General features: G+C 44.3%; 3 protein-coding genes across 3 annotated transcripts; 2 read left to right on the top strand and 1 right to left on the bottom strand.

The window, feature by feature from the left end:
* Nucleotides 1-24728: 24728 nt before the first annotated feature.
* SLC5A1 (solute carrier family 5 member 1) lies at nt 24729-56000 on the top strand. Its single transcript, XM_056859194.1, has 15 exons — nt 24729-24851; nt 30193-30264; nt 36882-36986; nt 37301-37360; nt 40184-40288; nt 42658-42763; nt 43060-43140; nt 46261-46481; nt 48678-48813; nt 49027-49134; nt 51098-51248; nt 51750-51918; nt 53357-53572; nt 54456-54561; nt 55786-56000. The coding sequence occupies exons 2-15, from the start codon at nt 30196-30198 to the stop codon at nt 55998-56000; spliced, it is 1848 nt and encodes a 615-aa protein (XP_056715172.1). The 5' UTR covers nt 24729-24851; nt 30193-30195.
* An 8109-nt stretch (nt 56001-64109) lies between these two features.
* RSPH14 (radial spoke head 14 homolog) lies at nt 64110-135418 on the bottom strand. The gene is made up of 6 exons (XM_056859148.1): nt 135171-135418; nt 134027-134129; nt 132892-133010; nt 67190-67415; nt 66356-66492; nt 64110-64348 (listed from the first exon to the last, which is right to left on the bottom strand). The coding sequence occupies exons 1-6, from the start codon at nt 135367-135369 to the stop codon at nt 64110-64112; spliced, it is 1023 nt and encodes a 340-aa protein (XP_056715126.1). The 5' UTR covers nt 135370-135418.
* GNAZ (G protein subunit alpha z) lies at nt 77563-121508 on the top strand. The gene is made up of 3 exons (XM_056859147.1): nt 77563-77619; nt 95809-97110; nt 121119-121508. The coding sequence occupies exons 2-3, from the start codon at nt 96388-96390 to the stop codon at nt 121461-121463; spliced, it is 1068 nt and encodes a 355-aa protein (XP_056715125.1). The 5' UTR covers nt 77563-77619; nt 95809-96387; the 3' UTR covers nt 121464-121508.
* Nucleotides 135419-135669: the final 251 nt, after the last annotated feature.

The following is a 135669-nucleotide window of genomic DNA, read 5'->3' as shown; positions in this document are numbered from 1 at the left end:
GAAAATGTTAAAGGAAAGGAGAGTGAATTGCAAAAAATGTCCGATAGCTTTGGAATTTAGCTGCTCTGACAGCACAATCCTAACTAGAGTTAAGCCCTTCTAAGGGTGTAGTTCTGCTTAGAATTGCACTATTGCTTTGATGTTGGAATTTACCTGCTCTCATTTGGCGTGATTGTTTCTGGGAATTGTAATGTTCATTCTGGCACAACAGCTCAGAAACAAGACAGTTCCTGTCTATGATTTAGATCAAAGGCTTCATTAAGCCTGATAATGACCTATTTAACATCTAGGTTTCTTCCCTGTGTGTTCCCAGAACAAGCTTCCTTGGCCTTCAACAGGTGCACAGTTAATTAGGTTAATTAGCTTGTTCATGTCTTAATGATAAATTGACACTTCCATGCTTCATATCAAACACAATCTTTCCATTGCTTGACAACTATCTTGGTTTCCTTCTGATAGCACTAAACATTTCCAAGTGTGTGAGTATGTCTTTGCCCTTGAGTCACATAATGGACATCCACTCCCATGGTAAGACCAGTGTTCCAACAACCTCACAACAGGTACAAACCATTTTGGATAGGCAGAGATTACGGTTGGCCAGTCTTCCCACACAGCTAGCTTTTAGGGGTTACTATATGGCTCCAGTCTTGTTTTCCCCACCAACTGAATGACAGGTTTGAAAAGGACCTGTGCACACGAGTACAGTCATTTGCTTTCAAATACACCTTCCTATCCATATACTAAATGATGCCAAGCACTTCAGTGGCAACTGCACTACAATTAGTACAATCTGGTGCACTGTGATATTTTAAATTCTGTTAAACATTTTATATACCTTGCCCTGGATAACTCTGGGCTAGCCTGATCTTGTTGCATCTCAGAAGCTAAGCAGGGTCAGCCCTGATCGGTATTTGGATGGGCGACCTCCAAGGAATACCAGGGTCATGAAGCAGAGGCAGGCAATGGCAAACCACCTCTGAATGTCTCTTGCCTTGAAAAACCCACCAGGGGTCGCAATAGGTTAGAAGTAGGGTTGCCAGGTCCCTCTTCGCCACCAGCAGGAGATTTTTGGGGCGGTGCCTAAGGAGGGTGGGGTTTGGGGAGGGGAGGGGCTTCAATGCCATAGAGTTCAATTGCCAAAGCGGCCATTTTTCTCCAGGTGATCTGATCTCTATCAGCTGGAGATCAGTTGTATTAGCAGGAGATCTCCTGCTACTACCTGGCAGTTGTACAAAGAGGCAGCACGTGGCTCAAAATAATAAACATCAATATCAAAAAACAACAATTGTGTTTGTCTTACTGTCAAATGTATTGAAAATAGACCACCAAAATAAATGAAAAGTGTGTCAAAAAACACACACAATAGCCTCGCAGGGCTAGCCTCACAGCGCTTAAGGCAGTGCCAATAGGCTGAAAATATAGGAAAGCCGAAGAGCTAAACAAAAATAAAGCCTCCCGGGCTGAATATAAACCAAAAAAGATATGGTTATAAGCAATACACAACAATAGTGGTGGTTGTAAGCAATACACAACAATGGTGGTATTACAATCACAATAGTAACAAAACAAAACAACAATGTGGTCCAAGGTGGGTCCGTCGCAAAGACGCGTTTTGAATCTTCTTCAGTTTGCCGACCCAACCACTTTTAGAGAAGGAATTAGTAGAATAGTTCATCACATGTATAACCCCATCTGATACTACAAGATGTTAAGGTTTTTTCATGAAAATTTTCAATCCGGCCTCGGCCTTTGCATAGGTTCCTTCTTTCTCCAGACTACCTGGCAGTTGGCAACCCTAGTCAGAAGTGACTTGACAGCACAAAAGAAGAGGAAGAAGAACTTGATTAAGGCTGGTTTTTCAGACGTCAGGGAAGGATAAGTCCCCACACTGTAAACGAACAGCAGGTGGACAAGAGTCTTCAGTAAACCATAATGATACTAGCCCTGTCCATATGTTACAGGTAATGCACATGCATCCTGCATATACATGCATATACCTGTTTGTAAGAAAGAGCCAACGTGCATTCACTTCACAAATGAAACCGAGGGCAATTACCTAGATAAATGGGTTTAAATCACACATTCAGCTGCACCATTGCCAAAGTGGCCATTTTGGATGGGAGACCTCCAAGGAATGCCAGGGTCTGGCATTCTCCAAGGAATGCCAGGGTCTGGCATTCTCCAAGGAATGCCAGGGTCTGGCATTCAGGGTCACAACTATCAATGAAATAGCAGCCCAATTCAGGAGCGGTGAAATTCGAAGTTATAAATTACATTGTATATTTGAAGGCTGAAGAAGCCATTTTCGTGGCGAAAGAGCTGTTATATATCCGGAAAGGCGTTTCCTCCGATTTGCCTGACTGCGCAAGTGCCCAGCAACAAGCCAAGCTGACTTTATTGGATATTGTTCCTTCGTTGTAAACTTTACAAACATATCATGACTATTTGCTGTTGCGTTCGCTTGCTTGCACTATTTTCACTTGTTCTGTGAATTCTGTTGCTTGTTTTTGATGTGATTTTCCCATTTGTGTACACAATTGCCATTGTCCCTATCCCTCCCTCCTTTCTTGATCCAAGACTGCGGTCATAGACCTAATAAAAGAATTCAAATATTGCCATTGTTATTTATTGTATCACCTTTCACATTGTTCTTGTCATATTGTCATTTTGACCTTTTGGTGTTTTATTACTCTTCTATTATTGCTTGTGGAGCCGACTACTGTTTGTTATTACAGCAATACTGTACAGTTTTAAGTGAGTCCTTTGTATCACCACCTGGAGGCTGGCAACCCTAGTTGTTCTTCATATTTCCCCCCCCCCACACACACACACACACACGCCTACCTGCAACTTGTATCTTTAAAGCAGTGGTTGACTCCTGGTGCCACCAAGTTCAGTGATCTGCTGTAGCTGTTAGCTGCCGGTCTCCTCACATTCCTGCATTTTTCTTCGTTCTCATCTAGCCTTTAAATAGCTTCTCCCCACCTGCCGCCCGTCCCTTTCCCACCACTGCTTTCCTTTCAGATAAAATCAGACAAGTAGCTTGCCAAGGCAACAGAGTTTGCAGGGGAAGAAGATACGAAACAATCTTAAACAGAGTCATAGGCTTCTAAGTCCATCGAAGTCAACAGAGCGTAACTCTATTTAGGATTGTACTGGCCGCCTCAACTACTGGGAGCTAAATCACAAAGAGAGCTGAGGATCAAAGAGAAAAAGAAAAAACATCCTGGAACATCAAGTAAGGAGGATGTAGCAAGATCTTTTGCAGTGATAGGGATCAGCTTGGTAGAATTTCCTGGAGCTTCAAGCCATCTAACTGAAATAAACTCCCCCCCCCCTTCGGCAGTATTTTAGAACTGCCATAGTCTTTTTTTTCATGGCTGAGTTGTAACGCTCTTTGACATCCTGAATTTAGCTCTAAAACTGAGATTTGTGTGAATATTTACCAGCCAAAACCTCTTGGTTCATCTCTGAGCTACTGATGACCAGCCTTGAGACCCAGCCTGGCCATTTGGTCTCAGAGGATCCTCACAGCAATTGGATCAGTTCACATCATAGGAAGATGCATGGCTGCTGTTGATCTGTCTCTCCTTGATCATGCGTATTTGAAAAAATGCTTTATGCAGCATTATCGTGTTGCCATTTCCTTGCTCCGCTGCTGCTGCTCCTTGAAATGAAATCGGGCACAGAAATGATAGTACAGTCATGTTGCTTTGTGCTTTCCTTCCCCAATAAAGTTACCAGAGACATGGGGGGAGATCTGGGGCAGAAGCACTTGGGTACCTCCCCATAACATACTGTTTGAACTTTGATGGCTGCCAGATGGGTGAAACATGCTGTGCTTTGAGGTGACCTAAAGAGAAATAGAAGTGTAGTCTTTGGTGGTGTAGCTATGATGGACAATTTTCACATGGAAAGCATCAAGGGGTGAACATGCATATGTGAACCAGCTGTTAGAAGCCATGCATGCTAAGAATAGCATTTGAACCTGTCTGTGATATAACTGGATCCAGTGCACTTCAAAGATGCTACTGAAGGGGAATAACTGTATGTTTTGCCGTCAAGTCAAAACTGACTTATGGCAATCCTATAGGGTTATCAAGACAAGAGACTTTCAGAGGTGGTTTGCCATTGCCTGCCTCCACGTCAGGACCCTGGCATTCCTTGGAGGTCTCCTATCCAAATAGTTGCCAGGGTCAAGGCTGAGATTGTGTGACAGGCCCAAGGTTACCCAGCAGAGTAGGGGATTTAAACCTGGGTTTCCCAGATCGTAGTCTGACACTACACCAAGCTGGCATCCAGGGAAACAATTACCCCCTGTTAAGTTGGGGTGGGAGGGTGCAAGGTGGATTTCCCACATCAGGCATCAAGATATCCTGAGCTGGGTCTGTTAGCAATTAAATATGACTCATTGCATGTGATAGTATGTTAGATTAGAAGATGACCACCTTATTTGAGCTACTCATTAACACTAGTCTGAGCTGGGAGTTTTCTCATTGTTTAAGATCTGGACCGGTGCTTTTGTTGGTGTGGTATGGAGGTTAGAGTCCACCACTGAGCTATCTAGCCTAGTAATTTTCTGCTCTTTTGAGAGGCTGGTCATTCTAAGAACATGATACAACTGCGTGAACATGATACAATTCCTTCACCTCTGAACCCATTCTGGATTCTTTTATCCTGAGTGCCATTGCTGATTTTCCCATATTTTTTCAAAACCAATTTCACACCACCTGTGCTTTATTTTTTGCAGCATCTTACCCTTCTTGCACACAGGTATCCTGCTCATGGATAATTCACTGCGCAAAAGAAGGAAGGGCATCACATTAGCACATCTGGGTCATGTGATATCTGTTGAGGAATGGGTCCTGGTCTACAGCTCCTCCACCCTTGGGACTGACTTCAAAACAGCACAGACCCATGGGAAATTTAATGTGCATCTAGTATTATGTAGTGCCCACTCTGAAAGCATCTGGAAATCTATAGCTGGATATTAAGAATTTAAAGGGGCTTGAGAGAGGTTTAACTTCCTGTGGTGTGTGTGTGTCCATGTGACCATGTGGTATACACATGTGTATGCACACATTTATTTATTTTTATTTTTTTGCTGCTGGCTCAGGTCACTCAAGTTTTGCAAGTTTTTGAAATGCTGCAAAAACCTACAGAACCTGAGGGACTTGGAAATGTTTACTCTGGAAAAGAGGAGGTTAAGGGGGGACATGATTGCTCTCTTTAAGTATTTGAAAGGCTGTCGCTTAGAGGAGGGCTGGGAGCTGTTCCTGTTGGCAACAGAGGATAGGACTCGCAATAAGGGGTATAAATTATGGGTGGAAAGGCACCAGCTGGACATTAGGAATTTTTTTTTTTTACAGTGAGAGTAATTCAGGAGTGGAATCGGCTTCCTAGGGAGGTGGTGAGCTCCCCCTCTCTGGCAGTCTTCAAGCAGCAGCTGGACGAACACTTGTCAGGGATGCTCTAGGCTGATCCTGCATTGAGCAGGGGGTTGGACTAGATTGCCCATATGGCCCCTTCCAGCTCTATGATTCTAAGTGGAAGTGGAATGAGTGTTCATACCATGATCTGAGGATTCCTCTTTTGAACTATTTTCAACTCTCTGGGGACAAAATGTTATTATCTGTTCCTAGCATATGTAGGTGTGGTAGAAAGCCAATTGCTAGCATATTTATATTAATTATTATTTGTTAATTAGTATTATGTACTAATTTATGATATAGTGGTCCCTGAAGAAGGCATTAATCGCTGAAACAGAAAGATCACCGGGCTTCTGTTGAGAACAACTGCACTACTGAATTGCTACTCTCAAGAAGCATATCTGTGGAAGAAAGGGAGGTTGGCACCCCCTTTCATGGACTTACCTATAATACTGTTAGTTGTTTGTAACAAGGCATAGTCCTCTCTTTGGTGTTACTTTTAAGGCAATAATTAACAACACATGTTTTTGCCTATATACTATCAGTGGTGGATATGTTATTAAATACCACTACTTTATAATCATTATGTCTAGCTTGTGAAGTGCTGTTTCTAGTTTGCTGACCACCTGGAGGTTGGCAACCCTATTAGGAAGTGCTTCTGCATTCCCCCAGCCATTTTCTGCACTGAAACAGTACTGGGGGGTATTTCATGGAGGAGCAAGAACTGGGAAATCACTCCCATCAGCACTGTTTCAGAGCCCTTCTCCCCCGCAGCAGCTTTCGAAGCCCAAATGAGCTCTGTTTTATTTTTAAATAGCCATTCGTCACAGCTGCTGTGTGGCTGCAGGAAACCCAAGTTGGGTCCAGGAACTCCAGACCCAACTCTTAAACAAAGCAAACATAACAACATAAGAAAAGTCATGCTGGATCAGACCAAGGCCCATGGACTCTATGGCATTGAAGTCCCTCCCCTCCCCAAACCCTGCCTTCCTGTGGCTCCGCCCCAAAAACCTCCCGCTGGTAGCGAAGAGGAACCTGGCAACCCTAAGTTTGGCTCTCGGGCACCACAATGTTTGAGTTTGGCTCTACTGTAGCGTTTCTCTCTGCTGCCTTTTCTCCATTTTTCTTGGTCCGAAAAAGTAATGTGCACATCCAGGTCAGTTTTTGGTTTCTGTTTTGCTGTGTCTGCGGTAGTGACTTTTGTTAGTTAGTTTGTTTTCATTACTCCTTGAGCAATTGTGCAAATTTGTGCCAACCAGGAATTATTTCTTCCGCTTCTGCTTCAGCACAAGCAAGGGAAGCTTTGGTGACGACAAAGGTGCAAGACGTGGACTCGAGGAAATGATGCTGAGGGTGTTACACGGTCCAGGAATTTTGCCAGATGGAGCGTTGGGCCTGGTTCCTTTCAGGCACCGTGCATCAAGCCCTTATTAAGCCAGGAAATAGCTGCGTTGCCAAGGAAACACATGAGCCATTAAGCTCCAGGAGCAAGAAATATTCATACGGTTTTGTAAGCACCTTTTCCCCCCAAGCGCTAACAGAGAACGAAGGACAGTCTAGAGAGGGAGGGAAATGGGGAATGAAGCCTCATTCGCTATAAAATGACAACATCCTCTTTTTATTACATCAAAGAGGCAGCAGTTTCTTCCAGAAAAATCATGTGACTCCTCCTTTTAAGGACTCTGTGTATTCAGTGCACCACAAAACAAACAGAACACTAGACAGGCACACAAAGTATAGAAAAGCACAACCAAAATGATCGTGGGGTTAGAGGTTTTTTCCTTAGGAGGCATGGCTTACTCATTTGTAGGGTGGCCAGGTCCTTCTTCGCCACTGGTGGGAGGTTTTTGGGGCGAAGCCTGGGGAAGGCGGGGTTTGGGGAAGGGAGGGACTTCAATGCCATAGAGTCCAATTGCCAAAGCGGCGATTTTCTCCAGGCAAACTGATCTCTATCGGCTGGAGATCAATTGTAACAGCAGGAGATCTCCAGCTAGTACCTGGAGATTGGCATCCCTACTCATTTGGGGCTTTTTTTTTCCGTTAGGGGAAAGGTGATTGAGAGATGACAAGACAGGGTTTTTTTGTGGTGGTACTCACCAGTACTGAGTACCAGTGACTTTTTTGGAGAGAGGCTCTCCTAAGTCCTGTGGGGGGAAATGGGTAGAAATCAGTGCAATAACTATATATGAGTACTAGCACTTTAAAACAAACAAACAAACAAACACTACAGAGGTCTACAAAAATATCATTGCAAGTAGAAGGGGAGTGGGACAAGCACACTGGTCCTGCCCCTCTACATGTGATCACGAACTCTTGCACAAAGAGTAGGGTTGCCAACCTCCAGGTAATAGCTGGAGATTTCCTGCTATTGCTACTGATCTCCAGCCGGTAGAGATCAGTTCACCTGGAGAAAATGGCCGCTTTGGCCATTGGGCTCTATGGCATTGATGTCCCCTCCCCCTCCCCAAACCCCGGCGTCCTCAGGCTCCGCCTCAAAAACCTCCCACTGGTGGCAAAGAGGGACCTGGCAACCCTAACAAAGGGTCTACCCATGTAGAGAGTGTACACGGGTGTAAGCTCTCTGTGATCAGGAACACTGCTTTTTCAAACATTCCTGATCACAGTGCAGGATGCACTCTGTGGATGCACTTTGTCCTATGCATGTAGACCCTGCACTTAGGAGCTGGTGATGATATGTAGGTAGGGAGGAGGTGGAGCCACTACGGGTCAGGCCTGTTCCCTTTCATGCACTGATTTCAACATACATAGCATCATCTGCAGAAGGCTCACGATGATTGCTGTCGAGGGATCAGATCCATATAGAATCTCACATATAGAAATCTTTAGAATAGATGCTCCCAGTTTCTCAGGGAGCTCACTTGCAAGCTTTCCCTGCCTCTTTGTACAAACACTATGTATGCTGTGAACACTGATTCCCAATGGTATGAAATAGTTCCCAAAAGGCTATTGCAACACCTTTTTGTGACAATAAGGATGGCCTAGGGTTGCCAACATCCAGGTGGGTATAAATAACAAATACCTGCGCTGAAATAGTATAGACTTAAATAACCCAAAGTGTGATTGGCTCACTTAATATCAAAATAAAAGAGAAAAATAACTGTTATATTTCATTTATCATATATTTTCTTAGACTTGCATTGAGTCTCAAACAAAAATGAATTTCAATCTTTTTCCTTCTTAAGAATTAATATCCCAAGAAAAACAGAAAATAGTTGATAAGATCTCAACATATAAATACAAAGGATTGTTCCAAGTACAAAAACGTAATTACAAGCAAGAGCAACCGGAAGGTACGAGTGTTACAAGCCCGGGGAATGAACGTAGTGAAGGCAAACGCCTGTATATCAAACTCCCCCGGGCTGGAGATGGCAAGAACGTGTCATCGATTTAGTCCACGTTTCAAATTTAAACTTTCATCAGCTTGCCCATAATATTTAGTCTTCCATAGAAGTTAGTTGCAGCATATAGTTGCACAAAGCTGCATTGCGAGCCGCTCCTTCTCAGTCTTGTTAATGTTGTAAGTACAATGCATTTGTGAACTGAAAAAACATTTGCGGCATTTGCTTAGAACAATGTTACAACATAAAGAATGTTACAAAAATACAAATTGTACATAGTATCAGATAACTTACCGAGCTGCACCTTGTTAATCTTACAACCAGGATGCTTATAGGAGCTCCTTGAGCCCATACTTGAAGCACTAGAGGAAGCTTGAGCAGGGGAGGTGTTAGGTGATCGGCAGCCCTTGCAAAGTTCCTCTGCGGTTTACGAGTGCCTTTGCCTAACCAATAGTAAACCCTGTTTTGTGCGTAGTCCTCCTGGTCTCTGTTGAATTTCCTATTTTTATATGATTCAATATTAGCAGTATATTTTTGAAGTTCCAAATTAGTTATTTGTGTTGCAAATGTGTCCTCTGTCAGGGATTCCTTAAATTCCTCCCTAAATTTATTAGCTTCCTCATTAATAGATTCTGGGGATTTTCTGGAATTACAGCCCATCTCCAGACTACAGAGATCAGTTCCCCTGGAGAAAATGGATGCATTGGAGGGTAGAGTCTGTGTGGCACTATACCCTGCTGAAATCCCTATCCTCCCCAAGCTCCACCCCCAAATCTCCAGGGATTTCCCACCCTGGAGCTGGCAACCCTACCTGAGTGGCCAAGGGGCACCTGGCAACCCAACAGCTCTGTTTAGGGTTGCCAACCTCCAGGTGGGGGGCTGGAGAGCTCCTTGAATTACAACTGATCTCCAGACTACATATATCACTTATTGTTACTAATTTATTTAAAACATTTATTTAACTTCTTCTGGAGAAAATGGCTGCTTTGGAAGGTGGGCTGCATGGCATTAACCCTACTGAGGTCCCTCCCCTTCCTAAACCCCACTCTCCCAGGCTCTACCCTCAAATCTCCAGGTATTTCTGAACCTGGAGTTAGCAACCCTAGTTCTGTTCCATATACTCATGTCAGACATCTGCATTGCAGGTTCCAATAGTTTCAATGAGAGATGTTCAGTTGGAATTTTACTAATCAAAATCTGAACCTTCCCCATACTAATTTGAAAACATAGTCAGTGCCCCATAGTCAGTGCCCCACCCATCCTCAGTAGTAGGCAGTGTGCCTTCCCTGAAAATTTGTGGGCTGGGGAGGATTGGTGCAGAAGCTAAAGCCTTCCCCCACTCATGATAGTGAAAAGCAAACACATGAACAATTAGAAGACTGTGTAATGATGATGGAAGATCAGATTTTTCTCTTATGCAAGTTCTGATTCAGACTGGATCAGAAATCATGTAGTAGATTGTATTTTTTTTAAATGTGGTATGGGACTATGGTATGCATTCACCTGTAAGGCATTTTATTTTTAAAGAAAACCAGAGTGCATGGATGAGAGGAGTTAAATCTGCCTGCCTGCTGCTATTTAAAGCATATTTTCTACCACCCAGGCTTTAATACTGGAAGTCAGCCATTCTGGGAGAAAAATGATAACACCAACCAAGTTCTTTGAGGTAAAGTAATGCGGGGGTGCGGGGGGCGGGGATAATCCCTTTCAGGGTTTAGTTCACTTTTTCTTCTCCCACACGTTCCATTTTTGTAAATCAACAGATATGCTTCAGGATCTTAGGGCAGGAGGGAAAGGTTCGCACACCAGCTAGTTCATGGCGGTGTCTGCTTTTCAAGAGAGAATTTTAATTCCCTGTGGGAAAGGGATACTTTCTCCTTTAGATACCAAAGGAAGGATCCCTTTTGTAAAGGTTATAAATCCCTGTGAATTTCAACACAATTGGGTGTGCGTGTGCGGGGGAAGTCATGCCTGGAAATGTGTTTCTCGTTGAAAACAATACAAACAGATATGTGAACTTCTTAATACAGCTAAAGAATAAGGAGGTGGAGCACACAGCCTTACCATCCACTTGCTAGTGATTAGGGAAGTGAGACTGGGTGATGAAATGCCACCCCAGGGCACTGCTGTCAGAAGACAGGGAAGCATCCCCATATTAACTGCATTTTATTATTTTGTGTAAGTTGCCTTGGACATCATTCTGGATCAGATGCCAGTGTACAAACAAACAAAAAAGTCAATGAGTTTTTTTTTTAAAAAGTGAATTAAAACTAACACGTTTTTTTTTAAAAATAAACACCAGCCTCGGACTATAGGGCACACCCATAGTTTCGATAGCCTGCCCATTGTAGTCACAACAGCACCATTATGATGTTGGTAACTTGGGAGGATCACACTGGAACAGCTGGAAAAATGTGTTTTAATTTATGATGGCAACGTCAGCATCTGAGTCTACTTCCACGTTGCAATTGTGGCTGTTGATTACTGCCACTGCCATTCTCTTGATTGTCAATAGCATGGATATTTCTAACAAAATACAATTTTTGTACCTCGCCCTCGGAGTAAGCCTGTAATTTTTGAGTGGTTTGGGAATAAGGAAATTTTCACAGTATCGTGACTTAGCAGAGCCAGACTTCTAGTGGCAGACTCTGTGGTCCTTTTCAGCATCCTAAACTTATACCCACTTCTTTTATCTTGTTCACCACAACTTGAGCATATTTACATGGTTTATATGAATCTGATGGGAATTATTTATTTAAAACTTTTTAATGCTGCCTTTCCATCTGATCCAGACCCCAAGGCAGAGCACATTTAAAAATACATTAAAACAACAATTTAAATTATAAAATAAGTAAATAAAAACACATAACAAACAATACCAGAGGAGGGCCAATAACCATTACTGGAGGTCTGCCAAACATAACAAAAAAGTCTTCATCTGCTAGCGGAAGAAACCACTAGAGAGAGACACGCAAATCCCCCTGGGGAGTACATTCTAAACTTTTGGTGACATGATGGAGAAAGCACTTTTTCAGGTCCACCTGTCTATCCTCAGGTGGTACTGGCAGCCAAAGCTGGGCACCTGAAGATGTCCAAAGTGAGCAGGAAGGTTCATATGGGAGAAGGTGGTCTTTATGATGAAAATGCAGTCTGCCTGATTTGTGGGTGCTGATTTAATCCTTGATAATTTGGGGATGTGTGGATATTAACAGAATGCTCATGATGAATTTCTCTCATGTTCTGAGATTCTGTCTCAGCTGTGTGTGTGTTAAGTGCCGTCAAGTCGCTTCCGACTCATGGCGACCCTATGAATGAAAGTCCTCCAAAATGTCCTATCTTTGACAGCCTTGCTCAGATCTTGCAAATTGAAGGCTGTGGCTTCCTTTATTGAGTCAATCCATCTCTTGTTGGGTCTTCCTCTTTTCCTGCTGCCCTCAACTTTTCCTATCATTACGGTCTTTTCCTGTGACTCTTGTCGTCTCATGACGTGACCAAAATACGACAGCCTCAGTTTAGTCATTTTAGCTTCTAGGGTCAGTTCAGGTCTGATTTGATCTAGAACCCACTGATTTGTTTTTTGGCAGTCCACGGAATCCGCAACACTCTCCTCCAACACCACATTTCAAAGGAATCTATTTTCTTCCTATCAGCTTTCTTCATTGTCCAGCTTTCACACCCATACATAGTAATAGGGAATATAATGGCATGAATTAATCTAGTCTTGGTGGCCAGAATCACATCCTTACACTTCAAAATCTTTTCTCAGCTACCAAGTCCTTTTCTTGAGTGAGGCTGTAACTTAGAACATCTGCTTTGTATGCAGAAGGTGCATGCAGAAAGTACCAGGTTCAATTCCTGGCACCTCCTGTTAGAAGGTTCTCAGGTAACAAGGGATATGAAAGACCTCTATGAGACCTTGGAGAGCCGCTGCCAGTCAGAGGTTGAGCGACTAATGGTCTGACTCAGCGTAAGGCAGCGTCGTGTGTTCCTGTGCAGTCGGTTTTGGCTCACAGGAGAGGTGAGATAGCACTGAGTTTTTTAAAATCCCCAACTCCACTGATTATATGATTAACAAAGCAGGTGGACCAGCAGGTCACCAAATTCACAAAAGTCAGCAAGGTGACAGAGCTCAGCCACATCGTCTGCAAAGCCTTCCTTCACTTCTTGATCTCACTTTTAAAAAAATGAAAGGTGAGTTTGAGTTAAAAAGGTGCCTTCAGTCACTAGAAAAGTTACTGTAGTGTTGGCTGAGTGTACTCATGTTTCCGTGTATTTATCAGGAGACCCTGAGTAGCAGTATTCTATACCAGCTGTAGTTTCCAAGTCATCAGCAACTATGGCCCCACATACAACACATTGCAGTAGTCAATCCTGGAGGTTACAAAAGCCTGAATCTGCATGGAGAAGGGAGGGTTATCAAGAAGGTCCCACAAATGCAGCCGATTAAAAGGTACAGCTGGTCACCTCAGCCACTTGCTTCTTCAGGAGCACCCCTTTGCTCCTAATTTATCTGGACTGTGAATATTACCTTCTCATTTAGCATCGATATACCAAAGTTTGGGATTTTCATGGCATCATTGCCTGAATTCACCAACATCCACTTATCTACAGCCTCCAGACACCAATTTAGGGCAAAAAATGGCAGCTCCTGGATGCTTCATGAAAGAAATGCAAATTTCAGCATCCTTGAGCAATACGGGGCATTTTAGAAGCTTATAAAAAGTCTAGACAGAACCTGGGGAAAGTTAGTTTCTACCATAATGGCCACTTGAAAGGGAAACTCTCTACAGCTTTCTCCAGCTGGCTCAGAGGTAGGAACTGAGAAGGGGCAAAGCATCCAAACTACCCCTCATACCTTATGCAACTTAAAAATTGTATTTCCTAGTAATAACCTTTTGCCCTCCTGTCCTTAAGATTATCCTGCTTATCTTAATGGTGAGGAAGCAAAGGAGCATTAATTACACCAGGGTGCACAAAGTACACTGTGCACAGCACTTACACCAAACGCATGCTTATCAATATTGTGAACAGTCAGCTCATACATAAACACGCCTCACGTTTGCTGAAAGACTCATGCCTCGCTCGTCGTGTCCACGACTTATATATCTATCTCCCTTCTTAAGGAGCACATTGGGCACGTGGCTGATTCAAATTTGCTTAAGAAACTAAAGTGACTAGAGGGAGCGGCAGGAAGGCAGGAACCCAGGATGCTTGTGATCAGGCTGGTCAGGAAAGGACTAAAAGACCATCTCCTAGGATTAAGGTTTCATTTGGCCACCTCAGAGATCTCTTACAAGCTGCTTGATGGAGAGTCCATGTCAACACCAGATCTGGAGAGGGCTTTGGATCTTCAACATTATAGGCCTATAGGGTTGCCAACCTCCAGGTAATTAATCAAAAGTATTCAGTCACTATGGCTCAAGAATTTTTAAAGAAATACTAACCAATAACACAAAAACACAAGGAAGTATATAGCTGTTATATATTAGTCATTTGTTACTTCACAAAGACTATGCAATTTGTAAAAGTTGCAAGAATAGGCACAGCTGTTAATTTTCTTATAGACATATATAATAACAGTTATGGCAAAGCACAATAAATGATAAGAACACAACAAGATAAGAACACAAGAAGACAGGATTCCGGTATGTGTCCTGTTTCAAAGTAAATTTCTTCAGTTGGTAAGTATAATAGTCTCGTTAATTATAATTAATTTTCTTTTGAAGACTGCGTATTTTTAGCATTGCATCTTGCTGTAGCCGTTTGAAGATTTTCAAAGCTTTTGAAGTTTCTTTAAGTAGTGTATTCCAACAGTGTTTCTATTATAATTATTAAAGACAGTATTCTACAAAAAGGTGTCATTGGTTTACTAAGCATATGTATGCACCGACCCTCCATATTTTTAACATCAAAAGTAAAAGAACTCACCGACAACTTTTCACGTCTTACATATTCATCACAGCAGATGCTTTGTAATCAATGTTTCAGTAACATCATGTTGGATATGTTTCAGTGAAATCATACAAAATTTAAGGGAAATGAAAACCTGGAGAAAATGGCCACTTTGGCAATTTATGGCATTGAAGTCCCTTCCCTCCCCAAACCCCACCCTCCTCAGGCTCCGCTCCCAAAACCTCCCCCCCCCCCCGTGGCGAAAAGGGACCTGGCAACCCTATAGGCCTAAGAGAGCTCCTAACACAACCCGTTTTCTTAATCAGCCCTGGTTCTTGCTCAACTGCAATTAGGAAGCAACAAGGCATAAATATTGTGCTTTTACAAGTTCAGCCTTCTGTGTTCTGCATAACAGCGGGTAATCAAGTGTCAACCTTAACTGCCACTCAGATAGAAGCCTAAATAGAGACTCTAGAGCAGGGGTGGGGAACCTCAGGCCCGGGGGCCGTATGCGGCCCCCGAGGACATTTTTTGTGGCCCTCGGGAGCTCCGGGAACCCTGCCGCGGAGGCGGGGCGCAGGGCGGCCCTCCCCGAAGGTGTTCCTGTGGCCATGGCTTACAGCGCCTTTGTAGCGCCCTTTGGACCTCCTCTCACCGACTGTCGGTTGTTGGTCGGCAAGAGGGGAGGGGGAGGGACACTTCCCCCAAGGTTGCCCCCTACAGCTGCGGCGTGCAGGAATGCTACAGCACATTGTAAGCCCCTCTCGCTGCCTGTTGACTGTTGAGCAGCTGGGGGGGGGGAAGAGGCCGGCGGCAGAGCATGCATGCGGGAGCCAATTGGGCTTGGTTGTTTTTTTTTATGGACTCTGGGGGGGAGGGCATGGAGACTGGGGCTCCGTGCGCCACCGGGTGTGTGTGTGTGGGCGGGGGAGGTGGGGAGGCTGGAGCCCGGTCGCACAGGCCGGCATGCGCGCGTGTGTGTGTGTGGGGAGGAGGCTTTTCTCTCTTTTCTTCCTCTTTTTCTGTCTCTTTCTTTGTCTCCCTCCATCCTTTTTTTTCCCTCCGTCCTTTTCTTTCGTTCTCCCCCTCTCTCCATTTCTTTCTCCCTTTCTCTCTCTTTCTCCCTCCCTTTTCCTTTTTCTCTGTTTTCCTTCCTCCCTTCCTCCCTTGCCAATCGACTGTGGGCTGCGCCCCCCTGGTGCCTCGTTTTCTGAGGCTCACCACTGGCTGCCCTCCCACCTGGGAGGGAGAGCAGAGGCGCCCTGCAGGCCTTCTCTGTGTGGCCTCTCCTGGGGTTGCCAACCTCCAGGTGGTGGCTGGAGACCTGGCAACCCTAGCCTCTCCCCCCCACCAGGAGATCTACACCTGGTATGGCCCCCGAAAGATGTTATAAATGTGCGAATGGCCCTTGGCAGGAAAAAGGTTCCCCATCCCTGCTCTAGAGAGTGGTTTTCATATTCCACAACAGCAGTCTAACTGGCCCTTTGGAGACTATGAGTTGGGCAATAGAGGCTGAACTTCAGCATTAAGTCCTGCGGGCTGGAGCTGGCTGTCCCTAGGAATGCCGCATCCACGTGACCGTGTTATACAGCAGCAATCAAGGGCACATGTAAGCAATTAACACAACAGCAGCTGATCAGTACAGAAAGGAATCTGGTGGTGAAAGTGTCACGGCATTGGGAATAATCCGAATCAAAGGGAACTTTCAGTTGTCCACTGAGCGATTAAAAGCCTCCGATATGGATTAGCAGCCAGCTGTTGCGTGGCTCTGTAGTCACAAGCACGAGTTGCTGGTGGAATTTCTCTTGGGGATGGGGCAGAATCAAGTCAGTCCTTGGCTGGACCTCACCAAGAACTCTGTTATTCAGAGTACCTGCCCCCCTTTCTTATTTCTGGCTGCAGCAACAGTAGAAGGAAAGTCACCTGTTGAATGTGCAGTGTTAAAGACCTCGGACTCTTACCGTAGCCCTGGCAAAGAGGCACACAACATGCACTTACTGTTGAGGAGACACAATAAGCGCACCTATTGGTTGGCTCAGATTTGCAGTGGCACCTTGGTCATGCTGAATGCAGAGATCAGGTGAGAAGAGCTGTGCAAATGTTGCTGCCCCTCCCGCCTGCTTTCTGCGCATGGATCAGTTGGGCCTCCTCATTACTCATGAGTTATACTCACTAAGGTAGCCTACTGCCGAGGTTATGCTTACTAACGTCATCAACCACAGGTGAAGAAGAAATAAAAAACAAGCAAACAGCGCAGAAAAACAAGTCAGTCCAAAATCTTCGTTGACACACCAGCCAGCCCATACTACTGGCTTTAGTCTGTTTGCTTGTATAATACTGCTAATGCTGAGACCCCAGGTAGGAATTCAGAATGTTGTTTGTGCATGGGGTTGTTTGTGCCTGGGGTTCAAGGCCCAGTCTCTCCAGTTAAACAGGCTCTCATGTTAGGGTTGCCAACCTCCAGGTACTAGTACAAGATCTCCTGCTATTACAACTGATCTCCAGCCGATAGAGATCAGTTCACCTGGAGAAAATGGCTGCTTTAGCAATTGGACTCTATGGCATTGAAGTCCCTCCCCTCCCCAAACCCTGCCCTCCTCAGGCTCCACCCCACCAATGGCGAAGAGGGACTTGGCAACCCTATCTCAGATAGCCGAGCTGGGAACCAGCCCTCTGCGAGAGACCATGGAAAGCTGCTGCTGCTCTGTGTTTCTAGCTTGAACAGTTCCATGGTTGCCTGTGGCTGTCAACTCTAGGTCAACCAGACAAGGCCAAAGTTTAAGGTTGGGGTTCTGAGCATCAAGGTGTTAGATGCTCCAGGGCTCAAACCAGACACCTTGTGAGTCAGGCAGCAGTTCTGAATTCCCACACCACCATTTGGAGGTAACAACTGCTCACAGATAGCCAGGATCCTTCTGGTCCAGGGAATCAGGTGGTCCCTGACAACCAGTCTCATCTGCTCCAGTCTTTTGCAAAGTTCAAAGGGGTGCTGTAGTTCCACTGGCCAGCCTGCTTGCCTGCCAAGCAGTGGGAACGGTTCTTGGCTAGGGTTGCAAAATTCCTGGAGATTTGGGGATGGAGACTGGGGTGGGTGGAATTTGGGGAGGGGAGGATCTTATGCCATAGTCCTCCTTCTGAAGCTGGCATTTCCTTCAGGGGAACTGACCTTGTAGGCTGGTAATTCTGGAAGAACTCCAGGCCCCATTTGGGTTGTTTATGCATGGGAGTTTTACCTGGGGTTTGATGCTCACTTGACCCACACTTTTCTGTTGCAAATCCAAAAATGGCTATGCACCAGCAAAGTCACCAAGCTCAAATCTGGAAGCATCTGAGTCCCCGCCCCTTGAAATTGCTGCTTTGTAATTGGCTGTAGTGCTTACTGTGAGAAAAACGTCACCCCTCTCCCCCAGCTCCCCTGTCTCGTGCTCTGCCTTATTCATGGAGATGAGGATGTTTTCACCCAGGCTGATCTCAGGGGAGATAAAAGAATCAGTTTTTAACAGGAACGGGAAGACCTGGAATTTGCAAGGGCTGGGCGTGAGGTCATCTCTAATGGTTGGAAAACTTATGCATAACTCCAAGGAACAACCGAGTCAGTCCAGGGACAAACTTGAGTGAAAGTAAAGGTAAGGTAAAGGTCCCCTGTGCAAGCACCGGGTCATTCCTGTCCCATGGGGCGACGTCACATCCCGACGTTTTCTAGGCAGACTTGAGTGAAAGTACCCATGCATAAAGGACCACTGAGTTTAGCAGCCCTAGGCTTGGCCTAGGCTCCTGACCTGATAAGATTTGCAGAAGTCCACCCTAAATTACTAGGATAGACCCAGAGTTAATAACTGTGCAGTGCACAGCCTTGTAACATAGCAGCAGGACTAGCTTAGTTAAACTTCTCTATGGCAAAGAGAGGAGCAATTTGGTTGCCCACTAGGAACTTTGGGGAAAAGGCTGGCCGGCACTGCATTTCCCACAGAATTAATTGTGATGCTCGTAACAGCTACATTGTTATGACACCCAATTTGAATAGAAAGTCACCAAAGTGATGTCACTCAGCAATGCTCCAGAGCATGCAGAGAAATTTGCACACAAAGATACCATTGATTTGGCCTTTTGGAATGTACTGCAGTGGGAAGACACCTTGCTGGAAATAACTTAGCAAGGTCATTCTGTGTTTGTGACTTATCAGATGACTCAGAAAGACATAGGAAAGACGCTCTTTATTGACATGCAAATGTGGGTGTGTTAAGTGCCATCAAAGTGTCCTATCCTTAACAGCCTTGCTCGGGTCATGCAAACTGATGGCCCATAATGTAACCAATGTACAAAAGCCTCCGTTTAGTCATTTTAGCTCCTAGGGTCAGTTCAGGCTTGATTTGATCTAGAACCCGACTTATTTGGGTTGTTGTTGTTTTTTGAATGTAGCAAAACCAAAATAGAAAGGGGGAAGAAACACGTCAACCCAGAAATACCAGGTAACCAAGAAGGTTGACAAAAAGCCTAATAACAGAATGAATGCTAAAGGGTTACATGTGATAAATTAACAAAACTTTAATACATTACAAATAGTAAAAAAATCAATTAAAACCAAATATGTTTCGGCCAATAGGCCTTCCTCCATGGTACTAATTGTTAAAATATATCATAAAGTACAATTATTTAAAATACCAGGCTTTTTTATCAACCTTCTTGGTTACCATGGAAATAGAATGCGACATAATTAGTGTTAGGTATTCCAGAGTGTTTCCACTTTCTTGGAGTATCAGGGCCAGGCTATTCAAACGAGGCTGGAGTTGGTTCCCAGTTGGTTCCCATTTCGTTCCCAGTTCCTTATTCACGTTTCCTAGTTCCTGAATGATATTGAGGACAATCTAAAAGCTCTGCACCCCAAAAGAAAGTCTGGACCACCATATATCATACACCTCCCCATTCAGGGTACTGTACCCCCCGAGAGCGCATGCTGGTTCCTGGTCCAAAGTCCAGTTCTTGTGCCAGCGGCTCCCAAGTGGGGCACAGTCTCCTGAATGTGGGGATGTATGGTATGTGGTGGTCCAAACTTTCTTTTGGGGTGCAGAGCTTTTAAATTGTCCTCAATATCATTCAGGAACTAGGAAAGAACTGGGAACCAACTTCAGACTCCTGCTATACACAGCACTGGAGTGGAGTTTGAACTCCAGGTGTGTAATTTGGCCTTAAAAGGCAGCTGAGTGGGTGTGGGTATGGATGGGTTTGACATAGATTGGGACCACAGCACTAGGGAAAGGGGTCCTGCATCTGAAGAGGCCAAAGGGAAAGGGTAACCAGGCTACCTTATACAAAATTCTGTGTTGCAGATACACCGTGAGTCTGTGCTGGTAATTTAGGGTTGGCATTCACTTTTGCTCCTGCACCATTTACCTGACTGAAAATGAATGGGGTAGGGGGGTGCATTTCCAATGGGAAACACCACTGAATGGAAGAAGAAGGCTTTCCTTCCTTTCTGCAACATACCCAATCATGACTGGCTGGGGTTGCCAGGTCCCTCTTCACCATCGGCCGGAGGTTTTGGGGGCAAAGGGTGAGGTTTGGGTGAAGTGCCCATGGAAATGCCCCAGCATTCATACACACACGTGTACCAATAAGCACAACTCCCCCTTCCATTCACTTCAGTGACTGGAAGCAGAAACACACACACACACACATTGTCCATTGCAACTACTCCTCTCAAGGACGGAACTTTCTCCCCCTCCTTTCCCCCATTCTTGAATACAAAGGAACTCGCTGACTGCTGAATATGTATCACAATACTGAACAAAGCATGACTGTAAACTCGTATGTTTGAGAAAGTATCTATTACTGCTCAACATAATAGCCTAAAAGTTATAAAGCTAACTGCTTGCCTCTTGGGGGGGGTGTCAGTCTCCCACCTGTGTTTGGGTCAGAGCCTGTGCATCCAGCTTCTATTCTTAGGCCAGATAAAAGTGCTATTAGTTTATCCAAACCTCCTCTCAATTGTCTGTCATTGGACTCTACGGATAATTGGGTCACAGCATAGGGAGGGGAGGGACTTCAATGCCATAAAATCCAATTGCTAAAGTGGCCATTTTCTCCAGGTGAACTGATCTCTATTGGCTGGAGATCAGTTGTAATAGCAGGAGATCTCCAGCTAGTACCTAGAGGTTGGCAACCCTATTAATGGCCCCTATTAAATCCACTTTGTCAAGACTCACAGAATTCTAGTGCTGGGTATAGTTTAGCTCTTCAGCTGATGGGCTGAAACAGGACACAACTTCAAGCATGCTGGGAAACTCCTATCTTACTTCCTGTGGGAAAGTCATTAGCAACATTGGGAAACCAGCTATTGAATTCAATTAGTGGGCCTAAAATCAAGCAAGATTTTAATTTTCTTCTGGAGTATGGTCTGAAGAGTAGTAGAGGCCAGAATTCCACCTCCCTCAGCCAGATTAATCTCTTGGGGAGGAGAGAAACACTCCTGTACTTTAGGAGGAAGTGTGTCAAGGCTGTCAAATGATAAATTCTGAACTGAAGCCTTCTGATCTCTCTTCTCCCCCACCCCCAATGACACAGACACTGGGGGGAAAGAAAAGAAGCAAGGAGTGTTAAGCGTGAACTGAGAAAATACAAATAGTTAACAGTGGATCACTTTCTGTGCTGTGTTATTCTATCCTTTCATGGTACAGCTGCTAGCCACCAGCATGGGATGGTGGGGGGTGGGGGAGGTTAGGGTTGCCAGATCCAGGTTGGGAAACTCCTGGTGTTTAGGAGATGAAGCCTGTGGAGGACAGGGATACAGTGCCATAGAGTCCGCTCTCCAAAGCACCCATTTTCTCCAGGGGAACTGATCTTTGTAGTCTGGAGAGGACCTGTAATTCTGGGGGATCCCCAGGTCCCACCTGGATGCCTACAGCCCTATCAGATAGATCTGTTTACAAAGCTACCTGTCCTTTACCTGATTTGCCCTTACCAGCAGCAGATGAATTGGTGAACCTCTGCTGGGACTTTACCTCTGCAGACTGCAAAGTAAATATGTATTCTATGTGTAGGAAACACACACACACACACAGATATGTTTGTATGTATGTATGTATTTCCTACACATAGAATAACTAATATGTTAGGTTAGGTACCTTCTCCGCAACATCAGAAGTTTTATGTGCAGGGGCTTTCATTGGACAAAGGAACATTCATCCATGTGGTCCCCCAACTGAAAGTATGAAGCGCTAAAGCAGGTTCAGGTTTACTTCCTGATTTGCTTGAGAAAAGGCCTTATAAAGAGCCTTGTCTTATGTCTGTATTAGTGTTTAGAAAGATCCCAGCAAAAGGATTAATGGCCACCACTACGTATACAGCCGCCCTGGTATCACTCAGGATTAACCGAGATGAAGAAAGATGTGTGCTTCAGAATAAGGTGTGGTGTTGCTGTTGAAAAGGAAGATTCACATTTCCTTGTTGCACTTTAAAACAGAGTACATCTGCCAATGCAGACAACCAAGGAACCCACCAGGCTCCAGAGCTCCACTTTGCTCAAAAGGTTTGGCTACTCAGAAATTCCATTGAGGAATTAGCCCCAGGGTTTCAAGGATCAGGGGGCAAAAACACGGAGGAGTAGGGTCGTGCAAAAAAAGAAAATCAGACTTGCCAGCATGGTGTAGTCGTTAGCGTGTCATGGTAGGATTTGGGAGACTCGAGTTCAAATCCCCACTCTGCCACGTGGGGTGGTGACCTTGGGCCAGTCACTCTCTCTCAACTCATATGGTTGCTGTGAGGATAAAATGGAGGGGGGTAGAACAACGTCAACCACTTTGAGTCCCCATTGGGGAGAAAGGTGTGGCATCTTGGCCATCTTCTGGTCACTGGAGGTGTTGGGGTGGGGAGGCAGTTGTGAATGTCCTGCATTGTGCAGGGTGGGGAGGTAGTTGTGAATGTCCTGCATTGTGCAGGGGGTTGGACTAGATGACCCTGGTGGTCCCTTCCAACTCTATAATTCTATGATTCTATAACTAATAACTAAATTTAAAAAAGGGAAAACAGGTTGGAGACCCTCATTTCTATGGAAAACATATTGGATTTATATATGATGATTTGAGGCAGCTTTTGCAAAACTCTTTCTCTGAACGGGCCATGGCGTAAGGAAGAATGAAGTCATGATTCCGAGGTATACCTAAGTAATCTGGTATAATGAGAACTGAAGTACAAGGCTTCTCTTGTATAGTCAGTCTATGTTAATCATTGCTATTAAGCCAGGTACTTTTACTTCCTTGTTTATTTTCAGTTTAAATTTGGCAAGAATTTCCTGATGAGGGTTAGCCTTTACTGTCAGTTAATAGTGCTACAAGAATGGGGAAAACTTGTTTTTATTAAAAAAAAACACAGTGGGATTATAGTGGAGTAAAATGATATTATGGACTATGTGGTGTTAATGGTTCATAGTGGCAATTGGTTCTTGACAAGAAATTAACTGAATAATTGCATAAGGAGGAGAAGTAAGCTGGTCTTTAAATTCTATCCCCCAAGTACCCAGAATTCTCTTTGCTCCTTTGAGTCATGTGGTTTGATGTATCTATATGTATCCCACCTGATCTGAGAATTGTCCCAAAAGGCGTATAGGCCTTGATAGCAATAAGCAGCATCTATAGGATATCTGAGTGGTATTAAATGCCGGTTTGGGCTGTTTCCATTCTGAGAAAGTTATTTTTAGAGTAATGTTTTTCTTCCAATGGGTCTTTTTGGAGGCCCTGTGTGAAACCCATTACGTCAGAATGGCAAATCAATACCAAGCCCAAACCCATTCCAGTTGTGCAAAACCCACATAGGTTTTCCAGTCTGAGATGTACGCCCTAGAATCCCTGCAATGCCAGAGAGGATCCTGGGTATAACTTGTCAGTATTAAGATTTTCAGCTCTTCCAACTCTTGGACCTTATTATTTATTTAGAAACTGTAAATGGAATTTAAATTTAAGATTGTCGAAAGGACCACTGGTAATTGGTAAGGTGCCTCTAGACTCCTGTTTATTTTTCCTGTAGCAAATTCACAGGGTTTCCCTTCTGGAACTGTTCATATTTATGCAGGTTGTATAGACATATGTATGTGCTGTCAAGTTGCAACCAATTTATGGTAACCCCAGCAAGGGGCTTTGAAGGCAGGTGAGAAGCAGAGGTGGCTTGCCATTGCCTTCCTCTGCAGAGTCTTCCACAGTAGTTTCCCGCCCAAGTATGACCCTGCTTAGCTTCCAAGAGCTGACGAGATAACGCTATACTGTGCCACCTTCCCTCCTCCTATATATATTCCCCTAAATATTTATGGTTTTGTCCTCCCCCACCACCATCCTTCCTAGCTGTCATTCATTGGGCTATAGGGTGGCCCACCTCACACTTTTGGGAATCACAGTATTGGTGTTATCTGGAGTTTCTTTAACACAAAAGATTGCATGAGATGAAACAATTGCACTGTTTGGTATTTGTGGATTTGAACTTTGTATCTCTGTAATTAGAAATTAACTCAGCTTCTTATTGTTTTCTGCCCTGAAGCACCACTGCGCAGTCTTGCCTCCTGCAGGCAGCAAGGATGACACATCGCAACAGGGATGTCCGTCGTCGATCCTAGGGGATCCCCGAACCTGATGTCACACCTCTTTCAAGCTCTGGGTGAGCAGGAAACTCATGAGTCCCACAGGACCAGACATTCCAGAACAACCACTTCAGGACAGCATCCAGAGGCACAGGACAGCACCTTGCCAAGCCACTCCTTCCACCGCTGTCTCAGCCACCTGTTCCCAGGCTACAAAAAGCTGCAGCAGTGTCCACTGCAGGGCATGTGCCATTGGGACTTCTTCTCTGCAGTCTCCAGAAGCAAAGAAGCTTGGGAGCAAAGTGCCATGCAGGAAAGGGCACCTGCTAGGACTTAAGGCATCCCAAGAATACAGAACGGACTTTTGAAGTTACACATTATAACCTGTGGAAGGGGACCACGAAGGTTTATCATTAACTTGGAGGCGCTGCCGGGTGATATAAAAAGGGGAGCAGCCGAGGAGCAAGAGGCACACCTGGCAGGATGGAGACCACTGCGTGGACCACGGCAGCCCCTGCCGCTGCTGACAAAACCATCCCTATCAATAATGCGGCGGACATTTCAGTCATTGTTATCTATTTCCTCGTCGTCTTGGCGGTGGGCCTTTGGGTAGGTCTTGATTTTTCTCTTTTACTGCCAGCTAAGGTTGTCAAGGTACAGATAATACTGGTGCAGAAAGCAGAATGCGAGAAACAGCTTCTTTGGGAAACTGGATGTGGAAGGTTACAGGTGCATCGAGGGTGCAGATTACATATGATTCCCTGAAAGGAGGACAGGGGCAGGAATTGGGTTGAGACAGAAATAAAGAGCGGGCTGGAGGGACTTAGAATGAAGACATACAAGAGAGGTGGGAGTGTTAGGAATGGAGTCCACAGGATGGCATGAATGCTTCACTACCAAGACTGATGTGGGGGCAATTATGGGAACAGGAGGAGGAGGAAGATATACTGAGGAGCAGAGATTGTTCTGGGCATGGAGGCTGTGTTCTGAGTATGGAGGCTGTGTTCTAAGCATGGAGGCTGGTATTGATGCAGTCTTAGTGGTGGTCTTGACAGGCAAGATTAAAGTAACATGCAGATCATAGAATAGAATCATAGAGTTGGAAGGGGCCACCAGGGTCATCTAGTCCAACCCCCACACACACCCAGTGACCCCTACTCCATGTCCAGAAGATGGCCAAGATGCCCTCCCTCTCATGAACTGCCTAAGGTCATAGAATCAGCATTGCTGACAGATGGCCATCTAGCCTCTGCTTAAAAACCTCCAGGGAAGGAGCACTTACCACCTCCTGAGGATCTGTCATCCAAAGAATTTTCCACTGAAACAAAAGCCTTGGGAGGGCAGAGTTACCTCCAGTGTTGGCCAGGATGTTTTGCCACCAAAGTGGCTGAGAGCCGCATGGTCTGAGAGCCTCCCCCCCACACACACACACACAGCCCCTGTGCAGTGCCACAACATTGTGAAGCTGGGCCAGTCCTGGTCAAAGATTGCAAGCAAATGCAGTTATATAATGTGAAGCCTCAGTGAAGGCAGGATCAGAGAGAGAATAGGTGAGATATGAAGACAGGGCTTGATTTCTCAAGTGAGGTGTGTGTGGGTTCTGTTGGGCTTCAGGCTTGCCCTTTTCGTTTTGAAAACTCTTAGCTTCCAGTCTCAGCTGGGGAGACTTGTGATTATTCAGTGGTGAGGCCAAACACTCTGCATAGGTTCAGTGGAACTCTCTTCTTTATGCTTTATTCATATGTTTCAGTGGAAATGTCATGGGCAGCTTTAGGGTCCAACTGACAAAGAAAGGGAACTCAGCAGGACAAACACCCTGCTTGCAAGGAGAGGTCAAACAACTATGCATAACAGTGGGGAGGGAGGAAATAGGGTTGGGAAATTCCTGGATATTTAGGGGGTAAAGTAGGGTTGCTAGGTCCCTCCTCACCACTGGTGGGAGGTTTTTGGGGTGGAGCCTGAGGAGGGCGGGGTTTGGGGAGGGGAGGGACTTCAATGCAGTAGAGTTCAATGGCCAAAGCGGCCATTTTCTCCAGGGGAACTGATCTCTATTGGCTGGAGATCAGTTGTAATAGCAGGAGATCTCCAGCTACTACCTGCAGGTGTGCAACCCTAGGGTGGAGCCAGGGGATGGTGGAGTTTACATAGGGGAGGTACATGAGCAGGGTACAATGCTATAGTGCCCTTGCTCCAAGGCAGTCATCTTCTCCAGGGGAACTGATCTCTGTAGTCTGGAAATCAGTTGTAATTCCAGGAGGTCTCCAGGCCCCATCTGGAGGATGGCAACCCTAAGTGGCAAGAAGAAATAGACCATACTGCTCAAGCTCCCTTCTCCCACTTCAGTGGCAGTTGAGTAGTCACACCTGTGGGAGGGGAAGGTGGCATGGTATAGCCCAATCTTGTCAGAACTCAGAAGCTAAGCAGTTTTGGTACTTGGAAGGGAGACCACCAAGGAAGACTCCGCAGAGGAAGGCAATGGCAAACCACCTCTGCTTCTTACTTGCCTTGAAAAGCCTCTTGCTGGGGTCACCCTAAGCTGGCTGTGACTTGACACACACATACACTTGGTGGGGGGGGGGGGAAACCTGCTGAATTCCCAGGGCTGGCCAGGCAGGTGGCTAGAGGTAACTGTGGTGGAAGTAAGGCTAAAGCAGTCCAATAGACCAGAGGCATGTCCCAGAACCTGATTAACACAGGACAGTCCAGTGCTGCTTGGATGGTTGTTGTTGCCAACTTTTATTTCCTGCTCCTGAGCCTTTAAGAGAGATTCCGCCCTCAAAGGTTTTTTCAGCCTTCTACCTGTTTCACCTGTCAAATGTCTGTGTGCCAGTCAGCTCTTTAAGGCACGGCAACAGAGCCAGTTACAGAAGGTGGCCATCCTAACTGGTAGGGTTGCCAGGTCCCTCTTTGCCATCAGCAGGAGGTTTTTGGGGCAGAGAGTGAGGAGGGCGGGGTTTGGGGAGGGGAGGGACTTCAATGCCATAGAGTCCAATTGCCAAAGTGGCAATTTTCGCCAGGTGAACTGATCTTTATCGGCTGGAGATCAGTTGTAATAGCAGGAGATCTCCAGCTATTACCTGGAGATTGGCAACCCTACTAACTGGTGGTAGACAAGTGAGCACTGAGCAGGTGACGTGAATGCACTGTAGTCCTCTACTTTCCCAAGGTCAATGTCTTGACCTCCAGTGACCTGTCTTTGGAACATTGGAGGAGGCAGGTGGCAGGCTGAAAAGCTCCAGGGGTGCCAAAACCAAACTTGGTACACTTGCTGTCATCAACATCCCAGTCATACGTCTAGCACTCTGTACCTGCCTTGCCATGTAAAGGCTCTGCCTAGTTGTTGCATCTCACACTATACTCCTTCAAGCAAGTGTGGGGGCCGTCTCCCATGTGATCTCCCCTGCCATCCCCAGTGAGTGCTCTTGCGCACCTCCCAGCCACTCCTGAAGAAAGAAATCCAGAACATTTCCACGCCTCATGTTGTTTCGTGGAGGAGGGGGCCAGCATGGTATAGTGGTTAAGAGTGGTGGTTTGGAGTGGTGGAGTCTGATCTGGAGAACCGGGTTTGATTCTCCACTCCTCTACATAAGTGGCAGAGGCTAATCTGGTGAACTGGATTTGTTTCCCCACTCCTACACAGGAAGCCAGCTGGGTGACCTTGGGCAAGTCACACTCTCTCAGCCTCACCTACCTTCCAGGGTATCTGTTGTGGGGAAGGGAAGGTGATTGTAAGCCGGTTTGATTCTCCCTTAAGTGGTAGAAAAAGTCAGCATATAAAAACCAACTCTTCTTCTTGCACTAGGAATGTAGTTGTGACACCATTCACCCTACTCTGTATATGACACAGCAACTGCCTAGCCGTAGTGATGGGTAACTCCCGTAACATCTCTGCACCAGGCTATGATTGCTCATACTAGAAAACTGGAAAAGCCAAGTATGAGTGAGGTCACTTTCCAGGAAATTTGGGTTGTTGGATAATGTTATTAGTGCTGCAATGTGGAGTAGCTTCCCCCCCCCTTCAGAAGTCATGAGGACTAGGAACATGCTCTGTTTAAAAAAACAAAGTAAGAATGTTAGCAGCAAGCTCCTGCTACTGAGCAGTAAAGCCGCACTCTTCAACTTGGTTCCAGGTGATTTGTTATGGGCTTGGCTATGCAGTCCTGCTCTGCTGTTGGGTTATTGTGACCACCTAGCCCATTCAAGGGCATTCAAAGGACAGCAAACAGCCACTCATTCTGTACTAACAAATGTACTTTTAATTTCCAGCAGATAAATACTGTTTTTCCTCTTTTCTGTGCTGCAGAATGAGAAATGTTCACTTCAGACTCTAGTCTTCTAAATCTTGCTGGGATTAATCCAAAGGAATCAGAGATGTTGTTTAAAATATTTATTTCCCACTCTTTGATTAGAATTTCCAAAGCAGCTTTCTATTGTCTTGAGCTTAAACCACAGAAAAATGTGATCTTCAGAGAGGCAGCTCCAGATTGCTATTTGCTTTCAGCAAATGCCGAAAACTTAGTGAACGATGGCATTAGGAGAAGGGCTGTAGTTTCAAGCTTTGTAGGAAAAAGATCCTGGAAAGTCCTGAACAGATCCACTTAAAAGAACTCCATAGAAAGACCCTTCTCTCCTTGTGAGATCCTGGAGAACCTGCTGGCCACAGGGATAATGAGGCAACATCTGTGTTCATGTTCACAACTGAATGCCAAAAATCCCTGATGCATTTTGTAAATGTCCAAACCTAGATATGTATTTCTCCACTTTTCAGATATACACCAGTGACTGTCAGCATTCAGCTGGGGCTTTCTGAGTGTTTGAGCATTCGGAACATTTGTCTAGGATTAGCAACATCCACACGTGAATGTCCACAGCTGCTGTATTTCAGATATTCACTGACATAAATTCATGGCAGAAACAGTCATGATAAGTAAGAGGAGAATAATCTAAGTTGCTTTGGGTCTCCATTGGGGGGAAAGGCAGGGCATAAATGAAGCAAATACACAGGTAACATTTATTTGGAAGTCTCTTGGCTTCTCTGTAGAATTTTTATATTACACTAGTGGTACTTTACAATGGAAGTTGGTTTCAGGTAGCTGGCTCAAGGTTGACTCAGCCTTCCATCCTTCCGAGGTCGGTAAAATGAGTACCCAACTTGCTGGGGGTAAAGGGAAGATGACTGGGGAAGGCACTGGCAAACCACCCCGCAAACAAAGTCTGCCTAGTAAACATCGGGATGTGACGTCACCCCATGGGTCAGGAATGACCCGGTGCTTGCACAGGGGACCTTTACCTTTACCTTTTTTACTTTACAATGTCATCCAGGAAGAGCTGGCCCGCTCCTGGCTTTGCGATGAAGAGGGGCTCTGACCTGTGAACACTGTGAGCTGGATGCTCTATGGCACACGCCAGGTGGCAAATATCCATTGCATTCATGATGTATTGTCAAAAATGGACAGGCTAATTGTGTGATCAGAATGATGATCTTTTTAGCAAACACCACCATAGTGGCTTACTGTTCTCAAGGTTATCGTCCGTGATTCTGTGACGATACCATAGCATAAATCACATTTATGGGGACCTTTAATTTCCTCTATTTGTTGAGGCAAGAGGGATGTGTTGTGTGGTAGATTTGTGCATCGTTGTCTAAATATTGTTTTGTTCAAACGGTTTCTTTCTGAAGTCAACTCTGTGGGAAGGCTCTTGTATTCCCTCAATAGCCGTTGTAACAGTTATTGCTTGTCCCTCCTGAGAAATTCTGAGAGTGAAGTCATATTACCATTTTCCCAGTCAGGGAAAATTGACTTTTTTCCTTGCACATTTGTGCATATTTGTAATATGCAAGCATATTTATATGTAATTAATATTAATGGTCTAGAGACAAATTTATCTGCCACAAATTCTTTAACTGGTTGACAGTCCTAACCTCCTGCTAATTTCCCCCCTTCTCTAGGCTATGTATTCCACAAACCGTGGGACTGTGGGTGGATTCTTCTTAGCAGGCCGAAGCATGGTTTGGTGGCCGGTGAGTTGCATCCAAGAAGTGTGAAGTCTCTTCCTTATGTGCGTGCAGCAGTTGCAGAAAAAAATGTTTCCGTTCATGTTTCTCCTCCCAAAGGTTTTGCTCACTATTTTTGCAAGTGCATCCCAGAAGAAAAAGTCCCTGGTTCAGGTGACTGGTATCCCTTCCTATCAGGCCATGATGTTTGACAAGGCAGGATCATTGTGGGCATTGGTGTGGAGGGAGCTTATGGAAAGCAGGCAAAGGCTAAGTGCAAGTGTGTGTGAGTGAAAGAAGGAAAAAATCCTCTCCGCATGTAGAAATGTACCACATTAGGGAAAAGCTCTAATATACTAGTTTTCTGTGTACAAAGAGTTGCTTTTCCCATGCAGGAGCGTTCCATTGTTCAGACCCCTACTTGCAGCTTGGTAACCTGCCTTATGGAGTCACCTGGAACAATGTCCTCAGTGTAGGGCAGATGCCACCCAGGTAACATCTGCCAGTTCTGGGATTGATGGTTTGGAATTAAGCCTTTGAGATAGGGTTGCCAGCTCTGGGCTGGGACATACCTGGATATTTTGGAGGTGGGGCCTGAGGAGGGCAGGGTTTGGGGAGGGGAGAGACTTCAGTGGGGGACTTCAGTATAATGCCATAGAGTCCACCTGCCAAAGCAGCCATTTTCTCCAGGTGAACTGATTCCTATCACCTGGAGATAAATTGTAATCCCAGGAGATCTCCAGCCACCACCTGCAGTTTGGCAACTCTACTTTGAGATGACAGTTAGAAACCATTGGTCAGAAAACAGGAAGTGGAGGCTAACATGCTGGCCTCTGTGCTGGCCTAACAGGTACATACTGTGTGTTGACTGACCGTACTGTTGATGAACTGTACAGCTACAGTCTCCCCTCAGACAGTTTGTGGTAGAGGGCTTTTTGCCTTCTCAAGCTATTTTGATCCTGGCAACCCTATTGTAAAGTCCAGGCAAAGCTTTATCACATGTTGACAGTTCGAACTGCCTCACAGTGGAGTGTATTGGTTGCCAACAGGCCTGGAGAAAAATGCCCTGTCCCTTTAAGAGAGGCTAAAAGGGCTGTTATTTACCAAGGGATGTTGTTTGCATCCGTTCCATGAAAAGCTTCAGCTGCCCTTTTCCACACATCAAGCCTCTATTAAAGGGAGAGGACTTCTTCCTCAGGCCAACTGGCAGCCCTCACTGTAGCTGGTTGCCCATTCCCCTACTGAGGGCTTCCCCCTCCCTCAGTCTTTCATTCACAAAATTATCTCAGAAAGCGCAACTCAGGCAGGACCAGATCCTTCTTACACCAGTGACTGACATGTTTTATTTCCTAGTTCAACCTCTGGCCAAACCTTCAGCAGTTTTGGTGTGAAAGACACATGCCTCAGATGTTTTCTCATTTCTGTAATTCTAATTTGGTGGCCAAAGCAATCACCTGAAGCTGCAAATTAGTGTTTAAGAAACCACAGAACACCTGATCTCCAAGGGGTTTTTGGTTCAGTTCTGAAAGTGCTCTTACCAGTTGATATTTTTAAACGAAATTTCAGGTGGAATTCCACAGTTTATAAATGAGCCACCAGTATGTCCCTATGCCGCTGTTTGCAGGGCTAGAGAGGGGGTGAAGGACCGCTTCTAGGGACTTCCTCCCTCGCCAGAATCATTTTATGAGGGACTTGTGTCTTCTTTTTGCCATGAGCTTAATAAGGAGAACCAAGTACTGAGAGCCTGTGTGGTGTAGTGGTTAGAGTATCAGACTAGGATCTGGAGACCCTGGCTTGAATCCCTACCCTGAAGCTTGCTGGGTGACCTTGGGCCAGTCGCACTCTCAGCCTAACCTACCTCGCAGGGTTACTGTTATGAGGATAAAATGGAGGAGTGGAGAGTTGTGTAAGCCACTTTGGGTCCCCATTAGAGACAAAGGTGGGGTATAAATGAAGCAAATAAACTATAAAGCAGGAGTCCAGTACCACTTTAAATAACAAAATTTATTCTAGGATACGTTTTCTTGAGTCGCTACTGACTTCATCAGATGCATTGGAGTATAAATCCATCACAGTGATTTATATCCACAGCAAAAGGGGGGAAGGATGTTATAAAGACAGACAAGTATAAAACAGGATCCAATCTGAAGAATGATCCTGTAAAGGCATTGCTAGCATGGGTTGGCCCTGAGTTAGTTGTGAGACAATCCCAAGTGTTGCCAGATAGACACAATATAAAGCCTAGTACAGAATGAAATGAAGTAAGTAGATATGGTAGGAAGTTAAAGAGGGGTAGCTGAAGTAATTAACATATGTAGCGGGGCTATGAAAGATCTTAACACCTACAGTGAGTTAGGAATTCTCAGATCTTATTAAGCCTGGGAGAACGAGTGCATTGTCTTAAATTTGTTAATCAATTTTAATTCAGCAGTTTTGTGTTGGATTCTCCCTTTGATGGTTCTTTTTAAATGAACTGTAACTTTTGGATCAGCAACAGAATGCCATGGAAGCTTAACATGATTTCTAAATATTGCAATTTTAAAAGTATGGTTTATGTCCTGTTGTTGTTGTTGCAAAGCCAGCCTGATTTATCTCCTTGGGCCTGTTAGATGAGATAGTAAGAGATTCCTTTTTAGATGGGTGTGGGGGGGCAGTAAATTTAAAATTAAACAAGTGCTATGGGAGGTGGACGTTTGGGGTTGGAGTTGCAATGTTATATGGGGGGGTTATGATTTTTCTTATGGCAAAATACCCCCTTGAAGCTGTACTATTCCCAGTGAAGGATAACCTACAGGTGCTGTGTGGATTAGACTGCACCATGAAAGGGCAAAGAGGTTGCCCAAAGAATGCGTCATCAGTACAAAACTGCAAAGGTGTTGCTAACATAGGTTGGCCCTGAGGTGGGAAAACCCAAACAGCATATTTTCCCTGTCAACTCAGATGGGGCGATACCATTGGAATGAATCAAGGCATTCACTCTGCCTAGTGAGTTACCAAATTTAGGATTACAAATAATAACAGTAAAGCATGAAGAAACACACCGCTTGTTTTGTTTAAAGGCAAGGATGTAATAAGAGTGTATAAATCAGCAAAGGCTGGGATTTTCGTGCTCTGAAGTTTTCCTAGAGGGGCAGCAATGACTGCAAGTCTTCCTTGAACTGTCAAGGAAAAAGGCAGAACAGGAGGAGGGAACTGCAGAGTCAAGAGAATGCAGTTAATCATTTCTTGGGAGAGCTTTCCTAATAACCCAGCATTAGCTGTACACATTCGTTGAAGGGGAAGTACTAAGGTAACTTTCAGGAAGAGAGGCCTCACCCTGGAGGTTTGGGCTAGTCATAATATGTCATTTAAAACAGAGGGGGACTTCCCCCCTCCATTAAGTGGCTTCAGAGGAGGCTTTGCAAACCACCCTGCCGATCGGGCTACTGAACTAAATACGTTGCAAGCACTTAGCAATTTGTCATTGGGTACTGGCTGCCATGAGAGCAATTAAACCATCTACTTTACCTATATAAAAAACCGCAATGGTCTCTCAGTTTCTGTAGCACTCCTTGGCAGGGTTGCCAACCTCCAGGTACCAGCTGGAGATCTCCTGCTGTTACAACTGATCTCCAGCCGATAGAGATCAGTTCATCTGGAGAAAGTGGCTGCTTTGGCAATTGGACTCTATGGCATTGAAGTCCCTCCCCTCCCCAACCCCCCTCCTCAGGCTCCACCCCAAAAACACCCTGGTAGTTCCCAACCTGGGGCTGGCAACCCTACTCCTTGGTCATACGTTTGATTTATAATGAAGCAAGTGGCCAGACCCCCACATTACAGAAGTAGCAACTTCCTGATCCCTGTCAAGCTCATACTGCCCTTCCTGCTTCCAGACTGGCTACTGGAGTCCAATTAAAGCTCCTTCCCAGCAATCCGCCAATGTAAGGGCTGAAGGGGGACAGGAGCACTCAGACACCAGGGCCAAGGGTTGCCAGCACCTGTAGCTGTCCCTTCAGCCCTGTTGCTGACCTGCTGCCTTCTCTCCATGTCGTACTTCTGTTGCAGGGATTTCCCTGTACTCAAGCCACAGTCTGTTGTTGCTAACAAAAACCCTCCCCCAGCTAAAACAGTGGTCTTCTCCTGGCCTCAGTCATAGTCAGCACCCTCAACTGCATTCAGTGACATTTGAAGAAGAAGAAGAAGAGCTGGTTTTTATCTGCCGACTTTCTCTACCACTTAAGGGAGACTCAAACCGGCTTACAATCACCTTCTCTTTCCCTCCCCACAACAGATGCCCTATGAGGTAGGTAAGGCTGAGAGAGCTCTAACAGAGCTGTAACTTGCCCAAGGCCACCCAGCAGGCTTCGTGTGTAGGAGTGGGGAAACAAATCCAGTTCACCAGATTAGCCTCCATTGCTCATGTGGAGGAGAGGGGAATCAAACCCAGTTCTCCAGATTAGACTCCATCACTACAAACCGCCGCTGTTAACCCCACTACACCACACTGACAGGGACGACTGGGGTTCTAATCCTGATTCAGCTGGGGCCTCAGAGGGTGGACAAGCCACTGCCACCAGTCTGGCTTGCTGACCCGTAAACTGTGTATGATTGTGTGTGTGAGAGAGAGGATGCAGAACCCAGCCCCTTTCTCATTCTCAATCATGTACCTTAAATACTAGAAAAAATTCTGGCAGAGTATGAGCTTTCATGACTCACAGCTCACTTCTCAGGAAGGCTCATACCCTGCCAGAAAATTTGTTAGTCTTTAAGGTGCTACTGGACTCTTGCTGTTTTCTACAGCTACAGACAGACGAACACGGCTACCCATCATGATCAATCATGCACCTTGTATGGATGCACTTGGCATCTTTGCAATCATGTGGTTCTAATCCAAGATTCATGCAAAGGGCCAAATGAGATGAAAACGGGGAGTTCCATATTCGGACCTCACAAGCATTTTTCTGTGTAAGCAGTAGTCATACCAGACCCCGATGTGGATCCACCCTTCCCGTGTGCCAGTTCTCCAACCTAATGTGCTGTTTGCCCTCCACCCTGTGAGATCTGGGCAAGGAGTTTCTCCTTAACTGGACTCCCTTGGGTGGGTTCCCTTTTAAAATACTTTAGTCATGGGTATTTTGTTACATCACAGTTCATTGCCACACAAACTGACATGATATCCCAAATGTATTAGATTACTATTTTCCAGGAGGGAAATTCCCTGACACTCCTTCCAGCTGTGGCTCGTCCTTATTTGCATTAAAAGGCAACAAGGATGCAAGGGATAATTACCATAATAATGAGGAGGGTGGATAGATGTTTTCACAGACGGAAGGATGTGCGGGATTTTTGTGCCAGCTTTCATTGTTTCAGTTCTCCTCCAGTATGGAGCTGCCTAGTGGTTCAGTGTAGGATTGGGCAAGCACTGATGGATCTAATTCTGGCTCTGGGAGTGTGATGCTGACAGCCAGACTAAATATGAGGTCGGCACATCTGTCCATGTGTTTAACCCAGATCTGCTGCCAGTACAGAGGAAGAGTAGCAGCACTCCAGGAGTCTGGAACTATTTTCTCTCTGCTTATCCCACTGCAGTCTGTCTCTACCCCCTCCCCTCACCCCACTCCAGGCATTTTTCTCTTATCATAGAAACATAGAGTTGGAAGGGACCACCAGGGTCATCTCGTCCAACCTCCTGCACAATGCAGGAATTTCACAACTACCTCCCCCACACACACCCAGTGACCCCTACTCCATGCCCTGAAGATGGCCAAGATGCCCTCCCTCTCATGAACTGCCTCTCATGAACTGCCTAAGATCATAGAATCAGCATTGCTGACAGATGGCCATCTAGTCTCTGCTTAAAAACCTCCAGAGAAGGAACACTTACCACCTCCCGAGGAAGCCTGTTCCACCGAGGAACCGCTCTGTTAGAAAATTCTTCCTAATGTCTAGATGGAAACTCTTTTGATTCAATTTCAACCCGTTGAACTCTTATCTGGATAGCCTGCTTGGTTAGGAAAGTAGTTCTTGGAGCTGTGCTTCTGCCCTCTTCATACACAGATCCTTTCCCCCATCTAAAACTGACCCAACATTGCCTGCCTAGTTTTCACTGAGGTGGTAAGTCTGAGCCTAGGCTGTACAACTTCAGAGATCAGGAATGCTCCAACATGCAAAGAATTCTTTGCACATAGAAAAGGTGTCCATGAAAAAGGATTTAGCTTGGCTTTCTTCCTGACTTGCTGGATTTCTAGGTGCAGGGAATTTAGGGGGGTGTTGAAAACCATGTGATTGGCGTAGCTCCAAACTAAGGCACCTGGATCTGTAGCTATCATAGCTAGTTTAGCAATTGGAGCATTGTGATGTGGGGGGCATTTTGTTTCTGGGGGATCAGGCTGGCTATGTGTTAGCACCATAAACCAGAATAATCCATAGCAAGATGCAGAGAGGCCAGATCCTGTGTGGTTTATAGTGCACTGAGGATTAATGCAGACAGCAATTTGGATTGCTGACCAAAACCTAACACCGTTTATTGTGGTAAAAGCATCTGTGGGCGAGAGTCCACTGCATCAGATACGAAAAGCCCATTAAAACTTTTAAGATGCCCCAAGGCTTTATTATAGCAAAGATTAAGAATCTGACCAAACGTTTCCCCTCCTTTCTGTGTGCAGATCGGTGCCTCACTGTTTGCCAGCAACATCGGCAGCGGTCACTTTGTGGGCCTGGCCGGGACGGGAGCAGCTGCAGGAATTGCCATCGGAGGGTTTGAGTGGAACGTGAGTGTGACCAACTTCAACTGCGTGTTGGGGAAAGTAGCCAGAAATATGTATGTGTGTCTTCCCTGTGACTCCCCCCTCCCCTAAGTGCCTTTTGTTGGTTTTGTAACCTATGGGGAGGGAGTAGTTCTGGGGGTGGAGACCTCCAGCAGAAGATTCTTCTCCTTCCCTCCCAGGTTTCTCATGGCAAAGCCTAGCAAGCAGCCGTCGTTGTACCGCTTGCCTCCCCGCTGCAAGTGTAGTCTTGCTTGTTGGCGGGTTTGGCATTCCTGATGTGTGAGCTCTGCTAAAACTCTGTCTTCCATTGTTCACAGGCCCTGGTGATGGTGGTGATTCTCGGCTGGATGTTTGTACCCATCTATATAAAGGCTGGAGTAAGTACACAAAGCAGAGAGCCAATTTCCTCATTCCAGGTTAATGCCTGTCTGGCCCAATATTTTCTGAGTACACTTGGCAGGAGGAAAAAGGCATTTTCTGAGGACAGAGAGGCAAAGCCTCCTTCTCATCCCTCGAGACCCCCCTTTTTTCACAAAACCATGATACAAACCCTCCATCCTCATCCCCAAACAAAACCTAGTCTACTCATGCAGAGTGGCATTGATTGCAATTCATTACTTGTAATTTACCTGGGGAATTTATACTCTGACTGTTTGGCATGACGTCCTTAAATCAAAAATAAAATCTATGATGCCAAGCCACATTACAGCAGCTCTAGCAGGATTACAGTCATTTTAAAGTCAGCAATAAAGCCAGAGCCAAGGATCTTCAGTGTCATGAAAAGCATGAGAGAACATCTCCTGGGCATGGAGTAGGGGTCACTGAGGGTGTGTGTGGGGGGGAGGAGTTGTGAATTTCCTGCATTGTGCAGGGGATTGGACTAGATGACCCTGGTGTAGGGTTGCCAGCTCTGGGTTGGGAGATACCTGGAGATTTTGGGGATGGAACCTGAGGAGGGTGGCATTTGGGGAGGGGAGGGACTTCAGTGGGGTATAATGCCATAGAGTCCACCTTCCAAAGCAGCCCTCCAGGTGAACTGATCTCTGTTGCCTGGAGATCAGTTGTAATCCCAGGAGATCTCCAGCTATCACCTGGAGGTTGACTGAAGCAAAATTGCACAGGTACTAAAATAGACTAGCTGGGATAAAGATAGTATGAGGCTCTCAAGTAACTGCAAAACCATGTATTGACAAATGAACAAGTGACTATGCAAACAAGTATCAAAGGAAACTTAACAAAACCTATAAAAACGGACCTATTACAAAGACAAAGTAGCCGAAGCTACTTGAGTATCAACGAACTGTAATGTACAAAACCAACTGTAATGAATATGAAGGATTCAAATGCAGTCATAAAGACTCAAATAGTTCTTATATCACTTGGTTTCCACAGGAGGCAGGAAAGAAGACAGATGCCGGGAGGAGTTGGGAACGCCGTCCGGATGCTTTGCGTTTTCACCGCCGCCGGGTGGGGTCTGTAGTTTCCTCAGAATTACAACCCATCTCCAGGCTACCGAGATCAGTTCAGAGGGAGGACTCTATGGCGTCACATCCCCAATGAGCATATCCTCCTCTCCCCAGAATGCTGAGCAGAACAGCCCGCTGGGCGCAAGAAATCACTAGCTGAGCATTAATGATATTTGTCTTATATTTAAGGAGCTTTGACTCCTTGTAAACGGAGAGCTGAAGAAGCCGCCCCGGCGGCGGTGAAAACGCAAAGCATCCGGACGGCATTCCCAACTCCTCCCGGTGTCTGTCTTCTTTCCCGCCTCCTGCGGGAACCAAGTGATATAAGAACTGTTTGAGTCTTTATCCCATCACCTCCCATCACCTGGAGGTTGGCAACCCTACCCTGGTGGTCCCTTCCAACTCTATGATTCTAACAGAGCAGCCTTTGCCTGTGTTAAAACATTAACAAAGAAGGTGCAACGCAGACCCGCTGTGGAAGAGTTCTGAGGGCTAGGCGCTACCACAAAAAAGGCCCTTTCTCCAGTAATCCCTGCCCCACCTCTTGGACATTGGTTTTTTTTTTTTTTGATTGGTGCATGTTTAGGATTGCCATTTCTAAGGTATGCAGACTGACCCCACCCAGCTCTCCCCTTCCTGCCTGTGTGCTGCTGCTGCTGCTGCTGCTTTTTGGGACAGTGGCTGAAGATGGTTCCTTGGGGTGGCTTCTTGCTGCCCTGAGGGCTCCCTTCTTTCCTTATATCTCACTTCCTACTTCCCAATGTCCAAGAGATGTCAGAGGGCAGGCTGTCTGTCATTCTGCCCTGGGCTGGTGTGTGGCCAAGGGATGGTTATCAACCTCCAGGTGGGGTCTGTAGTTTCCCCAGAATTACAACCCATCTCCAGGCTACCGAGATCAGTTCAGAGGGAGGACTCACATCCCCATGAGCATATCCTCCTCTCCCCAGATTCCACCTCCCTCAGACACCTGCCTCCAAATCTCCGGGAATTTCCCAACCCAGTGTTGGCAATCCCCTTTGGCAAAAGCCATTTAGCAGCCTTTACACCGACAATGCTGGGACTTAACGTGGCCACCTGGCAGCAAGGTCAGACTGCACCACTTGCGGACTAGCAAAATGCTCCTGCTTAAATGGTGGTACCTAAAGGAGGAAGGCCCTGACCTGGATGGCCCAGGCTAGCCTGATCTCGTCAGATCTCAGAAGCTAAGCAGGGTCAGCCCTGCTTAGTATTTGGATGGGAGACCACCAAGGAATTCCAGGGCTGCTGTGCAGAGGAAGGCACTGGCAAACCACCTCTGTTAGTCTCTTGCCATGAAAACCCCAAAAAGGGGTCGCCATAAGTCAGCTGCGATTTGACAGCACTTTACACACACACAAAGGAGGAAGTGGCGTGCTGGCTGCAAGCTCTGCAAAGAGAGCCCCCCCCCCCGCTTACACCCCATCTGCAAGCGCCCAGAGGCCCTTTTCAACCCAAGCTCTTGTAGCTGTAAAGATCATTTACAATCCTCATCCCATCCATTCATCCAAACATCACTGTTCCTTCTTACTTCCTTATCATTTTTTTTAAACTGATAATGGCTTCAGAGGCTGAGATGGGATTCACACCTAGCCTTTGGGGGGGGGGCATGCCCTGTACTTTATCTGCTAAATCCACACAGCTCCCAGCAAGTCACTGACTGCCTGTTATCTCTCTACTCTGCTCGCTGGAAACACTGTGCTCTTACTCCCTTTCCAGGTGGTGACCATGCCAGAATATCTGAGGAAACGGTTTGGGGGAAAACGGATTCAGATCTACCTCTCAGTCCTCTCTCTGCTCCTTTATATTTTCACCAAGATCTCTGTGAGTTGAACTTGTCCACTTCCTTGACTTCTCCACCCCAGGGGATCGGGAGGGAGGAATCTTTCTCCATGTTTTATCTCTCTCCCTCCCCCCCCCCCATTCTTCCACTTGAGATCAGACCCTCCTGTCCCGTTGATTGCACAGAAAGATTGTACAAAACACATATGGGCAGCTGTTGGTGTGAAAAGATTCACGCTGGAAATCTATCATGAACCAGATGGCATTGGCCACAGCAAAATCTTAGCCTATTAGTACAAATATTATTCAGAGAAAACAAGGGTTAGAGAGATCTGCAGCACAAGGGATTCGCAAATTAAATGAATGTGGTCCTTTCATGTAGATAGTCTTTGACTTTCTCCTCTGATTCTCTCTCCCTTCCCCACTGGCCCAAAACATACTAAGGTGTAAAATCCAAAAGGCGATTCCTTTCCCACTCCCTAAAATGGGCACAATCCACCAGAAAGCTTTCTTGCATGAGCCCCATTGAATACACACACCCATTCTGGCACTTGCAGCTATCAAAAGCTGTTGCTTTTCTCCCCTTGAACACCCTGGTGCTCTGCAGCTCAGGCAGCCCTTGCCTAGTTGCTTTCTGGTAGCTGCCTTTGAAGGCTACTCTTTGCCCTTTTTGCATGGGAGCCGAAAGATAATTGTACAAATTAACCTAAGTGGCCTGGCCTTTTGCCCCCAGTCTCCACCAAGCTGGCAATAACTGATCTCTATCAGAGTTACTAATTAAACACTAATGGGACCCTCCTTAGTGGTGTGTTTCCTTCCAGGATAATTTTATCTTTACCTCTTGGAGAGGCCAGGTGGGATTCTCCCCTCTTACGTGCAATCTAGTCACTCCACTGCTCTGTCCTGGGGAGATAGAGGCAGCCCCAGCCAGGCTGTTTTCTTGACTCTAAGATAGTCCCTTGCAGTGCAAGCAAGGTCAGGTCCAAGACATCTTGCTACCCCACCTCCACCAGCTGTGTGTCCCAGAATCCCTTGCAGCATCGCACCTTAGAACTGCTATTAGCTTTGCAAATGGTGTGTTTGTTCCAAAAACCTATATCTCGCCTTTCCGCGACAATTGTGGCACAACACAGGTACCGGAACTGAATATGTAAAGAACAGTTTAAAATTAAAACAACATTGTACGGTCCTGATTTGAACGGGGAACCTGATGTTCATCAACAAAAGCCACTTGGGAGATCCATCCCAGATCTCACAGCGTCTCTGGTAGTTTGGCATCAACAGGTCTTTGCTTTTCTCCTCTTTGGGATTTGCCATTGGTTCATTGGCATGTGGCTTCTTGGGTAATGCTTCCCCAAGATAAAGTTTAGTACATTAAGATATATGATAAGGCTTTAAAGAGGGCCTTTTATGGCCATAAAAGGCACTTAATGACTGTATCAGATGCAAGCCATTAGCTTGCTCCTAGCTCTCAGATGAGAAGAGCTTGGAAGGCTTCTTGGGGAAACTGGCATTGTTCAGGAAGTAAGATGACTCAGAGCTTGTTTTCTTGTGGGGCCATGTGCAAGGTGAAGGGACAGGAGCTTGGTCTTGGATCCTGAGAGAGAGCCATGGATGTCAGAACCAGAAAGGTCAGGAGCAGCCCAGGACATTTCAGCAGCAAACCCAGTCTATCTGCTGTGCTACTGAACATGGGGTACTATCAACATGGCACCGCAGAAATGAATGGGGGCTTTGCAAGAGGACCTGTGAATTCTAGGTGCTGGGGAAGAAAAATGGGATAGTTGACAGGGGAAAGTGATCCTTCTTTACTTTTGGTTTGTGTGTTTTCTGGGAACTTCTGGTCTGGCCACTCTCGGAACCAAACGGCCTGGCTAGATGAACCTTGATCTGATCCATCCAAGCAGTTCGTATGAAATTTGCCATGATATGGAGATTGTTTTCCATTGGCCTGCCAGGCAATCTGTTTATGTGCAAGTCAGTCTTCCACATTTCACTAATCTTATTTACACAGACTATGTAATTCCTTACCCCTTTTCCCAGTCATCAATATGTCTCACCACGAAAGGGTAGGCAGGGGCTCCGGAGGCTGGTTTGTAACGGGTGAGCCCAGTTCCACAGCAAGCAAGAGGTGGGGATGGCCTTACAAGACCCCTTTTATTTTGCCTCTGGCTGGTTTGTAGGCAAAGCTGGTCAGTGGCATTTACAGTCCAAGGTGTGTTTACTCTGAATCAAGTCACACGGAATTCAGTGGGCTTGCTCTTATGTAAATATACATAGGAAGGTCACAGCTTTTGGTTTTATCTTGCATCTTTCATGCATGTGTGAACATAGAGAGCCACAAATGTATTGCTGCTGTGCTCTACAGATGTGTAGTGTTGCTGATCGTGCCACTTTTGTCCTTGTTTCAGGCGGATATATTTTCTGGAGCAATATTTATTAAGCTAGCCATGGGACTGAATATTTATGTGGCTATCATCTTATTGCTTGTCATCACAGCCCTGTATACTATCACAGGTGAGTTCTCCATTTCTGCAAGTGAGTCTCCATCAGCGGCCTTCTCTTAATTAAAATAAGCAGCATAAGCTGCAGGTCCCTTACTTGAGTGGGGGAGGGGAGAGGGAGCCTCGGGTTGCCAGCCTTTTCTGACCATTCCCTGCCTGGATTTGGTTGAGTGTTGTGGGCAACCTTGGTCTTGCCAAGTGAGGAAACGCAGTGCTTCCAGAGGGGCGATTGGGTGGGGCAAAGGTCCTACAGAGGATTTGGAGGACAGGCTCATCCACTTGCTTTGTTTTTTGCCCTTGGGCTTTTAGGAGGACTCGCGGCTGTGATCTATACGGACACATTGCAAACCCTCATCATGTTGGTGGGGTCTGTCATCTTGACAGCATTTGGTAAGCTTGAATAATCCTCCATCACACCCAAGTCCTGCAGGCCACGTAATCAAGTTCTCAATGTGCTTTAACTCTGTTTTGTTATTATGCTAGTGTTTCAGCTCCAAGGGAGATACCGTGCCAGGCAGTGTGCTGGCACTTTTAATGCTATCTGTCCAATCTGCATGGGAAGCCAATCACAGAGGTTATAGTAGATGAGCTTTTGGCAACATCTTCTGGCAGAGAACTTGAAGGACACGGTGGTTTCCACCTTCAGTGGGGTTGAGCTGACCCTCACTGACTTGGTCAAAAGCTTAGGGAGTTAACCTGGATCCAACATTACTGCTAGAAAGGCAAGATAATGCAGCTGCTGGTAACTTTCTACCAACATAGTTTAGCCTGTAAAATGGCTCCTTGCCTTGACATGGCCGATCTGGCCACCTGGATCCATGCCACAATAACATCAAGACTAGACTACTGTAATGAACTCTACATAGGTCTCCCCTTGAAGTCAACTTGGAGACTCCAGTTGGTGCAGAATGCCACAGATTGGTTATTATCAGGAGCTCAGCATAGCACAAATATTATTTTCATTTTGAAATCGCTTCATTGGTTGCCCATCAGTTACTAGGTTCAGTTGAAGGTATTGAGTATTACATACAAAGCCCTTCATGGCCGTAGCTCCTTATATCTGCACGACCACCTCTTACCCCATATGTTTCACCAGGGCCTTCTGCAGGTGCCATCTTGCAAATGGGCAAGGTCAACAGCTGCTCACACATGTGCATTCTCTGTTGGGGGCCCCACCTTATGGAACGGCTTGCTTGAGGAAGTCAAGAAGGCACCCCACTCTCCTGGCATTTTGCAAACTATGCAAAATGGAACTATTCAGGAGAGCATTTTTACAAAGGAAAGAGGGCTTTATTATAACAGGATTCAGAAATAATGCTTTAATAATGTGAAAGAGATTGTGGTCTATACTACTGTATATAGTATGTACTATCCACACTGAACGTATTATCCTGTGTCATTTAATATGCCACGTTAATATATATGCTTTGTTTCAGCTTTACGCCAGATTTTTTAAAAATTGATTTTAATTTCTGCATCCTAATCCTATTACATTGCTTATTGTATCTTCCATCCTATTGACTGCATTGTCCTACACTGCGTAATCCGCCTTGAGTCTCAATGAGAAAGGCAGACTATAGATAAATAAAAAATAAAGAATGACGTCTTTAGTGGAAAGGCATAAATGTGATGGAGCTGTCAGGGGGCGGCGGAATTCAGGATTAATTGCTCCTTTTCAAGAAGATGTGCTCCTAGTACTGATTCTGGGGTGGGGTGGAGCAAACTCTCGGCAAGAGGAGGTAGCTGCCCCCAAGTGGTGGAATCTAGACACCATTAAGAGTGGCTGAGTGAAGGATGAGTTTTTTCATGTGCTCCACTGAAATGAAGAAGACACCTTCACCTACAGAAGGCCCTACATCCTGAAGCCCTTTGAACAAGCAGCTGTTTTTACTCACTGGTTCCTTTTTTGGCAACAGACATTAGGATGGAGAGAACTATCACTGCTGCCAGCAGTCTTTGAGTGCCTGTTGTCTTCCTGAGTGATTATTATTGTTTGTTGTTGTTAATATTATGCAGATTTGTTATATTATAAGGATTTTATTCCACCTTTCTATTAAAATAAACTTCACGGCAGCAATGAAACAATGCAGTTAAACAGATCGAGAAAACCGAGCTAGAAATAAGGAACAGTGAAATAGCCATATTAGAAAGCATGCCAGATTTCGATGGTAAACCCACAGGGATACTGGACAGACTTCACTAGGGACAGGATACCACCACTGGGACATCACAGTCAGGGCTCTTTCTGCTGCCAAACCTCTGGAAATCCCTAGCCTTTGCAGAAGGGCCTCTAAAGCAGATCTTAATGGGTGGGCATTCCTACAGGAGGAAGGGGTCTTCAGATGCCTGATTTCTGTGTTTGTCAGCATTTTGAATGGTGCTCAGATACAAACAAGGAGCCAGTGAAATTTTGGAATTAGGGACACATGTTCCTGGGAGCACTGCTGCATTTTATTTATTTAGGATATTTCTATGCTGCCTCTTCAGATTCCTGCTCAAGGTGGCATATAATTCTAGACTGGTTTCCAAACAGTCTTCAAAGACAGACTCACATATAATACATTATACTAGCCAATGCTGATGGTTACCTAAGCATGGGTAATAGTAACAAATATAAACAGAGTTGCACTTGCCTGTAACTGTTGTTCATCGAGTGTCTTCGTGCAGGCACACATTGGCCTGTGCCCGTGAAGTCCCATGTGGGACTGCACATAAAACACGATGAACAAAAGGTTACAATACAGCCCGCATAACCCCAAGCTTTTTCCTGTGGTCATGAAGACTAGCGATGTCAATTGTTCAGTAAGAGCTGAGACTTCCTCTGTGACAGACTTACGATTATACTCTTGCATGGAGTTTCTGAAAATTCAATGAAAAAACACAGCCAGAAAATGGAGATATATGGGACAAATGATCTAGGTTGCCAGGTCCCTCTTCACCACCAGCAGGAGATTTTTGGGGTGGAGCCTGAGGAGGGCAGGGTTTGGGGAGGGGAGGGACTTCAATGCCATAGACTTCAATTGCCAAAGTGGCCATTTTTCTCCAGGCGATCTGATTTCTATCGGCTGGAGATCAGTTGAATTAGCAGGAGATCTCCTGCTACTACCTGGCAGTTGGCAACCCTATCTGGGTGATTTATTTATTTAATTTACATCTTGCCTTTAAGTAAAAACAAACAAACAAAAACTACCAAGGCAGCTTAGTAGTGAATCAATTAAAAGCAATACTAAAATACAGCAAAACTATAACTTGCAACCACAAAAGCAAAATTAGCCAGCCACCAATAAAAACAGAGCCATCCAGCAACAATATATAGGATTTAAAAAACCGAGCATGAATGTTATATTTCCCACTTTCAGTTCAGTCTGAATGCTGATAAAAGAAGGTAATTTTACAACCCTTTGTACAATCATATCATCAGCACAACTCTTCCTTGTTGTGTGTGTGCACACTCTTGGGTTTCATCAAAGCTTTGTCTTGCCCTAAAGGACCGTATTATCTTTTTTGCAGCATTTCATGAAGTAGGAGGATACGATGCCTTTGTGGAGAAATACATGCACGCCATCCCATCCCAGAAAATGGTTGGAAACAAGACTCTTCCCGAGAACTGCTATACTCCCCGCCCAGATTCCTTCCAGATCTTCCGGGACCCCATCACTGGTGACCTGCCATGGCCAGGACTCATCTTTGGCTTGAGCATCCTGGCTTTGTGGTACTGGTGCACAGACCAGGTAGTGTAAATACTCGTGACACAGATGCAGTTGAGAGACCTGGCCCCTGATCTCTTTGTGATGCTAGATGCTAGTGCCCAATTCCTGGATTATGCCCCGCACTGGCCTGATGCCTTCAGTCTGCACACTATTCTCCTTTTCACTCTAATATCTTCTAATATAACAATGCTTCTGTAATGTGAGTGTTGAGAGAACAAAACTATTGGGCAGGGATACCTTGAGCACAAGTCCCAAAGGCTGAGGCAGACCTCCCACAGGAGGCTTAAAGTTGCTTGAGGTGGATTCAGATTCCCACTAAGAGATTCACAGCAATGCAAGAGGTCAGCAGACCTAGCCTAGTGCTCTATGGTTGGTTGGTTTATTTACACAGCCCCAAAGATTATCACAGTATCCTACTCTGGTTGCTCCAAACTGGGAAGCCTTCAGATCACAGAGCTCCCACATAAACAAGTAAAGTGAGCCAAGCTATATAACGTAAGGCAAGGCACAATTTTCCTCCCTCCTGCTGCAGCCCACTGATTTCCACCAAATGCTGCTCTTGGGGCTTTGGGGACCCTGAGGAATCACATGAGGGGGGGGGGTCTGCAGTAGAAAGGGGGAATAAGTGAACATTGCCAATTTGGTCTGGGTCCTACCCGAGACCTGAATTACCTAAACAGCCTTGCCAAGAAAATTCTGTGAGGGATCAATTTCCTGCCCCCAGTCACATGTGCCAGAAAGGATACCATGGGCTAAACAAGGGAAGACGCAATAGTAATTGCATGTTTGAGGGATATAAGGACTGAAACAAATCTTGCCACTGACAATGTAGCCTTGGGATCCCTGTCACTTAGTAAAAAAGGCATTATGTCAGACACAGAGGCATTAGATTTATATGTTAAAAGGGAAGAGAGATAATGTGATCAAAGTTCCTCGTAAAAGCGGCATTCCAAGAGGGCATGAGCTAATGAATCAAAGAGCAGGGACAGGTCCTTTCTGGGTATGGTATGTTCAAAATTCTGCCCTGCGTAACCATAGAGGGGTCAGCTTTCAGTCTAGCTAAAGAGAAGGCTCTAGAAAGACAGTTTTGTTTTTTTTTTAAAGTCTTGCTTTCTCAGCCTCTGTTCAGGCAAATCAAATATGGCAAACTGGCAACACCATGACATCACCTCTCAGAAGTCAAAACGTATTGTTAATATATCACCACATCTGCTTCAGGGACCATGGATGACTCTTTAATTGCCAATATGTGTGTGTTGTGCTGTCAAGTCTCCTCCACCTTATGGCGACCCCATGAATTAATGTCCTCCAAAACGTCCTGTCATTAACTGCCTTGCTCAGGTCTTGCAAACTGAGAGTTGTGGCTTCCTTGATTGATTCAATCCGTTTCATGTTGGGTCTCCTGCTACCTTCAACTTTTCCTAGCATTAATGTCTTTTCTAGTGACTCTTTTCTCATAATGTGATCTAGAATACTGATTTGTCTTTTTGGAGGTCCACGTATCCGTAAAACTCTCCTCCAGCGCCACACTTCAAATGTTTCTTCAAGAAGCCATCGCTGGCAGTTATTCCAGAAAGTACACAAATGTGTTTTTCTTATCCAAGATCATTTCTGTGGTAGCCATAGTGTAGAAAGGATGTCACATTCAACATTTAAAAAATGGGTGATATATGTCTTCGTCAGTTCCCCTAAAGAAGATAGGTGAAATGTGTTGGGGAGTTATCTGTTAAACTAATATTGCACCTTACTGGCTTTGCTTTCAGGGACCCATTTTTTCCCTTGGTTGTAGGAAACACACCATCAGAAATGACTTCTTTCTTGCCTTTAGTTACCTCACTGACAGCCAGCATGGTGTGGTGGTTAGGAGTGGTGGACTCTAATTTGGAGAACCAGGTTTGATTCCCCCACTCCTCCACATGAGCAGCGGACTCTAATCTGGTGAACCGGGTTGGTTTCCCCACTCCTACACATGAAGCCAGCTGGGTGACCTTGGGCCAGTCACAGCTCTCTTAGAGCTCTCTCAGCCCTACCTACCTCACAAGGTGCCTGTCATGGGGAGAGGAAGGGAAGGTGATTGTAAGCCAGTTTGATTCTCCTTGAAAAGGTAGAGAAAATGGGCATATAAAAACCAACTCTCCTCCTCCTTTGTGCCAAGCTTAGCTGCTAAGAAACTGTCCTTGCTGCCCCCTTACTTCCCCTTGTATGTCTCTCTGCCAGGTCATTGTCCAGCGATGTCTGTCGGGCAAGAACATGTCCCATGTCAAAGCCGGCTGCATCATGTGTGGCTACTTGAAACTGCTCCCCATGTTCCTGATGGTGATGCCTGGGATGATCAGTCGGATTTTGTACACAGGTGAGCCCCAGCTCTCCCTTGGCTGCTGGTCTTTCTCCACAATCAATTTGGGGAGAGGGGAAATTGGAAGGTTGGGTTTTTTCTTCCTCAAGGGCCCTTCAAGGTCCTCTGCAACATTGCAGGCAATCCTGGGGAGTATCTCCTGGCCTGTGCAATGCAAAGCATATTGAGCCCGCCTGTTGATAACTCAGTCCTCCTTTCTCCTTTCTGCAGACGAGGTGGCTTGCGCCGTGCCTGAGGAGTGCAGGAAGGCTTGTGATACAGAAGTGGGATGTTCAAACATTGCTTATCCAACATTGGTGGTGAGGCTTATGCCAAATGGTGAGACTTGCTTTATAGAATGGTCGAGGTATACCCGGGCCTAGAAATATCAGGAATATCATGCAAAGAGAAAGTTTGGTAGGGATGAAGACCATTGCACATAAAAAGGGCCCCTGGGATTGTGGATGCATGGCTTGTTTTGCAGTCAAGAGGAGCCATAAATCTGGCTTTACCCTGTACTGAAATCTCTTTGTCTTCGTTACACCAAAACCGGAAATTGGCCCCCTGCAGATAAGGCTTGTGTGTGCTGGGGAGCAGAGGTTGTTGTGGGGGTGATAGGGAACTGTGAAGGCACTGAACCCCACTGACCCACTTTTTGATTCTTGGCTGAGTTATTAGTAAGTCTTGCCTACCTACACTAGAATAATGCCTTTGCTGAAAAGTGAGATTCTCAGGAAGGCAATCTCCCAACCACATGTCAGATTCTGCACTGCTCCCAGGTTGTCCTGCTACCCCCACACCCACACATACACTTTGTTTTTAAGACAGATAGCATTTGCCTCTTGTGGGGCCCCACAAAGACCATTTGAAATGCAGCTGTGTTTTAGCACAGCCATGTGAGCAAGGTGGCCTGGCAAACCTGGCATGCTTGTAAGCAGCAGGCAGGTTGAAGTTGGCTGCAAACACCATGAAGCAACTTCAGCCAAAGACGGGCATACAATTTCTTCTGCTAACTCAGCAGTTCCTCCATGGGGCCCATTTTGAGTATGGCCAGTAGACAGCCAAAGATATTACTAGGTCATTATGTTTTCTGGATGGTTTATAGATGGAATGGATGCATGTAATAAATAAATAAATAAACAACTTGATTAATAAATAGCCACAAACAGTGGCATAGAATGTGGTTGGTTGGGTGGCAAATATTCCTATCATCCGTTCAGTATTCCTGAAGCCTTGTCTCTGTATAGATTTGCCATCATTTGAGTGAAACATCTTTCCCTAATAAGATTTTTTTTTAAATTGAGGGGCAAAGTTCTTCAGAGCATATGCCAAGTGCTTACCATTCTGACAAGAAACTTGTAAAAAACTGTGTTAAAAAACTGCCTTGAGTGTATCTACCTCTGAAAGATACTGTGTTTTTTCTTTTCTTTTCTTTTCCAACAAACATTATAGAAAAAACAGAAATAACAATGAAAACCTTAACCACACACCCATATGTTTTCCTATCTGTCTCTGGTAAATTTTACTTAGGTCCTAACCCTAACTGCTGAAGCTTCACAGCCACTTGAGGGGGCAAAATGTATTTGTGTAAGCCATACCTAAGTGACTGGGCCATACCCAAGTGACTGGAGATGCTTGTACCTCAGGTAGGGTTTCCAGCCTTCAGGTAGTAGCTGGAGAGCTCCTGGGATTACAACTGATCTCCAGCCGATAGAGATCAGATACCCTGAAGAAAATGGCAGCTTTGGCAATTGGACACTATGGCACTGAAGTCCCTCCCCTCTCTAAACCCCACCCTCCATTACCAGCTACCTGGGACCACCAATTGCCACTGTCTTCTTTCTGGCTATCTTCTGCAGGAGGGTCAATGAACACGTAAGCATGACATGCCATGGTGACACTCCCAGGAACCCCAGGAAGGGCAGATGACCTCTGAGTGTCCCGCTTGAGAGTGACACATGGCAGGACACCAGGGAGATCAGCAAATATCTCCAGATATTTCCCAACCTGGAGCTGGCAACCCTAGCCTCAGGGCCAGATTAAGGTATGCTGAGGCCCTCAACTAGGGCAGGTTTAAGAGGACCCATGGCATTACCCTACACACACACACTGCAAGTAATTGTCGAATTTAAAAAAATTAAAGAGACCCCTCATATTCGGAGGCTCTATGCTGTAGTTTAGATAGCTCGTGTGTAAATCCAGCTCTGCAGTGCCTTCATTACTTGGTTAAGTTTCCCCGCTGGGCCGTTTGTGACCATTGTTCATCTCTTCACCACCTGCCTCTGCCTTGCTTGTGTTTTAGGCTTGCGAGGCCTGATGCTGTCTGTCATGCTGGCGTCTCTGATGAGTTCCCTCACCTCCATCTTCAACAGTGCCAGCACATTGTTCACCATGGATATCTACACCAAAATACGAACACGAGCGTCAGAAAAAGAGCTCATGATAGTAGGCAGGTAAATAAAGATGATTAACGTGGCTTTTGTCTATGCAAAACCGCTTCAGAACACCAGTGATGCTGCAGTGCCCCCTTGAGGGCATGTGGGCTCATTGCGTGTATGTTTTTCTGATCGCCTGGGTGCCAGGATCCTGTTATTGACTAGATCTTAACTTGCATTTATTCAATCATTAAACAAATTTGCCCTTGGATAACATGGCTGCTTGTGAGACAAAGGCACAATAGCATACGCTGGCTGTGCCATTTAATGGATCGGTGTGTTTACGGAAATATTATTATATTTGCATTTAAAACATGCTTCCAAATGTGGTCTATAGGAATTGAAATATGTAACATGATCTAGTTAAACTGCCTTTGCTTTCAACCTGTGTTGGTTCAGAGAGTGGAAAATGAAAAGAGAGGAAAGGTCTTGGTCAGAAGGAAGGTCTAAACCTACCTCTTTAGGATTTTCAGATGAAAAGCATGCTCGCTATAATGAATGCTTTGATTGCATTTGCAGGCTGTTCATCTTAGTTTTGATTGCTGTCAGCATTGCCTGGGTCCCTGTGGTGCAGTCAGCTCAAAGCGGGCAGCTCTTTGACTACATCCAGTCCATCACCAGCTACCTGGGCCCACCAATCGCCGCTGTCTTCTTTCTGGCTATCTTCTGCACGAGGGTCAATGAACACGTAAGCATGACATGCCACGGTGACACTCCCAGGAACCCCAGGAAGGGCAGATGACCTCTGAGTATACCGCTTGAGAGTGACACATGGCAGGACACCAGGGAGATCAGCAAGAATCTGGTGAAAATGTGCAGCATGCTAAAGTTATCAGGGATGGGGAAGAAAAGCCAAGATTAGGGTTATTAAGGCATCTTCAGCTCCCCCTCCCTGTAGCCATCTTTAGAGCACTCTCTCTTGGAAGCAGAAAGGTTAAGGATGTGTAACCCCCCCTCCCCAGTCGTGTGTGTAATATTTATTTACAGTCATAGACCATCAAATAAAACCGGATTACAGAATTGCTTGATGAATTATAAAGCACATAGACAAAATGTGGCTAAATTACAATACTTAAAATAGCAAGAACATTACAAAAATAGTCCAGTCATATATATGTGTAAGATTAGTATAAAACCAGTCTGAAAGGTTCCAGGCATTAAAAATCCTGTGCTTCCTAAACTATTGCACAGATTTAACCCAGCTCTGCCTTATTTTAATTGCTAGCCCAGCAAATCTAGCAACTTTATTAGTTAAATAATCTATTGTATCTGATAATAAAAGCTTAAGACGTTGTTTCCTCAAAACTCTAGGACAATCTACAAGTAATGGGATCAGAGATCTTGTACGTATATGATCGTACAGTTTGCATTCAAATAACATATGTTCAGAGGTTTCAAGTGCATGTTGGTTACAAATACATTTGCGTGCTTCCAGTGGGAGTTTGTTATATTTCCCATCTAAGAGCATAGAAGGCAAGGCATTGTATCGGAGAAGCATAAAGGATCTATGATACTCAGGATCTGTGACGCACCTCCCCAGTCACTGTCCAGAATGGCACCTAGAGTGGATGCCCTAGGTCCACCTATGTGGCTGAGGCCCATATCATTGTTCTGAGGCAAGGGATCAAGGGAGGTGCTTTGGGGGTCCCACTGCAGCAGGCCCCTCATTGAACAGAGAAATGGAATATCACTAGTCGACACTCTTCACAGTGTCAGAACCACGGTGTCTGCACGAACCAGGAAGGCATACGGAGGGAGGATGAATTTAGACACATTTCAAAGACAAAAATTCTTTCCAAACTTTGCATCCAATTCTTGCATATGTATGGCAGACGGTGTGCTAATTCCATCTTAATGTGTCCTTTACATGGCTGAACTCTAGTCAAGAACCCTTGCTGCCCACCCAGCCCTGTTTATGCAGCCTCATATGATTGGGCTGTACCACTTTAGAGCGCTGGGGGTGTGCATGTGTTGAATATTGGAATGCTTCCCACTACCCTAAAAGCATTCACCAGACTAGGATGTAAGTGATCATGATTGAAGAAAGTCACAGAGTGCTTAAGAGAAGATGTGGCCACAAACAAATAGCAGCCAAAGCTCTAATTACTGTTTGGTGTCTTCCGCAGGGTGCCTTTTGGGGCCTGGTTGTCGGGCTGTTGATTGGTCTCTCTCGAATGATTGCTGAGTTTGCCTATGGAACGGGCACCTGTGTGGCACCCAGTGCTTGCCCAGATATCATATGTAAAGTTCACTACCTCTACTTTGCCATGATCCTTTTTGTCATCTCCTTCATCCTCATTTTGACCGTCTCACTCTTGACCAAGCCCATTGATGAAGTACATGTAAGTAGTCCCTCCAGCTCCTCATTCTGCTTCCCCCTCCTCGTCCGCCCCCTGTCTTTGCTCCTCAAGCTATTGGCAATATGTGAAATGCATTTCATTAAAGAAATCATGTATATTGGGTATAGCATAATGTGAGCCTGGGCTAATGGGGGTTCAGTCCCAGGATCTGTTTTGAATCCTTGCTGCATGTTGTAAGGCAATCGGTAGGGTTGCCAGCTTTGGGTTGGGAAATACCTGGAGATTTGGGGGTGGTGGGGTGGAGCCATAGAGTCCACCTTCCAAAGTGGCCACCTTCTCTAGGTGAACTGATCTCTGTTGCCTGGAGATCAGTTGTAATCACAGGAGATCACCACCACCTCCTGAAGGCGGTCAACCCTGGCAATCTGGAGTCTCCTTTCTTTTCCATCCAAGAAACCCTTATTCCTTTGAACTTCCAGAGCAAAAGGGATTGCCTCCAGCTTTAATCGCAACACTTTCTCCACTGGATAGAAGGCTAGGTGTGTGTGGGGAGAGGTGGAGGTTCAAATCTTCACTTAACCATGAAGCTTCCCTGATTGATTCTTTCAGCCTGACATACCTTGCAGGGTTGTTGTGAAGATAAATGGGAGAAGAATTGTCTGGTGCTGTTCTTTGTGCACTGAGAAGCAGTACCAAAATACCAAAGGATTGACCCTTATAGGCCCATTGCTGTTTTTTGGGAAGCGAGAGGCAAATTTCAGCATCCTTTTTGGCTTTAGAGCTTCTAGGCTTAAATTACGAGGCACAGCTGTTAGTGGTCTAATCTCTCAAGCTCTTCCAGCGCTTGGGACCCCTGACTATTTCCCTCTCAGATCTCATCCCCCAAAGGTCACCTCTGTGTTCTTGTTTTTTTTTGCAACGACAGCTCTATCGTCTTTGCTGGACCTTGCGCAACAGGACGGAGAAACGCATTGATCTGGACACAGACGATACGATAAACACTGAGGAGCCTGATCTTGACGATGAAACTGGTACTGTCAGGTTTAATATTTGGTGCTAAACAAGTGTTACTGAAAGGGGGGGTCTGGCTAGATCACCCCCAATTGGCTATAATTTTTTTCTGTGCAGAATAGGGATATGTACAGGTAGGATAGGAATACCCACAGCTGTTGCAAGCCGCAGAGGAAGATGTCAGAAAACGATGATGGGGGAAAAAGGGCCAGCTGAAGAGCCTTGAGGGTCCTTATGTGGCTCATTTCACAAGGGGGGTTATTACATGTGCAGGTTTCAAAAACATGTCTCAGTTAGAGATCACCCACTTATACTGAATGCAGAATTTGGAGCACATTTGGCAGGTCCTGCTCAGATAAAACATCTTCAGGTGTCAGTAATGCTGATTCTGTGCCCTTAGGCAGATGATGAGAGAGAGGGCATCTTGGCCATCTTCTGGTCACTAGGTGTGGGGGGGAGGTATTTTGGCAGAAGTTAAAAAGAATTTTAAAATGTTCCAGGGGTAACCCTGCCCCCGTACCAATGGTCCAACGCCATTATTCCCCCCACTCCCAACCACCCATCCTATCCCATGTCTTTGAAGAGAAAATCAAAACATTGGGAGATACAATCCATGTAATAGGCAGTGTAATCTCATATCTAGGCCCCCTAGATTTTATTTATTTACTTCATTTCTACCCTGCCTTTCTCCCCAAAGGGGACCTAAGGTGGATTACATTATTCTCCTCTCCTTTATCCTCACAACAACCCTGTGAGGTTGGTTAGGCTGAGACAGTGTGATTGGCCCAAGGTCACCCAGCGAGCTTCCATGGCATAAGTGGGGATTCGAACCCAGGTCTCCCAGATACTAGTCAGACGCTCTTAACCACTACACCTCACTAGCTCACAACACAAACTGGTTTAACAGTCATTCCCCACTTCCCCGACAAAACCCAAACCATAGTTTAGTGAAGGAGACTACAGATCTTTAACAGAGAATTCTCAGCACCCTCACCAAATTTAACTCCTATAGTTCTTTGTTGGAAGCCATTACATTCAACTGGTATAAAACCAATGTAAGTTTTGTGCTGAATCTCAGAATGACCTGCAAAAGAGTGTGATCTTTACAGCACCTTTCTCCACCCCCCCTTCCCAGCTGTATCCCATACAGAAGGATGGGTAACAAGGTGCGTTTGCTGCTAGTGGGGTGGGCACCTCTTTCAGGTTCCACATTTTTGTTCTAATGGAAGGTCTCTCTGTTGCAGTCCCCGACGAAGAGGTGAGCTGCGGGAAGAAGGCCCTCAACTGGTTTTGTGGCTTGGAAGACAAGAAAGGCCCAAAACTGAGTAAAGAGGAAGAGGCAGCCTTACAGATGAAATTAACTGACACAACGGAAAACCCCTTCTGGAAGCGTGTGGTTAACATCAATGGCATCATCTTGTTGTCTGTGGCTGTGTTTTGTCATGGTTTTTTTGCATAGACATCTATGCTCCAGAGTGCTTTTTTTAAAAAGTGAAAGTCTTCTCACTCGTTTGCTGAAATTGTACTGTGAACCCATAGTTAATGTCCATATCAAACCTATAACCTGTTTGTTTCTATTGAATTGATACGGTTTAATCACATCAATTAACTGGAATTAAAACCATCAGTGGGTTAAAGTGAGATCACAACAGTGAAACCGCAGAGTCTCCAGCACTTCGTGAGTACCCACATCATTACAAGCTCCCTTTTCTGTAAGGGATCATACCCACCACATCTTGGATTCCACATGCAAAGAAATGTGGTGGGGTATCAGATCCACATCAATGATGCTCAGTGTTTGATGATCCGGTTTGAATTTTTTTTTGTACGAAGTGTGATTTTTAAATACAACTTTGTGTGTTGTCTAAAATGTTGGGGGGGGGGTTGTTCTGTTCTCCCATAAGTGATGTGATTTGTAAAGAAAACAGAAGGAGAATGTGATTGTCTGGCAAATACAGACTGCTCTGTGGAGTTGTCCAGATTCATTCCTGGGCAGAAGCTTTTAATTATTTTGCTTCCTTCCTTCCTTCCTTTCTGCTTCATGCTTAGCATTGTCGTCCCCCCCCCACCCCATTAGCTGTTTTCACTTGTCTTTTGTCCAAAAATGTGAACTGCAAGCATCTGAATTAGTTGCCAGTGCAATTTCAGTGGGCTTCAAACACATTTGGAAAAGAGTTTTCTCTGATCACAGTCTATTTATGACTGGCTTTGCCTTTGTACATTGAGGTTACTGTGTGTCTGTGTGAAAATACATGACCTTTATTTTTAAAAAGAATAGTTTTGTTTTTTATGGGAAAAGCAAAGCCCCCCTCCTTTATTGCTGTAACGTGCAGACTAAAGCTGGTATCCAACATTTTTCCCCAGTGTGCGCCCAGTCAGATTTACATCCCTGTAGGGTGCTAAACCACAGCAATTGTGGGGCTAGAGGGTGGACCCCACAAGTTATGATTCTGAAGAACTGCTGAGGGCTCTGGAATGGCATAGGAGTGAACAGAGGCTGGGGTACAGGCATGGCTCAGCCATTTCAGAGACAAAGGGGATGGATCTATCTAAGAGGTGGACCAGCTTGCCACTGCTAAGAATGTTTTGGAAAAGAGAGAATAATGTACTGACCTTGAGCCAGTGTGGCATGTGGAGAGACTTGCATTCACATCCCTTCCTGGCCATGAAGGTCACGTTGCGTAAGCTACCTCAGGGGATTTTAATGGGGATAAAGTAAGGAAACACCAAAGTATTGTTATTTACTTGAAACAAAAATTATATCCTGCACTCCTTAGCCAGTTCAGGCTCCTGAGGGGTTACAAATCACAAGATCTGTGCAGCCCTCCCCAATAAATGAAAATTTAACCAATAGTATATTAAGATCAGAAAGAAGTATAAACCCAGTAAATAAACAAGTCTTGACCTGTTGCCAGATGCTTAAGGCGCTCCACTGAGGAGGAGAAGGCATTCCACAACTGAGGAGCCACAACCCATGAGGCCCTTGTGACTGCTTATCTGACTTCCAGTAATGGAGGGAGATAGAGCAGGGCCACAGATGAAAGTCTTCTTAGCCTATGGCTAAATGCAAATAAAACCATTCATTCATTCATTGACTGGCAGCTGTGTAGGTGGTCCTTTAAATGCCTTCGTCCTGGGCAATTGAAGGCTTTAAAGGTAATAACCCTCCAAGGGCTCCTTGTAAGGATCTGTGCCACTGTATTCTGGACCAGTTGAAGTTTCCATATCAGTCTTAAGGGAAAGCCCTGCATAGAGCGAGTTACAACCTCTTGCGTTAACATTACATTGCATTACAACTTCTGCTCTTCACAGCCAGGATGGGGCAGAAAGACCCCATGTGCCATTCTGGCTCCTTAGAAAGCCCCTTTTCTGCATGAGCTAAGCAAGGCTGAAACCTTGCCCTCAGCGTTTGTGAGGGAGCTCAGCTGGTTATTGAGTTCTGGTGGCCTTAATTATAGCACTAATCAGTGCTGACTTCAAGTGAAAGAGAGAAGCAGGCTATTGTTAGTTCAACGGGGCTTCTGCCGTCACAGCAAATGGAAACATCATTCCTAAACCCAGCGTCACTCACCAGGGGTGTTACAGCAGGCGCTGGCTGAGGCTGACACATTTTGTAGAAGCATCAGGTTTAATTACAGGGTGCAAAGGTGCCAGAGCCTGACGTACTAATTGCTGCATTTACCATAAAGCAGGAGGCAATGCAAAAGTGTGGGGGGGGAATCAGTATTTCCGAGTGACTAAATCTTTTGCAGCGAGATCCCCTGGTACGCCCAGAAGAAAACCTACAGCTGTTTCAGAATCTTTCACAGCTTTCTGTACATGGGAAGTAGAAGAAGAGTTAGTTTTTAAATGCCAACTTTCTCTACCACTTAAGGGAGAATCAAACCGGCTTACAATCACCTTCCCCTCCCCACAACAGACACCTGTGAGGTAGGTAGGGCTGAGAGAGCTCTAACAGAGCTGTAACTTGCCCAAGGTCACCCAGCAGGCTTCGTGTGTACGAGTGGGGAAACCAACCCGGTTCACTGGATTAGCCACCACCGCTCATGTGGAGTGGGGAATCAAACACGGTTCTCCAGATCAGAGTCCACCACTCCAAAACACCGTTCTTAACCACCACACCACGCTGGCTCTCAGTGTAGAAGTTTTGAGCAGAAAGTGGTCAAACATACATTTTGTCAGAACTTGAAGCAAGAGATTATTCCGGAAGATGTTGGAGCCAAGTGATTTGTGAGGGAGGGAGCTTATGAATCTCTTCTCACTTTATGGGGCAGTCAAGATGGAGCAGTGGTTAGTGTGCAGTAGACTCATAAAGCCTGAAGAGAACATGACTGCTCACAAATATTTGAGAGAAGGCAGAGTGTTTCAGCAAATGCCCCCAGGGAAATGGGCAAGAAGTGGCTTTTTAACAAGTGTGGGGAAGTGTCTCACTTTAAGCAGCACTCAGGGTGACGTAAAGAAATAGGTGCCAAAATGCAGGTAACCTCCCTTTGCAAAGAGGTCCTGGACTATTTGAGAACAAAGCTAATATCACTGGGTGGTAAATTACCAAGCCATTGAAAACACTTGCACAAGGTCTGACTCTTGCCAGACTTTCCTCCACAAAGACATGGGATATTTTCCAGAGAAAGCAGCAGCAAGCAGATGCAAAGATTCTTTTGGCCAACATGCACTTTAAGAGCTGAAAAATGGGAAAGGGAGAGTAAAAAGGTACATAACAAAATGGGAGGAGGCATGGAGCAGAGGGATAGTTTGAGAGGTGTAATAGAGTTAACCCCTGATCTGGATGGCCCAGGATAGCCTGATCTCGTCAGATCTCAGAAGCTAAGCAGGGTCAGCCCTGGTTAGTATTTGGATGGGAGACCACCAAGGAAGGCCAGGGTTGCTATACAGAGGAAGGCACTGGCAAACCACCTCTGTTAGTCTCTTGCCTTGAAAACCCCATAAGGGGTTGCCGGCACTTTACACACACACAATAAACAGCTTGACAATTTGTTGAAAGGAAGACAGCCTCCAGTATCTGGGAACAGAAAACCCTATAATAGATAATGGCCAATTGGCCAGGGGCTTGTGTTAATGTGGTTCTCTCTTCCATGGAACCAGTTATTAGGGTTCTTACCATTTTAAATTGCAAAGAGGGGCCAAATTAACAGCTTGTACATCATGATCCCATCTGTGCGCATTTAGGTTTTCTATCTCATGCACCAAAATAACTTTGGCTGGCCCAGGACAGGAAATGTTGAAGTGAGAGTGTGAGTTGATTGACACGGTGGAAACTGCTCACTTAATCACTGTGCCCCAAGATCTCTTTTCTCAGCAAGCAAGCAACAGCAGCGTTTGCTTTTAGGCAAAAGAATCTTTTGGCACCTTATAGACTAAGAGTCTACTTCATCATTAAAACATCTGCTACAGTAAATTAATTAGTCTTAAAGGTGCCTCAAGACCCTTTGTCAGCTTGGCTGCAGCAGACTTCACAGGGCTATCCCTCTGGAATTAGCGGTGGAGCCATTTCTTAAGAAGCCACTGCTCATCACTACCAGTAATGGTTTGAGAGGGCTTTGAAGGAAGTTAATTATTGTGGAGTGAAATCAACTTATTAGCCCTTTCTTTCTGGAAGGGAAGGGATCCATCAATAAGTGTTGGCTTGCAGCACTGCAAAGAAATGAGTTAATTGTGGGCAGAAGAGAAATGCAAGGTGGCGTCAGCAGGTCGGATTAAGAGATGGGGCAAGATGGGAGTTCATGCAAGGAGAGGAGAGGGAAGGTAACTCATGTGGGATCACTCTTGGCTGGGAACAGGGCTGTTAGATACTTTTTAGAACACACACAAAGAGCTACTTTCCTGTTGGCAAGAGAAAAGTGCATGTCCACACCCCATAAATTATCAGTGGAAGAGACCAATTTCTGTAGCTAAAGTGTGACCTTGTTGCTGCACTGAACTTACTTCTGGCAAAAAGCCTCCACCTCCTCCATAAATAGACATAAGTACATCTTTCTACATACATCCTTCCCTTGTCTTCCAACTTTGATAGGGTCCATGTCCCTCTCCAACGGTTTAAAACCATGGAAGAACATAACTCATGGGTCTGGTTCTCATCTTTTCATTTTTCAGTGCACCGACAATGCAGCAGAGTGAACGGGAATGCAGAATTGAACACATGGACTCTTGGTCCATCTAAGTCAGTATTGTCTACTCAGACCAGCAGCGGCTCTCCAGGGTCTCAGGCAGAGGTCTTTCACATCACCTACTTGCCTAGTCCCTTTAATTGGAGATGCCAGGGATTGAACCTGGGACCTTCTGCATGCCAAGCAGATGCTCTGCCACTAAGCCATGGCCCCTCCCTTCTTAAGGGTGCACAAAGAAAGCCATGCTAACAGCTCACTGCCAAGAGTGTGTGTATGTCTCCATGGGCATGTACTAGACTTGCCCCCAAGAAAGACTTAGGGGGTCTCACAACAGATACAACAAAGCCACAGAAAGATGCCAGGGAGATGCCAATAACTCTGAAGTAGATGGATAATGAGTGGCAGCTGCCCTGTGATCTGGGAAACGACAGCTTCCCTAGAAGCCAGAAGCTGCTGCACTCACAAGGAAAGGGGTGGAATCACAAACAAGAGCACAAGAGATTACTGGAGGATGTTGGTGACTGGGTACCAGGCAGGGGTGTGGGAAAGCTGTAGCTGTAGCCCTTGTGGCATCCAGTAAAAGAGAGCACGGAAAGGAGGGAAAGGATCCAGAGTGATCTCTTCCTTTGCATCAGGGGGCATCAGTGGGAAAAGGCTTCTCTTAGTTGGCAGGAAAGGTCGGAGGTTCCTACAGATCAGTTCTCGGTGTTAATACTGTCTCATAATACTGTCTAATACGTATTATCTGAACTGGACCCAGAGAAGGATAAATTAACTTATTACAGGGTTCCAGAAAGGAATAACACATGACCTTCAGTCTGTGTATACCAGGTTGGATCTCAATGGGAATACCCTGAGGACTGTCTCCATTAAGCACTGTCTCTCTCTCACATGCACACAGCGAGTGGGCACACCTGATTAGAAGGAAAAGGGAGGACATTGGGAGGTTTCAGGAAAGGGCATACAATCTTAAATGTGGAGGCTTGAGGTTTGAAGAGGTTGAAACCAGAGTTCTGACCAGCGGAGACCTGAACTGAAGATCTGAGAAACAGTTTGCTGGAGCTTGGGGTCAAGCATGGTGTAGTGGTTAAGAACGGTGGTTTGGAGCAGTGGACTCTGAACTGGAGAACCGGGTTTGATTCCCCACTCCTCCACATGAGCGGCGGAGGCTAATCTGGTGAACTGGATTTGTTTCCCCACTCCTACACATGAAGCCAGCTGGGTGACCTTGGGCTAGTCACACTCTCTCAGCCCCACCTACCTCACAGGGTGTCTGTTGTGGAGAGGGGAATGGAGGGTGATTGTAAGCCATAAAAATCAACCTTCTTCTTGTATGGACAGAAGATCCTGGGTCCTGGGGGTGGGGGTTGACCATCCTGACTTTGGACTGGGTCAAGATAAGAAGTGTGAATCTTACTGGCAGGTTAAAAATTAACTGCTGTCATAGTTTGGAGGGGAAATTTGGGGAAATTACCTTGATTAGGCTATTGTGAGAGATCTGCATGGGCACAAAGAGGCAAAAATTACCTATGTGAATAGGATGGAGGGCAACTTAATAATTTAAGTGTCCTCCTTGATTGAGTCACCGACTCATTGCTGAGGGTAATGTCCTTGATAAAGATATGCCATGGAGCTGGGGGAGATTGCTCTTAATCAGTTTTACTTCCAACAATACCCTTCCACATTCCTGGGACTCTCCAGTGTCATGGCTGAATCCAGGTGCTCTTCTGAGACTCCCCAAGTGTCAGATCCCCTGGCACTTAGGCTCAAAAAAGGGACATTACTCACAAGAAGTATTACAGCATAGGGTTTTGTTTCAAAAAAGGGACAGGCAAAGTCCAAAAGAAAAAAAAAGGGGAAACCTACTTTCTAAGCAGTCTTGGCTGGAGGAGGGGCTTAGGTACGGTCCTTACGTACGCATCTATCAACTGATAGGTCTAGGACATACAGTGACATTGATGTGCTCTTCTAAATATTAAATATTGTTGCTATGTGGCTTACAAATGCAACCATTTATGTGCCATCCATGGTTTAAAATCCCCTTTTAGCTGTCACCAAACAAACCACAGATTGCTGGGCAGCCTGGATTCACACATCATAATAGATCAGGATTTAATGATTTATAACTTGTGGTTTATTGTGATGTCTGAATGCAACCAACTGTATGCCATTGCCTTGCAGAATATTCCAGGATTTATTGCATTCTCTCAGGCTGTGTAACTTTATGGAAGGAGGCCACCTGGCTGTCCTGCTACCTAATGGACTGACCCCATTTTGGTGTTTTTGACAACTCTGTTCCTTTAAACTGGGCCAGTGCTTTAAACCTGCTGAGCCCACTCCAGAACTTGTGGTGGGCAGGTACAGGGAGAAAGGAAGTTGTTGTCATTGCAGCTCCACACAGATAAAGAACCTGACATCAAACCCTGCTCCTGTTTAAAACTTATGCTGCCTCCTTATTCTCATGCCAAGCATTAAGGACATAACACCCATTCCTTGCCAGTTCTTGAATCTGAGAACCTGATAACTGTGTAGGTAGCAGTTTTAGTTTGCCCAAGCAGCCAGTGATTTATCCGGCTGCATCCTTGCCTCTTGACTGAGGATGTGATTGCTGGACTACAATCTGATAGCATGCAGCTAGTGTATCGAGGGTGTATGTGTGGGAGAAAAAAAGGGCATGTCTGTCAACAGGACCCATCTGATTGCACAAGCAGGTCAAGAAACACTTTTTTGGGTATCAATGGAATGGCACATGTGGTTCAAGATGTGCTGCAGGCTAGGATCCCTTACAACTGGGCGCAAGGGGTGACAGTGTGATGCCCTCTCCTGGAACATCTGCTTGTGGAAAGACATTGAGTAGCGTAAGTTGTTGTGAGAAAGAAGTGACTACAGCCCAGATCGACTGTAACAGTGGCCCACATATATCCTCATAACAAACAAAACATCCCTCCCAGTCAGGCCTGAAGCATCTTGGCTGTTAATATAGAAAATCAAAATGGTCCCCTCTTCCAATAATTTTTATAGGGCAAACTTCTCTGGGAGTTTCTCCGTAGTGTATCCCTCTCTGAAATAGATGGGAGCTGCAAAAGACCCTAGTAGTACCATTTCCACAGACATTGTGCAGAGACTGCTTCCTAGTAGCCTGTACTTTATGGCTCAGCTTTGTCTGTCTCCCCCTCTGCCATCTTGGACAGTGCCTGCTGCCTCGGGCAACCATCTCACATTGCGCCTCTGTGTTAAGCCATGTAGTTCCAACTCCTTCCCCTCCCTTTCCTTGGTGTAAAAATCCCCACTCCTCATGAAATACACAAGCTCCCCTAGCTCAGTTGTACCAGTACAGCACAACACATCTTTGGAACTGCTGGAAGTTGACTGTTTATTGCCATAAACAAAGAACAACTTAATGTATTGCTGTTTGGCCCATGTGACCTTAAATTTTTTTTTTTTTAAGGTTTCCAGGTAATGACTTCCACAGCAATTTTGGCGGCTCTTCTCACAGCCTCACTGGGGTCTTTCTTCCGCTCCTCAAAGTCTTCCACGTGGCACAGCAATAACTTGCGTCCCTCTGGAGCTTCTGACAACATGGTCAAAGCCTTGATGGAGTACAGACGGACTTTGCCCTTTTCATCATGGATCAGCGGCAGGAGAGTCTCAATGGCGGCAGCGTTGATTGCAGCATATTTCCCTGAACACACAAGAATGCAGTTGGCAACTAGTAATGGGGTGGCAAACTGGGGAGAGGGAGGTGGGACTTAGGTAGGGCATTGGATTCCTACTTTATCCCTTATATACTTGGCTCAAACTCCACCAGTTCTGGAAGTGGGTCCGAGTATTGAGTTGTAAGAGAAAGTTCAAATCTGGAAGTTCAAATACCACCATGCAAGAAATGGGGGATTTGGATCCACCCACACCCCAGTGGGAGGGCGTACTCCTCAAAAGCCTCTTTTGGGAAGAGGAGGAGGGTGAGTGTATGGTTCCCAGGCTGGAAGCTCAGGAGAGGAGTCTGAAGCCGCCCAAGACCATTTACTGGGTTGGGGTCCCCACTGGAGAAAGCAGAGGACATATGCAAAGAAATTCAGTGGCACAATGGTACACAGCTGTGAGTCAGAGAGTTGCCCCTTTAACTAATCGGGTTCTGGTAGTTATCAGGTTCAGCTTGGAGGGATATATTGGCTCTGACAACTTTGGGCCTAGTAAAACCAGCCTCCACTTCCTTAGGGAGCATTCTCTGGGAGCTGTCCCAGGTCCTGCTGACCCTGGCCCTGCTTTGTACCACCTTCTTACTTTTAAATCATTCCTGCTTAAAACCAAGATGATGTCCCAGGGCAGTGGTTGTCAACCTGCTTAAAACCAGTTCCCTCCAGAGGCCTTGCTTAGCTACCCAGGGGGTTTCACAGCTTGGCTGGAACAGGTCAAGCCAGTTTCACAATTTGCCCATGTGCTGATGTTGGCTTGCTGCTGCGATTGCGTCCATAGCTTTACTGGGGTTCCCATGGGATAAAAGCATCCTGCAGCATAATACACCTGTTCAAAAAGGAGCAATGCTGCACATATGCAACTGTGTCAGCACCTCCCCTTGATGCCGAGTGGATACTAAGGCCAAATCTGCTCTCGGCTTCTGTGCATGTCATACAGCTCAGCTGCAACCTACATCTGTCCAAACATTTGATGAGAGAATCTGCGCTACTTTACAGGCACACCCCAATCAGTGTGATTCCAGTTGACGGGTGGGCCAGACCCCTCTGTCTTGCCACCCCAATGCCATGCAACTACATGCACAGATATTTCCTGCACTGCAGGGAAATACATCATTTGGGACTGGGACACCAGAACCCACCACAAGCAACAGAGAGCAGCATGAGGCCGTAGTGGCAGAAGAGGCAGAGGCTTGGCAGAATAGTTGGAGGCAGTGGCCAACCATGGAAGAAAGTGAACCTCATAATATTTGCCTAAAAATAAACCAACCACCTGAATTACTCTTGGGACCAAAGACTAGAATCTAACAGTTCTACTGCAGACCAACACGGCTACCCTCTGAAATCACCTGTATTAAAGTCTTGGATAGAATTGGTTCTCTGACACCTGACAGATCCTCCTAGGGCTCTTTCATTCACACATTAGGTTACAAGATACTTTTTGTGTACATCTGAAAACACAATGCACACATGGCCTAACATTTATTTTCAGCCATGCACATCTTTAGCAGTACATGGAATAGGGAACTAAAATTGGTTGGTGGCACCATCTGTTGCATGCGTATATGGCAGCAAATACACACTTATCGCCATGTGACATGTGAAGGGGCTTCTTTGGTTCTTCCGTTCTGTTCCCCCCGCCACAGCCAAGAACAGTATTGTATGTCTGAGCCAGATTTGCTCCAGCACAGCTCAGAAGCTACGTGAGCCACAGCACGGACCCTGTAGCTCTGCTGTGAGCACAAGCTGATTACCACCAAGCCATGCTTTTGTACCAGAGTAGATGCCACCTTATCACGTTTACTTCAACTTGGTGAAGTAACCCCACAGACACTTTGTTTATGTTCTGTTCTTGGAGCAGGGCTGCAGAAAACTTGTTTTGCTTGAAGCTACTCTACCTAGGAATGTCAGCTGCTGCAACTAAACTCCCTTCGTTTCACTTCAATAGGGGCTGGGTCTCCAAAAGGGCCTGCCTGCGGCACTTTCCCCTCTCTCACCTTGTGTTGTGACTGCTGCATTCATCAGTGCTCCAGCTGCATTGGCTCGGACCTCAGCGTCATCATCAAGCAACAAGGAGACAAGGTCTGGGAAGACATCCTCTTGAAAGACCATATTCTTCCCCTCCAAAGGGACACTGAAGATAACAAAAGAGGAGATGATTGAGTCTCTTTAATCCATCTGCACAACAGACCAAGGGGGCACACACAGAGAGTTGTCTTGTCAGATGAGTAGGTGGCCTCACCCTGTCTACCTCTCCACAAGGTAAGAGCCACCATCTTGGAGCACTGGAGGCAAGGGGCCTTCATGTGAAATTTACAATGGGGAATACAGAGCATGCAGCTGCTTACTTGGTCTAACTGTGGAGAAAACTCCTTTGGAATTTATGCCCCTCTGAATAAAAGCAAAGTAGACATGATGGAGAGGGGGGAAGCCCTGGAATCCAACATGATGGATTATAGTGTTAAAATCCTCATTTGCCAATAAAGCTCAATGGATGTTCTTGGGAAGGTCACGCATGTGGAAGTTCTCCTGTATAAGCTTAATTGGAATGAATGGATGCGGACTAATAGCAGCTCCCATTCACTCAATGGGGCTTGCACAGGAGAACTTCCCACTGAATGTGCCCCATAAGTCACAATGGTATATCTGCTACTTTTGCCACCCTTAATGGTGACCAAAACTGTCTGAGGTGGCTGTCTGTACCTAACCGGGGGGGGGGGGGCACCTCTACTGACATCCTCACATTAGCCCGAAGACCTATCAGCCTCTGATACTGAATGAGTGGAAGACCCTGGACAGGGGCCTTTGGCCGTGATGTTTCTTTCCCTCACCTGATGGTCATTAGGGCCTCAGCTGCTCTGCTCCTGATCTCCACAGAAGCGTGGTTGAGCATCTCCTTCAGAATGCCAACAGCTCCTGTGGCCAAGGCTTCAAAGGCCTCAACACGCAGGCAGCCTGTCAGTGTCTCCAACAGCAGTATTTGGATCTCTTCATTCTCTGTTTTCAGCTTGAGTACTAGAGAGGGAATCAGATTACTTTCCACAATCTCAACAGCCCCTGCAGGAGCAAACAGAAAGAGCTGAGTTTAGTGACCTTTTTTTTTAGTGTTCCACTTCTCAAGACCATCCGGGCTTTCCAAGTCAAGAGAATTACCATGGCAAAGCAGAGAAAGCAGAGGGAAAATTGCAGCAGAAGAGAACACACAGTCTTCGAGTAACCAGTTGCAAACAATCCTCAGCCGCCTGGTTACTATGACTAATCCTGCTGTTGCTAGGAGAGATGCAGCTCTGCTGAAAGTGATTCATGTGTGGTTGGATGATGTGGAGATTTCAGTGTGTGAAAGAACCGAGAGTTTCTTCAAAGGAATCTCTCCTGAGATAACGGCTAGCATTTTCTCCCCGTCCACCCACAGCTTAGTGGTGTGGTGTGGGATGGATAAGGGGCTTTCGTGGCAAACTAAGGGGCAAGCTAATTCCTTTTGTGTGAAGGCTTGGGTGTAGAACAGAATAACCTCCTCTTGGTTTTAGAGGCTTTGCTACATCTCACATAATTGGTTTGTTAATGGGAAAAATAAATCAGGCTTCTTCCATGAGTTCATTAAGGATTCTGTCTGTATCCTATTTGTCTGAGGAATTGGTGTGCTGGTGAAGCGTGGGACTGTGTCGCCAGCAAATTATGTAGCTTAATTTTTTTTTTTAAATACAAGCCATTATTTGCACCCTCTTGGACTCACAATTTAATGTGGTGAGGGGGTTTGTGTGTGTCAGCGAAGCTTACAGCAAGGGGCCTAGACTCTGTCAAGAGGCTAAACTCCTAGCAGAGTTGCTCAAGGCACAAAGGTCACAGTTGAGACACTAGATTAAGATGCATCCACCCCCTTCAGGGAGTGGCAGTTTCAATGATGATGAGGTGGAGGAATCTTTGAAGGGTAGCTACTGGGCAGCAGCAGTAGTGGAAGGTGACACTGGCAGGGAATCTTTCGTAGACAACAGAATTGCTACTTCAGCTAACCCTGGTTAGTACTGCGCAGAAGAAGACAATAGTAAACCACTTATGACCAACTCTTCCCTTAACAACCCTATGGTCAGATGATCCAAAAAAATATATATATATAGTGCTGGAAGATGGGACCTCAGATCAGATGGCAGTCAATCTACTACTGGAGAAGAGTTGAGGACAACTATGAGTAGTGATGTTCTTAATGATGCAACTGGACAAAAGCCAAAAGGACATTTAGTTGTTAGCATGAATGGATGCTAAAGGAAAGCCCAAAGCTGTTTGACACATATAATAGGAACATGGCATGTGAGAACATTAACAATTTGAGATATGCAGATGATACCACATTTGTCATGTTTGACACATTTGTGGTTTGACACATTTGTGGTGTCAGAGGAGAATTTTACAGATATTATGGGCCGACAAAAAAGTAAATTAGTGTGTTCTAGATCAAATCAAGCCTGCACTAACCCTAGAAGCCAAAATGACTAAATAGAGGCTGTTGTACATTGGTCACATTATGAGAAGACAAGAGTCACTGGAAAAGACAATAAAGCTAGGAAAAGTTGAAGGAAACAAGAAAAGAGGAAGCCCCAAAATGAGATGGATTGACTCTTTCAAAAACCAATTTTGGAAATGGACTATGGAGCTGATGAGGTTTCGGGCCACATAGACACTTTCCTTGAAATCAGTGGATGACCCCTTTATAGGCGCCTATGATAATAGACTGATGTTAGTATTGCAACAGTCAACATGGTTTTCAGGACCCTCTGTCCTGGGCCTGCCATAACAACAGCTTCATTTCAGAAGCTCGGGTTTGCAGCCACATGAAAACTGTCTTGCAGTCGGAGGATCTCTGCTCGAGACCCTGCTTTTCCAACTGCTCTCTGATATTTTACAACAGACAACACATTTTGACAGCTTGACCTTAAAGCATTTTAGATGAGATGCCATTGCTGAATGCAAACTAAAAAACAACAACACACAAGTGGGAGCCCACAAGGACTTGTGGGAGGCATCTTATTTCCCCTCCCCCTCTATTTCCTCTTTCTCTTTCCTGAAAGCCCCCATAGCCTCCTTTTTCCTGCTTTTCTCCCTCCCACCCAACAGCCCACCCAACATCTGCCTCTCTGTCTTAAGCTGTCCCTCTCCCTGCCCCAGAAGCCTTTTCCAAGGAAAACTGTGGCCAGTTGTGTGGTGCCGGCCACTGGGCCAGGCCCACTTGCATGGTAGGGAACCCTCAAGGACTTGTGGGGTGGTACCTCGCTTTCCCCTGTATCCCCCTCCCCATGCTATTTCCTCTTCCCCTCTGCCTGGCAACCCCTAAATCCTCTCTCCTTTCCTTGCCTCATTATTTCATTCTCAGGCACTCACTAACCTACCTTTTATCTGCCTCCTATCTTCAGCTATAGTTATTATGTATTCACTTCATTTATACCCCCACCTTTCTCCACAGTGATATATACAGACTCAAGCTGCTGCTGCAACGGATAACACAGATATAGGGTGCAGCATCAACAACAGATGGTGCTCAGCAACTGGAGAAATCCAACTTTGATTGTGGGATCCTGCAAGGCAGGGGGTTGGACTGGGTGGCCCTTGGGGTCTCTTCTGAACTTGTGAACCACAAAAGGTATTTACTGGAACAGTCAAAGCTGAAATCACAAACCCAGCAATCTCTGTGAGCATGTCATGCAGAGAAAGTAAGGCAAATCTAGCAGACTGAGGCACTAACTATCTGTTATGTGCAATCAAACACATTATAACTCCAGTGCTAGTTTATAAACTAGCAAATACAGTTTAAGGAGGGAGTGATTGGCAGCCAATATGCAATTCTGGGAGGAGGCACTTTACCATTTTCTCATCTGTTGTTCCTCTGCTCCAAATCATCTCCTGGTAGCTTTCCCCTGTGGGGTGAATCCAAGTTTCATATAAATTTAAGAAGAGCCCTGCTGGATTAGGCCGAGGTGGGTCTTTGTAATCCAACATTCTGTTTCCAAAAGTGGCCAACCAGATGCCTTCTGGAAGTTCACCAGCAGGGAGTGACAAATAGCCCTCCTCTTTTTAAAAAAAATTCTCCAGCACCTACTAATCAGAGGCACATGACCTGGGACTTTGGAAGCGTTTTACTTTATTTTCATTTTTTTACCCTGTTTTCCAGCCAAACTGGCTCCCAAAGAAACTTACAGCATTTTTTAAAAATTACAAATATACATTAAAGTATAGTTTAAAAAGTGCTTGCGGAGGAGGTTCTTAGAGAAGTGTCAGTAAAGGCACAATTTAGGGCTGCTGCCATTTTTTCCTCTGTCGTCAGCAATGGCAGCTGGTAGCTGGAAGAAGGGGTGCTCTCAGACAGAGCTGTACCCAGGCTCCATGGTCCCATTTCACTACCATCGTAGCTACAAACCACTGATAAACTGACCAATTTTGAAGGTGGAACTTACTTTGCGTTCTGTTCACAGTGGTTAAATAGACATTCTTCTTGCAGTCCAGATATTCTGCTTGCAGTCATCCCCCCCCCTCCAGTCTTCCCTTTGAGCCAGACTAAAGTAGGGTTATTTCTAATTGGCTCAAAGGGAGAAATTATGGGAGGCAGACAAATCATGCTCACACCAGGCATGGCGTCAATCTGCACACTCCCAATGTTGCAGCAGCTTCCTGCTGCTGATTTGGGGAAAAACCCCTCTGTGGAAGCAGTCTAAGTTAAATTGGCATATCAAAGACCCAGTGGAAACATATATTTAGCCAATACATCTTCTCTGTGCTCTCTGTTCAGCAAAGGACAGAATACAAAAACGTGCCGCATGAGCCTGTTACTGTGGGAGTAAAATTGTCCATGTAGTTTTGTTCCAAAGTGAAGCCATTCATCTTCCAATGAGTATGTCTGCCTGCCATGTTATAGGGAGTGGGAGTTCTTATTTTCTTAAAAACGCACCTCAGAATACTGACATCTTTGCAAAGGTATCATGCACTGAAAATTTTAGTCTTTTCTTGGGAAGCTGAGCTGAGTTTGTTGGTTTTATTTTGTTCTTCATTCATGCTCACAACGGAGACATAAGGAGGTGCATCTGGCCATTATTATAACCATGGTAGTAGCTAGGAGACGCATGAAGGAGGAACGAGGACACAGCTGTCAAATATGCTTCAATACGGCAATTCTGGAGGTACCATTGATGGGCAGAGAACACTGTTTACTATTTGGGCACAAACTTTGTATGTCTAAGATTCCACCCCTTGCATGTTCAATGCATGGAGCTTGGGCACCAGACAGAGCTGTTACCAGTTCAGTTTGATGGTATCGGAATAAGGCAGGCAGCTCCTGGCACCCTTGCTATTCAATCTCAGTTTTAAATATTTACTTGACAAGAGCTGGAGTGTGCACAAGTATAAGGGGTGAGGGGCTTCAGTGTGGCTGTATGACATGGCAAAGCATTTACTTGGCATTTGGCCAGCTGTTGATTTTGCAGGATTGAGTCCAGGGGTGAGCTGGTTCAGAATGCAGGAAGCCATTAGGAAAGGGAAAACAGCACAGGCTGCAAGGAAAAACCAACGAGATCAGCCCATGGAGGTACCGATGCAACAATTTTCCAAGTTATTGGTGTGCAACTGATTCCCCCACCCCCCAAAAAAAGTTTCTACTGCTTTGAAAATGCTGGCATTAAATCAAACACAAGAGAGACTGAAGAGGGAACAGCCAGCTACTGGTCAACAGTTTGGCTCAAGTGAGGAATCTGCCCCCAACTTCAACATCTGCGGGAGAATAGAAAAAGGAGCAACAGTAGCTTTGGCAGCCAGGCTCATAAGAGGAATGGAAGTCAATACTTCAGGTTAGAAACAAGGGCAAAGGCTCTTCCTAATTTGCCTTGGCCAATGTCCTCTCTTCAACACTGACAAGGCTTCTTTTCTCTCCAAAGGCAAATTTTGCTACTCTGTCAGCCAGGGCATTGCAAGTTTCTTCAATGGCAACAACTATTGCTGTTATTTGAATTGTACATTATGGATTCTGATTCTAACATTGGTAACCAATATGGCTAAAAAGTGTATGTTGGGGTGTGTGTGTTAATAATCAAATACCATAAACAAATTAGTAATTGTATGAATAGGCAACAATTCAAGCCTCAATGTCTGATAATACTTCGAAGTATTGTACAGGAGGGGGGGGGGAAATCTTGAGAACTAAAAATGTAGTCCCTTCCCAATTAAAAAAAGGCCCTGCTCAGATCTTTATGCACTAAAAAGAGACTCACAAATCTTTCTATATATAACTAACCTAGATCTACAGCTGATTTTAAAGTGGGAGCCAGTCAAAAAGATGAATGAACCAATGATACGGTACAGGTTGCAACAAAAGGTGTAAAAATAGGGGAAAGATGGTACCTCCCCCATGGGCTTTTGCTTTGCTTCTGTTTGCATGAGTGTGAGACAATAGCCAAAACTTGAAGTATAATATATTAAACAATTAGGATGACACAACAACTTTTGGAATACATATAGCATGTACATATAGCTGAAATTTTTTTAATGTAGCAATGTTTACTGTTGCCTTGTTTCAGTATAAGTGCCTTGCCTTCTTCAACCAAGCCACCCTCAAGGAATGAGAATTCCTGAGTTTCTCTGGAGAGATGAAATGACTTGGGAAGGGGGCACAGCTCAGAAGCAGAGCAAATGCTGCGCACGCAAAAGGTCCCAGGTGCAGTTTCTGACACCTTCAGTCAAAAATGGATCTCAAGTAGCTCACTCCAGGCAAGAACTTTTTCAGTCTGAGATCTTGGAGAGCTGCCACCGGTCACTATTGAATAACAGCCCATTCCTAAAGCCTCACCCCCTGAATGCCCATAGCAGCCAGTGTGACCCCTACTCCATGCAAAGTGGCATACCTGCACCATGCAAAGTGGCACAGACACCGACGTAGGGTGACGTATGCTGGCCTCTTGGACCGCTGTGGCAGCATGGCTCTCGGAGACTGGCACAGCCTCCACCGGCATTTCCCCAGCATATCTCCCTGTGCAGGCATCTGGGGGGACAGTCTGGAGGTGCGCCCAGGGGTGGAGCTGCCTTTAGGCAGCTTGCTAACCCCTTTCGGGCTCTATAATTGCCATTTTGCAGGCATCAAGATACACTTGCAAAATCATGACCCAGCCCTGTGGATCCGAATGGGGAATTCCACTGGGTTTTAAGAATAAAATTTATTTCTTTTTTCAGCTTGCTGTGCTGGCCTCCGGCCGCCACAGAATGCCCCCCCCCCTCAGGAATGGACTTTTAGTATAAGGCAGCTTTAAATATTCATGTATCTGTTAAACCAGTTTAAAGTTTGTAGTGTGGATACATCCCAACTCTACAGGTAAAAAGTGAGTTTATTACAGGTCAAAACACGGCAAATAGGTGGTTAAAACACTTCACAAGTGCAGACTGGGCTTCTTCGTATTGCTCTGTTCTCAAACCTTTGTCAGATGTGAATTTAAAAGATCCCTGTAGCATTTACAAAACGGAATCTAAACAGTCACTGAGTTATGTTAGCCTGAAGCTGCCTCACACTGCGCAAGCGGAAACACGTAAACACGGCTGCTTGTCCTCTGATTTGCCCACCCTTTTGCTTGGCTGATGGCTCCTACACAGCCTCATTGTATTAACTAGGTTTACTGCCATATAATGTAGGAAATGGCCCATACTCTGTCACTGTGCATCAGGTGACTACAATGGCTGGATGACTTTCTGGTTTTACCAGTATTGTAGTAGGTTGTTTTTTTTTTACACATAAGATTGTTTTTAATAGAGGGACACGGAATCAGCTGCCTTTGAGAGGCAGCCAGTATTTCTTGGCTGTGTGCATCTGTGTTTCTGCTGAAGCCACTGCGCAGGTTGGGCTGCTGAGCCTTGATTGGCAGAGAGCTTTGCAGCAGAGCCAAGTCACTGTTTACTAGCAGACAGAACTTGGCAACAGGGTAGCAACCATTTGTGCTTGGTCAACACAATCATCCATAGAACTGTAGTGGCATAATTCAACCGAGCTGACCGGCGCAGACACAGCTAGCACGCCCTGGCTCTTTGCTTGCTCCCTGCAGCAGCAAACACCGGGCACATGAGCAGAAGGAGAAGCTGGACTGGGCAGCAGTTTTAAAGTCCCATGGGTGGGGAGGTGGGTGCCTGGAGCGAAGAACCTAAGCCATGCAAATGAGCGTGCACACTATTGGTCCCTTTTGAAACTGCAACGAAACTTCACGTGTAAGTCTCCTGTCTGCATTTTCCCACTTACGCTGCATGCCTTCCAGTCTCATTTGCTACACTGCTTGTTACTGCAGCCACAGGATGAAAGCAACAGCCAGTTTTCACGTGAGCAAATGGGCAGTGTGTTGATAAAAGAACACTAACAAGAAGCATGGGGTTTAATCTGCTTCTCTGTAGAGAAAAGTAGTTGCTATGGAAACAGTCTCAGTGCTTTGCATCTTAGTAATAGCATCTTCTGCATATTGACTACCCTGGGTAAGAATCATTGCATTGGGTACCATGTTTAGACTGTGCTGCCTGTCCACTGGTCTTCTCTCCAGATGTTATTTGTTAGCTTGATCTGTCAGGTCTTTGGCTCCAGCAAGTACTTCTTCTGCAAGGGCACATGGAAAGGATTTTCATCATCTTTTACTGCACTGGAACACCAGAGGGGCAAAGTAAACAGACAAAGGGCCTGATGCCAGGGAAAGGCAAGGAAAGACCAAAAGGGAGGCCAGTGGCAACAGGCATTCTACGCTGTAGGGAAACAGTAAATTCAATGGGTCTTGCATGCATAGCTTGTGAGTCAGCAGTACCATTGTACAGCACCCAGTGCAGCTAGGGCCCTGCTCTGCAGCTCATTTTGTGCTTCTGCATGAGAAGCAGCCCTTAGATAAACAAAGGCAACTAAAAAGTAAAAGCATCTCCCTTACCAGGAAAGACTTAGGAGACAGGAGCCACTGAGCTTAGAAATGAAATGACTAAGGAGAGAGTGGGATCGAGTTTATAAAATTAGGCATGGGAAATTTCTAAAAGAGTAAGCAGAGGTTGTTGGTTAAGAATGAATTGTGAAAAAAAATGTGAAGATACAATGGAGGAGAGGAGAACCACGTAGGCTGCTTTGCTTCCCAGGTCCTAGTCTGACACCTTAACCGCTACACCCACATACATATATACGCATTTGGTTCCACCAGAGACACCCAAGTGATGTCTATGGAATCGCCTGTGCACTCCATACCTATTGTTCTGTACAGTATATCTGTAATACACAGCTCTTTTGTGAAAACAACTCTTTCTGAATGGAAAACTTGGAACTGCTGCTTTCAGCATTCAGATTATTTGCTTTGCTATGATGCTCACAAACATAGTAATTCATGGTTTGGGAAACTCATGGTATGGATAGAACCAGGCACCTAACTGGAAATGCTAACTGTACTCTGATGGTTAAAAGGAACAAATGTGAAAGGTGACAAATGATAGAAAAGATTAAATGAAAGAAGACAAAGAGAAGAAGGGTGGCAAGTAGGCATCACTTTGGTGAAGACTTTAGCCAGCTTTGAAGTGGAGTTAGGCCCATTCACAGTGGCCAGGTCAACTGAAAGCTATTGGCCAGGACGGCCAAGCTGAACATTTCTTCAGAGGCTGCGCACATGTGAGTATGTGGGGGCTCTCTCCAGATGGTTTATTACATTTTTATCCCAGCCTTCCCCTCAGGGTATCAAATATGGTCCCCCTCTTATCACTCTAGAAATGCTATTGAATCTCAGGGACAGTGACAGGCCCAACGTTATGCAGTGAGCTTCATTTCTTAGTGGGGGCTGTTCATCTCACTCTCCTCCGGAGCTTCCCAAAGACATCTGGCTGGCCATTGACTGCAGGGGCAAGGGGGCACTTGAGTCAGATACCATGACACAAGTCTTTCATTCTTACAATATCGTGATTCCAAGATGCAGCGGTTGGATCCTGCAGCCCTGCCATTCCAACAGCCAAACAGTCTCCGGCAGCCCTTGGGGAGTTTTAACAGACAGCGTGCATACACACCCATTTCAAAGGGAGATTGGAAAGAGAAACTGCTGAATTACAGTTGATATTCAAACTAAAGTCAATGTGTTTACCTGGGCTGAATAAAGACCTTGCATTCATGGCTCATTACTAATGCTGATTTCTCCACACCCATTTCTCCCCTGGACATCACAGACTCTTCTGCAGACCACACCTAACCCCATCACGCCTGCTATTCACATTGACATACTGTTAACATTGACATACTAATGCTTGTCTGAATTCACTCTCCTCTACTTAAAGACAGATGGATTCACATTCTAGCTGTATCTGAAGAAGTGAGCTGCGGCTCACGAAAGCTCACATACCCTGCCAGAAAATATTCTTGTTAGTCTTGAAGGTGCTCCTGGACTCTTGCCCTTTTCTACTACTGCAGACAGACTAACACGGCGACCCACTGGGAATTACACCCAGTGAAGTACACGTGGCTGGTTTTCAGGGTCTGCCGGCGCAGACATCTTTCCCGTGTGGGAAGCGCAGACCGTGTGAAGCGGCCTTCAAATACGGCCCGTGGCAAAAGACCCCAAACTCGCACGACGCATTCTGTTTTCTTCCACGCTTCTTTCCCCACTTTTCCAGAGGAAGCCTCAGACCCAGTCCTTCGAGAGGGAGAATGGCGCGCGGGGAGGACACCTTTTGGCCTTGCCTCCCCCACCGCAAAAAAAAGAAAAAAAAGAAAGACGCCCCAAACTGCGCCCCCGCCCCACCCCGCTTGGAGGGAAAAGACGGACACCAGCCAAGCCCCCTCCCCGCCCCCGCTTGGCAGGAACCAACTGCGTCCTGCCGCCCGGGCGTCACGTAACGCGTGCACGCCGGTCCCGGAGGGCCCTGCCCGTCGGGGCAAAGGAGGCACGCGGGACTCCAGCTCGCATGCCTCGCCCCTCGCGCACTCTCATTGGCCGGCGCCCTTATCAGTCCGCGCCCCGCCGGCCAACCCGGGAGCGCGGAGCCGCTGCTCGCTCGCCAGCCCCGCCCGAGGCTCCGGAGCGTGGTGTGCTCCTCCTTGCAGCGGGCGGCGGAAAAACCCTCCTGGCTGGCTGGCTGGCTGGCTGGGGGCGCCTCGGCTGAGCCAGCGGTTCCTGCGCCGGCGGCTAGGGCGGGAGCCGCGCATCCCCCCCCCCGCGGCCGCGCGCCTTGGCTCATCCTGCCGGGAGGATGGCAGCGCCGACGGAGCCCAGCCGCTGAATCCCCCCGCTCCTGCCCGGGCAGTAGGGAGGTAGGTGCCGCTGGCTTGGACCCCCTCGAAGTAGGTCAGGGGCTGCCTCGGCGCGGCGTGCAGGGATGGGGCGCTCGCTGCAGGCGCAGCGTAGGGAGCTGCGGATCCCCGGCCGGTGACCTTCTCCGCCGAGATTGGCCTTGCCGGGAGACACGCGCGCCCCTCCTCCTCCCCTGCGGCATGCCGAATGCAACGGGAAGGTTCAGTGAGGGGTGGGGTGGGGGCTAAGCCCGGGGGCGGGTTGCACCCTTGGGCGAGCCCCACGGCAAGTCCTGGCCCGACTCGTCCCTTAGGAAAGAGCGCTTCTTCCTCCGTGCTTTCCGCGTCCCGGCGCGAAATCTAGTCGTCCTCAGTTGGCCTGGGGGACGTCTTCCTGCAGGAAGACAAGGGGGCAGAATTCTCCCCCAGAGCTGCACCTGTGGACAGCTCCCAGACAGCAACTTTGCAGATCCGGTAGGCCTCTCTGCCACTCGCTGGCGGAGAACTCGCCGCATCTCCACCCGACGTGTAATGCACGCCAGTCTTCTTTCCTGTCTGCTGCTGCTGGCAGCCGCGCTGCTTCGTGCACGCTCCTGCGGCGTTTGCCCTAGACGGGCGATTGACCTAACCTAATTACTTGGTATCGTTTGCATACAGCTATACTTTAAAAAAAAAAAAAAAAAAAAACAGTCGATACTTTCTTTTCTGCAACCTGCTTTCGGAGCGGGCCCTGTAATTCGCATCGTAGTGGGTCACACCCTTTGGACGACTGTCTGAATCAGTTCTGCTGCAAAGATTAGAAGCAGCCGATCAGGCCAATGGGTGCCCGGTAGGAATGCTGGTTGTGATGAACTTGAAAGGAGGGCTGGGATTTGTTTGTGTTCTTTTCCGGCTTCTTAGAGAAGGCTTTTGATATTGTAAATGCTGGTGTCTGAAATCCAAGCTTGCAATTGGATCCCTCTTTGTCTGGACAGGGATTGCTGGTTCTTGCGGCTGGGGATGCTTCTGGCCGTGGCAGGATGCATGCTTTCAACATGGCTCTCTGTAACTGACTGGGTTGGGAAGCTATCAGCCCAAAAAGGATTGATCCCTGCCCTTGGGAGGAGGACATTATGAGAGCATAGCCACTGAAAGGCATGAGTGGTGGTGCTAGGTTTGAAGAATGAGAATACAAACAGGTGGGCACATGAATGCATTTCATATCAAGACAGTTTAAGATGAAAGCCCCCCCCCCATTTCCCTCTCAGTGAGTCTGTGCAAACGGGCATGCATATCATAGAATGCCCTCTAAAAAAAAGAACACATGGTTGCAGCCAAGCACCCAAGAGTATTGCAGCCAAGCACCCATGTTTTGAGTGAAATGATTCTCTTCCTGAGTCGGTGATCACAGGTGAACAGGATTGCATCTGGCCTCTGGCAATGTCTGCCATTCCAGGGCAATCTAGTTCATCTTTTGAACGGCAGAACAAGGCTTTAAAGGTAGCCATGATTAAAAAGAAACCTGAAAATAACTGGTCCAGAGGTTCTCCAGGTCTGAAGAGGTGTTGTGCGATGGCTGCTTTAAGCATTCTGTTTACCCACACAATGTTTGTGTCTATTGCCTGGCTAGGCTAAAAGTAATCCCTGGAAAGAAGGACCAAGGGGATGGGACTTTGCCCTCCCTGTTTTATGATGGTTGGGCATAGAGTGAGATGATAACCTTTAATGTTGGGATGTATGGGAACATAGTGGTGTCTACATCCCTTGTTGACACAGCCCAGGCTGGACCAACTGGGAATATACATAAAATTGTGATTTTACCAAAACTCAGAAAATGATTATGTATTTAAATGGCTGCCTTCAATCAACATGGCAACTGTGCTCGAATTACAGGAGATAGTGACCCCCTCATTTTGCCCTCCATAACTACTGTCTTTAGAATGTTGGGGCATATGATTTGGCCACAATTAAGGGACTACTACCTGTTCTTCCACTATTCAAGCATGGATAGTAGTACTGGGTCATTTTGTTCTAATCTTATAGGGTATTTAAAGCCAATGTTTGCTTTTCTGCACTGAAGGTGCCCCTGAACTCTAAAAAGCATCTTCGGAGTTCCACCAGGTTAATGGAAGGCAGAGTTAGGTTCTTCCAGAAAAAACTTGATCCAGCTGGTGCTGAAGCCCTCATGAGTTTTGGTAGAAACAGAAGTGTCATGTAATGCTTAACTACTTTATGACAGGTTTCAGAGAGGTCATTGGCTTGGTGACAAATTCCACAACTCTGTGCTGATGTCACTGATGCTACTTTACAAGCCATCAAAGAGAGACTCATTTATGCAGTGGAATGTCTAACACTGTTTCCTAAGTTATGGGTTTTGAGTAGATGATGGTGATTGTACTATTATATCCTATCACTTTTATTATCATTATACATTATCACTTTTTTCTTTAGCAGAAAGCAATCACAGGATGCTTGTGTATATTGCATTTTAACATTCCATTGTCTGTCTGTAACCCACCAGGGAGCAAATCCCTTGGCCTCAAGATCTGTTCCAGAAAATAGACCATTCTGCCCTTAAGGTATACACAGGTATCAATCTGTGTCTCAAGCAATCATTGAGAGAACAGTAATCAAGGTGGACAAATGTCAATTGTTATGCCACCAAAACAATCTGTAGTCTTCTTGGCATACTTCTGATTTATAAGAATAAAATATATTGAATAAATCAAACAGAGGCTAAGGCTCCTATTCTGTGCATGCTTGCTTGGGGATAAACACCAAGAACATGCATTGGAGTAAACATACATTGAATGAGGCTACATTTAACCATTTTTAATAGTTAGGGCTGAACGTTGTTTTATTTTCATCTAGGATAAACCAGAAGTAAAGGCTGTAAAGCAGCAGTGAAACAGGATAGCAAAAAGTACAACAAAGCTACTTTAAAAAGTGTTTCTTTTTAAAAAGTACGAGAATTATAGAAATGTCTTCTCAACCTTCTATTACTGTAATAGAATCTCCAATTCAAAACAGGTCTGCTTTTCATCAAGCGCCATTGAATCAACCAAACCACCCCTACATCAGCAATATCCAAAACATGAATTAACCATTCCACAATTGTTGGGGTTAATGCAGCTTTCCAGCGATAAACCCATACAGTTTTCACAGCAACCAAATAATCTTTTTGTTAATAGTTTTGTTGCCCCTTGAAATACATTTTCCACCAAAGAGTTTGAAATTATGATTAAGGGATCAAATGTTAACAGCTTCCTACAAGTTTACTAGACCTAAATGGTAGGAATAATAAATAAAACACTGCCTTATACTCTGGTAATCTATATAGCTAGCTTGGTGCTTGAAGCATTTAAGGTGTCTATTTTTTAGATGTTCAGTTGTACTCAACTATACAACACACTGGGACTTCTGTCAACGGGGTTTCTAGTGTATTCTTCCTCTTAAAATCCTATGTGTAGAGGCACAAGTAGCTTGGGCTTGAAATGCAAAAGGAGGGGAGTTAAGCCTTTTACCCTGTGTTGTTTTCCTGATCTCAAATGGCCCCAAGGAGCTATTTGGCCCACTGGGGCAAACATGCCGGTAATGTAGTTACCTCTATGTTTGCCCAAATGAAGCATAGCTGCTCCATGGGGCCATTTCGGTTTGGGAAAATGGCACCAGGGAAGACCCTTGGGCTCTGTGTCTGATCTGAACTGGATCCCTGCATGCTTAATTTTTAGAAGGGGGAAAAACCTAGGAGCTCCATTCACAGAATTTCCCGCACCATGGCTCTTGAGCAACCAGCATCACTTATGAATGACAAATAATGAGAACTGTCTAACTTGACATGTAAATCTTCTCCTAAGTTATTTCATCACTTCCCCAGTCCTTCACTGATAATTATAAGAATCCTTCAGTTTTCTGCAATTGTTCACGTTGCATTAACTTTCTCAAATGACCATAAGCTCCTATTTCATATAATACAAAGTACTATACTATAATTGATACCTACTGACATCTAGCCCTGCTTTTATGCTTCATGGGAGATAAACTTCCTGTATAGCATTAAGGGCCAAACTACACATGAAGTACAAGTTAGATGCAAAGGAGGTTTTTGATGTAGGTTGGGGCTGCCAGTGAGAGTTTTAAAAAATGCCCCCAGTTGCTTAAAAGACAGGTACAAAATAGTTGTCTTTTTCCCTCTCCTGTGGCACAGTGCAGTCTGGGAGGGAGATTTTGATCAGATAAATGGAGTAGGGGAAGGGGGAGAGCTAAATTTCCCTTCCTCAGTGCTGTGCACCCAATCCAGACATTATGTAATTTCCTGTGAATCTTCTAATGCACCTTCTAAACTAGAATCTCTAATAAGTGACCTGAGATGATATTTTGTATCTATGATTTCCCCAACATTTCAGTATTTGTGATGAAACAAGCTAATTCTCTGTGTGTGACCTTTCCTGCTTTCATTTATCAACTGAGAACAGAAACTTTGAAGAAACTGACTCCCCCCCTTCCAACTAAAAAAAACCCAGCCCATAATGTGAGCCGCTGAATTTGTGCTGCCTCATGGTACCAAAACTGATTAGACAGCACAAGACAACTCTTTTCAGTAGACTTCTGTATGGCAGACAATTTGATCCTAGAACATTTACCTACCTTTTCACTTTGTAAAAATCATCCATCAATCAGAGAGACATCTATGTGTTTTTCTAGATGGAAGTTCCCAACCTATTCTTGACTTGGAACACATTGAGAATCAGTTGGGTTTTTTTTGGTAAACTTCTATTCTGCTACATTTGCCGGAGATGTAGGCAATGGTTGAGCCTGAACCTCTCCAATGTATTTGAAAGCTGAACAAGTAGCTGCAAACAGCTTTCCTCCTTGCTATCAAGGTCTGACAACCACCTGAGGTACAACTTGGAAAGGCCAATATACCAGGGATCAAATGGAATTCATATTGGGGATTCCTCTGACACTTCCATGCTGAGACCCATGGATCCATAGTCAAGAATTATTTAATAAAGGAATCAGATGTTGGTTTGTGTGTGATGAGCAAGAATATGTCTAGATCCACTTTTGGAGAAACTTGTTACCTTCATTTCAGGACAGAATGGCTTCAGAAATCACACTAAATCAATTGTATAATAAATCCTCAAATAAATGCGATATTATATAACCTAAACTTTCTTTCCCCAGGGTTCTGGTTTGTCATTTACTTTCTTCCCTGTACTTCTACTTAACACAGAGGAATATGGAAACAGGGAAAAATCAATTATTTGACCAGTTGGTTAAATTGCTCAGGTCTGTATCAACAGAAATATACATGCAAAAACATATGTCCTTGTAGACAGTATATATAATTCTTGCTCTTACAAGTTGCTGGTCTATATGTGTCGGGGTCCCAACATCTGGCACAGCTGTGTCCCCCCATCAATGGATCAGCTGCACTGTATGTAGGATTTGATGGGTGGTTTGTTCTTTCTGGAAGCTGGTTGTGCCTCTTTGAAGGAACTGGGACTCACAGCTCCAGTGATTCATAAGTCAGTCTCCTCCTTAATGAAGTGGGCTTAAATACTAGTGAGATTGAACTAGTTGAGAATCCTTTTTATTTTGTCCTCTGGTTTATAAACCATTAGCCCCATGATCCCCAATATGGCACCCTCTGATGTGTTTCCCGGCGTCGGCTTGTTTCTTGAGCATTGGGAATAAAATCCTTAGTGTCTTGGAACATGAAAAAAGGTGCTTTCAGCTGCTTCTTTTACCACTTGAAAGACTGACAAAGCACTATGTTCATCCCAGGTACACATGTCAACCATGTGTCCTAGGCTTGGCCATAGACACAGACTTCTTTATGTTTCTAGGCTTGGTGACTTTGCATTATGGCTGTGCAGGGAGAAAACCCTTCCCTTTCTTTGGATGCTGAAACCAAACAGCATCTTTTTCTCCAGTGAAAAAAGCCAGTCCCAGCATTCCTCCACTTCTTCGGTACTGAGAGTGATCCAGAAGAGCTCAAGAGGGTTGGGTTTTTTTTTCATTCTGCAGAGAGCACATACTAGGAAGGAGGATGCTTGGCTTGGAATCTCTCAAAATTTTGTGACTGGATCCACCCTCACAGCAGCCATTTTTCCATTGGTCCTGTCCAATGGCAACCATTTTGTGGTGGCATCTACTGCCCTCTCTCAGCACTCCAGAAGTGCAGGCTTAACAAGGTTGGGGACACCTATATTAGGCCATATTCTTTGGGTTCCTAAGGTGTAGTCTGGTTTATTTAGAGTTGTTTTCCATCTAAGACCTCAGGGGAATTGTAGGAGGGGAGACCTAGAGCCCCAGTGACTTACACAGGCTACTCCATAAGATTTATGACCCTGAGGAAATTTTCAGCATTTATTCAAGAATCCCACAATCTGCTTTTATCCCATGGGCGTGAGGTAAAAAGCCTGGCTGGGGACAGGGGGCTGTGTTGCTGTTTTAAACTGACGAGATTAATGCTATGGGGGAGAAGAACACAACAAAGGTTGCAAATAATTACAAGCCTGTGTGTGGTTGTGGATCTGCCATTTAAAGATAGAAAACTTCAGAATCCTGCTAGGTGTGCTTCAAGGAGCTCTTTGGATTCCAGCTTCTCTTCTTGTACCTACTGTGGGGTAAAAAGTCTAATTTACAATTACTTGGAGTTGCTGGTAGGTTCAGTACAAAGTTTTTTCTTGTAATCCATCAAGTAGTTAATTCTGCAGGGGCTTCTTGCCAAGTCTGCTGTATCTTCACTTCAGCATTCCATGGAAGGCACTTAGAGCCTAGCCATTTTCACTTCCAAGTATCAACACATTAATTTATTCTGCCCAAACCAACCAATTCTTGCATCCGATATGGCCTGTCACACCTTACTGATAGTGCAAGCGGGGCATCAAGTCACCTTAAAACTGCCTACTCAAGAATTTCTGTGGGGGTTTTCAGATGATACACGTTTGACACAACAGTTGGTCAATCTTGCACAGAGCTGCAGCAAACAGTATGCAAGGCTGTAGCTTTCAGCAGCAGCCGGAAGAGTTACTCATAAGACTGCCATGGTCTTGGTTAAATTTGCATGGGAGCAAGTCCAAACTCCAGGCTGGTTTGCAAATCAGGCTTTTGTTAATTCATATGGCATTATATAGCTGTTACTCAAGAAGACATGATGCTGGGGATATTTAGGATTGGGATGGTGGCTGGAAGATGGTGTATATAAAAACATCCTTCATCATTTGTTCTTTCAGATATCATTCTGGGTTAATTAAGATGTAAAGGCTTTGGGAGAAGACACAACTGTTTGATTTGACTTGATTTGTGAAGCAAGCATTATCTCACCCTGGTTCAAAAAGCATAGGGTGTAAGAGTCAGGCAAACCATTTTGTCATTCAAGACAGAAAATCCAAATTGTGCTGGTCATCCAAAGCAACAAAAATAGATCATTTAAAAATTGGCCTATTGAATGGTTGGCAGAACCTGCCTCCTCATCTACCTCATATTTTTACGTAATGAGAAAGGTGGGTCTAAACCCTCATTTGCGCCCTCTTCTTCCCACAAGACAACACTGAACAGCACCAATGTAATAAAGTCTTGATGAGATATTTCAATTCAAAGTTCTCTCTGGAGAAGTTAGTTGAAATTGGAGTTACGTTTCTTTCTGGGAACAGAGGAGACTGAGAAAGGCCTAACTATCTGTAACTAATTAACTGCTCTTGCCTTACCTTCTTTGTTCTAAGTGCCACAGCTCTAGCCAGGTGCACCTCCTCAACGTATTATGAGACCATTTTCTTTTTTCCCCTGACAGCCCTTATGTCTGGAAAGTGCTAAAGTTGGTTCTGTAAAAAAGATCACTTCCTTTGGGTGCTGTGTACTGATATGAGTATAATTTCAAACATCTTTGTTTTTCTTTTAAGGGAAAATTGAGTTCTGAAAGATGCAGGACAAAGCCTCTCTTTCATGGTGAACTTACATCCCCATTATGTCTTCTTCCCCTCATCTGTATCACTTACTGGGGGAATAACTTTTGAAGACCACGTGTCCAAGCAAGCTCTGCTGCCAAAGTAGAGGACTGGGGTGCAGACCTCCAATCCCATCGCAGCTAGCCGAAGGCCACTTCTGCCATTACTTTAGCTGCTGCAGTGTGCTGCAAAGGCAGCTAATCAAAAGTCCCAAATCACATCCGAAGAGTCCCTGTGTCTGTGGTTTGCTTTCCGGGTGGAGAGGAATTGCAATGTAGGCTCCTCCCGTGGGATCTGGGGCTTCTGATGTTACCTTTGTAGCACAGGAAAGAATGGTGGCTGTAGTGTCTCCCACACCAGCACTGCAGTGTGAGAAGGGACCCTTAAGCAAGTGGTGTGTAGAGGGAGAGGGATCTGGGTGCTCAGAGAATGCTGTTGAACCTAAGAATTCAACAGTAGCTTGTTCTGCCATCTACTCACTTGTGTCATAAAACCAACCTGTCTAGTTTCAATTTGTGGCTTTTTTTATATTTGCTTTCCGCAGAATTATTAACTAGCTGACAAGTTTATGGAGAAGCCATGCATTCTGAAAAGCTATTGGAAAGCACTCTTGGGCCGCTTTTTGTTTCCAAAAAGATTGTGAACCTCAAACCGTTTTTCCCAAACAACCTTTCATGCATTAATTCAGACAGAGATCACCCCAATATAGTTTATGTTGGGATTCAGAACTACACTTCTGATATTTTTAGATATCTGATAGGCACAGGAGGCAGAAAAGAGGTTAAGGGCTTTGTAACGCTATTGGCTCATAGCCGCAGGCAGTGAATTCACATAGGAATAATCGGTAGGGGTGGATTCAGCATTAGAAAAACTAAAAGACAGACATTTGCAGGGCTTCCAACTGATAATGTTCATGATCATTACAAGTTGCATGTCTACTCTCTTGGCATTCTGAGGCTTATCCCAGGAACCTCAATGTCCACGGTTCAGAACCTCTTAAAGCAGAGACTGTACAACCAGTGTGGTATTGGGTGTGCTGTAATTTTGAGAAAGCATAGTGCTCAGGTGGCTACAAAATGGCTACCAAGATGGCTGGGGCAAATTACAGAATATTGGGGGCTTCTAAGCCAAGTGCTCCTACAACAGACACAGCTGCTTCCAAAGTGCCCCTCTGTGCAGGTGATGCCTCCTGGGCTCAGGTGAAGCATCTCCTGCTCCAGTGAGGCTAGGCAAAGCTGGGGCTAGTTCTCTACTTTAGGGGAAGAGATGCTGTTTAGTTTCAAGAAAAAGGGTTAGCTCTCTGCATAGGGAGAGGTTGCCAAGCCCCAAGACAAAAGAAATTCTATGTCTGTGGCCAAGTAAAGGGGAGACAGCTATGGCAGGTGAGCCTGGGATGAGTTCAGTTCAGTGTTTTGCTAGTCAGAAGCCAGATGTTAGAGAATGACTCAAAGCTCCCTGATTTTATTTATTTTTTGTTCCGTTAAAGACTCTTTGACCTCAATAAGTAAGCAGGCACCAGGAAACATACTGGCAGGTGCCATGTTGAGGATTAGTAGGTTAGAATGATATGAGCCCCACTTAGCCATGAAGCTTACTGAGTGACCTTGAGCCATAAACTCTTGGTTAGCCTAACTGACTTCACTAGGTTGTGAATCAGTGGGTATCATAATCTCTTGTTTCACTTCATCCTCACTTCCTATTTATATTTAACACTAAACAAATAAGAGTACCAAATTGTTTCCCTTCTAGTTGCCACAGTTTGTGTGTACAGTTGTCTTGTTTTATGTTGCGCTGCTGTAATGAGGACACGGACCACCCTCTATCTATTAAAATCAGATAGTGTACTCTTCTTCTTATTTGTTGCTTTGGTGGTATTCTGTGTTCCAATACAACAACCTGCAGATGTATGCATAGGCCCTTACTAGTTTGGTAGTTTTAGAGAAATTTTAAAAAGACAGCAACAAATAAGAAGAGAACTCATAAGAGTTTCCAGACCTTTGGAATAATAGCAACATAGATGGGTGTCCGTAGTTGTAGAGGTACAATCAAGACAATCTATTTATCAGGTTAGACGTTAAATGAGAAACATTATCAGTAGTGTGTTCTGGGTTTTCATTGGTTGAATTCACAAAGATTCAGCTCTTCTCGTCCCATTTCAAGAAAGAGAGTTTGCAGGCTGGGCTGAATGTGTGAATATTATTCTTAAGCGTGTGAATATTATTCATAAGCATGAGAACATGTGTCTAGCTCCAGTCCCTATGGGGTTCTTGCTGTAAAAGCTGGTAGGCACAAAATATAAATTCTTCACGTGTGATATGACATCTTCCTGACGTTGCTTCTGTTAGGAGAAGTGGAATTATGGAGGTTCCAGCAGGGGAGCGCAACTATCGTATACCCTTGACCGAAGAACGGTACACTCCTTCTATCTGGGATGGTTGTCCTCTTCCACTGAGCGCGCAGCTTCGGGAGGGACACACATGGAGCGGTGAGGGAGGTAGGGGACACCCGCCTAGCCAGCCAGATCAGCCGAATCAACCCTGGCGATCAGTGGGGTGACAGATGTCGCAGCCAGATCTCCCTCACATCCAAGTGGAATTATTAAAGCCAGTGCTCATGTTATTGCTGTCATGTGGGCATCATTTTAACCTCCTTGTAGTGGCTATTACTTCATAATCAGCTACTTCCCTGTTTGTGTAATCGCTCTCTGTCATGAGGGGCTGAAGTAGTAGCTTTTCATTTAATTTATAACCAACATAAAAAATATAAAAAGTCTAAACAACAATAACATTTAACACAATAGGTGATTTTATATCTGGGCATGCATGATTTTATCACGTATTTCCATATATTTGCCTGATGTGTTGATAAAGGTTCTTTGTACCTCATGGCTTTTCTCTAGTGTCAAGACCTCAAAACTGCACACTCCAGGTAAAGGTTAACTAAGGTGCTTGACGTGACAACAAAATAGGAAGTGATATTCAATGGAAATAAGCATGAAGTGATGCACAATAAAATAAAATAAAATCCAAATTACGGACCCAGCGCCTAGGAGAGCAGGGAGTGATGAGGCACGCACAACAACACAGGCACATAAGAATGATAACTTGCATGTTTGCTGGAGGGAAATGGCCACAGCTTTACTGGTTACAGCTGACAGAGCCTTAGCACAGCATAGGGGCAACGGAACCAGGCATCGATTGACCTGCCTGCCCCCAACCCGCCTGCTTGGGGAGTAACCTGGGATGGCAGCATGGGGGATTCCACATGGGCATAGGCCACTGCATGGTTCCCCCTGCCACTTGGGGTGAGTGTGCCCTGACAGCTCCCTGAGCTGGGTGTGTCCCCTGTGAGTCCTCGACTCAGAATTCCTTAAGGGGGTCTCCAAACCTGGCGAAAAGGGACACAGGCCAATTTCCCCCAAAAACGGATCTAGCCCCCATGCTGACACCACCAGCAAGTTGTGACAACAATAGGGTTAACAGAAAACAAACTCGTAAAAACGTGATGCAAGGTGAAATGGATGGGCGAAGACACATAGCCAACTGTGTTCAGTGGTGTGGGGAGGCCCCTTTAAATCCTGGGCCGGTGGACTTGAGGGAGAACTCCCTCACTGTGGTCTGCCGGCCTGTGGTCCGCCCCCGCCCCCCCGGCCACGTCAGCCTGTGACTGATTGGACAGGCCAGGGGGATTGCATAGGCCAGGGACCTGCGCCACCACAAATCCCTCCCAGGCAGCTTTCCCCCTCTTTTCTGTGTCACCGACAGCCCCAAAAGTTGGAGATGGCATTACTCTTCCCCGCTCAGCGGGGCCTGCAAAGAGAGCCCAGAGTAAGTCCAGGGCCCTTGCTTTTGAACATATAGGTGTCTGGGGCTATGCCAGAAAGAGATAACTTATTTCTGGGTCAGGTACCCATTCCAAAAAACATCAATACATTTTTTTATCCCTAACGGATAATATTCTCATAGTAACTTACAAAAAATAATACTTCCATCCAGTAGAATACCACAAAGGGTCATGATGGAAACAAGTTCCACTGAGTTATCCAATAATGGTGTCTTATCAATTACATAAAGACCATGATCTTGAAAGCCAATAACAGTTGTTGGGTATGGAACTACCTGGATACATTTGTGTCCTTTGCAAGCATGAATTGTGGCGTTTCAGTAGCATACAGGTTCTTGCTGCATCATGCTTAGTGTATTTAGGGTTATGTTGTAAGAACTGCTGATACTAGCATTTATGAGCCCCCACCTATCCTAGTGCTTCTGCTAGAGTAATTGTGTACAGTTATGTACATATACCTACTATACAAATACATTCCCCCTGTCTTGAACAAAAGCTGTAAGATTCTAACTGAAGACTGAGTTTATTTTACTCTCAGCTATGGTCAGTTTCAGAGCTTCCAGTGTAATATGCAGCATTTCAACTAACTGAATCAATGCAGTCTGGGAGTTCTGTGTAGGAACATATACATTGGAAAACGTTTCATTGCCTTCAGTTTTATTTACAGCAGCCATCTGTTTAATTCACACTCCCATTTTTAGTCTTGGGAAGTACTATTTGGAGGAAAAGCAAGGGATGGCTTATGTGAATTTGAAAGCTAGCTGTAAAGAGACTTCTAACAGTGCAACTTGGCATCTTGAAAGGTGGGAAATCAAAATGTGCTACAGGTGCCACAGTTAAGAAATTATATGATAGGAAAGAGGAACTTAAACTGAGCAGAAAATCTGTGAAGACAGTGTAAATTGGTACCCTTCAGAGCAGGCAGAGATGAACTGGCCATTTAATTTACAGAGACTGTTCCTGGTGGGCTGCTGGTGGGCTGGAGCAAGCAGAGCCAAGCACCAGTAGTTCTGCCAGTACCACAGGGGGCATTTGGTTTTGATACTTCAGTAGCAACAGTGGTTGGTGTCTGCTCATCCACTGTCTCTTCGACCACCACTGCTGTGAAGCAGTAGGTGAGTCAGTGCCTGGGCTGCGCAACCTGGCTTGCCCCTGGGACATTTTAACTTTTCAGTTGGTCTCCAAGAGCAGGCATGGAAATAACCTAATAATTTTAGTAGTGAAATTTGGCTTTCTAGAATTTGGACACCAGATGTTACTAGTCTAAGCTAATTTTGAATCTGGTTTAGACCCTCTGGAGGTCAGACCCAGATTGACATGGTAGTGGTGCCCTTGTCCTGAGTTGTATGAATCCCTTTCTTGAGCCTCTGGAAAGTGTTGCCCTCTGAGGACTTTCCTTCCTTCCTTCCTGGGCTGAGTCTGTAAGATGAATGTTCGCTGAGGGTGAGGCTGCCTTGCCATCTCAGCTACTCTCTTGAAGGTGACCAGGTCTCATCTGAGGGGACTTGCTTTCTCAGACAAAAACCTGGTCCAAGGGTAGTGCAATCAGTGCAAAACACATAGCTTAAAATCTGTTTATTATGTTACACCATGCATTTCTGTGTATTAGGTCGCCTTAAAGGTAAAGGTAGTCCCCTGTGGAAGCACCAGGTCATTACTGACCGATGGGGTGACGTCACATCACGACGTTTACTAGACAGTCTGTGTTTACGGGGCGATTTGCCATTACCTTCCCCATTCATCTTCCCTTTACCCCCAGCAAGCTGGGTACTCAGCAAGCTGGGTACTCACTTTACCTTGGGCCTCGCTTAATTAGTCTGCAGACTAGGTGAGTTCTATTATCAAAGACATTTTGGCTTAGTCTCTGTTCCTATTCAGGGATGGCCCAAGGACTTTGGCATCCTAGGCCAGCCAGCAGTGGCACCCCCCCCCCCAACCAGGGCATGTGCATGGACCCACTATGACTTGGGTGCACTCTGAGCCCTGAAGCCACCATGAAGCTGGAGGGAGGGAATGTGGTGGAGCTGGTGGCTGCCCACTCTTCCTCCCTTCCTTCTTTGCAGGGGTGTGGTAGGGGCAGGCAAGCAAAGCCAGCTTCTTTTTCCCAAACTGCCCTGCCCACTGTGAAGCTGAAGAGAGGGAGGGGAGTCTGGTACAGTGAATCTGGTGGGGAAGGTGGGCGGGGTTAGCAAGGCCACCTGGGTGGTGGTGCTGGGGGACACCACTTGGAGCTGCTATCTGCCCCGGCAAGTGCCTTCTGGTGCCCCTGGCGCCCCTGCCCTCTGGTGCCCTAGGCAACTGGCTAGATCAGCCTAATGGGTAAGGCTGCTTTTACAAAATCCTATTTACAAAATCCTTTTTCGTTTTTTATCTTAAAGCCATCAGGAGGTCCACCCACAGCTAGAGGATTGCCTGCATTCTTCACCAGTTGTGATAGTATCCTCATCATGTATTACTGAGGTGTCAACAGCTCTTCTAAAGGAGGTTTAGAGATCAGATTCTCAGTTGTTATCCTCAGTCATTATCAGCTGTAGCTTAAGGGAGAAGAGCAGAACTGCCAACCTACTTGTCTATGTGGTTTGCTGAGCTATCAATGAGAAAGATTAGCTAGCTTTCTAGAGCGTATGCTCCTGACTAATCCAGGTTTTCGAGGCTGCTGTTATAAGTTACAACCATCAGCTGACAAACGTGTCCAGCTTTCTGTGTGGGGAAGAAATGAGTGCAGGCTCTGATGCTGATCTTGCTACTAAGGCTGGAGCTGTTGCTTCAGACTCTGGCTGAGTGCTGCTGTTTGCTGCTGAGCCGTCTTCTTTCTTCCATTTGAAAATACCTGGCATGGAGTGAAGCCGCAACAGTAAGAGCAGCTCCAGTTTCCAGCCAGTCTATCTCTTCCCTGAAGGGCTCCAGCTCAAACGCTCACAGTTCATCTTTGTCACATCTTATTTCCTTATAGATTCAGTTGTCTTGTGGGATCTGATGTGGGGTAGTAGAGCTGCTTCCTTGTAGGAGGGCCTCTGTGCCTCCAAATGTGCTCTACTTGTATATTTGTAAATTAAGCAAATACTACAAAAATGCCATAAATGTTAGCTCCTGGAACGTCTCCCCATTCAGAAGCAGGATGCGAATTAAATTTCCTTAAAATCTCGTTTTTAACTCAGATGGGTTTAATTTATTTAACAGTTATTAATTTAAATTTTATGTGATTTAATACGTCTCTAAGCTACAAGAATGTCAGGAAAAGTAGGATATAAACATTTTAAGTAAAATGTTTGCAAACACTGTACCCTTGGGGCTCTGGGTGACTTGGAGAATTTCCAGAAAGAAAGCCTATATACAGACGCAATTTTTTGGGGGTGGAATTCTTGGGGATCTGGAATTTACAATATATTTGCGTACCCTGGGCTGATCAGGGTACTAGGCTCCATCAGTGTACAGGCTCCATCAGTGGGCAAAAGCACAGCATGACAACTCTGAAAGCATATTTCAACCAATTTATATATGGGATTGGAAGGATTAAGCAATGAACTAGTGCCATTGACGGATTAGTTTCTATAGATTAAAGACAGCGGCCTAATCTAATCCAGTTATCTGGGCACTGCCGCTGCCTGGACCTCCTCAGCTCTTGAGGAACACGATAAGTGTCTCAAGGACTACAGAAACAAGTTTCTATGACGGCAGCAGGTGAAGAGCCTTTTTGGAAGAAAGTACTGGAGGGCTGAGCTGACCTTTTCAATATGGAACGTTCTTGCTGATTAGTTTATGGCTGTGCAGGGGGTACAGCATAAAAGGGAAAATAATTTGCTATTCCAGTTCAGCTGGGGAAGTCCAGTTTCAGATCCATTCCAGGGAAAAGATGAGGCTAGGAATGTTTTATGGTGTTGCCTCTCCAGTGATACCCACTGATGCCTGCCCAAAAGGTTTTGGTTTTGGTCTCTGGCTGCCCTGCTGGAAACTCTCTGAGTTAGGCAGCGTTTGAAAGTTTTATGACCTGCTTTTTTGGTGAAAGCTTTATGGTATTTAATTTCACTCCTAGCAACACTCCTATTATTAAAACTTTCAACTTTTAAAAAGACTTCTTAAAATTGGACCCACTTTCGATTTTAGTAAGAAAAGCAATAAATAAATAAGTTATAGCAGCAAGAAATGCTGAATAACCAATGCAACAAAGGCCAAATACACTGCCAGAAACCAAAAGATAGATGAATGGCAGACTATTGGTGTACTTGGGAACAGAGATTATTACAGCATGTTCTTCAGTGTTTTGTGATTTTTGAATGATTTTGAAATAAGCGTTTCAAAGAAGAAATTTATCTTACATTAAGGAGTAAAATAGGACTGCTTCCTTCTAACCGCTTGGTAACAGTAGCCTTGATCTGGCTTCATAATGATAGGGAAGACCCTCAGTAGTGTTTCTACAGTTCCACTTGTGTTTAAAAATTTGTTGTTGTGTTGGAGAAGGGGAGCATATGCAATCCAAAGACAAGTAGTGTATCAAAATGTTCTGGAAAGGACATTGCCATGGGATAGCAGGTAGCCCTGTGCATGCATGAGCACACATGCACACTCTCTCCATCGTTTTTCATAGAGATGTACCAAGAGATTTACATCTAAATCTCAGTAGTAATGGGCATTATTGAAATTGTGCCTACAACAGTTGTTGGGTTGTGCTTCTGGGGACCAATCTGAGCATTTTCGCAAGGAACAATTCAGAATGGTACAAAAATATTCAAAGTCAGTTTGTCCAGAGCAGGGGTCCCTAACTTTTTTGAGCCTGTGGGCACCTTTGGGATTCTGATACGGCATGGTGGGCGCAGCAGCCACAAAATGTTTGATCCAGGAGGCGGAGCTAGCCACAGAATGATTGCCATAGCTTTACTTCAGTCACACATTAAAGATTCCTGTGTTGTGGTGGCAGCCGCTGCTAATGCAACCTTTAAAAAAATCTGCACAGCTAATCAAATCTTCATTAGCCTTTCAAAACCTTGCTGGGCAAAAGCCCTACCTGGTCTGACCCACTTCCTAAAAACACTTGGTGGGTGCCAGAAAGGATGTTGGCGGGCACCATGGTGGGGACCCCTGGTCCAGAGGTTTTGCTTCTGTATATCGGATTTTTCTCTTTCCCTTTCTGCTGCCCTTCAAGGCATCCAATATCAGCCACCTCACCTTACCTCACAAGAAGGTCAGCTCTGTTAAGAACATGCTGGTGATCCCATTATTAAAACCATAAAAGAAAGTCCCACTGGTTTTGGTGGGTTTATGCCTGTGTAAATAGGTTTAGGCTCGTAATCTAAGATTAGAGGGTAGGAAGGCATTTCTGTGAACTTCAGTTAGGAAGTTCCTTAAAGGTATTAGGAGCCCCGTGGCGCAGAGTGTTAAGCTACAGTACTGCAGTCAAAAGCTCTGCTCACGACCTGAGTTCGATCCCGACAGAAGTCGGTTTCAGGTAGCCGGCTCAAGGTCGACTCAGCCTTCCATCCTTCCGAGGTCGGTCAAATGAGTACCCAGCTTGCTGGGGGTAAAGGGAAGATGACTGGGGAAGGCACTGGCAAACCACCCCGCAAACAAAGTCTGCCTAGAAAACGTCGGGATGTGACGTCTCCCCATGGGTCAGGAATGACCCGGTGCTTGCACAGGGGACCTTTACCTTTACCTTTACCTTTTTACTTAAAGGTATTAGCTATCTGCACAGACACCGCTTAGACACATCCAACAAGACATGACATGCTTATTATAGAAGTCTTTGCCTTAAAGAATATTATTATTATTGTTATTATTATTATTATGCAGATTCTTGCTAAAAAAACAGGGTGGGGATCATGGATTCTGCAAAGATCAGTATTTGTGTGATTTCAGACTCTTTTGCATGAGATCTGCTTTGAAAATTCTTTCCCACCATTTTGTAAAAGAAAAAGTTCAGCACCAAGAAGAAAGGAAAGTAAAACCAGGTATGGGTCCACATGCAGAACAGTCACACAAATGGTTTGCAGTGCCAGGTACAGGATGTAACTGAAGGAGCAGGGAAGGAAGTTGTAGACACACTCTCATGTCCTCCCCTTTTAGGAAAGCTGTCAAAACAGGGCTGTGCAGGAAAGGGATTGTCATCACTTCTTGCTGCCAGAGGAGGGCTGGTAATCAGCTCAGCCAGCACTGTTTGCTTTCGTGTGGGCTTGGGTAAGAAAAACAGCAAGCTGGAAAGACAAGAGGATTTGATTTCCTATTGTGCCAGGCACATGTTTTCCAGGGCCCCTCAGCCTTTGCATTTCTTCAGCATTCCAAGATTTCTTGCTTTCCATTGTGTGCTTCCCATCTGGGTTGTCTAGTTAGATAATAAAAGGTTCAGCGGCACAAAATGGTATGAGTGGCTCGCATCAGAAAAACCACATCTCCCAACTGAAATCATTTATGCCCCCCCCTCCCTCCACTGTCTTAACAGGTTGTGAATGCAGATTCACAGATCCAAACTGAACCAGCCAGAACAGCTGGGTATCAAGGGAAAGCTGAATTAAACACAGCACAAGATTTGACTGGAGCTTCAGCTGCACCTGACAGCATCACCACAGAAACTGGAAAATATAAGTGAAACTGAAGCACTTCGGAAGTAAGTGCAGCTCCTGACATTTGCACAGCAGAGGAGCAATGGAATTATGCAGGAGAGCAAGAGGTATTTGACCACTCTGTGGGGAAGGGAAGTGTCTCATTCTTAGCAGGAATGTGCAACTATTTACTCTTGGAAAGGGGGAGTGCCATGAGATCTATTGAAGTGATTGTCTGTTTGTGGTTGTTACAAATAGCTTTGCAACCTTCCTGGGACTGAAATAGTACAGGCCCATTGGGGCAAATCATATATTGGACAGTGTTATTTTTTTTTAAATTCTCTGCTCCCAGAGGCAACACCTGGCACAAGCATTAAGATACTGCAGCTCCTTTTTGCAGGCAGAGAGAGAGAGAGGGGGGCAGAGGGTCCAAAAGAGAGAATATCAAAATCTCCCCTTCTGCTAGTCTCTTCTGTACCATGGGATGTAGGCAAAGCTCTGAGGAGAAAGAGGCAGCACGGCGGTCCCGAAGGATTGACCGCCACCTGCGCTCTGAGAGTCAGCGGCAACGACGAGAGATCAAGCTGTTACTTCTTGGCACTAGTAATTCTGGGAAAAGCACCATCGTCAAGCAGATGAAAATTATCCACAGTGGCGGCTTTAATTTAGAGGCTTGCAAGGAGTACAAGCCTCTGATTATCTATAACGCCATTGACTCCCTCACCCGCATCATTCGCGCTCTGGCCACCCTTAAGATAGAGTTTCACAATCCTGACAGAGCCTATGATGCAGTGCAGCTTTTTGCCTTGACGGGCCCGGCTGAAAGCAAAGGTGAGATCACGCCTGAGCTGCTTGGTGTCATGAAAAGGCTCTGGGCTGATCCCGGCGTGCAAGAGTGTTTCTGTCGCTCCAACGAGTACCATTTAGAGGACAATGCTGCCTACTACTTGAATGACCTGGAAAGGATTGCTGCATTGGACTATATTCCTACCGTTGAAGACATTCTACGCTCTCGGGACATGACTACAGGGATTGTGGAAAATAAGTTTACCTTCAAAGAGCTGACTTTCAAAATGGTGGATGTGGGTGGGCAGAGGTCTGAGCGCAAAAAATGGATCCATTGTTTTGAGGGGGTTACAGCAATAATTTTCTGCGTGGAACTGAGTGGATACGACTTGAAGCTGTATGAAGATAACCAAACAGTAAGTCCATATTCCGTTTTTTCCTTTGCTGGTCTCAAGAGTTCCACTGCTTGAATGTTGATAATACCCTTAGATTCTGGGCAAACTAACTGCTTATTTCTGTTTTGAGTGCTTAATAAGAAAAGTCCTGGTTGCCAAGTACTCTTGGGGTTTTCCCCCTCCCTTTTGGTGACAGAAGATAGGAGTTATGAATCCTGGTTAGCTTCTCTGACCAAAATAGTGGTTTTTGTCATTCTAACAGAGGAGAGTATTACTCATATTGCCATTGGCCGAAGTTTCTTCTGAGGCTCAGTAGAGATGGCCAGTGTTTGGACCACAGTGGCTCCATTTGTAGACATTATGGACTTGATAGTCACTTTTAAGTGAGATATTAATATTCCTGCAACAGCAACTGTGACCTTATATATGGGGGAAATCCTCTACAAAGCATTTTGGAAAGACAAAGTTTAAAAGGTGACCCCAAACAATGTACTTTCAAAGTTTCAAAAGCTGAGTTAATGCTTTGTTCTGATTTAAAATGGCCTGGCTTTGAGGTAGGCTTAATTGAGAGTATTATTAAAAAGATTATTTATGGTATCCACTGTGCAGCTACTCTTCTTATCATAAAAATTCTGCCTCTGCATTCTCTTTTTATTATTAATACCAGGCTTCAGTTACCTTGAACAAACAGATACAGGAACTATAGCAATGGCTGAATATGTAAAAGTGTGTGTAGACCATTGCATTCACCTGTCTTGACTTGACCTGTGTTGTCTGTTCTGTTTATGTTTTCTAGTACCCTTGCTTAATATTGAATTTAACTGAATTTGAATTTGAATTTAACTGAGAAGGTAATATACATAATTGCAATGCTTCCTTTGGAGAACATTTCCTGTATGGAAGTCATGGTATCCAGTGATCAGTGAACTGACTTTGTAATGAACTGTGCTTCATACAGAAAATTGCATTTAACCCTGGTCATGGTCATTGCCAATAATGTATGTGCTATGCAGAAGAGTTTTGTATTATGTTGGATTTTAGTGGAGAATCTTACAGCTTGTCTTACGAGCTGCTGTGCAGCCAGGCTCTGCATCAAAACTACAGGTGAAAGTATCTTTTCTCCTTCTTGCTGACTCTGTTTTGGGGGGGAGAGGTAAGGGAGATGCAAGGTGAAGAGTTCAGAAATGAGAGGAGCAGCTTCAGGATGCACGGAGGATCCTTTCCAAGTCTTCGATACATGAATCCCTTTGGGAAGAGGAAGAAGAGCTCAGTGTTCCTGGCAGTTTGTTCATGGCACAAATAATTCAGTTTGGTGTTTGCAAAAAATACAGCCTATAGGTTTTGTAACAAAGCACTTTTATGTGATATGGTAAATGCATCCTTTTCTGTAGGATGAAATTATATAACATTATACTGTTCCATTTACAGCATATTTCTGAAAGGAATGCCTGCGCTGGGCTTAGGAGGCAAACCTCCGCCCAGCACAAAAAAAAAGGATCTCGCCAAAAACAAAAGGGGGCATTCCCGAGCCGAAATGGCTCAGGAGGCCGACTAATGTCGGCCCCACCCCCCGGCCGGCACCAGAACTCCCCGGGAAAGCCACTCATGCTGGCGTGCGCCTTCCAGGCGCCGGTGGTGTGGGCTCCTGCGCCTCCTAAGGCCTTTGGGTCGGGCCACCGGCGCATTTCAGGAATGCGCTGTTAAATGATGTACAATTACAGCAGTTGGACTTGGGGTAAGAGCAGGCAGATGTTAATGGTGGGAGACAAGTGTTATTTCAACGGGTATTGTAATGAGTAATACAGTTTGGGAAGAGGAGGGAGTGTCTAATTTTTCCAGATTATTTGCAGATTTAAAAAGCAGCTCCTAGAAGGTAAGGCACAAGTCTAATGGTTTCAGTTACCATGATGCTACCTGGGTTTTTGGGTGTCAATGCAGAACTTTTGCCATATCTCTAAATTGTCCATTCAAAGAGCTAGCAAAAGGCAGCCATGTACACTTGATCCAGCATGTTCATATAATCAGAAATTTGAGTATGATACGCAATGTTTATGGAGAGCTATTTGATATGAAGCTACATGGAAATAACTTGGTGACTTCAGCATACTGGGAAATTGAGCGAAATTTAATCTTGGACAGTTGGCCCCCTCTTGTTTCATTTCAGTTTTCCTGTAAGTCTCCCTGAAAATGTTAACTATACTCACAACCCATAAATGTCAATAATTTTAAAATTGTGTACTTTTCACTAGGTAAAAGTGAAGGAATGTATTACTGGAATACTTCTCCTTCTTCACAAACAAATAATGCTGAGTCTGGTGTGAACCTGATTGACTTCTCCAGATCAGAAACCATAACAACTTTAATAATTTCTAAGGCTGAGTCCAGAGAACAATCTGGTATGTTTTTAAGAAGGGCAGTTGCCTCCTCAGGGAGGCACTGGGCAGTTCCCCTCCTTCAGAGAGGAATTAATGATTCTTCCTAGCCCAAAATCTCAGCATCTCTCAGTTGTCTCTAACCAGCCTGTGTTGGTGGTAATACTGGCAGCCTTGCTCTGTGCATGGCATTTGGGGTCTCTTTGCTTTTGTAAAATTTTCAAGAAGCAAGAGCCTGCATCTTTTCCTTGTTGTGCTCCATTGTCCAGTCATATGGATTGCTTTATTGAGAGTAGATGGTTTACTTATTAAATCCCAGGACCTGGCCAAAGTTGGCACAACCTTGGGAGCGCCTTCTATTGTTATCTTGATAACAGTGTAAGCTTCCCCTTTTGTTGTGGGATTCAACCATCTCCTTGTAGGTTATGTTAACTTGTTCACAAAAGCCAGTGGTTGATCATCTCATCTGTATTTACAGTGTTTGGAAACTGTTCTGATAGGACTTAGATTATTTTATTGCAGTCTAAAATCACTTCTTTAAATCTTTCATAATCATTAGCCTTTCAAGGTGAGAGAGTCCTCAGCATGGCTTGTGCCTCCCCCTCACCAAGCATGGGCCGAATATGTATAACTAGTAAGGCCTGGGCTTATATGGACAAGGCTTCAGTATTTTCTTCTGGAAATAACTTTGTAAGAAGGAAAAAGTAAGATGTTGGGTCTCCTGCACCTTGCCAAAGAAATGTCCAACAGGCTTCAATCTTTTTTGTAACATTCTCTCCCTTAACCCTGTTTAGACTTGTCTTTTGGTACCTTTTCTTGGAGCTCCATAACCTATTGACCATGGTAGTGGACATTCTTACATCCACTGCCTACGCAGAGGGTTGGATCCAGTGCAAATAAATCTGCTGGTTCTAGAGTTTTGGCACAAGTGGAAATGCAAGGAAAAGGCCACGGTAGCTGTGTGCGCTAAATCATACTTATTGTATTCTCACTTATGTTTCTGCAAGATCTTGTGCAACCCATTTCTGGGCATTGTAAGGGAAATGTTAGGTGTTGTACAAAATCTTGTGCAAGCGGTCCTGTGCTTAAGCCCATTTGTTTCTGCTTGTGCAGTGCTGGATCCAAGCCACGTTCTCTACAGTGTGTGTGTATAAATAAAATGAGGTAACATTTCCTTTGTTGGCTCTTCCCAACTCACTGTCCAAGCCTACCATACTCTCAGATAGAGAGTGGAGCAGACAGAAACTGGGTGCTATGTACTTTCCTCCTCTCCCACTGGTCTGCCTTGTTCCTTCCTTATCCCAACTGGGGGCCCATGGGAATCTGGAAGTATTTCATTTTCTTGCAGGACATCTGGGGCTTGTCTTGGCTACACTGTCTTCTATGTTGCCAGTGCAGCCATGTCTCAGTATATCCTAACAACCATGGCTCATGGCATCATCTTCTAACGCTTCACCATTGGCTTCAGGAGCCTGAGTGAATGTGCTCTGTGCCCACTTGCATTTTTCAGGGTTGGGCTCATCAGCAGGGTTGTCACCATAATGGTATCAACAATTAGTGGCTCTTGAGTTGTGCAGTTTGTTCCTATGGAAACAGTTTAGGAAACTCTTATAAAAAGTAAGTATAAGAAAGGAATGATAGAAGCACTATTAATTTTGCAGGAAACAAACGTAGATATTCTGTTTTTGGACTTGGGATTTTTTTCTGCTCTCAGTAGGCCCTGGTAAGTGCGATTGGGAAACATTTGGAATCATTTTTGTATGGCAGAAAAATTGTGCTGGAACTGCAGTGGCTTGATACTACTCCAGCGTTCAAGGAACTTCCGTGTATCCACTTTTATCTTCACCCAAAGATCTCAGGGTGGCGTACATGGTTTCCCCCCTTCCATTTTATCCTCAAAACAACCCTGTGAGGTAGGTTAGGATGAGAGAGTGTGTAGCTAGTCCAAGGTCACCCCCAGTTAGCTTTAAGACTAAGTATAGATTTGATCCAGGGTCTAGTTTGACACTAACCACTGCACCACAGCAGCTCTCAGAGTTAGCATATTAAGCGAGAAACGACTTATGCTTAAACAATCCCAGTTCCTTTCCTCCCTTGTTTCCATAACAACATGTCCTTGTAATGGAATATATAAGTGCACTGTGAGATTTCCTCCAGCAGTGTCTTACCATCATTAGACTGCGTGTATCTCAAACACTTCTAACTTCTTGCAATGGTGTTAGGGAGCTGGTGACGTGAAGAAGGATTCATTAAAAATAATTCTCAGGGATACTGCATTGCCAGGGACTGTCACATATCACGTAAAGGGCAGCAACCACTATCGGCCATGGATCAAATAATACCACCATACAAGTTGAATGTTTTACTAAATTATAAAAAAGTATTTATATGCTGTGTGTTCAGTGTTCAAAGTGGTCAACAATCTCAGTTGGGAAAAAGAAAAGGGTGCATGTTTTCATCTGACCTCATTTTCCTTTGTTTTCTTTTTTATATGAGTATAAAATGAAGGCTTGAGGGAAGAACAACTGAGTCAAGCACACTCTGGCCCTTCCATGTTTGAGGCCTTTCAAAGGTGGGCAGTGATGTTTCATCTGGCTTTGTTAGGAATATAAAACATAGAGTTCACAAAAGTCCATGGAAGCTTGTGTGCACAAAATGTCAGATGGCCATTTACAGATTTAGTCTGCGTTGGTATTTTAGAAAGAAAAACAATCCTAGTGTTTGGGGATTTGTTCGTTACAAGAAAGTAAGTGGTTTAGGGGCTAAGGAGAAGTAAAATATATGGTTTCCTAAACCTGGTGAGACTCAATCGTGGACTTGCAATTGAGGCAGAGGAATAAGGAATTTTGATGGATGCAGCTTCTCATGCAGAGGTAAGAGCTGTACTTGCTGGTGTCCTGTTGTCTACAAAACTATTAAAGATATGGTGCGGGAGTTCTGCTGCCCTTCCTTGAGTTTTGTAACTTCAGCAGGCAGTGGAATGCTTTTTCCAGTGGCAAGTATGAGCTACTTAGAAATGAGTATTCATGGAAAAGGGGCACTACAACCTTAGTGCATGCAACAGAGGCTTGTCGGCCCTGACTCTGGCAGAATGGTTGAGTTGCTATATAATGGGAACTGACGTACAAGCAAATGTTTAGTGCAGTTGAAGGAACTGAGAGAACATGGGGCTCTGGAGCAAAAGTAAGAAAGCAGGAATGGCAAAGCAAAGGTTAAATGAAATTGTTTTAAACCAGTTTTGTTTTCCTTAGCCAACAAACAATCAGTCCTTCCTTCCTTCCCATTTATTACCTGTCTATCTGAGTAGATCTATAGAAAAGGATGCCATGGAAAGTCTTCAAGGACTCTTCTATTATGTACACACTGTAGCTCCCCATATGGGAGAGTATGGTGCCATTCCTACTGCTGGAAAGAAAGGACCATGCAATGTAAAAGAGGTGCTAGTCTAGGATGCAAGTTGGAAGGGAAAGTAATTTAGTTTTGTTCACTGCATTTGACATAGCAAGGGGAGAGCTGAAATACCTGTGCCATTTTCATTACTGCTTACCATTTTGTCCTTAATCAGTGGTCAAACTTTAATCTGCAGGCAAAGCTTCTTTGCTTGATTAATCTGCCATATTTAAATCTTATAGTGTTAACCTTGGTGCTTTCCTTGGAGTTTTTGCTTTAACTTCCCTCCTCACTTGCAGTGATTATTTTTCTTCCACACGACATGGTGCTCATTTCAATGTGTGTGTGCCTCTTGGAGCTTCTGCTTTAGAACTAGAGCAAACAAAAATATCTCCTTTGCATTGGCTGGGGGCGGGGAAGCAGGAGGGTGGCTGTAGACAATCATCCATGTAGACGCTGGACCCTGCCTCCAGCCTGGGGAGGCAGACACACCTAAGCACTGCCTTTTAAAGATCCGCTTTTCTCCTTTTCTTTAAGGGCTGCTTTTATTTAAGGGGAAATTCCCAAGCTTGGGGCAGGGACTCTTGTCATGTTGGTGCTTCTGCACCAGTGAGAGGAGGGGGAAGGGGTGGGGGTGGACACAGCAGAAGTAGTGTGTGGACAGGGTGCATCCCTTTGTGCTTCTACCCTGCGCACTCCTGCTTCCACAGGAGAATTGACTTTTCTCACTCCTGTGTGGAAATTGTCCTATGAGTTTCTCATGGTTTCACCGGTTACAAAGACCGTATCCAAAAATCTGCCCTCCCCTCTCCCTATAACATGAACCTCTACTGTTGTTATACCCCTGCTAGTCTGGATAAGCATAAAGGTCACATGGTGCATCCTTAAGCAGAGTTTACATACCATGAGTGATGGAGCTCCAGGGTCTGCTTGCATAGTATAAAAGCACAGTGGAGACCTTTCACATCATACCCAGATGAACTTGGGAATGATGACAGAGGCAACAGGACCCCCTGCTTGAAAGTATTTTAAAGGTGGTCTTAATGTTGTCTCAGTGGAGAATATCCTCCTCAACAAGACACACTATGGGTCAAAATACCATGGCAGAAAAGTACCTTTATATTGGGGACATACTATTGCTGGCCTGATGTGAAAAGATGCATCGACTGAGAACAACAATCCCAGTGCTCTTCAAGTTCACCATTTTGTGACTGGAATGTTGCCCCCAAAGTCCAGCATGACCACATTTGATTCCAGAAGAAACTTCTAAAAATCAGGGATTATTCAAGAGAAAGCTGAAAGGGAAGGGGCAAAGAGGTGCCAATCATTTCAAGAAGCCAGGGAATTATTTAAATACACAATAATGGAATCTCATAAAAAGCAAGAAAACTTCCTTTAAAAGTGAAAGTTTTGCCCAGATGATGTGAACAAGGAGGAGCACAGGTTTGGGCAAAACAAATGCCGGGAAGGCAAGAACAGAATAGGAGGAGCATACTGCTAAAAAGATAAAAATGAACAATAAGAATTTTTTCAAATAAATCAGAAGCAAGAAGCTGGCTGGGGAGGCAGTAGGACCATTGGATGATCAAGGGGTGAAAGGATTACCAAAGAAAGATGGGGCGACAGCAAAGAAACTCAATTAATTGAGGCTAGTTTTCACTGTGAAAATATGGGACAGTTAACCACATAGGAGTAGATGTTTTGAGGAAGGGTTCTGGAAGAACTGAGGCAGTGAAAGACGGTGTTGTATGGCTAATGGACTGATTAAACACTAAGAAGTTGCTGGGTCCAGGTGGTATACAGCTGAAGATTATAAAGGAATTCAAATATGAATTCATCTCTTAGCAAAAATATGCAAAATCAGCTTCCCTTCTAGAGGATTAGAAGTTAGAAAATGTAATCCAGGGTATTAAGGACCAGTTAGCCTAACATCTGTTCTAGGTAAATTGGTGGAAACTGTAGTTAAAGATAGTATTTTTAGCACATCAGAACAAACCCTACTGAGAATGAATCAGCGTGGCTTTTGTAAAGTGCTGTCTCTCCAACCTTTTGAAGTTCTTTGAGATGGTTAACAAACACAGTGTTTTAAGGAAAAATGAATATGTAATATATATTGCCTTCTTGTGTTTACATGACTTTAAAAAAATAATATGCAGTTTTAAAAAAATAATATGCAGTTGTGCAGTTAATATTAGTGCACAGTTCCTGTTAGAGTAGTAATGGTGTTATTGGAGGCCTACAATGGGTAGGATTAATTCCTTCTTACCTAGGTCCCTCATTAAACTCTCCCCCACCAAGAAAAAATGCACCCTGAAAACTTATCGCTTGTACTTGGGAAGGCCCTATTTAAATAATTTTAACCAGAGTTAAGTTTGTAAGGGTAGGGCAATGTGATGTTGCTGGACGTCTTCCTTTGGCAAATTAAAAATCACCATTTTTACATACTGCTTTTATAGGTGTGAGCTTTAAAGCCTTGTTATTAAAAGTAGATCTACTTTTAAAAACAAATAACTTCCTTAAACACAGATTTAGATTTTCTATATAAAGCAAAGGCACAGTATTTAGCTACTGTTAGTCTTTATTCAAATCTTTCCTTAAAATGTATTGAACGTACAGATACTGGCCTATACCCCCTCCACCCAGCTCAAACGAAGTTTTTGAAGCCTTGTAGTGCAGTCCTTAGCAGTTACACCCTAAGCTGAGAATGGTACAACTCTGTTTAGGATTGCACTGTTCTTTTGCTTGCATTTCTTTGTCTTCAGAGGGTTCTGATTTTAGTAACACAGCCTATATATATAGCAGCATTTTGATTCTATAGTACAATTTTTTAAAAGTACCTGTAAGGTAGGATTCTGTACTATAAATTTGAGGGACTCATCTATCTAAGACTTTTTCCTGTTCAAAAGAGAATATTGTGTATCTTGGAAGTATGCTAACTAAACCAAAATTGGGAGGATGGTATTTTATTATTTAAACAGTGCAGTCTTAAGTCAGTGGGTTTAGTATGGCATAACTCCACGGGACGGAATTGAAATTCTATCACTACATCTTCTCCCTATTATATATTATACAATTAAAAGTTAATATATAAAATAAAAATTATACATATTTATTTACGTAATTTACAGTCCGCCTTACACAGAGTAAGTAAATACAATCAACAGGATGGGACGCTCAGTAAAGAATGAAGTAGGATGTAGGTTGTAGGATCAACCAGATATTTAAAAAACAGAACTGAAGCAAGGCAAATTGCTAACATGAAACATTAAATGATGCAAAATTAAATAGCAGGATCCAACTTACAGAAAACTGTACACAGAAGTATAGATCACAGTCCCTAATAAATTTATCCAAGTAACTTTGTAAATTATTTTGCACAGTTCTACCCTATGTGTAGAAAGCTCTCTTTAGATAATTCCATTTTGCATAGTTTGTGGAAACTGGAGAGTGGGAGCCTTCCTGACCACCTCAGGCAAACCATTCCACAAGGTGGGGGCCACAACAAAGCAGGTATGTGTATGGGCAGTTGTCGATTTTGCCTGTTTGTAGGTTGGGACCTGCAGAAGGCCCTGCTCAGATGAATGAAGCTGATGTGGTGGCGTATAGAGGGAGAGATGGTCTCACAGAAATGAGGGTCCAAGGTCATGAAGAGATCTGTATGTGATAGTCAGTACTTTCAGTTGAGCCAGGTAACAGATGGGCAGCCAGTGAAGTGACTGCAGAATGGGAGTAATATGCATGTGCCATGTAGCTCCTGATAATAGCCAAGTCACGGCAATCTGCACCAACTGGAGTTTCCAAGTTGATTCTGAGGGGAGACCCATGTACAGTGCATTACAGTAGTCTAGTCTTAGATTTATATTATTTAGCAGCTAGGCTATGACTGTCCAACATACAACTTAAGGGTACTGTCCACAATCATAGTTCCTGCCTGCCTCCTAGAAAAGATTCTCCTTTCCTGCTGTGCTATTTAGAGCCACACATCCTTGCTGGGAAGGCCTTGGATCAAGAGGGAGTAACTTGTAGCTAATGTCAAAGTAACCATGGCCATGACACTTTTAAATGCACATTTAGACCAAGCCATTAGACGGCCATGCTTAAACACCAATCAAGGAGTCCACAGTCCAAGCTCCAGGACAGATCATACATTTTCACATGCTCATCACTGATACACATCTGGTCCACTTTTTAAATGGGAGGCTGTAAAAAGAACTAAGCAGGAGGGTGAGCTAAGTGGACACAAGAGCAAGAAACTGGGAGCTCTGGGTCCCATTACTAGTCCTCGCACAGACCGACTTAACCAAAAGATTATGTTTCAAGCAGAAAAAGCAAACTTGGGGACAGAGGGTGCTTTTAAAGATTCCTAGGCTTTGTAGAAGTTGGCAGGCTCTGTTAGAACATGTGATTCACAATGTGGGTCACACTCCTACCCATACAGACTCATCGGCAGCCTTTGCAAGCACTAATAAACATCACACTCTTTCAAAACTCCCAGGATATAAATTTACTTACTTGAATTACATAGTGAAAATATTTTTAAATGATCTGCAGTTAATATAAATTACACTTAGTTCATCAAACATTAACATATATCTGTATGTCTAGATCGACTTATAAAAATATGGTAATACAGGTTGAGTATCCCTTATCCGGAAATCCGATATCCAAAATACTCCAAAATCCAAATCTTTTTGAGTGCCCACAAAGGCTAATAAAATGGTACGTGTGCAGGCCGGTCGTGCCAACGGCAGGTCCCCCACAGTGCCCTACATGGACAAAATTATAGAAAATAATTGTATAAAATTACCTTCAGGCTATGTATATACGCTAGGTGTATATAAAACATAAATGAATACTGTGTTTAGACTTGGGTTCCGCCCCCAAGACATCTCATTATGTATAAGCAAATATTCCAAAATATGGAAAGATCCAAAATACAGAACACTTCTGGTCCCAACCATTTCGGATAAGAGCCACTCAACCCGTATAATAAAAACACAGTTTAATTTATGATATTAAGTGAAGACCATTTTTATTTATTAAAACATTTATATCCTGCCTTTCCTTTTGGTTCAAGGCAGCTTACAATAATAATTTAAACATCCCATTTTTACAGAATGGTCTTTCTACTCAAATGCCTCATTATTGGTTCAATATGGATTTTTAATGGGTCCTACTCTTGATGGTCACATTCCACTGGCTTCCATATATTATCTATCAGTTGACTGAAACTGGAATCAGTTCCTTCCGAGAAAAAACACACCACAGTCAGACAAATACCAGAGTAAATAAAAGTGTTTTGACCTGGTGCCAGGAAATCAGAAGGCTAGATGCCAAGTAGATAGTGGGGGTGGGGAGGTGCACATTCCACAAACAAGGAATCCACCTCACTTCAAAAGATACACGGAGAAGGGCATTGAGAAAGAAGCTGTCAAGCAGATAGCTGTGGGAATATATGGCCCTTCAGGTTTTTTAGGGTTTGACTTATTTGTTGCTTGACACACCATGTCTTGTGGGTATTGTGAAATATGAGCTGGCATGGAAAGCTACTTCTCCCCTCCTCCTCCTGCACACTGCTGTTTCAGATGCTGTGGAGATATCTGAGGCTAGAATATGGCCTTATGGCTCTTAATATTGCTCTCCTTCCCAGTGTATCTTATAGACAAAAGCTATATATAGCACTATACCAACAGCAATTTAAGTGTCTTGTGCATTAATCATAATGCCATGTTATATTTTTTTACAAATGTAGTAAGCAACCTAAATTTAAGTAAGTGTACAGCAGATCATATATCAAAGAGGGTAGCATAGCTGTGGCACAGTCCTGACAGACTATTATGCTGACGATGGAGTTCACAGGACTAGACTGTAGAATGTCAGCAGAGCAGAGCATATCAGTGTTTGCTTGCTTGGAGCACAGCTGGCAGTGACATTCTTCATCAGATTCTGTAGTCCCAGATTTCCATCGCAGGTATTTCTAGGGTTGATAGTGGGCTTGTCTCAGAGTGAAATTAATTGTTATGAAAGACATGGGCTGCCACAAAAATTGAAGCCCAGTTCTTCTCCTCCCCAGTGACTCACATCCAGGTGTATTTCCTCATCCTGCCAATGATGTGGAAAGGAGACAAGTATTTAAGTATTAAAACAGGGCCAGTGGAGAGGGAAGAACTGGACATAGGGACACTCTTACTGTAACTTCCATTTCTGTCCTCCAAGACAAGCGTAAGCTGCTGTTAAAGCTGCAGCAATGCAAACCTGTTTGCAGCTAAAGTGATCCCGTAGGATTAGGCTGCCCACATAACAATGTTAACCCCTCCCATCAAGTATTAATCTGACCTAGCTGCACAATCAGGACCTTGTGGATTTTATCTAGAAAAGAAGATATGCAGGTGTATTAGACAAAGAAGAGTGCAGCTTTCACAAGTGAAAATGAAGGCGGCAGGAACATCCCTAATGCCATGGCAGGAAATATACACAAGAGAAACAACCCACATTATCATATCTGCTATTAGCTTTTTAAAGTGTGTTTGTGAATGGACAAGAAAATGCAAGAAATCTGTTGTATTCCTAAACAAATTTAGGAGGAACTTATTGGCGAAATATATTTCTTTACAATGCTTAGAAGATTATGCAGAAGAGAATGTAATGGGGGGCATGAATTATAGTATAAAGTGGGAAATAATTACCCAATCAATTATCAGTGGTTTTTAAAAATTTAGCATGAGAAAAAATATTACGGCTGCATTCTCACCCTCAGACTCTTACCTAGTATAAGCAGTCATTGTGCTTTGAACTGCAGCTGGGATGGAGTTATTACTACTCTGTGGGTAATTATACCTTACGAGTACCAACAGAGAAAGGAGAGAAGCTGTAGGCAACTGAAAGTATACATTTCTGTACTGTGCAGCCATAATTCATGCTGAATTCCTCAGCCACTGCTCTTGTGCCAATCTATTCCATCTCAGTCCTGCAGTGAGCAACAGAGATGCTTCCCCACCTTCCAAACACATGCACACTCTCCAAAGCTGAATGGCCACAGAACTCTCCTCAGTTTTTAGCATATACACTATATTTACTGTTTTAACACACAAATACTATTTGTCAGTAAAATTTGACATCAGTCGTTTATGCTTGGTAATTAGCAGCATGTTCCAGGCTGAAGTGCCCTGCATATTTTTTTCTTCTTCAAGCTGAACCATCATTCCAGACTTCACTGCAAAGCCAGTGCATACTTGCTTCACATTTCTTAAGAGCTGCTTTAACGCGACCTTTTGTATGGCTTAGTTATGCAAATGTGGATTGCTAATGGCTATGCAAACGAAGGAGAAGGTGAGTGTGGGGGTGGAATTAGTTTGACTTTCTCCTCTTGCATCTGATTTTAAAGGTTGGATTTAAAAAAGGAACTTTGAGCGAGCACCAGAATCGACCCTGCATAAATGGACATACAATTCTGTGGTCAGTATTACATGGGACATATTGACCAGAACCCTGATTAAAATTATGTCAGGAGCAGGCTTGTATGAAGTGAAGCCAGTAGCGCATCTAGCCCAGTTCTGCAAGGCCTTGGTCAGTGGTCTCTCATAGAGCTGATTAGCTAGAAAAGCTACACATACAGTCTGAGATGTTATATATTTGAAGCATGTCTGTGATAGATTGGATGACAGTATTATAGTCCAAACAGTTTTAGAGCCTAGGGATGCTGTTTCTCCTGGAGTAGCAGATGGCTGCGATGACCAGGGCAGTCTTTTAAAGAGCTGCATTTGTTGGCCCTTCTCAAGGCAGATCCCTTCTTTTGTAACCACCAGGAATTACTGCTGTAATGTGCTCTTGCAGATCTGGAAGCTGCAGCTGGTGCAGAATGAGGCCATTCAGGGTCTCTTGATAAATATGGGGAGGCAAGAGCATATTCAACCAACATTGCAATAACTGCCTGGCTGCTTGTTAGCTTCTGACCCCTACTCAATTTGCTGGTGGATGCAGATATTTAAAGCATGAGCTGGAACCCATATATTTTTGGGACTGCCACTCCCTTAGTTTAGTGAACCAGGCTCTTTACTGCTTGCAGTTAGAGATCAGCTGCTTGGACTAGAGACTTCTATCTAAGTACTCCAAGGTTCTGGAATCCCCCCCCCCCCATTGAGGTCAGAGGACAATCTTTTTGTGCTGATTTATGTTTCTGGGAACTACTTGATTTTTCCTATTGGCTTGGAAGCTACCAGTCAAAAAATGTCAGCTTGTACAAAAATTACAGCATATCAGGGCAGGTCTGCAGTGCTTCGGTGGGGAAACCGTTCCTCTGCTATTTTACTGAAGGTAACCCCCCCCCACAACTATAATTTGCTATATCAGAGAAAGATATAGGGGGTTACCGCACTAGGTACTCCCAGCAATGTATTAAGAATTTGAAAATGTTATAAAAAACATCGCTTTAAAAGGGTTTTTGGAAACCACAGCTAATAAATGGTTGGAAAACGTCTTCACAGCTAAAGGGGCCAAATAAAGTGCGAACAGTATTTTTTATAACGTTTTCAAACTCTTAATACATTGCTGGGAGTACCTAGTGCGGTAACAGCCATACAGTTACTCCCCCTCACCCCGAATAGGTAATGTGTGTGTGTGTTAAGTGCCGTCAAGTCGCTTCTGACTCATGGCAACCCTATGAATGAAAGTCCTCCAAAATGTCCTATCTTTGACAGCCTTGCTCAGATCTTGCAAATGGAAGGCTGTGGCTTCCTTTATTGAGTCAATCTATCTCTTGTTGGGTCTTCCTCTTTTCCTGCTACCCTCAACTTTTCCTAGCATGACTGTCTTTTCCAGTGACTCTTGTTGTCTCATGGCATGACCAAAATACGATAGCCGCAGTTTAGTCATTTTAGCTTCTAGGGTCAGTTCAGGCTTGATTTGATCTATAACCCACTGATTATTATTTTTTTTGCAGTCCACGGAATCCGTAACACTCTCCTCCAACACCACATTTCAAAGGAATCTATTTTCTTCCTATCAGCTTTCTTCACTGTCCAGCTTTCACACCCATATAGTAATAGGGAATATGATGGCATGAATTAATCTAGTCTTGGTGGCCAGTGACACATCCTTACACTTCAAAATATTTTCTAGCTCCTTCATGGCTGCCCTTCCCAGTCTCAATCTCCTTCTGATTTCTTGGCTGCAGTCTCCATTTTGGTTGATGGTGGAGCCAAGGAATAGAAAGTCTTGAATAATTTCAATTTCCTCATTGTCAATTTCCTCATAGCAGCTTTGATTCCAAGGTAAAGAGTCAAGGGTGTGTGCGCGCGCGCACACACACAAGAGAAAGAGTAGAGAAGCTGTTGCAACAGTTTTATAAGGAAAGGGCAAGACTGATTACAGCAGCACTGGAGGAGTGGCAGAGACCGACTTTTAATTGCTTGTTAAGCAACTGGTCACTCCCATGTGACCTGCCCTCCCCTAGGTTAATGCATTGCCAGGATTTGGTTTTGTTTTTTCCTGATGGCTGCTGCTGTCTTAAATTTTGTTAAATCATTTGCTCCACTGTTTTAAATTTATTGTACAATGTGTTTAATTTCTTATTTATTTTGCTGTACACCACTTGAAGCACAAGAACAAGGGCATAGAAAACCAGCATTGAGCTCTGGTCCTTGCCTCTGCTGTGAGCTGCAAGTTAATGAATGATTCCTGCCGCTGTGCATTCCTTGCTGAGTTAGCTCTGCCCTGGCCTTGGAGCCCTGCCAGTTCTGTACTGGGCACCTCTTTATTACGCTTCTGTAAATGAAATAAGTTGCAAATCTGTGTTCAGCTAATATATTTGTCCTTGCTGTGGGTCTAAATCTACCAAAACAATCACCAAAGTTCTGTGTTCTGATCATTTCAGTACTCGTATCTCCAGAAAAAAAGGATATAATTTTTCCCATTTGTGAAATGCTTATTTCAACTGAGAAATAGGCACATGAACATGTGAGCATCTGTGTAGAGCCAAGCTTACGTTCATGATTCTGTGCCTGTTTCAGTGCTAGAGCATCTGCCACATAAATAATCTTTCTTTGTATTTCTGAATATATTAACACCTATAATATCACCATCCTTATTTGCTATTTCCATGGAAACCACAAAAGGAACTTGGAGTGACTACATTCATGTACAGTGTTTAGATGAGAAAGTTATGTCTCCTCATTTTTCCCCAGGCCTTATTCTGGACAGGCTAATGTAAAATAACCATTTTGTATTGATTACACTGTATTATACTATATGGCTTAGTATAGAACTAATTATATTAAATAGCTCAGGTCTGGTTACAACTGGAAAACAAAACTAAAAGACACACTTAAGCAGTAACAACGTCAAAAACACTTGAGACAGAAGCTCACAGGAAGTCAAAAATACTAAAAACCCCTCCTGTCGGTTTCTTTGTCTGTCTCTCCTACCCACTCTATATGCTCATAGCCTCTTCTCTCAAAGGGACGATCTTTCACTCCTCCTCCTTATCCATTTGCTTAGTCTGGCTCATCTGCACATGGTTTCATATTGATTCACACAACTTCCAGATAACCCCCTCAATGCTTAAAATCTCTGGAACAGCTCCTAGTATGTTTGAAATGGAGGTGAGTTCTTAACAGTCCAAATGAACAAAACCAAAAAGGAGTCTAGCAGCATGTTAAAGGCTTGCAATTTATTGTAGCATACAACAAATCCTGCAATAAATATCTATCTGAGCAGAATGCCTTTCCTGCTTCGGAGAAAGCAGGAGAGTATCCTTACTGCAACAGAAGCCCATGGATGATGAGACTTGGGTCTGTCTCACAATACCAGTAGCTTTAAAGTGCCCAAAACATTTACATCCTACCTTTCTTTCTGAAGAACAGAGACCCAAGAGGGCTCACAAAACATGCATAAATATAAGAACATAAAACAGGAAGAGTTGAAAAAACAAGCCAATTACAAATGAGAATCATCGACTCACAACTGAGAAAACCACCCACCATCTCACCAAATCTATCGCAGAGTCTACCGAAAGCATCTTTGAAATAATGCAGCCTTATAATCATTTCTTGAAAATGGGAGGCTAGATGTTCCCAACTTCCTTTGGCAGCATATTCCACAAGACAGGAGCAATAAAGCCTGAGACAGAAAATGGCTGAGTGCATCATCCTTTACGATGGTATGTACTGAAACAAGAAGCTTGAACACAAGTTCATACCAGGAAAGGCAGTTCTTTAGATATGTGGGTTCTAGTAACCCAGAAATGAACAGGCAACCAATTGAGCTCTTTTAAAACTGATGATATATGATCACGTCAGGGACCTCCAGTCACTGTATTTTACATTAACTGATGTTTCCCATTTGTATTTGGACAGCTGCACAATACAGTGCATCACAGCTGTTCAACCTCAAGGTTATAGTAATGTGGTTCAGTTAAGTCAGGTCATCCGAGCCTGGAAGACATAATTGAAAGAATGCTCTCCTCTCAATAGTACCTGCCTGCTCCTTTAAAAGCAGTGCAGGAGCAATCCTAAGATTTTCACGCAGTCAGTAAGTGCTAGACTCACCCATCCAAAGTAGGCAGGGGAATCCTCACTAAAACATCAGCCTCATCGACCAGCATCCCTTCTGTCTTGTGTGGATTCAGTTTGTTCTCCCTTATCCAGCTGACCATAGCATCTAGGCATTGATTCAGGACTGAGGCAACCATTTCCAGTGCAGCTTCATTAATGAAATATAGATTTGTGGATGACACCTAATCCCCAAAGCTAACGATAATCTCATTTCAAATTCTCACACAAGCATTAAACAGCATAGTGGAAAGGACAGAGCACTGTGGAACTCTGTAGGACAAATCCCAAGCTGTTGATTCAGCATCACCAATGACTACTTTCTGAGTCTTACCCAACAAAAAGCATTGAAGCCATCAAAGTCTTGAGAGAAGATTGCCCTTACCAGTATAAACTGGAGATTATCCATCAGAACAACTGACGGTCCCAAACCCAGGCCTGAAACTTGTCTGAAGTGAGTCATGGGCAGATGTGTCATCCAAGAACCTCTGGAGTTGTTCTTGCCTCCCCTCACTCAAGTACTTTGCCCAAAAAAGGCACATTTGAGATAGGCCTGTAATTTGCTACCTCTTCTTTAGCTAATAATGGGTGGTTCAGCAAAAGTCTAATTGCTGCTTCTTTAAATTGATTAGGGAGGGAAGGAAGCATGGTATAGCCCAATCTCGTCAGATCTCAGAAGCTAAGCAGCATTGGTACATGGATGGGAGACCACCAGGAAGATTCTGTAGGCACCAGGAAGGTAGGCAATGGCAAACCACCTCTGCTTCTCACTTGCCTTGAAAGCCCCTTGCTAGGGTCGCCATAAGTTGATTGTGACTTGAAGGCATTTACGTACGTAAGTTGATTAGGGGAAAAATGCTCTATGACTGCATCCTTCACCTCAGCCACTGGGCCCTGGCTTTCCTGGGTACCAGTGGTAGAAGCACCGGAGGTCAGGCACATTGACACTGGAAGCTTTCTCCCAAGGCTGTTTCTCTGCCCCATACCCTTTCCAGTCTATCAGGAACTGTAACTGGCTCCTGCACCACCAGGAGTCCAGGATTTGAGCAACCTCATATTATTCCTTGCCATCTACCTGGATGGGTGGCAGCCTGTCGGGGATGGGACATCAGTGGACCAGGCAGATCCAGAATCAGCAGGAATCAGTGAAATACCTGATGTATTGACTGGGGGTAGCTGCAGTCAGTATGCTAGTGGACTGGCAACCTGGACTATGGGAAAGGGTCCCATGTACCGGTAATCCAGTTCCTTAGAAGTATGGTTGGTCTTGTGGTATTTGGTGGAGAGTCAAAAATGGTCTCCCACATCCAACAACTTCTCAAGTTGTTGTTTTCAATCTGTTTGGTCCTTGTAGGTGTGTTCGGCTAGATCCATTTGGCATTGCAAATTGTTGTGCATCGCAACTAACTCTTACACCCTCTGCTGCTGCAGGTTCAGCTGATTGTTCTGTCAGGGTTGGGAAGAACCGGGGATGGAACCCCTATGTTTCAGAGAAAGGAGAGTGCTTGGTGAACATGTGTGGGGCATTGTTCTAAGTGAGCACAGCCAGTGGAAGTCTAGAATGCCCCTCAAGACGGCTAGTTCAGATTCCAAAAGGGAGTATAAACAACCTGCTGGAATGGGCACCCTAAGAACAAGGTCGATGGCACAATCATACTGTTGGTGCAAAGGGAGGATATCAGGCTCCTTGGGGCTGGAAACATCCTCATAGTATTGATAGACTTGTGGCAGGTGAGCTAAGTCAGGAGCCTGCACTGAGGACACAAGGGATGTGGCGGGAACAGCACAATGTGTCTGGCAGTTCAGGGCTCCAGGAGATCATGGAATCTATGATCTATTGCTGGCTCCAGGAGATCATGGAATCATGCAGTGTGAACCAGGGCATCTCAAACACTGAAGGGAAGTGAGGAGAGGCCTCCAGGTTGAAGGAAAGTTTTGCCTGATGGCCTTGGATTCTTACTGTCAGGTGTGGTATCCTGGGTCACATTTCCAGACTTCAGTGGCCAGCCATCAGTGGCTTCCTCTGCAAGGTGAACTGGTTTAGGTTAGCTGGTATCTGGTGTTTCTGGGCAAAGTTAATGTCCATGATATGTCCATATAAACATCCCATCTGTTCCTTCATCTAAATCATTTCTAAATATGTTGAACAACACAGGGCCCAGGATAGATGCCTGAGGCACTCCACTTGTTACTCCTCTCCAAGAGGATGAGAAACCATTAACAAGCACTCTTTCAGCCCATTCCTGGGCTGTAGAAACTGTAGAGGAGGTGACGTGACCTCACCGCCAGCGGACGTGCCCTTTTATCATGGAATAAGAGGCACTTACACTGGCGGCGTGGGAAGTTGCGTCAGCACCTGGGCATTGCAGAGCTGCACGGTGCTCCTCTGACACCACAGCCTCTCTGGGACCTAAATCCAAGAAGATAAATGTGGCGCCGGCATGGGGGGCATTCCTGGGGTGTTCCCAGGGGTGGAGCTGACTGTAGTCAGCTTCCTAAGCCCCTCCAGCAACAGCGTTGCCCCCTCCCCATTTTTTATTTATTTGTTTTAAAGACCTTTTTTTAGCCTTGCAGTGGCCGGGAAACCTCTTTGGAGGTGCAGTGGTGGCGCCTCAGCCACACTGTTTCGCCGATGCAAGGCTTAGGAATGGATTGTTTGGACGTAATCTGTCACCAGTTACAGATCCACCCAACAGTAATATGATCCAAGCCACATTTTACCAACTTGTCAACAAGAATATTATGTGGAACCTTATCAAAAGCCTTACTGAAATCAAGATAAACTATGTCCGCAGCATTCTCCTGATCCAGAAAGGTAGTGACTTTCTCAAAAAAGAAGATGAGGTTAGGCTGACATGACTTGTTCTTGAGAAACCTGTGCTGGCTCTTAATAATCACGGAGCCTTCTGCCATTGCCGCAGAATGACAATGTCCCCTGAGGTCTTGGCCTCGGTCTGCATCCTGCCCAGCAGAGTTCTGGTGAATATTTCAGGGGTTGGTGGTGAGGCCTTCCTTGCAGGCTCTGGCAGGATAGCCTCTGGTGCTGCAGGACCATTGTCAGCAAGCGACTCGCCCTGATCCTGCTGGTCCTCCTCAGCTGGTGCCCTTGGCTCGTCAGGCTCTTCCTCTGTGAACTCTGAGATGCTGAGCTGGTCAGAGGGGGTCATGACAGGGTGCAGTTTTGCAGCCATTGTGGTAGCAGAGGGGGAAAAACCTTTTGTGGTGCTACTACCACCACTTCATAGACCTGACTGAGCTGTATAGTGTGTTCTGCTTGCTTCGGCATGGATCTTTCACCAATGGCATTCAAGTTGTCCCCCATTCTTTCCTAGGTTCCCTAAGTCACCAGGGTGCCGGAGCTTCCCTAGGAGGGGAGGGCGCTAGGGAGCAACAATCTCTGTTCCTTTTCCAAGCCTGAGATCCCAGGCGTGCACTGAGAATCCAGTCGAGACAATGCTTATGCCCTCAAAATTCCTCAGATCATTCTGGAAACCTACTGGATCTATTGGTCTCTAGAGGCGGACAGCCCTGACTGGTACCCTGACTCTGTGGAGAAGGAGTGCCACTACCAACTGAGCCTTAAGCAAATAATGATACAAGTAGAAAAAAATAAGTGACACAAAGGGAAACTTTGTTATGATAGTCCAGAGTTCTTCAGCTCTTGATAACAGCAGAAGAAAATATTAAAGGAAGTTTGTGAGAAAGACGCTGTCAAACTGCTGGGTTAATTTCAAGCTCTCTCTAGCTGGTAGGAATTTCTTTCAATGGGATGCTTTCTCAGAATATGATTCAGTCATAGAGCCATTAGTTAAGAGCATTTTCCCCAGCAAACATTAATCTGCAGGAGCATTATTAGCGTGGATGACATAGCTGAAAAGGGCATTTGGCACAGCTTAAGAATTCTTGAACTAATACTAGAACTGGTATACATGATCTTCAGCACAAGTATTGCTGGTCTGGAGACTTCTCTGTCTTCCATGAAAAGAATTAGCACAAACATTTTTGAAATTTGGAATTTTAAACTGCCTGAGCAGTGTTCACATCTGGTACCATGGACAGCTCCATGTGAACACTTGCTAGGAACACTAAAATCTAGATTGATGCTTCTCAATACTGGAGTGAATTCACTAAATGCTTAATAGCTTCTCATGCTGCTTGAAATATTATAAATTTTCTACACTGGAAAAAAAAGCATGAAAATTGTACTTAAATCAGCACATGTGATTATCAGAAAGAAATCTGTCGTATTTAAAAGGCCCCCAGTTCAGAGACACTAAACAGATATTTTGAAAATGACTGTTGCCTTCTTATCATTCAGAACTTGTCTAAAGTGGTCCATTTTCAGTGAAGACTTAGGTGTCCCTTTTAACTTGCCATTTTGCCAAATTATGCTCTCTCTTCTTAACATGTAAAACATATCATATTGGTGTCAGTGACTAAGAGGGCAGTATGGGGTTCTCAAGGGGACCTAATGCTATATAAGGGAAGACAAAAGATCAATTTAAAACTGTGTTATGTGGGTAGGAGCTTTTGTGAGTTCACTTCTTCAGATACAGCTAGAATGTGAGTCCATCTATCCTTGAGTAGAGAAGAGTGAATTAGACACCCAATGGCAATAGCATGTAAATGTCAAAAGCAAGTAAATAACATTAGCAGGCGTGATTGGATTAGGTGTGATATGCACAGGGTTAGCAGGCATGGAGAAATCAGCATTGGTAATGAGAGAGGAATCCCAGAACTGTTCGGTCCAGGAGAATGCATTGTCTTGAGCTTCATTATTAGTTGTAATACAGCAGTCTCTAATTCTAATCTCCCTTTGAAATCGCTTTGTAAAAGAATTGCTACTCTTAAATCAGCAAGTGAATGTCCTGGAAGGTTAAAATGTCCCCCCACTGGTTTTTGAATGTTGTGGTTTCTGATGTCAGACTTATGTCCATTTAATCTTTGTCGCAGGGACTGGCCAGTTTGTCTAACGTAGAGAGTAGAAGGGCATTGTTGGCATGTGATGCCATAAATCACATTAGAAGATGAACAGGAGTATGAAACTGAGATATCTTGTCTTCTAATGAGTATGAACCTGAGATGTGCTCATAGCAATATATCGTGGCTGGAATCCAAAGAGAATTTTTAGAGCATTTTCAGAAGCTTGGCCATGCCAAGTGTTTTTCATTTGAATGGCAGACCTTCCCTTCTGCCATATTACAGATATGCTTTTGAAACACCCCTCCAAGGATGCTATGTGGGGGCTGTTGATAAACACTTTGGGCATATGGAACAAAGTGATGTAGTTCCTTAGATCCAGGCTTAGATGAAAAAGTGTTGCCATACAGTACTGACATCATTACATCCTCTCAAGTAGGAAGTGAGAGTGTGCTAAGATAATAAACATTATTATTATGCGGCTCCCTAATGGGATCTAAATATTGATGCTGCATAATCAGAATAACCTTGGAAATTCATTCTTCTAAATATTGCGGCTTACAAATGAGAGGCACGCAAAGAAATGTTGAAAACTTGGGATATTCAGTCTAGGGAAGGGAATTATATGAAGGGGCAACAAGAAAAGTAATGTTCACATAAATAATTGCTACTAGGAAATGGGAAGAATTCATCCTTCTGGTAACAGGATAGTAAACTGCAAGAATTAGTTAAATGTTAAGCAGAACAAAACTGAAGTCCAGTAGCACCTTGAAGACCAATAAAATAGTCCAGGTGTAAGCTTTCATGAGTGAAAACGCACTTCATCAGATACAACAATGCAGGTATTTATAACAGGTATAAGTAAAAAAAATATTGGGCAGGTAGTTATAACAGCTACATTTAAGCAACAGATCAAACTACCAGTAGATAAATATCCTCACTGAATTTCTTTTTACTGGTTTTGGAATAATTTATCTATGTTCAAAGCAGATGCATAGATTTGGTATATATATTGAAGACAGTTCCGGTCGACATGTATAGTATTTTGCAGCAATGTTGTATTTTCTATAAAGACTAGTAATAAGCACTTTTCCTTCTGTTTAAAATTAGTAGAATTTTTTTGAAGGAAAATAAATCCTGGGATGTGATCTGAAGATGAAGTGTTTTAAATTTTGAATATTCACTATCAGTAATGATTTCTAAATCTAATTTACCTGAATTTGCCCAGTTGGTTTTCTTAATACAAGTGTGTACTAATGTGATTTTAGGAATACTCTTAGTTCCGTAAATGGTGTTTATACTAGAGAAAGAATCCAACTTATCTTGATTTGTGATTTGTATGGTAATTTTTTTAAAGAACTCATTTATAGTGCAGCTTTGATGAGAAACATATAAGACTTTAAGCAGGAGTCCAGTGGCAAGTTAAAGACCAATGGGATTTTATTCCAGCATAAGTTTTCATGGACCAGATAGTGCCCACTTGACTTGCATTTCACCCTGTATTTCCTACATAAAGCTCCTTGACCCTGGTGTTTGTTCGTCTTTTCATACTGCCCACACAGAAGGTCTTGCTAATGAGCACAGCAGATGAAGGTGGGCTCTAGTCTGTGAAAGTTTAAGCTAGAATAAAATATTTTTAAGTCTTTAAGATGCCACTGGACTCCTGTTTACTTTTGCTGCAACAGACTAACATAGCTATCCCTCTGGGACATAACATTTTGTTCACAGACGAGGTTTTGACTTATTCCATTCATTCTGTGTTGTGTCTGGAAGACTGTTGTTCTTTCTGTTCTTTCCACAGAGCCGAATGGCAGAGAGTCTTCGCCTTTTTGACTCCATTTGCAACAACAACTGGTTTATCAACACCTCCCTCATCCTTTTCCTGAATAAGAAGGATCTACTGGCAGAAAAAATTCGCCGCATCCCGCTAACAGTTTGTTTTCCTGAGTACAAAGGCCAAAATACTTATGAAGAGGCAGCTGTCTATATCCAACGGCAGTTTGAGGACTTGAATCGCAACAAGGAGACCAAGGAGATCTATTCACATTTCACTTGTGCTACTGATACCAGTAATATCCAGTTTGTTTTTGATGCGGTGACAGATGTCATCATCCAGAACAATCTCAAATACATTGGCCTTTGCTAGGGAGCCATGCAAACGAGTTTGGTTTCTCAAGGTGATGCAAAAAAGGCTAAAAACCTGTCCTTACAATGGAAATGCCAGGGCAGCATTTGGATGACCCTGTCATGGAAGGGAGAAATCTGAAGTACGTTCACAGATCCCTTCAGCTGCCTACACACATTTTTTTGCAAAAAAAATAAAAATCAATTAAATGTTTTGGAATGTGCAAGGCCTCCCTAAAATGGTGAGGTTTTAAACTGTATGGAAATGTTTTCACTACTATCACCACACCACTGGTTCATTCTGTGTGTTTAATTTATTTTTCCTAAGATGGTAGAGCTATCCTGTTCTGTGTAAGAGACAGATCATTGTCTTTGCTGTCCTAGAAAACATTTAATGTCAGGAAGATGCAGAGCTGGTTGAGTGGAAGAGAGGGCTTATGTTGTGGTTCTTTTCCTCCAAAGAGGCTAGAGAACTGACATACCTGAAAATACTGATCCTTAACCACATCCACATCAGTAGATGCATATAGACACGGATCATGTATACAAAAGAAAACCACTTGTAGCGAATACCAAGTCCATACTAAGTACACATGTTGTCTTTGCATCATAGTTAATCGTGAATGTTCTGCCTATTGGAGGAATTGATAGTGCAGAAGAGTTCTGTGAGTTCCTATCCAACCTGTAGCCCTTTTTGCTGTTTAGACCTTCAAAATATCCAGCAAAAAAAGATACATGAATGGAATTAATAAGTAAAGACTAGGCCAAATTGCGGACAGTGTTTCTTCTACCAGTGAGGAATTTTATACATCAAAAGTCTTCTTTTACATTCTTTTTTGCCAAATAATTGTGCTCTTTCACAAAAATGCTAAAAGTTTAATAAGTGGTTGGGTGTTCTTTTTTAAAAAAAAATACAGATATATAAAAAAGAAGACATTTTTGGGGGGGAAATATTGTTTTGTGTCTGGATTTTTGAGTGTGCCAATGGACAAATCTGTGCGGTTGCTCCAAGGAAATTCTGAGAAGTACGGCAACATTTACAACAGCCTTTCCAAAAACAGGAGCCAATGAAACTGTACAATATAGCCTTTTCTTTTCTTTTTTGGTGTTTTTTATTTTTAAACAATGTGCTGTAATTACTAGGTGAACAGATGAGTGATATGAACAATACCTACATGTCTTGATATTTAAATTTTTAAAATTAAAAATGCAGTTAGTGAAATTAAATAAGTTGAAGCAATGCATTCTTCAGCTTCCTTTCATCCTGTATACAAATAATACTGGATGGTGTATTATTCTAGCAAATTTTCAAGCAAGTTTGAATGCCCAAGAAACTCAGTGTGGTATAACTAGACACTCTCACACAGACACATGGCCATTGGTTATGATACTCTCCTCTTCTTCCTCTGATCCCATGCAAAAGGTGTCTTACAGAATTCAGAACTAAGTGTGTAAATAAATGTTCAAGAATTGTAAAGCACATAAATGTGTTCACACTTTCTGTCACATACACACATAGCAAGAATTCAGGGAGAATCTTCTCCCTCCCTGTTTCCCACTTGTGTAAAGATTAGTGTGAATTCTCAGCCAAGGGCTCGAAGAAAAATATAGAGGAAACAATGAATGAAAATGCAGTTACAGGCTGTTCACTTCAAGGAAATAAATAATCTGAATGATCCCAACTAGTTCATGGTGTGCTCATTGTTGTAGATCTTATGATTCAAAATTCCACGAGTCGTTTCCCTCTTCTTTATTTGCTGTAGATTGGAACTCTTATGAAATGAAATCCATTTTAGTTTACACGTATGGCAGTCTGGCTATATAGTTCTAGTGATTCTTTACTGTGTCACAGATACAATATGATATTGTGTGAATTGGGAGTGCAGCTTTGTTCAGAAAGAGCTGCAAAGGCTGAGGGTTGAAGGATGCCCTTGAGAATGCTATGTGGGAGAAACTTTCCCAGTATCATATTGCCTAGCTCCAGGGGGCACCGATCACAAGCCTGGTTTGTTAGAGCAATCTTTAAATAGACAGCCACTTTTCTTGGAAATGCTTGTATCAGTGAGAATTCTTACTTGTGAATACTGTTGAATGTAAGGCTGCAGATTTAGGAACCAACATTTAAAAGGCGATTATAAAGTCCAAGGCTTTAAAAGGCCAAGTAACCAGTAAAATGCCTAACAAACTGATCCCATACAGAACTATTTAGTGAATGCCCCTATCTGATCTAACCTTACAGTTCTTCCTAGCTGTGGAGGGTGCAGCAGAAGAACGGGGTCACTTTTAAGTCTCTTTATCTGACATCCCATGGACTGGTGCCATCTTGTGCCATTAGAGGGTAAAAGCAAACAGCTGGAAGGGTAGACTGGCAAAGCTACTATAGACTGTAAGCTAATTTTCTTGGCCCTATTAGCCTCTGACCTTAGTGGGACATATTTCAAGTAAATGTGCTTAGAAAATTTGATTGACTGAGAATTCCAAATCGTACTGTAAGATTCTTCTCAAGTATGAAGATTTATGGCAATTCAGACCCCCTGGCTGAAATCAAAGAAATCTGACTGCAGATTGCAGGTGGGAGTGGTCAACTGCTGGAAGTTTTTATCCCCAGTTTTTATCCAAACTAAAAACACAGAATCTTGAGCTTGGATAAAGATTTTAAAGGTAAATACTCCAGTGTCATTTGTGATTGCAGTAACCAACACTGTGCTTCAAAGCTTTCCTTCTTCATAAATTAAAAGCAGCAGGTTACTTCCTCGGGACCCATCTACCTTAACGTCTAACCCTGTAGTAAAGGTGCACTGGCTACAGGCAGCAATTAAGGAATCCTGGGAAAGGACCAGAGCTTTGACAGGCACTGGTGGAAGCTGTGAGTGATGTGGACCGCCAGGCTGTAATCAGGCATGTGAACCCAGGAACTCTCTTTCTGCAAACAAACTGTGCAATAAACCACAGCCATAATGGTCTTCCTTGTGGCTGCCTTTTATTGGAGAGGCTGGAAAATTATGGAATGCCTGGGTGGATAAGCAGCCCCTTGCCCTACAGGCTTGACAGGCACCATAAAGGCTAGCAGGCTTATTATGGCATAAGAAATCTCACAGACAAGAGCTCACTTCATTAGATGCTTGAAGTGTTATCCTCAGCTACCAGATTAATATCTAGCAATGGGTATAGATGGGGAAAATGGATAACTTTGGGGTCAATGGAATGCAGACAGTGCAGTGTATGCCATTTTTATAGAAATCTCAACTGTATATGAGCAAAGCACAGAAACTATTCACAACAGCAGTAATAGATATTGATAACACATTCTTCTTAAACTAATTCAGCTACTTTAACACCTGTAGTGTAAGTGATAGGAATTCATTGTCCTGGCTGAGCCTTAATTGGATAGTGTCAAGTTTCCCAATGAATCCTAATTCTTTACTTTCACACTGAAGTTTATTTCTATGCAGGAACCATCAAGAACACATGTAACTTTCCCTAATAATATTAGGCAGATCTGGCTGTATTTTCTACATGTATAGAACTGTGTACAGAAACCCAATTTCATAAACTACAGCTTGTGCAACCTGTAACAGTAAAATTAAAGCAGGAAAAAGCACCATTTCACCAAAAAGCAGACAAAGGTGCCAAGTATTCCTTTTTAATTAACACAGTTGGCATTATCTGATGGCAAGGTACTACTCTGTATTTTAGTTACTTGCCTAAACCCAGAGGTCTTCTGAGTTCAATGGGGCTTACTCCCCAGTAAAAGTGCAAAGGAGTGCCATTCCAGATTAGCCCATTTTGTTCTTCCTTATCTTGGTATGTCTTTGATGTGCTTTCTACATACTTCCTTCCCCTGGAACTGCAACCTCTTTTTATTTCTTTAAATTAGTGCTGAAATATCTTGATACATTTGATAAAGTTTGCCGAAAAAAGTGTGGGGTATGAAAGTGAAATATATTGAAATTGGACTGTGCTGCTTTTACTAAAAGAAAACAGCAGGCAAGAGCTAGTTGTTATTTTTAAATTAAAAGGCCTTTGACAACAGTGGAGAACCAGGATTTTGTATCCAACCTCTCCTCCATAGAGTTCAAGGGAACAAATGTACATGGAAAGTTCCCAGGTGATCTTCCTTCCTGCAACTCACCATGCTTAACTTCAGAAAGGTTACCGTACTAGATAAAGTGTCCTCTGAACATGCACAGGAAGAAGAATGTTATGAGACTTCTGACCAAACCAGCTTTTAAAAAGCTTATACTTTAATGAAAGATAAGTCCACCAAAAGGCATGACGTGAATAACACATTCTCCTGCATTCTTGTTTTGTATAAACCAAAGAAAAAGAATAACTGGGTGTTAATTTTATGTGTTTTTTTCCTTAACCTATTGTGCCTTTTTATGATTTTAACAATTTCTGCTTCTCTAACTTCCTCTGACATCCTTGAATCAAAAACCCTTCTACTTTCAAAGAATAAATTATGCAATTAACTTGGTATCCATTTCTTCAGTCTTCTGGTTCACCAATTATACCATATACTAACACTGGAAGTGTAAAAATGCATATGAAAATCCTCCATCCAAGTAGACCTGGCATGCCCAACATAGTTGTGTCACCTGCCGAAATGAACAAAAGGTTCTCTGGTCTGTTTCACATTTGGCACCCTATGCAGCAGTATGGGGTGCAAAAAAACACAATTGATTTTACTGAAGTTTCATGAATAGTATCAAAATTCTATGATAAATTAGCCATGAAAAGCCATGCAATTTCAGAAAGCTATACTGTAAGGCAGGACTGGTAAACGGCTCCCAAAAACCATGCAGCCCAAGCGTTTAAAACTTTTCTTGTTCTTAACAACGTGATGATGAAATACTGGGCAAAGTATAGGGAATTTCTGGGTTCTGCAGCATTGGGGAGAGTATCTTCACACAGTAAGGCCCCCTGTCCTTAAAGAAAAAGAGCAGGGGTTGTTGGAATGACTCACTGCCTCCCCCACCCCCGCTGCCACTAATAGGAGTTCCACAAGTACATTTCCCTTATCTCACAGTGCTGCATATTGCTGGCAGTAGGGCACGGTATGCAGGTGCTATCCCTGGGATTGCAGGGACCATGACAGGCGTTCTGTTCACTTGCTTCCGTGCAGGTGACACCTAGGAGCCAAAAAGCAGGATAACCTGAGAGGTTCTCATACCTACTCATTTCTGGGAGTTGCTAAATGGAAATGCAAATGGCCCTTTGCAAATAGCCCCTTTGCTACCGAAAATATAACAAAAGGTGTGTGTGTGATGGGCACTGGTATCGCATATCCTCTTAAGTCCATTTCTCTCTCACATGACCCTTTTGGTAGCTGAGGGGAGGGTGAGTCCTTTGCAAACTTAAAACATTCTGTGGATAGTGGAATTGGGCTCTGGGAACATGTACCAGAAGGGCCCAAATCCTCCTCCCCAAAGCATTAATGGCAAAAGGATTGTTATCAATTCCATAGGTTTGAAATATTTTTTTCAAATTTGGCTGTAGCAGATACCACTATGAAATTAGTAATAAACCAAACAATATACCTATATTACCTCTGGAAAAGATAATTATAGACTAGGTTGCATAACTTGATATTGTTTCTCTCTTGCTCTTTTTAATTGGCACTCAGTATGTTTGATTAATTAATTAAAATAATGATGATGGTTTACTGTAGGTACTGTAGGTATTACTACACATATTGCCGTTAACCATATACTTGGGGTGTGAAGCCAACCAACTCCCCACTCCAGCTGTCTCTCATGCAAAGGTCCCTGATGATGTCACGTTGATAAAAGTTTGAACATGGACACATTTTACATGCTTATCTCAAGCTTGCAAACAGTCACCTGCCTGGTTGCCTGTACCAGGTAAGAATTTCTTCCAGGTGACGAAGAAGAGAAGCTTTTGTAAATTGAGAGAGTTTGGGAATTTGCTTCATATTAACTAGCAAAGGAGAACCAGAACATTCCTTGTTTACATTAGGAGTGAGCTGTTCCTTATACAGAAATTTTAAAAAGCAATTTTATATTCTGCCACCACCAAGAGACAATTGTGCTTTTTCTACTGCATTAGAAACATTTTCTAAATACATTATGATTAGCCATTTTACAGGGTCATTTTTAGAACTTTACAAAAAAATAAAAAATACCAACAAACCTGCCCTAAACAACTTACAACCTTAATGTAGAACCAGGGTGAAGGGATCCCAGAGGGAAGAATAGTAAACTTGAGATAATAGGAACATGCAACAAAAATAGAATCAAAGAAGGGGTTATCATATCATACCTACTCAAATGTGTAGCCTTACATACACAATAACTCCTTCAACAGCCCCATAAAATATACAAGTATCATTGCCCCTTTGATTCAGATAGGGAGGATACTTTGTGGCTTGCCAGTAGACCACAGAGTACGCCAAAATTCAAACCAGAGACTTCTTGCTCATAGCTAGTGATCTTAACCATCTTGCTAACAGCAATTCAACAAAAACAACAGAAGTTCAGATAAATCAGATAATGTTAAGGGAAACAAACAAAAGATAAAAGTAAAGTTCTAAACTGAGGTCCACCACAGACCTGCTGCACCAGCAAATCACAGACCAACAGACCCATCACAGGGCACTTCTATACTACAAACTTGCAAATACCAGTTTAATTATCATAGCTTCCCCTGAAGAATCCTGGGAAATGCAGATTAGTGAAGATATCAAGAATTAGATGTCTATCCCCGGCCCTTCTCCAAAACTAGGGTCCCCTAAGACCACTGTGCCTTGTCTGTCGGATATTACAAACCATGAATATCGTAAGGCTTTTATGCTCCTTCGATATAATGCTCTTCCCTCTAAGTTTCTCGAAGGGATATATAATAAAAGGCCAATGGATGCACGAAAATGTATATGTAACCAGGACGCATTAGAATCTACTGAACACGTCCTATTTGAGTGGACGTTATATGATCATATACGATCAGGCCCTCTGATTCCCTTGTTAGTGGATTGACCCAAACCTCTCAGAATACATCGTCTAGAGCTCCTTTTGTCAGACACAATACCAAATTTATCTGTTAGCATGGATAGATTTGCCTGGCTGACAACTAAAATAAGACAAAATCACTTAAGGCTTTAGAATAACCAATCTATGATTAGAATCTCTACTGTTTTATGTATAATTTGGAGGATTTTATCCCTTTATTCCAGTTTTTAATCTCCACTACATCTTTATCTTTTGTATGATTAGTTCATAACTATTTATGTATATATTTAATTACAATTTTGGGGGATATTTGATGGTCTATAACTACAAATAAAGTCTGTTGTTGTTGTTGGGTCCCCTAAGAAGGAACAAATATTAAAGAAGTAGTCAGAGCTGGTTCACTGCCCAAGCAACTCATGCTTGCTTCAGGCACCAAACTGGTGGAAGGCAGCAATGTGGAAGAAGGTGACAGGTATGGCTTGCACCTGTTGTCATCTCCTGGACCTGTGCAGCCTCTGGAGCCCATCTTGGACACACTATTTGAGAGGTTATGTGGGGCGGGAAATGTTTTGGCCCTGTCTGTATTGCAGATATGTTCTTAAAGTTTTGGGGGTGACAGGACAAAGCAATCCAGTCCAATACCCTGTCCAAACGCACATTTTACTATCTCTTAGAATCATAGAGTTGGAAGGGACCACCAGGCTCATCTAGTCCAACCCCCTGCACAATGCAGGAATTTCACAACTACCTCCCCCCCACACACCCAGCAACCCCTAATCCATGTCCAGAAGATGCCCAAGATGCCCTCCCTCTCATCATCTGCCTAAGGTCACAGAATCAGCATTGCTGAGAGATGGCCATCTAGCCTCTGCTTAAAAACCTCCAGGGAAGGAGAGCTTACCACCTCCTGAGGAAGCCTGTTCCACTGAGGAACCGCTGTAACTGTTAGAAAATTCTTCCTAATGTCTAAATGGAAACTCTTTTGATTTAATTTTAACCCGCTGGTTCTGGTCCGACCTTCTGGGGCAACAGAAAACAACTCGGCACCATCCTCTATATGACAGCCCTTCAAGTACTTGATGATGGTTATCATATCCCCTCTCAGTCTTCTCCTCTTCAGGCTAAATCTACCCGGCTCCTTCAACCTTTCCTCATAGGATTTGGTCTCCAGACCCCCTCACCATCTTTGTTACCTTCCTCTGGACACGTTCCAGCTTGTCTACATCTTTCTTAAATTGTGGTGCCCAAAACTGAACTCAATACTCTAGGTGAGGTCTAACCAGAGCAGAGTAAAGCGATGCCATCACTGCATGTGATCTGGACGCTATACTCTTCTTGACTTTCCTTCTTCCACACACAGATCAACTTACTCAATTCAGACATATGTGAGCCACAAATGCTGAAGCATACCTGAAAATAAATAAGCTGTATGTCTCAAGCTAGAAAGTCAAACTGCAAGTTGAAGATTGCATTTAGCTGATTTGGCCTCGGTGAAAACTTTTCCTGACATTAACAAGACAATTAATTATATCCTGAGAAGACTGAAGTGCCTGGGATACTCAACATTACATGTACATTGCAAAAACCTTTCATCAGCACACGTTTTAGGATCAAAGTGCCCATTACATAAATTTAAACTTTCCTTTTATTCCCTTAGAAGCTCACTGAATTACAATCCTGAGCAGCAGAAAAATTTCATGTTCTTCATTTTTTGAACACAAGGGACTGAGACAATTTTTTGCTACTGCCAAAGTAATCTTAGGATCATTATCTCTAAGCAAATAAAACAGAGATTCCTAAGTGTAGGGAGATGCCTTGTCCTTAATAAATGGCTTAATATAGTAATCCCAAATATTCTAAAAAAAAAAAAAGCATTCAAGCAGAACATGAAATGATGTGTCAATCTAAAAGGCCACAAGGGCAAATTCCATCAGAATAAGGCGTATTCAAAAATCTTCCTTGTAAAACCATAGAAGGTAAAATATTTAATCTTGCAACAAGAAAAGCTCTACAGTAGTTCGGGGTAGTTAAATAATACATATAAGGAGGTAAAGATCTTGAGAAATACCGAAAGACAAGGGTGAACAAACTCACCGAGTCAACTCCCACAATCAATTCCTACAAGTCACCTTTTAATAAGAGTAGTTGTCATACCAACCACTGCCAGTTTCTGATCAATGGCTTTCATACAAACCTATCTTAAAGTGTCCTGTTTCAAGGCAGCTAATAAACTATCCTCAGGGAAACAAACAATTTTAATCTCAGATTAAAGGCATAAAGCCATGCTCTTGGTTCCAAGGATATTTGACCAAATTCTGCTTGTAGTACAACATTTGAGGAGCCCCGTGGCACAGAGTGTTAAGCTGCAGTACTGCAGTCAAAAGCTCTGCTCACGACCTGAGTTTGATCCCAACGGAAGTCGGTTTCAGATAGCCGGCTCAAGGTTGACTCAGCCTTCCATCCTTCCGAGGTCGGTCAAATGAGTACCCAGCTTGCTGGGGGTAAAGGGGAGATGACTGGGGAAGGCACTGGCAAACCACCCCGCAAACAAAGTCTGCCTTTAATCCAAATAGCGAGGCCCTTTGCAGACCAACTTTAGTGTGGGACAAAATGAGGCATCATCTGTATAGAGCAAAACTGGAACACTACCCTGCTAATTTTGGTGGGTGGCAGCAGTCATCAAAATGTGATGCTTAATCGTTTAAATATAAATGAAACAAAAAAGGGGGTTGGTAAACACCCCTGTTTTGCCCCCTTTTCCAAGATGAATTAGTTTGTTAAATGTCCTTCATACCCACAATGCACTTGAGCAGTTGAACCCAAATATAACCATTGTATAAGCCCTAAAAGCCAAGTAGCGTGGCTAAGTTTACTCCACAATTTGGAGCAATTTATAGAATCAAAGGCTCCTTTGAGGTAAATGAAGTCCACATTTAACTGCCTCCCCTTAACAGATGAGTATTTATCAGCCAAGCGGTAGAGGACAAAACAATGGTCAAACAATGGTGGTTCCTTCCCAGCTCCTTAATTAGAGTGGCTGGATGCTCAGAAAGAATTCTGTTTTGCAGATGTCCTTTGTCAGCAAAACTAAACCTACAAATTGATGAAGCAAAATATTTGCTGTTCACAGAATGCGGGAATTCCTCCCTCTGAAGTCACTGTTGTCCCATCCCCTTTTTAGAGGAACAAAGCAAACGTAAAAAGCAGAACCAAAAATTCTATGTCTCTGAGTGAGCATTCCTGCCACTGGATTGTGATGGGCACTTGGCTCAGCCCCTGTGCCTCGCAACCTGATTGGTTCTGTCAGCCAAATCCATCACAGCCCCACCGACTCACCACAACACCCCTGGGAATGCAGTGGCACAGTTGCTGGGCATGTTGATGTGGTTGTGGCTGCTAAAAGCAAAAAAAAACCCAGACTTTTTTTCTGCCGCCACTGCATAACAAAACTTTACAGCAGGGGCCTCCAACCTTTTTGAGCCTGCAGGCACATTTGGAATTCTGACACGGAATGGTGGACACAGCAACAAAATGGCTGCCACAGGAGGAGGAGTGAGCCACAAAATGATTGCTGCAGCTTAACTTCAGTAACACAGTGTAGATCCTTGTGCTGTGGTGGCAGCGGCTGCCAAAGCAACATTTTAAAAAAACTACACAGCCAATAAAATCTCCAATAGTCAATCAGAAGCCTTGCTGAGCAAAAAGCCCTACCTGGCCCCACCCACTTCCTAAAAACACTTGGTGGGCACCAGAAAAGGTGTCAGATGGTGTCATGGTGCCCACAGGTACCATGTTAGAGACCCCTGCCCTACAGGGAGTGGACTAGTGGTGTCATAATTAGGCTGCAGCCAGCCACCGTGGCGCATATGCACCTCAGGATTGCTCGGCCATTATGGTAAAAACTGGGGCCAGAACTGTAGCCTACCATCGTGGATCAACTTTTCATAGCTTGTTAGGAGTTAAATCAGCGTCCTTAGCCCCTTGATGAGACACATAACTTCCATGATAGGTACTTCAGGCCAAGAGCCACTAAATCAAGATAGATGATACTCAAAGATGAACTAGGTACATTGACATCAGAGAATATCTCCTTAAAATAATTTCCCCATATCTAGAGAGCAATCCAAAAGGGAATTGTTTAATTTGGGCTAATAGCAGAGTAAGTGATGAACCAGAAGGCCTTATTATCATTATTATTACTAGCTGAAATAAGGTATCCCCATTCCTTCTCAGGCCTAAACAGATCAAAAACAGCGGACAGATTATCAAACCAAGCAGAAGCTGTCTGACTGCAAAACCTCCTTAACTAAGGTGTTGCAAAAGATAGTACCCATTATTGTTCAAGGGTTGACGCTAGATTTGAACTCTTATTATTGACCAGTAGTAAAATTAAAGCAATCAATGGTCCTTGCTAACAAATACTGTGATTTTTAATCTGTCATACCTGTAGTCAATTCTGACATTAGTTTTAATCTGTCATACCTGTAGTCAATTCTGACATTAGTTTCAATGTATAGTGCATGTTCCACCGACAGATGTCAACCGGATCATCCAAAAGTTGTGCTACGGCAGGAATGATTCTATTTTTTATAAAATTGTACCTAAAATCAGAAAGAACAAATTTAAGTAACTAAAGTAATCAATCACATTTTTGTTCCATCATTCTTCCAAGATGCTAACAGTAATGTACATGGTTCTCCTCCTCCTTCATTTTATCCTCACAAAACCACTGCAAGGTAGGCTAAGCAAAGGAGTGACCCACTCAAAACTCTCTAGTGAGCTCCCTACTATTTGTCTTATTAGCAAAGTACTGATCTCATCCAAAGTATGTGCATCACATCTGTTTATTTATGACTTGGACAGACTTTCTCACATCTCTGGACTTGATAACCTCTCGTTAGGGGAAGGGCCATAGCTCAGTGGTAGAGCATCTGCTTGGCATGCAGAAGGTCCCAGGTTCAATCCCCAGCATCTCCAGTTAAAGGGACTAGGCAAGTAAGGTGATGTGAAAGACCTCTGCCTGAGACCCTGGAGAGCCGCTGCCGGTCAGAGTAGACAATACTGACTTTGATGGGCCAAGGGTCTCATTCAGTATAAGGCAGCTTCATGTGTTACTGTGTTGTAGAAATGCAGAAAGCAAAGACTCATCTTTCTTTGGAAACTGAAACCAAACAGCATCCATAACCAAAGAGCTCAGCCCAGCTTTCCTCCACCTCCTTGGAGAAAGAGATGTTTCAAAAGAGCCTAGGAAGCATCTTGCATCTGCTGGTACACCTATTTAGAGGCAGTTGCCTGTGTTTGAAGGGGGACACTTGCATGAAACCGTCCAACATTTTCTGGAACCTCTCAGTATATTGTTGTTGGCTTTGCCCTGGGGCAACCATTTTGTAGTGGTTCCCATTACTTTTCCTCAAAATTCCAGAAGTGCCTGCAGTCTCAACATGGTTGTGGACCACCGCCCCCCCACGGCTCTAATCATTATAAAACACTGTCTCCCACACAACTAAACACTCATTTCTAGAACCTAGAAAAATTGTTGACAAATGTAACTGCATGAATCTTTAGGGAAATATCTATTCTGTAACTGTTCACATTAAACTTTGGACAAAATACCCACCTGCCAACATTATGTGTAGCCATTATATATAGAACCTCTGTTGTTTTTTCTCGCACAGTTGGATCTTCATCTAAAAGCAGCTTTTTCAAGTTATCTAGAAATCCTGAAAAACAGAATAAATAATCCTTCGTACGTTTGGTAGTTAAAACAGTAATTACAAAGCACTCGTCTTAAAAGCCTGTGAATATATGCATCATGCAGTCTATCCTTCCTTGAACACATTAACACATGAAGCTGCCTTATACTGAATCAGATCCTTGGTCCATCAAAGTCAGTATTGTCTACTCAGACCGGCAGAGTCTCTCCAGGGTCTTAGGCAGGGGTCTTTCACATCACCTACTTCCTTGCACACATCCGGAGTTCTGTACATGCCCTGGCACAAGTCCCTGAGCCTAAACTTTATAGGACTATAGTCATGCATAAATGGTCTATCTTCATTTGTTTTCAGGTTCTTTCCTTGAAACCTAACTAGAACTTGTTTTAACCTCTCATTATGTGCCTGGTTGCTTTCCTCACATGAAAATATAATTTATGTAACATCTGACACCATCAAGACTCCCAAATGTCTGTTAGCTCATCCTTTGGTACACCATGGAAGAGAAACCATTTGAGCTATTCAAGGTGACTGAGGACCTAACTGTGCATTGTACAAAGAAGTATTTTCTGTGGTCTGTCCTAAATTACACAGATGTCCACAAAACCACCAGTATCAAGGATATAAACACATAAGAAATTTTGCTGAATGTTATTAATTTAAATATTTATATCCTGCCTTTCCTTGTGGTTCAAGACATAGCTTATAAGTCATAGCTGAAACATTACAATTTAAAACTAGTAGAGTAAAAACCCCAATACCCAATAGCTATTGATGCAGTCTGGGAATTTGGGAATTTCCAGTCCTGCATTCACAGATAAAATTAAATTTGGTGCACGTCCACACACACCTGAACTCCACACACTTTCCAATTTTCAGAAGATGATTCTATAGTCTGATTTAAATGAGTTTTACATCCACATTTAGCAGGATTCAGAGATGTACCAACCACAATACAATTTGATCCAATGGAGTTTGTAAGACTATGGCAGTGCAAATGGTTAGGGTGGCGGTGTCAAAGTGACAGGTGTAGCACCAGTGATTTCTTACCTACATTTATTGCTTGGTATGCATTCTCTGGATCATGCACCATATCACACAGTGACATCAGCGCCCGCTGCCGAGTCAGCAGGTCAGGATCTTGCAATTCCTCGTTGAGTTTAGGAAGGGCCCTCCGGCCAAATGCAATAGGGGCTTTTGTGGGATCGATATCAGGAGGCAATTTGGATGAGATACGGGGATGTGTCATTGCAAATTCTTTTTACCCCTGCAATCAAACTCAAGACAGTAATCCTTTTAGATGGGCCAAGGAAGGAAGGAATCTATTGCACAAACATCAGACTCGAGCATAGCTAACTGGTGAAAGACCCCCAGTCCCCAAGTGAATTAAGAGAGGACTGGGGAAAGACAGACACACACACACCCCCCCACACACAGAACATGCACCACCTTTGCTTTAACTGCTAGGATTAGGGTTGCCAGGTCCCTCTTCACCACCGGTGGGAGGTTTTGGGGCGGAGCCTGAGGAGGGCAGGGTTTGGGGAGGGGA

Source organism: Euleptes europaea, chromosome 13 (assembly GCF_029931775.1).
Source record: "Euleptes europaea isolate rEulEur1 chromosome 13, rEulEur1.hap1, whole genome shotgun sequence".
NCBI classification, from domain to species: Eukaryota; Metazoa; Chordata; class Lepidosauria; order Squamata; family Sphaerodactylidae; genus Euleptes; species Euleptes europaea.
Note: the sequence above shows the minus strand (reverse complement) of the source record. Positions and strands in the feature narration are given on the sequence as shown.

Bases quoted from the DNA above. Each gene is read 5' to 3' on its own strand.
- SLC5A1 (XM_056859194.1), top strand. From the start codon at position 30,196: ATGTATTCCACAAACCGTGGGACTGTGGGTGGATTCTTCTTAGCAGGC. The intron at 40,289-42,657 runs GTGAGTTGAACT...TCCTTGTTTCAG, and splicing joins ATATTTTCACCAAGATCTCT to GCGGATATATTTTCTGGAGC. The intron at 43,141-46,260 runs GTAAGCTTGAAT...TCTTTTTTGCAG, and splicing joins TGTCATCTTGACAGCATTTG to CATTTCATGAAGTAGGAGGA.
- GNAZ (XM_056859147.1), top strand. From the start codon at position 96,388: ATGGGATGTAGGCAAAGCTCTGAGGAGAAAGAGGCAGCACGGCGGTCC. The intron at 97,111-121,118 runs GTAAGTCCATAT...TTCTTTCCACAG, and splicing joins TGTATGAAGATAACCAAACA to AGCCGAATGGCAGAGAGTCT.
- RSPH14 (XM_056859148.1), bottom strand. From the start codon at position 135,369: ATGACACATCCCCGTATCTCATCCAAATTGCCTCCTGATATCGATCCC. The intron at 133,011-134,026 runs GTGGGTATTTTG...TTCTGATTTTAG, and splicing joins GCTACACATAATGTTGGCAG to GTACAATTTTATAAAAAATA. The intron at 64,349-66,355 runs GTGAGAGAGGGG...TTGTGTGTTCAG, and splicing joins TGCAGCAGTCACAACACAAG to GGAAATATGCTGCAATCAAC.